Source organism: Myotis nattereri (genome assembly GCF_964212035.1).
Source record: "Myotis nattereri genome assembly, chromosome: 3".
NCBI classification, from domain to species: domain Eukaryota; kingdom Metazoa; phylum Chordata; class Mammalia; order Chiroptera; family Vespertilionidae; genus Myotis; species Myotis nattereri.
In genome coordinates, this window is record NC_138077.1 from 54,994,714 (window position 1) to 55,104,675 (window position 109,962).

At 42.2% G+C, this 109,962-nt stretch overlaps 1 protein-coding gene and 3 pseudogenes across 6 annotated transcripts; 2 read left to right on the forward strand and 2 right to left on the reverse strand.

Moving 5' to 3' along the window:
- The first annotated feature begins 1,187 nt into the window (after positions 1–1,187).
- Positions 1,188–87,666, forward strand: SNX4 (sorting nexin 4). 3 transcript variants are annotated; one of them, XM_081085389.1, is made up of 15 exons: positions 1,206–1,396; positions 7,803–7,924; positions 18,674–18,799; positions 21,584–21,719; positions 21,801–21,950; positions 22,758–22,805; positions 31,333–31,388; positions 42,153–42,225; positions 57,272–57,333; positions 58,653–58,718; positions 67,164–67,253; positions 69,122–69,221; positions 72,520–72,665; positions 75,779–75,893; positions 81,491–82,696. In XM_081085389.1, the coding sequence occupies exons 1-15, from the start codon at positions 1,253–1,255 to the stop codon at positions 81,536–81,538; spliced, it is 1,482 nt and encodes a 493-aa protein (XP_080941515.1). In that variant the 5' UTR covers positions 1,206–1,252; the 3' UTR covers positions 81,539–82,696. The 3 variants fall into 3 exon arrangements, 2 of the variants coding, with proteins under 2 accessions (XP_080941516.1, XP_080941515.1); XR_013995632.1 differs by lacking the exon at positions 18,674–18,799 and adding an exon at positions 87,504–87,666 and having other exon boundaries at positions 1,213–1,396; positions 81,491–81,590; XM_081085390.1 differs by lacking the exon at positions 18,674–18,799 and having other exon boundaries at positions 1,188–1,396.
- On the reverse strand, positions 38,799–39,227 carry LOC308515012 (dynactin subunit 6-like; annotated as a pseudogene). The gene has a single exon. The product of its transcript is annotated as a dynactin subunit 6-like (transcript).
- On the reverse strand, positions 53,079–57,048 carry LOC308516872 (anillin-like; annotated as a pseudogene). Its single transcript has 6 exons — positions 56,969–57,048; positions 55,619–56,235; positions 54,416–54,958; positions 54,047–54,193; positions 53,465–53,805; positions 53,079–53,239 (listed from the first exon to the last, which is right to left on the reverse strand). The product of its transcript is annotated as an anillin-like (transcript).
- On the forward strand, positions 86,457–87,578 carry LOC308515011 (serpin B6-like; annotated as a pseudogene). The gene has a single exon. The product of its transcript is annotated as a serpin B6-like (transcript).
- Positions 87,667–109,962: the final 22,296 nt, after the last annotated feature.

Genomic DNA, 109,962 nt, shown 5'->3' on the forward strand with positions numbered 1-109,962 from the left:
AAAACTAAGTATTTGGGCAGAAAGATCAGTTTCTGGTCAGATGACCCAGACTTTGCGTAGAAGGTACCTCCAGGTACCGAAGTCTGGTACACCCAGTGAGTGTTTTCCATCCGGTTACCATAGTGAATGATTGCCATGGAATCAGGTTTCAAAATTCAAGGAGGTGTTAGTAGAAAATTAGCAGAGATCTCCAGGGCTTCATGAAATACTTAAAGTAGAAGTCAAGCACTGCTTCAGCCAAGCACTTCGCTTCTCTCAAACACTTGGAAGTGCTATCTTTTGCTGACTCTGTTACTTAACCTTTTTTTTTTTTCTTTTAAATATATTTTATTATTTTATTGATTTTTTACAGAGAGGAAGGGAGAGAGATAGAGAGTTAGAAACATCGATGAGAGAGAATCATCGATCAGCTGCCCCCTGCACATCTCCTGCCGGGGATATGCCCGCAACCCAAGGTACGTGCCCTTGACCGGAATCGAACCCGGGACCCCTCAGTCCGCAGGCCGACGCTCTATCCACTGAGCCAAACCGGTTTCGGCACCTTTTTATTTTTTTAATGATTCTTTTTTTATATATATTTCTTTATTGATTTCAGAGAGGAAGGGAGGAGAGAGAGGTAGAAACATCAATGATGAGAGAATCATTGATCGGCTGCCTCCTGCATGCCCCCTAGTGGGGATCGAGCCTGCCACCTAGGTATGTGCCCTTGGCCATAATCGAACCTGGGACCCTTCAGTCCACAGGCTGACGCTCTATCCACTGAGCCAAGTCAGCTGGGGCGTTACTTAACCTTCTGAAAGTCAATAATTTATACCCCTCTGGTCTTTCCAGGGCAAAAAATGGAACCAATAATGCACGCAAGATAGAGGACAAGAGGGAGAATGTTAGAATATTAAGGGCTCCGATTTCTTGTGAGTTTTAAATTTTCTTTAGGTGATCACCAACCTGATTGGGTCCAATACCTACTCTGAACTTTCCTTTCCCCTTGCCTTTCTCGCTTTTTCTCCCTCCATCAGTTTTCCTGGCTTTCTGAGTCTCCTTCGGAAGCGGGCCTTTCCACAGCAGCTCCAGCCCCAATACCTGCGGGAAAGGCGAGCCCTTGGATCTCCGCCCCCGCAAGCAGGTCGGGGCGTGGCCTGGCTGCCCAGAGCTGAGGGGGCGGGACCGGGAGGCGTGGCCACGAGCGAGGGGCGGGGCGTGCCGGGCGCGGCGGCGCAGGCGCACAGTGGACCCGCCGCGCGAAGCTGCAGCCATGGAACAGGCGGCCCCGGCCCTGGAGCGGCTACTGCAGCCGGCGCCCCTCGAGCCTCTGGGCCACCCCGACGCTGGGCTGGAGGCGGCGGTGGGTGAGGAAGCGGAGGGGGTCCAGGACGAGGAGGGCCCCGGGGACCGCACGGTGAGAAGGGGCGGTGGAGGCTGCCCGGCCTGGGTCCGGGCCTAGCGGGCCGGGCGGGGCTCGGCTGGCGGGGGCGGGTAGATGGTGACCGGGAGACGCGCTGGAAAAGCTGGGCCACAGGTGCTGAGAGGGGAAGGCTCGGTGGAAAAAGGGGTCCTGGACAGGGGGAGCGCCAGGTGCTGCGGCGCCCCGGGAGGGCCGAGAGGGCGGCGGCGGGGGGAGCGCGGGTTGCTGTGGGTGCGGTCCGGCGGGCGTGGGGTCTGGCTCGGGACGGCCCGGCTGCAGCCAATGCGGCTTCCGGTGGTCCGGGAGCCCCGAGATTTGGGCCCGAGAGGACGCGAGGGTTCTGTCTGTCTGTCCGTCCGGCGAGGGCTGTGCGGGGGAGACGGCTTCACAGAGGCCGTGGCGGTGGGCAGCGGAGTTGGGGAAGGAAGGGAGTGGGGGCTCGAGGAGCCAGGCGGGGGAGGTAAGGCTGGTTGGCTGGTCGCCACGGCGAGGAAATTGAACACCGTGTTAAGAGTCAAGAAAAGGTACAAGTTAAAAAAAAAAAAAAGCGTTTTAAACGCATTCGGCAGTCCTTGCCTTCGTGGGTCAGGGCTGTGGTTCCCAGGGGAGACTTGTCATCGATGTCTCGGTCTGCTTGGTGGTTCACTATTTGCAACTGTTTCCGATCCAGAGGGTTTGCGCTCGGAAGGCGGGATAGGGAGGCCGGGTTAAAAAGACGTTTCGGAAGCCCTCCCCAGTGTGCCTATTGCTCATCCGTTTCGCTGCTTTTTTCTTTCTTTCTTTCTGGAACCTGGTGTTAGTGCTAATATGAAACTGCCTTATGGTGGATAAGGAAAAGTTAAAATTGTTTGCCGACTGTAACTGGAAAGGCTCCTAACTCTAAGTCTAGAGACCAGATAGCCAGGAACTGCAACACAGGAGTTGAAGGTTTTGCCTGCTTGGGGAAATGTCGAGGTTGATAGGGTCGTATGAAGACTTTTGGGGTGAATTTTAAGTTTTTCATTGAATTTTTTCCTAAATTCTAGAATTACTTGTGGAGAGGTCAGCATCTGAAACGTGATCGAGAAGCGTGTGCACTTCTGTGGTGCATAATTGGACTCTTAGATGGTTGCTTTTATTTTCTTTAATTTTTATTTATTGATTGAGTTTAGATAGGGAGGAAGAGAGAGAGATCGATTTGTCTCACTGATGTATTACTTATTTTAATTCTCACCTGAGGATATTTTTTCCATTGCTTTTCAGAAAGTGAAAGGGATGGAGGGGAGGGAAGAGGAGGAAGAGGAAGAGACAGCAAGAGAGAAACATTCATGTGAGAGAGATACATTGCCTGGTTGCCTTTGGCACACACCCCTGGGGGGGTGGGGGGAAGCAAACCTGCAACCCAGGTAAGTGCCCCTTTCCGGAATCGAACCAGAGACCTTTCAGTGTGAGGGCTAGTGCTCTAACCACTGGGAGATACTGGCCAGGGCAGTTCCACTATTTATGTCTTCATTGGTTGATTCTTACAGCCCTGCCCTGGACTGTAATCTTGGCATATGGGACACGATCTAACCAACTGAGCCACCCAGCCAGGGCTTGTGTCATTTGCTTTTTATGCAGCTATGTGACTTAGTTTTTCTGTTGTCTCTCTTAAAAAAAAAAAATTAAGGTGAGGTGTACAATTAATGCAGAGTAGGTTCCCACAAAATCATGATCAGTTCTTTGAAGCCTGTATGTTCTGGATTGTGTCCGCTTAAGGTAACTACCCTACAATCTCAGTTTAAGATATTTGAAAACCCAAAGATGCCATCATACAGTAGAGGTTGTAGTTATATTGTATTATCTGCCATTTAAGGAAAATGTAAATATGTATTCCAAGAGACCATCTGTAAGTGACCAAACTTAGAGGGTTTCCTAAAACAACTCCCCAATTTAGTAATTCATTTGGAGATACAAGCCATTTGGACAAATATTTCAGAAATACCAGGAGTTTAAACACACATATATTTGTATATACTTTATATACTGTTCCCTCCTCTCCCAGAACTACCCAAACCCTCCTTATAGGGACATATACTCCTTTTCCCTCTTTCTATCCCCTCTTTCACTCTAGTTCCTCCCCACTTGAGAAGTATTGCTATAGCTATTGGTACATTGCTACTGTTATTCATAGGAATGTGTTCTGGGCGGAAAGTGAAGTTAGCTTTGTTTGTGTGTGTATTCACGTAGGCTCCACTCTTTACTTACTTTTGAAGATTACCCTCAAAAGGCAGGTACAGATGAAGCAGAGGCTCGGAGATAGGTGATTTGGCCAAGGTCACTAGGTAGTCAGTCAGTGGCGTGGCTGGGACTTGAGACCAGGTCTGCCTGGCTTTGAAATTAGTTTGTCCATTAAGCCATGGAGCTTCATTAAATAAAAAAAAAGTTTAAAAGTTTTGTAAATTGCTCCAATACTATATTTCAGATTTTTTAGTTAGTTAAGATTAAGTTTAAATTTTAAAACAAAAAGAAATGTGTAAATGGTGTATTCATTGATCAAGCAGTTTTTTACCACATAAATATTTATGCAGAGAGTGTGCAGAGATGGCAAAAAGCTCACCTCATGAGCATTAATTTTAACTCTGCAGATTTGGGGCAGAGAGCAATTTGTGTGAGTTTCTCTGCACCTAGAGGTAGTGGAAACAAGCACTGCCTGAGACTCACAGGTTTCTTCTGGTTTTAAATATCACTAATCAAGATTCTAAATTCTGCTATAAGCTCATATTCTATAGTCTCTTGTTTTTCTTTCTGTAAGTCTGCAATCCTCTTGTTTTCCATTGTCTAATTAGAAGTCTCCTTTCTATTCCTTTTGTACTTTTTCCATGTAAGGAAGACCACATTCTTTTTTTAAGTATTGTCAGTTCTATTTAAAGTGATTTAGAAAATGGAAATATAAGAGAGGGATCCAATCTCCAAGAAAGTAGTAATTAGTCCTGGCAGAAGAGAGGAATAGCAAAGGAATGGAAGTAAGAATACTTCTTTTTTAGGCTGGAAGATTCCATTGAGTTGGTAGTAACAGTATTTGCCCAGAGGAGAGCCACTGCCTGAGTGATTTTTTTTTTTTTTAGGGAGAGCACTCTAGGCCAGGGAGTGCTGGTGGGGGCAAAGAGCGCTTGAGCAACTGGTACTTAAAAATTCCTATACACAATTAGCATCTTCACTGACCTGGCAGCAGAGAACTGAGTGGAGTAGGCCAGAACTGTAAGGTTTGAGGTTATTTGTGGGTGAGGGTAACATAAAAAAGGAAAGGAAAATGTATAGGCATAGTTACAGAGTTTATCAGTTTAGCAGCAAGTGTTGAAATCATACTCAAGAATGTTTTTCTCATTTTTCTACCTCAGCAGCGCTCAGCTATTTCTGAAGGCGACTCATAGTACAAAATACATTTTTACAACATAATCAGCATACACTTTCATACATAAGTATTGATTCGTGTGACTACTACTTAACTACTACTTCATGCTATGCCCTCTAATATTTTTATATATTTTTTTCATTAAAATAAATGTTTCATTTTGGTTAATCCTCACCTGAGGATATTTTTTCATTGATTTTTTAGAGAGTGGAAAGGAGGGGGAGAGCCAGAGAGAGAAACATCGATCTGAGAGAGAGACACATCGATCGATTGGTTGCCTCTCACATGGGCCCTGATCAGAACCAGGGTCAGGGCCAGGGCCAGAGCCAGAGCCAGAGCCAGAGCTGGGGATCAAGCCTGCAACCAAGATATGTGCCCTTGCCCTAACTGGTTTGGCTCAGTGGATAGAGTCCTGTGGACTGAAGGGTCCCAGGTTCGATTCCGGTCAAGGGCATATACCTTGGTTGTGGGCACATCCCCAGTAGGGGGTGTGCAGGAGGCAGCTGATTGATGTTTCTCTCTCATCGATGTTTCTAACTCTCTATTCCTCTCCCTTCCTCTCTGTAAAAAATCAATCAACTATATTTTTAAAAAAATATGTGCCCTTGACCAGGATCAAACCCAGGACCCTTCAACCCTTAAGCTGATGCTCTGTCCACTGAGCCAAACTGGCTAGGGCATTTAGGCAAATTTAAAGTTGACTAAGATAACTCCTGCTTTTGTAATTTTTAAATGAAATTGCCTGCTGAAAATCTTGCCTTTTGGCATATACAGTATATGGTATTTTATTTTTGAGAGAGATTTGAGTTTGATAAAATAAAAAATTAGATATCACTATTGAGGATCATTCATCTTTGTACAATGCATTTTTAGACTTTTTTCTTATGCATTTCTATATAGGTTTATTTTTGGTCACTTCTATGAAATGTCTACATTTTATTCTTTCTCCTATTATCTTTCTACTAGAGGCTTGGTGCACAAAATTCGTGCACTGGGGTGGGGGTGGGGGGTGGCGGGGGCTGTCCCTCAGCCTGGCTTGCACCCTCTTGCAGTCTGGGAGCCCTTGGGGGATGTCCGACTGATGGCTTAGGCCCGCTCCCTGTGGGGTGTGGGCCTAAGCTGGCCGTTGGATATCCTTAGTGCTGCCGCGGAGGCGGGAGAGGCTCCCACCACTGCCGCTGCACTTGCCAGCTATGAGCCCGTCTTCTGGCTGAGTTGTGCTCCCCCTGCGGGAGCGCACTAACCAGCAGGGGAGCAGCTCCTGCGTTGAGCATCTGTCCCCTAGTGGTCAGTGCATGTCATAGCAACTGGTTCTGCTGTTCGGTCATTTTGCATATTAGCCTTTTATTACATAGGATAGGATTATATGGGATGTTTTAATACTTAAATGTGTGATACTTGTTAAAATAGCTTCCGGAAAAATTTAATATGCTATAGTGTACGGGTAAAGATAGGCAGGCATATCATTTGCTTCTGTCATTAGTAAACCCGAAGTAACTTAAGAAATATAAGAAACTAGTTTGAAATATATACCAATAATGGGTTTTATGATAATATCCTATCTAATAATAGACAAACATGGTAATTGACTGTACCTTCGCTACTCCTCCCATGGGCTAATCAGCATGATATGCAAATTAACCGCCAACAGGATGGTGGCTAATTTGCATACTGCAGGCAGGGCGAGACAGCGCCATCCTGCCTGCCCTGCCACCATCTGGGCCTGCTCTCTGTGACCTGGGGTGGCGGGCGTCTGTGTGTGACCCGACCCAGGGCGGCTGGGCGGTGCAGCAGCGATCAGCTGGCCCGGCTGGCCGCCGTCCGGGCGTCCTGTGTGCGACCCGACCCAGGGCAGCTGGGCAGGGCAGCAGCGATCGGCCGGCCCGCCCGGGTGTCCCGTGTGCGACCCGCCCTGCCGTGTGCGCGACCCGGGGCGGCGCCCCAACCCCCGGATCGGCCCTGCCGTGTGCGTGACCGGGGAGGCGGGGCAGGCACCGAGGGATCGGGCCTGCCATCTTCCACCCGGGAGTGGGCCTAAGCCAGCAGGTGGTTATCTCCCGAGGGGTCCCGGACTGTGAGAGGGCACAAGTGGGGCTGAGGGACACCCCTCCCAACCCCCCTCCCCTACCAGTGCACAAATTTTTGTGCACCAGGCCTTTAGTTATATAATAAAGAGGTGATATGCAAGTTAACCCTCATGCCTTCACAAGATGGCTGCCTATGACCAGGCCGGCAGGGGGGGTTAGTGAGGGACGACCAAACGACTGAACAAGCAGGCTGCGTGGGGCCACCAGGCCAACGGGGGGGGTTAGTGAAGGATGACCAAACAACTAAATAAGCAGGCTGTGTGGGGCGACCAGGCTGGCAGGGAGGTTAGTAGGGACAACCAAACGACTGAACAAGCAGGCTGTGTGGGACGACCAGGCCAGCGGGGGGGTCGGGAGGGGCAACCAGGCCTGCAGGGGGGGCAGTTAGGAGTGACCAGGCCAGCAGGGAGGGTCAATTGGGGGCGACCAGGTCAGCAGGGGGGCAGTTGGGGGCGACCAGGCTGGCAGCGGGCACAGTAAGAGGTGACCAGGTCGGTGGGGGGGCAGTGAGGGGCGATCAGGTCAGCGGGGGGTGGGGCAGTTAGGTGCAACTAAGCTGGCAGAGGAGGGCAGTTAGGGGCGACCAGGCCTGCAGGGGGTGCAGTTAGGGGCGATCAGGCTGGCAAGGTGGGGGGGCAGTTAGGGGCAACCAGGCAGGCAGGCAGGTGAGTGATTAGGAGCCAGAGATCCAGGATTGTGAGAGGGATGTCCGACTGCCAGTTCAGGCCCAATCCCGGTGATCGGGCCTGAACTGGCAGTCGGACATCTCCCGAGGGGTCCCGGATTGGAGAGGGTGTAGGCTGGGCTGAGGGGACCCTGCACCCCATGCACAAATTTCATGCACTAGGTCTCTAGTAGCTATTATAATAGCTGGGTTTTTCTTCAATACCATCTTAAAAGTTTTTTTGTTGTTATTGTTCTTCCATTTGCTTTTGTCCAGATGACAGAAAATAATTTTTGGTTGAAGAAGATAGAAATTAGTGTTTCAGAAGCAGAAAAGCGAACTGGAAGAAATGCCATGAACATGCAAGAAACATATACTGCTTACCTCGTTGAAACAAGGTAGGTGATGAGAATTAGGCCTAGATTTAGATAGAAAGGCTTTGGTAGCTATTGACATAAATTCTGTTGTATAATAGAATTATTTACAGGTCATTGCCTTTTTAGGGATTGTTTTTGTGTACTTACTTTTTTAACAGGTAGACAGGTGTGTTCTTGCATTTTTTTAAATTTTTTTTTATTTATTTTATTGAATTTTACAGAGAGGAAGGGAGAGGAATAGAGAGTAAGAAACATCGATGAGAGAGAAACATCATCAATCAGCTGCCTCCTGCACACCTCCTATTGGGGATGTGCCCACAACCCAGGTACATGCCCTTGACTGGAATCAAACCTGGGACCTTTCAGTCTGCAGGGCGACGCTCCATCCACTGAGCCAAACCGGCCAGGGCGTGGTGACTATATTCTAATGTACTTGTTTTGGGGGAGCAGGAAGACTAGTGAAATACTTTTGATATCTGGAATATTATTTGACACATGATTTGATGGAGGTCTTGATAGAATCCCAGTGTAATTTTGGGAAAAGGTATCAGGTTCTCAGGGGCATTTTAAGTGGACATAGGTAAGTGGAGATGTTAACAAAGTCTAGGAAAGATAAAACAATCTAAGTCATTTTAGGAGAGTTGGGAGTTTCAGAGAAATTAACAGAAAAAACATTGAGATTGGAGCTTTAGACCTTGGGTAAAATGGAAAAGACAGAGTAAGTCATGGAGTAAGAAATCAAAACTCACCAGAAAAGTTCTTTTATTTATTTATTTATTTATTTTTAATATATTTTATTGATTTCTTACAGAGAGGAAGGGAGAGGGATAGAGAGTTAGAAACATCGATGAGAGAGAAACATCGATCAGCTGCCTCCTGCACACTCCCTACTGGGTATGTGCCTGCAACCAAGGTACATGGCCTTGATGGGAATCAAACCTGGGACCCTTGAGTCCACAGGCCGATGTTCTGTACATTGAGCCAAACCAGTTAGGGCAAGTTCTTTTATTTATATATTTATTTATTTATTTACCCGAGGATATTTTCCCATTGATTTTTAGAGAGAGTGGGAGAGTGGGAAAGACAGAGAGAAACATCAATGTAAGTGAAACACATCGATTGGTTGCCTTCTGCAGGCATTCTGACCAGGGCCCAGGCTGGAGAGGAGCCTGCAACTGAGGTACATGCCCTTGACTAGAATCGAACCCTGGACCCTTTGGTCCACAGGCCGAGGCTCTATCCACTGAGCCAAACAGGCTAGGGCAGGAAAGTTCTTTTATATCAGCGGTTCTCAGCCTGTGGGTCGCGACCCCTTTGGGGGGGTCAAACGACCCTTTCACAGGGGTTGCCTAAGACCATCAGAAAACACATATGTAATTACATATTGTTTTTGTGATTAATCACTATGCTTTAATTATGTTCAATTTGTGACAATGAAATTGGGGGTCACCACAATATGAGGAACTGTATTAAAGGGTCGCAGCATTAGGAAGGTTGAGAACCACTGTTTTATATCAGAAGGAAAAGTTAAAGGAATCAGATGGCTTCATCTAGAGAAGGGTAAGGGAAGACTCTATTTTGCCTATTTTAAACAGTTTATATAAAGACTATACTGAGTAGCCCAGCTGGTGTGGCTCAGTGGTTGAGTGTCAACCTATGAACCAGGAGGTCACAGCACATGCCTGGGTTATGGGTTCAATCCTCAATGGCGGATGTGCAGGAGGCAGCAGATCAATGATTCTCTCTCATCACTGATGTTTCTCTCTCTCTCTCCCTCTCCTTTCCTCTCTGAAATCAATAGAGATATACTTAAAAAAAAAAAAAAGACTATACTGACTAGTTCTTTTCTTTCTGCAGACAGCAGAAATATTTTCAATTAAAACAGATATGAGAGTCCTAACCAGTTTGGCTCAGTGGATAGAGTGTTGGTCCTCCGACTGAAAGGGGGTTGGATTCCGTCAAGGGCAGGTACCTCGGTTGCAGGCCCAATTCTTGGCCCTGGTCAGAGTGCATGGGAAAGGCAACCAACCCTTGTGTCTCTCTCACATTGATGTTTGTCTCTTCCCCGTCCTTCCACTCTCTCTAAAAATCAATGGAAAAATATCCTTGGGTGAGGATTAACACAACAAACAAATGAAAAAAAAGTTATTTAAAAAAACAAAATACCCCTTTAGAAGCAAAACAGATATGAGAGAACTTTTTGATAGCCAGTAAAAGAAAATGATAAAACTATCAGACCTAGTTGATAAAGACTTATAACCATGTTTTAATGTGAATACATTTTTAAGAATAAAGTTTTAAACTCCCCATTTTCTTATGCTTTACCAAAAGTCACAAAACTTAAGGCTGAACCCTATAACTTTTCAAGGCTTTCTCCACATCTGTGATTCAACTAAAATGAAATATACCAGTAAAGTCTTGGTAAAAGTTGTCTAATCAGCAGACAATTCTGAAAATCCTCTTTGTAAGTATAGTTTTTCCACTAAGACAAATAAAAACTAAAAAAGGAAAAAAGAATCTTCTAAAATTAAGAAAAATTTGTGTACAATAAGAATTTTAGGAAAAGAGAGAGGTAGGGTGGGTCTTTTAATAATTAGGTCATTTTGTAACATGTAAAACAGATTTTTAAGGTGATTTAAAAAAATAGTTAATTGATTTTTATAGAGAGAGGAAAGGAGAGAGAGAGAGAGAGAGAAGAGAGAGAGAGAGAGAGAGAGAGAGAGAGAGAGAGAGAGAGAGAAACACTGATGTCAAAGAAAGCATATGTTCAGCTGCCCCCTACCAGGGATTGAGCCAGCAACCTGGACATGTGCCCTGACCAGGAATCAAACCATCAACCTTTCGGGGCACGGGATGATGCCCAACCAACTAAGTAAAGCCGGTCACAGCACAGACATTTAAAAGTTATTTAAAACTAACAAACAAACCACATGGTCCCCCATGAGAGGGTCTCTGTGTTGTTTAGTTAAATTAACCACTTAAAAAAAACCATACTTTAGAAGTTAGTGTTAACTCTAGCTTTTTAGGTACATTTTAAAATTTAAAACTAAAAAGGACCTTTTTAGTAGGTGCCCATTTCTTTAACCAATCAAGCAATGAGGTTAGGTGTTTATTACTTTTGCTAGAGGACCAGTGCATGAAATTCTGCATGAGTAGGGTCCCTAGTGGCTGCCAGCTGCTGTCCTGGGCCTTCCTTTGTTCCGTGCTGCCCCCCGTGGTCAGCGCACGTCATAGCAAGTGATCGAACTCCCGGTCGGTCGAACTCCCAAGGGGACACTTTGCATATTAGGCATATATATATATAGACTAGAGGCCCGGTGCATGAAATTCGTGGGGTGGGGGTGGGGGGCGCAGGTCCCTCAGCCCAGATTGTGAGAGGGCATAGGCCAGACTGAGGACCCCACTGGTGCATGATCAGGGCTGGGGAGAGACACAGGAGGTTGGCCAGCAGGGGAGGTACTGCAGGAGGGCTCCAGGGTATGTCTGGTCTGTCTTGTTCAGTCCCCAGCAGCAAGCTAACTTACCGGTTAGAGTGCCTGTCCCCTGGTGGTCAGTGTACATCATAGCAACTGGTTGATTGTCTGCCCCCTCGTGGTCAGTGCATGTCATAGCGAGCAGTTGAGCGGCCTTAGCATATCATTAGCATATTATGCTTTGATTGGTTGAATGGATGACTGGATGACTGGACACTTAGCATATTAGGCTTTTATTATATAGGATAGATTGCTGGAAGACTTTAAAAAATTAACTTTTTTTATTGATTTCAGAGAGTGAGAGAGATGGAAACATCAATGATGAGAGAGAATCATGAATTGGCTGCTTCCTGCGTATCATCTACTGGGCATTGAGCCCACAACCTGGGCATGTGCCCTGACTGGGAATTGAACTGTGACCTCCTGGTTCATAGGTTGACACCAATCACTGAGCCACATCAGCTGGGTGTTGGAAGAGCGTCTTGATTTGAGTACACTGGCATAATTTATAGTTGTTTACTCTTGACTTTGAAATGAATAGTGTGTCATAATTTGAAACTGGAAGTGACCATACCGCCGTAGTATAGCTAGACACTGAATACATAGAGTAGGTCCTCGGGTTACATCAGAGATCCATTCCTATGGCACGACGTAATGTGATTTTCATCATAAGTTGGAACCCACCTACATAAGCACCTACGTCACTCACATGGAGCACATACACAGCAGTAATGAAGTGAAACAGTAAGAAAAATTTAAAAGAGAGATAACAATTCCTGACCTTTACTTGTGGTAAATAAATAATAAAAAACATAAAGCACATATGTACATACGTCAAAATGACTTAAAATGGGAGATGGCGACGTAACCATGAAATGACATATGTTGAGTCCAATGTAACCCAAGAACTGCCTGTATTGAAGAGTGGATAATCGTACTTGTGTGGTCCATAAAAGCAAAGGATTACAGTGACTTTCATGATTGTATTTCATTATAAATTTGATTTATTGATTGATTGATTGATTTGAGAGAGAGAGAGAAATCTGATTTGTTGTTCCCCTTTATACATGCATTGGTTGATTCTTGTATGTTCCCTGACTGGGGATCAAAACCACAACCTTGGCCTATGGGGATGACACTCTGACCAACTAAGCTACCTGATCAGGGCCTCATTGTAAATTTATTTTAAAACAGTGGTTCTCAAATAAAATACATAGGGATCAGTTGGAGAATTTGTTAAGCTGCAGGGTTATGGATGGGATCCAGAAATAAATTAATATATATATATATATATATATATATATATATATATATATATAATTTTTTTTTTTTTACCAGAGCTGCAAATGTTTGATTACCTTTTAAAGTACAAAGGCTTTAAATTTTAAGATAGTCAAATTTATGTCTTTTCTTTATGATTTATGTTTTTCCTATTTTAAGAAATTCTTGCTTATCCTTATATAGTTATCTACTTTGAGAATTGCTGTTTTGAATAGAATGTAATTACTGTACCTCTAAGGTTAACTTACCTTCAACCACAGAATCCTCAAATTTCTTAATTTAATCATTTGGGATTCTTTCCATAATTCAGTATTATGCAGATAGTCTTAAACAATATGAATATCATTAAGCCTTTTTATTAACAAAAAGTTGAACTTTTGTCATATGGCTTACCTATCAAGGCTCTTTGGATATAAATAGGAAGCCCATTTAAGAGTTGCCAATAAATTATACTTTAGTAGGCTAAGACTGAATAAGGTTAAAGTCACTGGTTTTTAATTTCTCCAGACATTTTGTGTTTTCTTGTTCTTGGAATATGAACCCTTTTAAATTAGATAAGAATATGCCTCTTTTAGAATAGGTAAGAATGCCTCTGTGGCTTGGAAGGCAATATGCTATTACTTAATTCTTCTGTAATTTGTAAAATGGGGTTAATGATGCTATCTGTTGCATGTAAAACCAATTATGTGCTATTAAATATTTGTTAAATGATTGGATAAATGGGGGTAGTTTTGTGATCCAATGAAAGTATTCTCTATGTTTTTAGTCAGTTTCCAATGACTAAACCCTGCCCTTTTAGAGTTAATTAAAAATATTTTTTTTGGATACATTCATGGTTTATTCAAAACCGTGAATTGATTTTTTAAAAGTGGCCATACTTATTTTTTTTAAATTTTGTTTTATTGCTTAAAATATTACAAAGAGTAGTGTATATGTCTCTTTTTTTTTTCTCCCTTGACCTTCCCCCGGCCTCCCCTACCCACCAGTGTCTTGTGTCCATTGGTTATGCTTATATGCATGCATACACGTCCTTCGGTTGATCTCTTACCCCCCACCCCCCAACCCTCCGGGCCTTCCTGCTGTAGTTTGAGAGTCTGTTCAATGCTGCTCTTCCTCTGTATCTGTTTGTGTTCATCAGTTTATAATGGCCTTTATTATCCATAAATGAGTAAGATCTTGTGGTATTTTTCTTTCATTGACTGGCTTATTTTACTTAGCATAATGCTCTCCAGTTCCATCCATGCTGTTGCAAATGATAAGAATTCCTTCTTTTTGCCGAACCAGTTTGGCTTAGTGGATGGAGCGTCGGCCTGGGGACTAAAGGGTCCCAGGTTTGATTCCGGTCAGGGGCATGTGCCTTGGTTGCGGGCATGTCCCCGGTGGGGGGCGTGCAGGAGGCAGCTGATCGATCTCTCTCATCGATGTTTCTAGCTCTCTATTCCTTTCGCTTCTTCTCTGTGAAAAATCAATAAAATATTAAAAAAAAAAAAAGAATTCCTTCTTTTTTACAGCAGCAAAGTATTCCATTGTGTAGATGTACCACAGTTTTCTAATCCATTCATCTGCTGATGGGCACTTAGGCTGTTTTCAAATCTTAGCTATGGTACATTGTGCTGCTGTGAACATAGGGATGCATATATCCTTTCTGATTGGTGTTTCTGTTTTCTTGGAATATATTCCTAGAAGTGGGATCACTGGGTCAAATGGGAGTTCCATTTTTAACTTTTTGAGGAAACTCCATACTGTCTTCCATAGTGGCTGCACCAGTCTGCATTCCCACCAGCAGTGCACGAGTGTTCCCTTCTCTCCGCATCCTCTGCAGCACTTGTCATTTGTTGATTTGTTGATGATAGCCAGTCTGACAGGTGTGAGATGGTACCTCATTGTTGTTTTGATTTGCATCTCTTGGATGATTAGTGACTTTGAGCATGATTTCATATGTCTCTTGGCTTTTTGAATGTCCTCTTTTGAAAAGTGTCTATTTAGGTCCTTTGCCCATTTTTTGATTGGATTGTTTATCTTCCTTTTGTTAAGTTGTATGAGTTCCCTATAAATGTTGGAGATTAAACCCTTATCGGTGATAACATTGGCAAATATGTTCTCCTATGCAGTGGGCTTTCTTGTTTTGTTGATGGTTTCTTTTGCTGTGCAGAAGCTTTTTATTTTAATGTAGTCCCATTTGTTTATTTTCACTTTAGTTTCCAATGCCCTAGGACAGTGGTTGGCAAACTCATTAATCAACAAAGCCAAATATCAACAGTACAACAATTGAAATTTCTTTTGAGAGCCAAATTTTTTAAACTTAAACTATATAGGTAGGTACATTGTTATTAACTTAATTAGGGTACTCCTAAGGCCTAGGAAGAGCCACACTCAAGGGGCCAAAGAGTCGCATTTGGCTTGGGAGCCGCAGTTTGCTGACCACAGCCCTAGGAGCTGTATTGGTGAAGAAATTGCTTCGGCATATGTCTGAGATTTTGTTGCTTTTGGATTCCTCTAGTATTTTTATGGTTTCCCGTCTTACATTTAAGTCCTTTATCCATTTTGAGTTTATTTTTGTGTATGGTGTAAGTTGGTGGTCTAGTTTCATTTTTTTGCACGTATCTGTCCAATTCTCCCAACACTGTTTATTGAAGATACTGTCTTGACTCCATTGTATGTTCTTGCCTCCTTTGTCAAATATTAATTGAGCATATTGGTTCGGGTTGATTTCTGGGTTGTCTATTCTATTCCATTGATCTATATGTCTGTTCTTGTTCCAGTACTAGGCAGTTTTGAGAACAGTGGCTTTGGAGTACAGCTTGATATCTGGTATTGAGATCCCACCTACTTTGTTCTTCTTTCTCAGGATTATTGCAGCTATTCGGGGTCTTTTTTTATTCCAGATGAATTTTTGGAGAGTTTGTTCTAGGTCTGTAAAATAACGCTGTTGGTATTTTGATGGGGAGTGCGTTGAATTTATAGATTGCTTTGGGTAGTATGGACATTTTAATGATGTTGATTCTACCAATTCATGAACATGGTATGTTCTTCCATCTGTTCATGTCTTCCTCTATCTCTTTTTTCAACGTCCTGTAGTTTTCTGAGTAGAGGTCTTTTACCTCTTTAGTTAAGTTTATTCCTAGGTATATTAATTTTTTTAAAAATTAAATCTTTATTGTTCAGATTATTACAGTTTTTTCTCTCCCCCCCCCCCCATAGCTCCCCTCCACCCGATTCCCACCCCAGCCTCTGCCTTTACCCCTCCCTCCTCCGTCCTCATCCATAGGTGTACGATTTTTGCCCAGTCTCTTCCCGCACCCCCCACACTCCTTTCCCCACCCCGAGAATACTCAGTCCACTCCCTTTCGATGCCCCTGATTCTATTATATTCACCAGTTTGTTCTGTTCATCAGATTATTTATTCACTTGATTTTTAGATTCACTTGTTGATAGATGTGTATTTGTTGTTCATAATTTGTATCTTTACCTTTTTCTTCCTCTTCCTCTTCTTAAGGGATACCTTTCAGCATTTCATATAATACTGGTTTGGTGGTGATGAACTCCTTTAGCTTTTTCTTATCTGTGAAGCTCTTTATCTGACCTTCAATTTTGAATGATAGCTTTGCTGGGTAAAATAATCTTGGTTATAGGTTCTTGCTATTCATCACTTTGAATATTTCTTGCCACTCCCTTCTGGCCTGCAAAGTTTCTGTTGAGAAATCAGCTGACAGTCGTATAGGTACTCTCTTGTAGGTAGCCGACTGCTTTCCTCTTGCTGTTTTTAAGATTCTCTCTTTGTCTTTTGCCCTTGGCCTTTTAGTTATGATGTGTCTTGGTGTGGTCCTCTTTGGATTCCTTTTGTTTGGGGTTCTCTGCGCTTCCTGGACTTGGAAGTCTATTTCTTTCACCAGGTAGGGGAAGTTTTCTGTCATTATTTCTTCAAATAGGTTTTCAATATCTTGCTCTCTCTCTTCTTCTGGCACGCCTATAATTCGGATGTTGGTACGTTTGAAGCTGTCCCAGAGGCTCCTTACACTATCTTCATTTTTTTGGATTCTTTTTTCTTTTTGTTTTTCCGGTTGGGTGTTTTTTGCTTCTTCGTATTTCAAGTCTTTGACTTGATTCTTGGGATCCTCTAGTCTGCTGTTGGGAGTCTGTATAATATTCTTTATTTCAGTCAGTGTATGCTTAATTTCTAGTTGGTCTTTTTTCATAACCTCGAGGGTCTCACTAGATTTCTTGAGGGTCTCACTAAGTTTATCGGCGGTTTCTAGAAAATTCTTGAAAAACCTTAAAAGTGTGGTTTTGAACTCTATATCCAGTAGTTTGCTTTCCTCCATTTCTGTCATTTGTCTCTGCATTTTTTGTGCTTCCCTGTGTTGATAGAGTGGCTTTGTGTGCTAGGTGTCCTAGAGGGCCCAGTGGCTCAGTCTCCCCAATTACCTGAGGTGGACACTCTTGGTGCACCCCTTTGTGGGCTTTGTGCACAGTCTTGTTGTAGTTAAGCCTTGATTGTTGTAGGTATCACTGGGAGGAATTGACCTCCAGGTCAATTGGCTGTGAGAATTAGCTGTGTCTGCAGTGGGAGAACTTATGTGCTGAAGACACCCTTCTGGGGCAAGACTTGCTTCAGTGGGGCTTTGGTGCTCACTGAGTCTGCCCCCTGAGTGTGTCCCTTATTGATCTGAGGAATTGTAATCTGGATGGTCCCACTCTGACCGCTGGGTACACTGGCTCTTGATTCTCTAGGGAGGTGCTAATTTAGCCTCTGCCTGAGGCTACCCAGCAGGAGCCCAGCTGTGAAGCAATGCAAGCTGCTGTGGGGCCTTGGGCTTTCTTTTGGAAGTTCTGGGTTTCTCTGACCCAGCTGCAGTTTGTTAGGTAATTTTCAGATTGCAAAGGGCCAGACCTTTCATATGCAAAAGCCTCTGTGCACAGCTTGGGTGGGTCGGGGTCTCTGGGGATCAACGGGGCTGAGCAAGCAGCTATGGCTGCTCCTCAGTCCTACCCTAAGAGGCCCCGCGTCTTAGTGTCCTGGTAATCGCTGCACGTACCTCTGAGAGAAAGCCGCCCTTGATTTCCGACCGATGCTAGACAGTCCAGTTTCTCCTGTATGAGTCTGGGTCCCCAGAGACTCGCCTGGAACTGGAGTTCAGAGCAGTCCGGAGCTTGAGACTCCCTCCCAATTGAAAAACACAAAGGCGTCCTCAGTTGCCAGCCCTTTCCACGTGCGCCACGTCTTCAGTTGCCAGCCCTTTTGGCGTGCGCCTCCGTACCTCTGCACATCTGCACCTCCTCTGAGTCTCAGTGTGCTTTTCTCTTTCCTTCTAAGTTGTAGAATTTCCACTCCGCCAGCCTTTCTGTGGTTCTGGATGATGTCCGTTTTGTCTTTTAGTTACCTTTTTTTTTTTTAAATTAAATCTTTATTGTTCAGATTATTACATTAGTTACTCTTTTTTCCCACCATAACTCCCCTCTACCCAGTTCCCACCCCACCCTCCGCCCTCACTCCCCACCCACTGTCCTCATCCATAGGTGCACGATTATTGTCCAATCTCTTCCCTCACCCCACACCTCTTCCCCTCCCCCCCAAGAATAGTCAGTCCATTCCCTTACTATGTCCCTGATTCTATTACAATCGCCAGTTCATACTGTTCATCAGATTATTTATTCCCTTGATTTTTAGATTCACTTGTTGATAGAAGTGTATTTGTTGTTCATAATTTGTATCTTTACCTTTTTCTTCTTCGTCCTCTTCTTAAAGGATACCTTTCAGCATTTCATATAATACTGGTTTGGTGGTGATGAACTCCTTTAGCTTTTTCTTATCTGTGAAGCTCTTTATCTGCCCTTCACTTCTGAATGATAGCTTTGCTGGATAAAGTAGTCTTGGTTGTAGGTTCTTGGTATTCATCACTTTGAATATTTCTTGCCACTCCCTTCTCGCCTGCAAAGTTTCTGTTGAGAAATCAGCGGACAGTCATATGGGTACTCCCTCGTAGGTAACTGACTTTCTTTCTCTTGTTGCTTTTAGGATTCTCTCTTTGTCTTTTGCTCTTGCCATTTTAATTATGATGTGTCTTGGTGTGGTCCTCTTTGGATTCCTTTTGTTTGGGGTTCTCTGCGCTTCCTGGACCTGGAAGTCTATTTCTTTCACCAGGTAGGGGAAGTTTTCTGTCATTATTTCTTCAAATAGGTTTTCAATATCTTGCTCTCTCTCATCTTCTGGCACGCCTATAATTCTGATGTTGGTAGGCTTGAAGCTGTCCCAGAGGCTCCTTACACTATCTTCGTATTTTCGGATTCTTTTTTCATTTTGCTTTTCTGGTTGGGTGGTTTTTGCTTCTTCGCATTTCAAATCTTTGCCTTGATTCTTGCGCTCCTCTAGTCTGCTGTTGGGAGTCTGTACAATATTCATTATTTCAGTCTGTGTATGCTTAATTTCTAGTTGGTTCTTTATCATAACATCGAGGGTCTCATTAGATTTCTTGTAGATCTCAATAACTTTATCGGCGGCTTCTTGACAGTTCTTGAGAGACCTTAAAAGTGTGATTCTGAACTCAATATCCTCCATTGACAGTTTTGTCCTGTTTCTTTGTCTCCGCATTTTTTATGCTTTCTTGGTGCACCCCCTAGTGGTCTTTGTGGGCAGTCTTGTTGTAGTTAAGCCTTGATTGTAGTTAATACTAGGGGGATTTGACCTCCAGGCCAACTGGCTGTGAGACTCAGCTGTGTCTGCAGTCTGCATTTTGAATTTCATAATTTGTTTCCTTTTTATTAATATGCAATGAATAAACTCAGTGGCAAATAATTTATGAATAATAAAAACATTAAACGTCTCTTAGGCTGAGCATGGACTAGTATATATACTGGTACTTTCTTAGGATTTTGCTGTATTCCAAGACTGATTTAGTTTCTGTACCTTTATGCCCTAATGTACAAATGCACATTGTGGTTTTATGCATGTTATTGTCATGCAAAATTATAAATTAGGAAGGTCCTGATAATGTATTTTTTTTGTTTGTTTTTTGTTAATCCTCACCCGAGGATTATTTTCCGTTGATTTTTTTTTTTGGTGGCTATTTGTTTATTTTTCCGTTTTTTCTTTATTGATTAAGATATTACATATGTGCCGGAACCGGTTTGGCTCAGTGGATAGAGCGTCGGCCTGCGGACTGAGAGGTCCCGGGTTCGATTCCGGTCAAGGGCATGTACCTGGGTTGCGGGCACATCCCCAGTAGGAGATGTGCAGGAGGCAGCTGATCGATGTTTCTCTCTCATCGATGTTTCTAACTCTCTATCTCTCTCCCTTCCTCTCTGTAAAAAATCAATAAAATATATTAAAAAAAAAAAGATTCTCTCTTAAAAAAAAAAAAAAGATATTACATATGTGTCCACGTATGTATCCTTATCCCCCCATATCCCCCCTACCCGACCCATTGATTTTTTTAGAGAGAGTGGAAGAGAGAGACACACAGAGAGAAACACTGATGTGTAGAGAGGGGGCTGGGGATCAAGCCTGCAACCTAGGTATGTGCCCTTGGCTGGAATTGAACCTGCGACCCTTCAGTCTGTGGGCCAACACTCTAACCACTGAGCAAACCCAGCTAGGGTCTGATAATGTTTGGAACACTGATACTTTCTAACAGTGATTATGCTAGCAGAAATTTTAAGTAGTCAAAATAATTTCAGCTATCTTTTATATGATTTTACCCTAACTTCCCCCGGCTATAAGTTGAGCATTTATATGGATTAAACCTGCTTTATCTGCAGCTGTTTATATTAAAGGTAGAACTATAGATGAATTTTTATATTCCTTTTCCCCCACCCTTTATTTATTTATTATTTTTAAAAAATATTTTTATTGATTTCAGAAGGAACGTAGAGGGGAAGAGAGATAAGAAACATCAATGATGAGAGAAAATCATTGATCGGCTGCCTCCTGCACTCCCCACATTAGGGATTGAGCCCATAACCCAGGCATGTGCCCTGACTAGGAATCAAATCGTGAAAGCCTGGTTCATAGGTCGATATTTAACCACTGAGCCACACCGGTTGGGTCCCACCCTTTTAGAGTTAATTAAAAATTTTTTGTTCGATACATCCAGTTTATTCATAACCATGAATTGATTTTTTAAAAATGGCCATGCTTGTTTTTATTTTGTTTTGTTACTCCTTATTGGAGGATATTTTCCCATTGATTTTTGGAGAGAGTGGAAGGGAGAGGGAGAGACAGAGAAAAACATCGATTTGAGAAAGACACATTGATTGGTTGCCTCCCACACAGGCCTGGACTAGGGCCAGGGATCGAACCTGCAACCGAGGTACATGTCCTTTACTGGAATCGAACTTGGGACCCTTCAGCCTGTGGGCTGATGCTCTAATCACTGAGCAACTGGCTAGGGCTAAATCTATATTTTTACAGTGTCTTAGTCTATGGCATGAATGTTGTTCTCTCTCATTGTGGCAGAAGAGCAGTTACACGTACTTTTATTTAATGAAACAACAGCTAAGCCAGATTTTGCTACATATATTGTAAAATCAGTTATACATTAACTGAATACTTTGAGGCTTTTAGAGTGTTCCTAATATGATTATTTCTCTTGAGTCCAATGGTTTTCTATAACAGAAAATATAACAGAAGGAAAGTGGTTAGGAGTGAAGGCTTTGGAAGCAGATGGATCTGAGTGCTGTACCCACAGATCGTTAAGATTGTATGAAGAGCATATACTGTGCGGCTGCTTCCTCATCTGTAAAATGGGGACAATAATTCTTGTTTCACAGGTTTGTTGTAAGGATTAAGTAAAATAATACATGAAAATTTATTTACTCAGTATCTGGTTCATAAGCATTCAGTAAATGGAGTTGTAAAATTTAAAGTATGTTGTATGCATGTATTTTTGTTTTTATAAAATAATAGCAGTCTTATTCTATTCCTTTTCAGGTCAGTTGAACATAATGATGGTCCAAGTGTCTTAACAGACTCACTATGGAGGCGGTATAGTGAATTTGAGTTGTTGAGAAACTACCTTTTAGTTTACTATCCACATATTGTTGTGCCACCTCTACCAGAAAAAAGGGTAAGAAGTGAAATGGCAGTACCGTTAAGAAGTATTTAGCATTGAGACTATTCTTCATGATTATTTTGTTTACCTACCTAGGCAGAATTTATTTGGCATAAACTCTCTGCTGACAACATGGACCCAGATTTTGTGGAAAGACGTCGAATTGGTTTAGAAAACTTCCTCTTGAGAGTTGCTTCACATCCCATCCTTTGTAGAGACAGAATCTTCTATTTGTTTTTAACACAGGTAATTTTCTTTTATTTAGTCTTTTTTAAAAAAATCATTTGGCTTGGCATTTTTAACTTTTAAATTGTGAATGCTTGTTCTTTTTTTTTTTAACTTAAAAAATTTTTTTAAATTACCATTGACATAAAGTATTATTGCTTTGAGGTGGACAACATAGTGATTAGGCATTTATATAACCCTGATAAGGCTATTGAAATGCTTATTCTTTTTTTAAAAAATTTATTGATTGATTTGAGAGAGAGAGTGAGAGTGGGGTGGGGGGAGGAAGAGGAGAAAGAGAGAAACATCGACCTATTGTTCCACCCATCTATGCACTCATTGATTGATTCTTATATGAGAATTGACTGGAAATCAAACCTGAAACCTTGGAGTATTGGGATGATGCTCTAACCAACTGAGCTACTCGGCCAGGGCAGAATGCTTATTCTTAAAGTTATTTTTGGAGCAGCTTTGTTGATCTGTATGCATTTTGTTTGTTTTGAATTTCAAAATCGTTGGTTACATTATTGGCTAGTATTTTTATACTGGAAGACACTAAAGACAGTGCTTTTTGGTATCATTTAATGATATCAGAGTTAATTAGTCTTTAATTTTTTGAAGCCCAGATTGTAAAATCTTGGGTTCATCTTTTGGTAATTTTTTTTGGAATCTGGATTGAATGTTTAATTTTGAAGTGAAAATAATTATTTTTTACCCTTTCCCCCATTTCCCCTTAAAGAACAACAGAACAATAGGTATTTTCTCTAATTTGAAATGTTCCTTATGTTTTATTTTGCAATGATTTCTAAAATTAACTTTAATTTTTAGGAAGGTAACTGGAAGGAGATTGTGAATGAAACTGGGTTTCAGCTGAAGGTAAGAATATTTGTATGAAATAATTTACTGTGTCCTTTAATGGTTGCCAGAACAATACCATGCACTTAGTGGGTACTTGATATTGAATGAGTGAGTGTTGGGAATAGGTCTTGCATCTGAAATCATTGGTAGGGTGTTCAAGGAAACATGTAATTTAATTTTGATTTGTGTCATTTTAGTTATTAGTGAGACTATAATGGCATATTTATGAATTCTATTAGGAAAAGAACATTTTGAAGCAGTAATTTAGGTACAAGTTGTAGATTTTCCATACAAGTATACTCATATTATACTTTGCATCTTTTTTCTTCCCTCTATCCTTACAACTGCCACTCGCAGTGATGCCCCCGGTAATTGCTCACTCTTTATCAGGTATGAACGATGTTTCTGAAGAATTAAACTTGGGTTTTCCGGTCATAGTAAAATAAAAGATGAGCCTTAGGAGCCTTCCTCCTAGGACATGGGTCAGGTGTTTTTTTGTTTTGCTTGTTTTAATCCTCACCTGAGGATATTTTTCTATTGACTTTTAGAGAGAGTGGAAGAGAGAGGGAAAGACAGAGAGAAACATTGGTGTGAGAAAAACACATCGATTAATTGCCTCCTGCATGTGCCCTGACCAGAGCCCAGGCTGGGGAGGAGCCTGCAACCAAGGTACAGGCCCTTGACTGGAATCAGAGGCCAGTTTTGGGTAGGCACAGGAGTCATTTTGAATTCGCATTTGTTAGCGAAATAAGCTTATTTAGTTTTTGTACAGCTTTTTAAATTTAGTCATTAGAATTAGTATTTGGGAGTGAAATTGTTATCTAAAAATTGAAGAGCATAGTGATGGTAAGATGTTCACCCTAACTCCACTATATTCTCTGTAATATAACAGTGGTTCTTGTAGGTTTTCAGGTCTTCATCTCTTGTGTTAATTAAATAGGTAAGTAGAAATATATATATAGCCCTAGTTGGTCTCAGTGAATAGAGTGTCAGCCTGGGGATTGAAGGTTTCCAGGTTTGATTCCAGTCAAAGGTGTGTGAGGGGCAACCAGTCAATGTGTCTCTCTCACATCAATGTTTCCCTCTCTCTGTCTCTCCCCCTCCCTTCCACTCTTGAAAAATCTATGGAAAAATATCCTCGGATGAGGTTTAACCAAAAAAAAACCCCCTAAAAAACCCAAAAATAAAAAAGAAAGAAAAATATATAAATTGTTATACTACATAAATTGATACATGATACAGATGATAATACATTAGCAAAAGTTTACTGGTCTAAATAACAAGAATAAAATGGCTTTGCAGTAATTATGAAAACACTCTCTAGAGCAGTGGTTCTCAACCTTCCTAATGCCCCGACCCTTTAATACAGTTCCTCGTGTTGTGGTGACCCCCAATTTCATTGTTACAAATTGAACATAATTAAAGCATAGTGATTAATTACAAAAACAATATGTAATTATATATGTGTTTTCCAATGGTCTTAGGCAACCCCTGTGAAAGGGTCGTTCGCCCCCCAAAGGGGTCGCGATCCACAGGTTCAGAACCTCTACTCTAGAGAAATATGTATTGGTGCATAGGTATTTGAAATTTAGCACACAAAAAACTAGAAGAGAAAATTATTTTCTGCACAGATAATATAAAGTAAATCTGCTTAATTCTGTTATAACTGATTCTAATTTATAAATATATATATTTTAAAAATACGTTTTTATTGATTTTAGAGAGAGAAGAAGAGAGGGATAGTTAGAAACATCAAAGAGAGAGAAACTGTGACCTCTTGATTTATGGTCAGTGCTTAACACTGAGTCACACCAGCCAGGCTAATTTAGAAATATTTCTGTTGGCAGATTATATGAAAAAAAATTAAAATTTTCTTGGCAATAATTTATTACTTTATGGTACTTAGGAAGAGTACTAGAATTTTAGTTTAGAAATGGTTGAAATAACTCTAACCTTTAATAAATTATGTAATTTTGATAGGATTTTCTGAAAATTACTCCAGGGTATGCTGGGAGCTAATAATAAGGAAAAGAGCAAACTAAAATATAATTGTTTTGGTGACATCTCTTGATATAATGAAAAATTTAACAATTTTTAGTCATTGATTTAGTTATTAGTTTAGTATCTAGTTATTACTTGTTTGTCCTTGAACCCAGTTCTGGCCATAGCTTTGGTAACCTTGATGAAACTCCTAAGTTTCTCCACCCATATAGACTACACCAGCCGTGGGCAAACTACGGCCCGCGGAGCCGAAAGACCGGAGGGTTCTCTTGCTCTCCCCTCCGCTCCTTCACCAGCAGCCGTGTTAACATGTATTAGTTCACACAAACACTCCATCCATGCTTTTGTTCCGGCCCTCCAGTCCAGTTTAAGAACCCATTGTGGCCCTCGAGTCAAAAAGTTTGCCCACCCCTGGACTACACTGTTTATAGGGTGCTGAGTCTTATGTGTAGGTGCTGTTTAAATGTCCAGATATATAGTATTTGCCTAGCCTTATGGTACAACCTTGGTTTTGCTTTTATAAAGTCTCTAAAAGGTAATAATATCTAATATACAATATTAATAATTTGAAAAGTCATACTTAATGAAATGGACGAGAAATAAAATGTATGGAGAGAATTTGGAAACCTGTATATCTTGCTGCATTCCTTATTTTGCTGTGTGCTATTTCTTGTTTTAAGTCCTTCCTTTCATTAAGGAAATGAGACCTTTTTAGTGTTTTGTGTGTGTGTGTGTGTGTGTGTGTGTGTGTTTTAGTGTCTTTAAAAAAATATATTTATTGATTTTAGAGAGGAAGGAAGAGGGAGAGAGAGAGATAGAAATGTCAATGATGAAAGAGAATCGTTTGTCGGCTGCCTCCTGCACGCTCCCCACTGGGGATCGAACCGTGCCCTCCTGGTTCATAAGTTGATGCTCAACCACTGACCCACATCAGTCAGGCAGTGAGATCTTTTTTTTTTTTTCTTCAATATTTTATTGATTTTTTTTTTTTTTACAGAGAGGAAGGGAGAGGGATAGTTAGAAACATTGATCAGCTGCCTCTTGCACACCCCCTACTGGGGATGTGCCTGCAACCAAGGTACATGCCCTTGACCGGAATTGAACCTGGGACCCCTGAGTCCGCAGGCTGACGCTCTATTCACTGAGCCAAACCGGTTAGGGCCAGTGAGATCTTTTTTAACCACGTTAAACACATATGTACTAAAACATATATATGTGATGTTGTCTACATATGTATAGTTAGTTACCTTTCACTTATCCCTCTGGATAAGTGTATTTGGCAGTTACAACTAACTTGATCATAGTTGAAAGCTGGGATTTAAGCAAAACTTAATTTGGAGATGTCATTCCAGCTAATTGAGCCACACCAACCAGGGCTATTCCCATTTTTCAGATGAGGAGTCCTAGAAAGGAACTTACCCATGGTCACATAGTTGTAAGTGATGGAGTCTGAATCCAAGTCTAGACCTAACTCAAAGCTCTTCTTAATTACCATTCCATATTACCTCTCTTCACTTATTTGCTATGTAATAAATGTATGTAAAGATGATTGGTAGAGGAAGTGTTGGAAACTGTTTTTCTTTTTTAATATATTTTATTGATTTTTTACAGAGAGGAAGGGAGAGAGACAGAGAGCCAGAAACATCGATGAGAGAGAAACACCGATCAACTGCCTCCTACACACCCCCCACTGGGGATGTGCCCGCAACCCAGGCACATGCCCCTGACCGGAATCGAACCCGGGACCCCTGAGTCTGCAGGCCGACGCTCTATCCACTGAGCCAAACCGGTTTTGGCTGGAAACTGTTTTTCAATGAAAATGAAATCATTCTGAATCAGACCACATATTTACATTTTTATAAGAATATTTGACCTTGGCTATTAAATTGTTATCCTGAAATTGAAATATCAGCTTACTTTTATTTTCTTTCTTTTTAGACATCTTTGATTTAATTTCTAGTTTGGGCCTCTAAGATTAATATTTTCTTAAATCTTTTTAGAGTAATTATTATACCCAGCAAGATAATTATAAAAATGTAGTTTCTTTTTATCTGTCCTCTATTTAATATAAACATGAAAAACAGACCTTTTTATTGCTGCTATGTATTGGTGTTCCTTCATTTTTTGAATAGTATTTATATAATACTCATTAATTGATTCAGTGAATTCAATTCAGTGTTTATCTCTAGAATAATGAACATAACAGTATAAACTAATTAGTCTAAAGTAATATCATTTTGCCCTGGCTGGTTTGGCTCAGTGAATAGAGCGTTGGCCTGCGGACTGGAGGGTCCTGGGTTTGATTTCAGTTAAGGGCACATGCCCGGGGTTGCGTGCTTGACCCCCAATGGGGGGTGTGCAAGAGGCAGCCATCAATGACTCACTCTCATCATCGATGTTTCTATCTCTCTTTCCCCTCTCCCTTCCTCTGTGAAATCAATAAAAATAAAAAAATATATCATTTTAATTCAGTTAACTCAGTAAGTTACTTATATGAAAGTGTCATTCATATGCCCAAACCTTAAATGAATTTAGGCTGACCCAGAAGAATCTGGAACACTGTCTGTTATTTGGAGCAGGGACTGCCAGATACAAGATCTGGGCTCTTAGGTGCTCTACTAATCTGTGTATTACACAGGAACTCTGAGAGAGTCAGTGTGGAGATTCTGAATGCTAGGTGCCCTGAGTGTCAGGTATCTAGTAGGTGCTGTTGATACAGTGGTGAAAGAGCTGGAAATAAGCTCCATGTTCTTATGGAGCATATATTTTAGTAGTTGGAGAATTTAAATAAGATACTTTAAAGTTGTTATAAATGATACAAATAAAATAATTTATCACTGAAAGAGTGTGACAGCAGAGATTTTTTTCCCCAGGGGTTATTTTGAGATAGGTGACAAAATGGGGATACTTTTGAGAGTAAAAGGGGGCACTATTAACAATTAGATTAGGACACAGGTATAAACCAGGACTGTCCTGTGCAAACTGGATCACATGGTTGAAGAAATAACATTTGAGCTGAGACCCAAATAATAAGAAATCTGCAGTGGAGTCACCTTGGGGGGCCAGTGTTAGAGAGATGCCAAGTTGGATAGTAGTTAAGTGGGCAAGGTTCGGGGGGAACATGAGAATCAGGAAATGAAATAAAGGAAAGACAAGGTCTAGGACAAGGAAAGTAAAGTATATTATAGGGATTGGAAAGGGAGGGGTGGTGAGCTGGTGGGTTTTAAAGGAGAACATGGAAAAGGTTGTAAGTTGGGGCTATAGAATAGTCACGAGTTGTTTTTTGTCATTCAGCCAATGCTTATTGCATGTTTGTGTTGTGCCAGGCATTGAAGGCATTGGGATATAGCAATGAACAAAAGAGAAAACAGGTTAAAGCAGTGGTTCTCAACCTTCCTAATGCCGCGACCCTTTAATACAGTTCCTCATGTTGTGGTGACCCCCAACCATAAAATTATTTTCATTGCTACTTCATAACTGTAATTTTGCTACTGTTATGAATCGTAATGTAAATATCTGATGTGCAGGATGTATTTTCATTGTTACAAATTGAACATAATTAAAGCATAGTGATTAATCACAAAAACAATATGTAATTATATATGTGTTTTCCAATGGTCTTAGGCGACCCCTGTGAAAGGGTCGTTTGACCTCCAAAGGGGTCTCGACCCACAGGTTGAGAACCGCTGGGTTAAAGTGTTGCCATGGCAGCTGTTATGCAACTCCAGGGGACACTGTTCACACTGTGCTTTAAAAAAAAAGGTCTTTCATTCTAGTGGATAGCTAAGAAACAAACAACTAAGATGAGTTCAGATAGTGGTGTGTTAAGGGAAATAAAATAGGGTGGTATGAAGCAATTATGTAAGGGCTTTAAAAATTTTTTTATTTTTCACCTTAATGTATTTTTTATTATATTTGACATACAATATTATATTAGTTTCAGGTATACAACACAGTGATTCAACATTTATATACCTTACAAAGTGATTACCACAGTAAGTCTAGTATCACTGTCAATTATTACAGTAGTATTACATAGTTATTACAGTATTATTCACTTTATTCCTATGTTGTATATTATGTCCCATGACTTATTTTATATTTGGAAGTTTGTAATTCTTTAAGGGCTTTTTTTCTGATAAGATGGATGGTATCTATCAGATTTGTTATAGTCCAGGTAGTTTGCATAGAGATCTAGCTTTGGGGAGAAATTTCTGGTTTGGTGACATTTAACAACAAAAAAATTCTATAATAATAAAAGCATAATATGCTAATTAGACTGGACGTCCTACTGGACAACCTTCCAGACAAAGCCGGGGTTGCGAGGGAAGCCTGGGTCCCAGGTGCCAGAGATAAGCCGGCAGCCGGGGGAATGAAGGCCTTCTCTTGCATGAATTTCGCGCATTGGGCCTCTAGTGTATATATGATATATTGATTTCAGAGAGGAAGGGAGGAGAGAGAGATGAAAGCATCGTTGTTGAGAGAATCATTGATTGTCTGCCTCCTGCATGCCCCTTACTGGGAATTGAGCCTTGACCTCCTGGTCCATCATTGAGCCAAACTGGCTAGGCTAGTTTAGTGACATTTTAGGCAACTTTTTTTTTTTAATCTTGTGAAATGATGAGCAGATTGAGCTGGATGTGACCTGACAGAGTTTGGTAAGCAAAGGTTAATAGGATGGTGATGGTTTACATTTGTTATGACTTCCAAATTGGTAAGTTGATGGTATTAAAAGTAAAAATTAAATTGGTAATATTAAGAAGTATGAGATTCAGGAAAAGGTACAAAGGTACAAATGAAAATTTTCTTCTTTACTGATGGCCTTTTATTTGTTTTGATCATCTTCATCTGAGGATAATTTCTCCATTGATTTTTTTAGAGAGTCAAAGGAAGGGGGATGGGGGAGGGGTGAGAGAGAGAGGGAGAGGGAGGGAAGGGGAGAGAGAGAGAGAAAGGAGAAATATTGATGTGACAGAGACACATTGACTGGTTGCCTCCTATGTGCTCCCAGACTAGGGCTGAGGATCGAACCCTCAATCCTTTTGTGTGCGGGCTCTAACCACCTAGAGTGCTGGCTAGGGCTTTACTGATGGTTTTATGTAATTTCATATTCATTAATAAAGTCACATTTGTATGTGACTATGATGTCATTAACACTTTGTTATTTAGTGATTTTAATTAGCTTAAAGAACACGAAAGAGTAACATATGCCTTAAATTAAAAGTGCTTTTATTTGTGAGGACTTTCACATTTGCTATTAGCTGGTATGTCCTAGAGATGTAAGAAAGATCAAGAATTGGTGAAATATTGATTTTAGAAATAAGAGAGTTCCCTGAAATCAGTGACAAATTGAGCTTCTTTAGATATTCTTGATAGCCTTTTGAATTTCTTTTGGTCTGAAGTTCTGGGAGGCTGAATAGCATATTTGTTACATTTAAAATTTTTTCTTAGCCATGTAATCTCGGGAGCCCTAGTATTTTTGTTTTCTTTGTTTGATTATTTTGGGAATATTTGTAATTATGGGTTGGAAGTTGGACTAATGTAAAATTTTTAAACTGATTAGGATTTTTTTTTTTAATATATTTTATTGATTTTTTACAGAGAGGAAGAGAAAGAGATAGAGAGTTAGAAACATCGATCAGCTGCCTCCTGCACATCCCCCACTGGGGAAGTGCTCACAACCCAGGTACATGCTCTTGACCGGAATCGAACCCGGGACCTTTCAGTCCGCAAGCCAATGCTCTATCCACTGAGCCAAACCGGTTTCGGCACTGATTAGGATTTTAAAACCCAAACCACATTATGAAATTGATTCCTGTTTGAGCTATGTTTTATTAGGCCCTATATTTTCTGTGCTTGGTCAGAAAAGGTATTTGGTGTTTTGTTTCTTAAAATGAGAATTTAGGATAGGATTTGGATATATTAAGTATAAATTGATACAATGAAATTATTACTTAATGTTGATTCCTCTGCTCCTCTTTTGAAAGCAATTATCTGGAAATAAGGAAAGTGTTGTCTTGTAACATTTTCTGCCAGCTCGTAATTTGATGTCATTTAGCTTGTTTCATTTTACTTAAGTACAGGCATTTCCAAATTTCTTTATTAACTAATGTATATTTGGTTTGGATTCCACCTGAGAACTACCCTAAGTAATGCACAGGCTTCAAAGCAGTCATTTTATTTAGTTTAAATAAACAGATTATTGTTTTTCTTGATTTGGAGAAAAGTCGACTACTTTTGTTATATGATCTATTCTGAGTTATAGTAATGCAGAGCTATATGACTGTTAGTGTGTTGGTGTTTACAGTTGTTTTACTTCGATGCCATCAAATGCCATGTATTCAGCTTAATTTACAGCATTATTTTTCTCCTGTTTTAAAAAATAACTGCTAAGGTTTTTTTTTTAGATATGTTGAATGTGTTTGACACATATGATATGAAGAAAACTATACTTAAGCATCTTAATTCTAAAGAGAAAATAAAAACTGTTTGGATTTATACCCTGAAATGTAATTATATTAAGTGAATAAATTATTTTTTCCAGGCAGACTCCAGGTTAAAAGCGCTTAATGCAACATTCAGAGTGAAAAACCCAGACAAGTAAGGTTTTGTTTTAATAACAGTTACAATGTTGTTTTGAATGGTGCCTATCAATCTATTTAATTTTTCATTTCTGAATGTATGCACTTCATTTACTAAATATTTTAAATAGTAATTCACATTTAGTGAAATCCTTTTACAGTCAAAAATTGATTTTAAAATTTGCTAACTTTATTGGGTTTAAGGTTGTAACTGTCTGAAGTTTTAGAAAATTAAACCACTGCTTTTTCCTAGAATAATTTTTTAAATGTTGTGGAAGTTACCAGAAAAATGAGAAAAACAATTTTAATTTCATGTAAAGTAGTTTTTCTTATACGACTTTGCTTGACAAATATGTACAAAGGTCAAGAGAAGAACATTATATATTACATGCATATTTTGAAAATAAACTTTCTACTTTGCATACCATGAAAATTTGATAGACAAATGCATACAAACATATAATGTCATAGAGATGTATTAGTTACTTGACTTCATTAATGTCAGTTTGGTGTTTGTGGGAGCATTTCTGTGTTGAAGGAAGCCAGTGTATAAGTTTGTTCTTTTTTTTTTTTTTTTTTTTTTTTTTTTTTTTTTTAAATATATTTTATTGATTTTTTACAGAGAGGAAGGGAGAGAGATAGAGAGTTAGAAACATCGATGAGAGAGAAACATCGATCAGCTGCCTCCTGCACATCTCCCACCAGGGATGTGCCCGCAACCAAGGTACATGCCCTTGACCGGAATCGAACCCGGGACCCTTCAGTCCGCAGGCCGATGCTCTATCCACTGAGCCAAACCGGTTTCGGCAAGTTTGTTCTTTTTAATCCTCACCCCAGGACATGCTTATTGATATTGAGGGGAAGCCTGTGAGGGAGAGAGAGAACATCAGTATGACAGAGAAACATCTATGGGTTGCCTTCTCTTACATGCCCAGACTAGGAATTGAACTTGCAACCTGGGTATGTACCCTGATAAGCAATCGAACCCAAAACTTTTCTGTGTACAGGATGCCGCTCTAACCAACTGAGCCACACCAGCCAGGGCTGAGCCAGTGTATTTAGAAATAACTTTTCTTAGGATAATACCTAGGTATTTCTTAAGATTTTGATTTTGCTCATTCTCTGAAGTTGGTGGATAAGTTAGGCTCTTCATTATATGGACTTTCACCTGGTATTTGGTTCAGCTGAATTTTTTATTTAAAGATTTGCTTATACAGATGAGGCTTTTCCATTTTTGGCAATTAAGATGATACGGTCTGTTGGAATTTCTCTAGTTAGGCTAAATTTAGCATTAATTTCTATATAATGTAAATATTTGTAGCAGACAAAGGCCAAGTTTGCATTGTTGGATAGCCTATTATGCCTGACTTTATAAACCATAATACATTAACATGATGCCTTTGGTTTTTAAGATAAATTTTGAATATAAAATATAAGTAAATATATATATTTTTATAAATAAATATTTTAAAGTTTTGTTAATTTGGAAATTGTGATGGTAACCATTGAGATGTTTTTTAAAATAAAAAAAATGTTTTTATTGATTTTTTTTTTTTTTTTTTTTTTTTAGAGAGAGAGAGGGAGTGAAGCATCGATTGGCTGCCTCCTGACTCCTGTCTCCGTACTGGGGATCAAACCCGCCACCCAGGCAACCTTTTGGTGTAAGGGTTGGCACCACCCAATAAGCCACATTGGCCAGGGCAAGGTGTTTGTTTTTGTTTGTTTTTAATCGACTTTATATCTTAGTTTTAGGTTCACAAAAAATTTGAGCAAAAATTACAGAGTTCCCACATACCCTCTGCCCCTACACATGAACACTATCCCTACATATGATATGGGTTTTGACACATGTAGGTACTATTATAGTATAATACAAAGTATTTTCACTGTCCTACAAGTCCTCTTTGCCCTGCCTGTTTATCCCTTCATCCCTACAGCACTGGCAGCCACTGAGCTTTTTACTGTCTCCATAGTTTTATGTTTTTCTAGAATGTCATAATATATGGTATGCAGCCTTTTGAGATTGACTTGTTTCACTTTGTAATGTGCATTTAAGGTTCCACCAAAGTTTTTTTAAGGGTTAAAAATGACATCCATGGTATATAAGAGATATTCTCTAGATTAAGAACTAAAATTATGTCACCCTCTAAAAAGAGCTTTGGAGCCCTAGCCTGTTTGGCTCAGTGGATAGAGTATTGGCCTACGGACTGAAGGGTCCTGAGTTCAATTCCGGTCAAGGGCATGTAATTTGGTTGCAGGCTCCTCCTCAGCCTGATCGATGTGTTTCTCTCACATCGATATTTCTCCCTGTCTTTCCCTCTCTTTTCCACTCTCCCTAATAGTCAATGGAAAAATATCCTCGGGTAAGGATTAAAAAAAAATAAAAAATAAAAAAATAAAAAGAGCTTTGGAAAAATTTATAAGCAAAATTTATGACAGTGATGGATGTACATTCACTAGAGGAGCATGTAGATAAGACTTTTTAAATTAATATTTTAATATTAACATTTTTTCAATTGAATGTTTTCCAACTTAATGAAAAAATATTTTGCAAATTGAATGTTTGCCTTCCCTTTTTGACCTCACTTGGGTTTTCTAGATTGCTAATTTTTGTTGTTACTCCTCTCCAAGGTTATTTTTTCCATTGATTTTTAGAGAGTGGGAGGGAGGGGGAAGAAGGGAGAGGGAGGAAGAGAAACATTGATGTGAGAGAGACACATCGATAGGTTGCCTCCCGCAACCTCCAACTGGGCTGGGGATCGAATCTTCAACCCAGGTGTGTGCCCTTGACTAGGAATTGAACCCATGACCTTTTGGTTTGGGGGCTGACACACTAACCACTCCAGCCAGGGCTAGATTGCTAATTTTTTTTTTTAATATATTTTATTGATTTTTTTACAGAGAGGAAGGGAGAGGGATAGCGAGTTAGAAACATCGATGAGAGAGAAACATCGATTCAGTTGCCTCTTGCACGCCCCCTACTGGGGATGTGCCCGCAACCCAGGTACATGCCCTTGACCGGAATCGAACCTGGGACCCTTGAGTCCGCAGGCCGACGCTCTATCCGCTGAGCCAAACCGGCTAGGGCAAGATTGCTAAATTTTATTTAATATCCATATTATATACAGTCGCATGCCACTTAACATTTTGGTTAACAACAGACTACATATATGATGGTGGTCCCATAAGAATATAATGGAGCTAAAAATTTCTGTTGCCTTGTGATGTAGCCATCTCAAATGTCATAAGAAAATGCATTACTTACCTGTATGTGGTGATTCTGGGGTAAACCAACTTACTGCGTTGTCCATTGTATAGAAGTACAATATAAGAAATGATGTACAGTACAAAATTCTTGATGATGATGAACAAATATGTTACTGGTTTATATATTTATATAGTATACTTATCATTTTTTTAGGGTGTGTTCTTTCTATGTTAAAACAGTTTGCTGTAAAACTGTCATGTTACACTGACAGCAGTCTAATACACCTTATGTTTATAACATCTTTTTTTAAATTTTTTATTAATTAAATCTTTATTGTTCAGATTATTACATTTGTTCCTCTTTTTTCCCCCCATAACTCCCCTCCACCCAGTTCCCACCCCACCCTCCTCCCTCACTCCCAATCCACTGTCCTCATCCATAGGTGCACGATTTTTGTCCAGTCTCTTCCCGCATCCCCCTCACCCCTTTCCCCCCCAAGAATAGCCAGTCCACTCCCTTTCTATGCCCCTGATTCTATTATATTCACCAGTTCATTCTGTTCATCAGATTATTCACTTGATTTTCAGATTCACTTGTTGATAGATGCATATTTGTTGTTCATAATTTGTATCTTTACCTTTTTCTTCTTCTTCCTCTTCTTAAAGGATACCTTTCAGCATTTCATATAATACTGGTTTGGTAGTGATGAACTCCTTTAGCTTTTCCTTATCTGAGAAGCTCTTTATCTGACCTTCAATTCTGAATGATAGCTTTGCTGGATAAAGTAATCTTGGTTGTAGGTTCTTGGCATTCATCACTTCGAATATTTCTTGCCACTCCCTTCTGGCCTGCAAAGTTTCTGTTGAGAAATCAGCTGACAGTCGTATGGGTACTCCCTTGTAGGAAACTGACTTTCTTTCTCTTGCTGCTTTTAAGATTCTCTCTTTGTCTTTTGCTCTTGGCATTTTAATTATGATGTGTCTTGGTGTGGTCCTCTTTGGATTCCTTTTGTTTGGGGTTCTCTGCGCTTCCTGGACTTGGAAGTCTATTTCTTTCACCAGGTAGGGAAAGTTTTCTGTCATTATTTATTCAAACAGGTTTTCAATATCTTGCTCTCTCTCTTCTTCTGGCACCCCTATAATTCTGATGTTGGTACGCTTGAAGCTGTCCCAGAGGCTCCTTACACTATCTTCGTATTTTCGGATTCTTTTTTCATTTTGCTTTTCCGGTTGGGTGTTTTTTGCTTCTTCGTATTTCAAATCGTTGACTTGATTCTTGGGATCCTCTAGTCTGCTGTTGGGAGTCTGCATAATATTCTTTATTTCAGTCAGTGTATGCTTAATTTCTAGTTGGTCCTTTATCACAACCTCGAGGGTCTCATTAGATTTCTTGTAGATCTCATTAAGTTTATCGGCAGTTTCTAGAAAGTTCTTGGAAAACCTTAAAAGTGTGGTTTTGAACTCTATATCCAGTAGTTTGCTTTCCTCCATTTTAGTCATATGTGTCCTTTTTCTTTGTTTCTGCATTTTTTATGCTTTCCTGTGTTGATAAAGTGGTTTTCTGTGCTGAGTGTCCTCTAGGGCCCAGTGGTTCAAGCCTCCCCAATTACCTGAGGAGGACACTCTTGGTGCACCCCTTTGTGGGCTTTGTGCACAGTCTTGTTGTAGTTAAGCCTTGATTGTTGTAGTTATCAATGGGAGGAATTAACCTCCAGGCCAATTGGCTGTGAGAATCAGCTGTGTCTGCCGTGGGAGAACTTCTGTGCTGGAGACACCCCTCTGGGTCAAGATTTGCTTCAATGGGGCTTTGGTGCTCACTGAGTCTGCCCCCTGAGTGTGTCCTTTATGGTTCCACGGAGCTGCAAACTGGATGGTCCCACTCTGACCTCTGGGTTTCCTGGCTCCTGGATCTCTAGGGAGGTGCTAATCTAGCCTTTGCCTGAGGCTATCCAGCAAAAGCCTCCCTGCAGGGCTTGGGCAGGCCAGATCCCACGGGATCAACAGGGCGGGGTTAGCAATTATGGCTGCTCTCAGTCCAGCCCTCAGAGGCTCTGCTTCTCAGTGTCCCGGTAATCGCTGCAAGCCCCTTGGAGAGAAAGTTGCCCTTGAGTTCTTACCGCTGCCAGACAGTCCCGCTTCTCCCATATGAGTCTGGGTCCCTAGAGACTCGCCCTGAACTGGAGCTCAGAGCCTGAGACTCCCTCCCGATTGAAAACGACAACCGCGCCCTCAGCCGCCAGCCTGCTCCGCATGCACCTCTGCACCTTACTGTTTTACTTCCGCACTGTGCCTCCTCTGAGTCTCGGTATGCTTTTCTCTTTCCTTCTAGTTGTAGAATTTCCACTCAGCCAGCCTTCCTGTGGTTCTGGATGATGTCCGTGTCATCTTTTAGTTGTATTTTTGAAGTGGTTGTTTGAGGCAGTAAACTCCAGAGTTTACCTATGCCGCCATCTTGGTTTCTCGAAAAATACAACATCTCTTGATTGCATCATTTTCTCTTGCGCTTGATTTAATCTCATATCATTTTGTACAGTCACATGCTGTACAGGCTTGTAGCTTAAGAGCAGTGTGTTATACTTGCGATGTACAACTGGAGTGCCACACATTTTTAAAACATGCACTACCTGACTATTTAGTCAGGGGCATGGACCTTTTTTCCCTTCGATTGTCAAATAAAAAAATGACAACAGCCAACACAACAATAACTATCAAGTGTGAATGAAAAAAAATTATACCTGTCTCTTTTTTTGTCAGATCGACAAAAATATATTTTTTGTTGTAACACAGAATTTTAGTAATTAGTTTATGTGTGCCATAAGTTGAAAAAGGTGGAAAATCTCTGGGCTATACCACTAAGATTTATGTAAATGCACTCTATGACGTTCACACAATGATAAAATTGCCTAACAAGAGATTTCTCAGAACATATTTCTGTTAAGTGGCACATGACTGTATAGAATTTTAAATGTGATCTGACGATAAACATAACCAAGGCAGTTTTTTACTTCTGAGTTCTTGTTAAAGTGTGTAATTAATGTGTAATTAGTAATAGAATTTGTTTGCCTTAAGTTCTAGATAAGAAAATTGTCTACATCAGTCATTATTATAACAAATTCTTAATATATAGAATATTTGTTCTATATATAGCTAGACCAATAGATTAATTATTTTTCATGCCATTACTAAAATAGTGTACATCACTAAAATACTTTTATTTTATCTTTTCTTAAAATCTAGAAAACCAGAAATATTATTTCAGAGGGATTATCAAAATGATACTTGGTTCATGCATATTTATCTTTCTTAAAACTAGACTGTTTAGAACAGTGAAGAGGAAGATCTTGGTTGGGTCTTCTACTTTTATGTGGCAATATTTGGACAATATTTAGTATGTAGACTGAGTGATTAGTAGGATGTGTGGGATGGAACATGGCAAGGAAAATACAGATAACACCCAGGTTTCCATCTTTAAAATGCTATGGAACATAGGAAGAGAGATTGGGGGGAGGGGGATAAGTTGAGCTTTGGATATGAGCAAGTACAAATGTCTGCTAGTCAGTTGGCTTTATAGATCTGGCATTTAGGGGAGAGAGAGTTGGGCTAGAGGTAGACATTTGGAATTCAGCAGCATGTGATCATAATTGTGAAGCTTTGTGAGTGATGAGTCCCGTAGAGTGTGTAGAATGACTGATTGATTGTAAGATGCCTGAGGATCTAGGACTGAACCCTAAAGAAGCCAACTCTTTTTTTTGAAAAGGCAAACACATTAGCTTTAATACAGCCAGTACATAATAGAAATTAAAAGAGTTATTTTTGGGAAAGCTAATGTAAATAAAAAAATTGACTAAAATATCCTCACAAAGTCCTGTCATCAACATTTTTTGTTTAGTATGTGGCAGAATATAAATACATAACAATATGTCTTTTCTTATTGCTGGTAGTCTTTTGTGTAACTCAAATTTGTAGCTAACATTTTATATAACAAAAGAAACAGATTTGTAAATTATCAGAAAAGAAACAGGGATATAGGAAAATAATACATTTTAATTAAATTATAGAGGACAGTTACAATGAAAATCCATCACTTTCCTTTCTAAGTTTGTTTTACAAAATAAAATCAACCTGTATTATGCTGTGACCTGCTAAGAGGGCATAAATACTGTGGCCCTTTCAAATGACAATGGGCAAAGACAAAATGTTATCTTGATGTCACAGCTTGTTCTTAGTTTTTAACTGGAGTTGAGCTTCCTTTCTAGTCTTCTTTAAGTGGTGATAGTTTGGCAAGATTTTCATCAGAAAACCCAGCTGTACTGTCTGGGGCTGCAGTTGCTCAGTCTGCACCCACGAAGGCAATCTACACCATAGATCACTGTATTCTCAGGGATGCCTTCAAATGTATTTAGGTTGCAACAAGCCCCAGTGATGTAACTACTTGTCAATATTATGCTTCTGCCTACGTATGCTTTTGATTCAATAACATTATTATCTCCCATTTTCATGGCTTGGGAATAACAGCCAACTTCAAACACGTTATTGGTGCCAGTGATCATAGGCTTCGGTTCCACATCTTCAGTGTCAGGGCTGATATTATCAGGGTGAGCATTTATGATCAGCGCCTGTTCTTCTATTAGGTTACCTTCACCAATCACTGTGGGTCTGGCCTCCGCAATGATTCGTGCTTTAGGGTGGATCACTGTCCTAGGTCCTGTAGTTACATTGCCCCTGATTTCACTTTCTATACACACAATTGCTCCAGGAGCAATCTTCACACATTGGCGATCAGAACAGGTTCCATCTCTGCAAAGCAGAAGCTACCTCTTTAAGGGCATTTTCCAAAGTGTAATCTGAGAATTCTGAATCCTGTGGGCAAGCTTTTATAAATTCAGGTTCCTGAATCCCCCATAACCTCTGTGTACAGTATGGTTATTTACAAGTCTCTCTTGCTCAGAGGCCCTCAATAGTGTTTTTTAGAAACACTTTAGGCATTCTTTGCAAACTAAAGTTGGAGTGTAAGAGATGGGTGAAGGAAGTGAGTACCCAAGGAGACTTTAGGAGTAACCAGAAAGTAAAAGGAAAATCATGAGGAGATGACACGGATGTCAAGGGAACAAGTTTTTGAGGAGGGTGAGGTCACCTGTTACATAGCTGGAAGGGTCAAGTAAGATGAGCACTAAAGTGTATCAGTGGATTTTAGTAACATGAAATAGTAGGTGACTTGCTCATAACCAAAGCTCAACGTGGGAGTTAGGGGCACCAATGTGGGAGTTAGGGGCTGAGCAGTGAACAGAAAGGGAAGAAGTAGTTATTGCTAGAAAAATAATGCCTTATAAAAATGTGGCTGTGAAAGGAGTGGGTATTGAGAAGGTGTTAACAGTTGAGAGTGTTATCAGGGGAGTGTGTGTGTGTGTGTGTGTGTGTGTGTGTGTGTGTGTATGCATGTATCTAGGAGAGACCATAAATTTATTGACATATTAATGAGAAGGAGCTTGTAGAGAGAGGAAGTTAGAAAACAGGAAAATGGAGTCTAGCTGGGATAGAATCTAAAGTATTGGATGGGAAGAAGGATCCTAGAGGGAAGGAAGAAATGATGTGATATTGGGATGTTTCTAAGTTTCCTAGTAGGAGGTGGAGGTGGAGGTGGAGGTGGAGATAGTTCCTATCTGATGGCTTCTGTTTAATCTGTGAAGCTTGACTAGAGAGTGACAGGTGGTGGTATCAGAAGTTTCAAGTATTGGAGAGTGGCAGTTATTAGATTAGGAAAACCGATTACTGAGCAGCATTACCTTGAGGTTAGAGACCATGAGTTTATTTCTATACCATATGATTTTTTTATTGCTTTTTAGAGAGAGAGAGAGAGATTTGATTTGTTGTTCATGCTCTCATTGGCTCATTCTCTTTTATTTTAACTTTTACTGATTTCAGAGAGGAAGGGAGAGGGAGAGGGAGATAGAAACATCAATGATGAGATAGAATCATTGGTTGGCTGCTTCCTGCATGGCCCCTACTGGGGATCAAGCTCGCAACCCAAGCATGTGCCCTTGACTGGAATTGAACCCTGGTCCTTCCAGTCCGCAGTCCAATGCTCTATCCACTGAGCCAAACCAGCTAGGGCATCATTGGCTGATTCTTGTATATACCCTGACCAGAGATCAAACCTGCAACCTTGGTGTATGGAGACAATGCTCTAACTCACTGAACTATTGGTTAGGGCCCATAAGGTATTTTTAACCCCTTAAATTTTTTCCTGTTTTTTGTTTTCAAGTAATTTTTTTGTAATATATTTTATTGATTTCTAACAGAGAGGAAGGGAGAGGGATAGAGAGTTAGAAACATCAATGAGAGAGAAAAATCGACCAGCCGCCTCCTGCACACCCCCTACTGGGGATGTGCCCGCAACCAAGGTACATGCCCTTGACCGGAATCGAACCTGGGACCTTTCAGTCCGCAGGCCAATGTTCTATCCACTGAGCCAAACCGGTTAGGGCGTTTTCAAGTAATTTTATCTCTGTCTCAGTTCCTATCACTTCTTCGCCTTTTGGCTAAGATCAAGTATAGTTAATCTATCTCAGTCCCCCACACAGTACAAATTATGAAATATGACATCTTTTCTTGGCTTTAAAAATATCAAAAGAAAGTATGGTGTTTATTTTAGAACTAGAGGCCCGGTGCACAAAAATTTGTGCACTCGGGAGGGTCCCTCAGCCCGCCCTGTGCCCTCTTGTAGTCTGGGACCCCTCGGGGAATGACCACCTGCTGGCTTAGGCCCGCTCCCCGGGGGGGATTGGGCCTAAGCTGGCAGTCAGACATCCCTCTGGCAACCCGGGAGCCCTCGGGGGATGTCCACTTGCCAGTGGGGAGCAGGCCTAGCTGCAGTCGAACATCCTTAGTGCTGCTGAGGAGGTGGGAGAGGCTCCCACCACCACCGCTGTACTGGCAGCCATCAGCCTGGCTTGTGGCTGAGCAGAGCTCCCCCTGTGGGAGCACACTGACCACCAGGGTGCAGCTCCTACATTGAGCGCCTGCCCCCTGGTGGTCAGTGTGTGTCATAGTGACCAGTGATTCCCAGTCGCTCTGCTGTTAGGGTCAATTTGCATAATACCCTTTCATTATATAGGATTTTTAAAAATTTGTATTGGTGTATAAATGTTCAAGACCTATAACATATGGTTAAATAGAATCAGTTTTATTATTCTCAAGAACTACAGTTGACCCTTCAACAATGTTGGAGTTAGTAGCGCCCACTGCTCCCCGCACAATCAGAAATCCACATGTAACTTTTGACTCCTCAAAAACTTAATTACTAATAGCCTACTATTGACCCGAAGCTTCACCAATAACATAAACAGTCATTTAACCCATATTTTGTATGTTATATGTAATACATACTTTATTCTTACAATAAAGTAAGCTAGATAGAAGAAAATACTAAGAAAATCATAAGGAAGAGAAAACACATTTATAGCATTAATTGGGAAAAAAAATTCATGTGTTGTTCAAGGGTCAGCTGTACTGGTTTGTCTTTCAATTTTTTATGTGTTTTCATGAGAAAAATTGTTTTATTCATTTCTTGCTTCAGGAGATTTACTGAACTGAAGCACTACAGTGATGAACTACAGTCAGTCATCTCACATCTTCTTCGAGTCAGAGCTGTAAGTAGTCCCCCAGAATTTTTTGGCACACTTCTGTAAGAAAGTGCTTCTCATGTAATCATTATGTTGTTAAGTAATGATAGTATTTATAATGAATAACTGATTTTTACATTCAAATTTGGTGTGCTTATCAAAAACTGCATTTTTAAGAAATGCAAAATGTTTTCTGGCATAAACAACTTGAAGAATTTTAGCCCATTTTCTCTGTATTTTGTATATGGTTGTTTTGACATCTTGTGAAAAAATGTGTTTCAGTGTTGGACACAAATAAGTGGGATTTTATGTCTACATATAATATCTGGTTTTTCAAGTTTTTTTTTTTTAAGGTTGTGAAATAGTTTATATATGTTAGGCCAGCGATTTTTAACCAGTGTTGTACAAAATTTTTTAAAAATATGTTTTATTGATTTTAGAGAGAAACATTAGTTGGCTGTCTCCTGCACATCCCCTATGGAGTCAGAGTCTGCAACCCGGGCATGCAACCCGATGGGGAATCAAACCAGCAGTCTTTTGGTGCATGGCATAACACTCAACCCACTGAGCCATACCAGCTGGGCCCCCATGAATTTTTAAAACATGCAATACCTGACTATTTAGTCAGGGACACTGACCTCTTTTCCTTTAGATTGTGAAATAAAACAATGACAACTGTTAACACAACAATAGCCATCTGGTGTGAATGAATCAAAATTATACCTATTTTTTTGTCAGATTGGCAAAACATACATTTTTGAGTGTGCTACAGAAATTTAGTAACTATCTTATGTGTGCCAGGAGATGAAAAAGGTTGAAAATTGGTCTGTTAGACCATCTAGTGACTGTGCTGTTAAATTCTGCTAAACAAACTTATTTGAGGTAATTGATGGTTTGCCATGACAAAGGTAACTAGAAATCAAGGAATAATCATTATATTTAGCTGTATAATTTGGCTTGTAACAGACATGGAGAAAAATACTTTTGGGTAAATTAACCCTTTGAGTGCCAACCAATATGCTAGGAACTATGCTAAAATTGCCAAGGCATTTTTACTGATTTTACAGCAGTTTAGGAAAAAAATTATGAATCGCAAGTAAATTAAGTTACATATTCAAAAACTTAAGGAAACCTTTACTACATTGACATATTTAGCAATATCATCATCACTAATAAAAGCAGACTTAGAACTGGACGCCATTTCGAAACTTTGGTAGAGCTCCTGGCACTTTTGGCAAAAGACAGGAGGAGCGCAGTCGCGCACCCCGGCACTCAAGGGGTTAATGTAGCTGGGAAATTATGTCATCCACTCTGTTCCTTTGGGCTAACCTAGAGGAAACTTAGAACTTGCCTTAATGGCTTTGGAAGATGCTAAGTTACCAGGTCTAGGATCACATCTGATACTGATTGGAATCTTCTTGAAATGTATTATCTAGGATTTGTTTTAATACAAGAGTCTACTGGTAAAGGATGGAGAGTAGGGGAAGTTTTGGTGAAACTAGATTGGCCATATAATTGTTGAAGGTGAGTGTTAGGAAATGAAAGAATATTCTATTCTCTATTTTTTGTATGTTTGAAGATTCTATAATAAATTTAATAAATAGTATACGGGGACAAATCCTTCTGAAGATTCTCATATTGGCCCAACCTTCTTTTTAACCATTCAGAGTACCTTTGGACTCCTTAAATAAATTGTAAGATACTTTTTAGGAAAAGAAATGGTACTTGTCCTGGCCGGTGTGCTCAATGGTTAGAGTGTCACCCAATGCATTGATTCCTAGTCAAGGGCACATACCTTGATTGCAGGTTCAATCCCTAGCCCCAGTTGGGGCATGTGTGGGAGGCAACCAATCAAGGAATCTCTCTCACATCAATGTTTCTCTCTTTATCTCTCTCTCTCTCTTCCCCCACCATTGCCTTCATCCCTCCTACTCTCTAAAACAATCAATAGAAAAAATATCCTTGGGTGAGAATTAACCTCCCTAAGAAGAGAAAAAAGAAATGGTGCCTGTGAGAATTATTAGGCTAGAGTCAAGAACTGGGTATTGGAAAGGACTCTGGATTAATGAGATTAAATTTCTAGTTCTTTAGTTGCTCTCAGATTACCCAAGCATATTAGGCAGAAGTTGTTATGGAAAGTACAAGTGGGGGACAGAGAAAATCCAGAAGAATGGAAGAACAGTTTATACTGCTTTGACTTTTGTGCCAGAAAACTTGGAGAATCTACTTAAATTAGAAGTCTGGCTGATTATAAAGGCCTTTAACTCAAGGGAAGGGGGACAATGTAGAGACCATCATTTAGCAGGAAGCTAAACAGTTCTGGGAGTCTCTGGTAGGCAGAGGTAGGTACACTATTAAGCAGGCACACGACTAACCCCAGGTATTGAAAGGTTCTTTCACACCCAGAAGAAACTAAGAGACAAAGCAGAAAAACCAGCCAGAATCAGATTTAGCAGAAATCTCAGAGAAGAGTGGTGAATTGAATAAATTGTAACAGTTAAACACTCAGAAAATTCATGAAGCACAGGGAATACATGTAAGTGAGATCTAAAGGAGGGAGAAATGATTGCCATTGTGAGTGTGCTGCAAATCATTTAGCCTAAAGGAAAGTATGGATGAATTATTTTATAAAACAAGTCAGAAAATTGTCACAAGGTAAGATGTGAGAGTAATTATATTTGGATTTCTGCTAATATTTTAAAATATATTTAAAAGTGTGATGAATATTTAATAACCTTTAAAGATTATAACAAAATTTAATTATGTTAAGAAAATTTTTAAGGGTTCCACGTAACTGTCCTTATATTCTTCTATATTCTTTCTATACTCCACTTTCATCCTCCAACTATTCTCAACCATCCCAAACTTTTTTCTGCCCTAGGAGTTGTATTTGTTCTTCCCGTGCCTGTACTATTATTCTAAAGATCCTCTCTCACCTGTGCTCTCTTGTCATTTATCCTTGTCTCAAATGCCTCCCCAGAGAAATCTTTCCTGGGTATATTATACAAAATAATTTTCTTTTTTTGTTGTTAATCCTCACCTGAGGATATTTTTCCATTGAATTTTAGAGAGAGTGCAAGAGAGGGGGAGAGACAGAGAAACACTGATTTGAGAGAGACACATTGTTTGGTTGCCTCCCACTTACGCCCTGACTGGGCTGGGGATTGAACCTGCAACCGAGGCACGTGCCCTTGACCGGAATTGATCCCGGGACCCTTCAGTTTGAGGACTGATGCTCTATCCACTGAGCCAAACCATCTAGGGCTTCTTTTTTTTTAATCCTCACTCGAGGATATTTTTTTCATTTATTTTTTTCTTCTTCATTTTTTAGAGAGAATGGAGGGGAAGAAGGAAGGGAGATGGGGGAGAGAGAAACATCAGTGTGAGACAAATTTGATTGGTTGCCTCCCGCAGGGTCCCCAGTGAGGATCGAGCCCACAACTGAGGTACATGTCCTTCACCAGGAATTGAACCTCTGACCCTTTAATCCGAGAGCCGATGCTCTAACTATTGAGAAACCGGTCAGAGCAAGATGCAATTGTCTATCATTTCCCTGTCATTTTCTGCCATCTCTGTTGTCTTTATAGTGACAGTATTTGACATTGCATTCTGTACCATTTGTTAATTATCTCCCCTACTAGTATATGTGAGCTCTACAAGAGCAGGCACTTAGTTCTCTTCCTGCTAATCCCCTAGAATAATGCCTGACTCATAGTAGGCACTCATTGCAAATTCACTGAATGGATGAATAAATTAATGTATATGCTGACAATTTTATGTTTAAAAAGATCTGGCCCGTCCAGTGTGGCCCAGTGGTTGAGCACCAACCTATGAACCAGGAGGTCACCGTTCAATTCCAGTCAAGGCACATGCCCAGGTTTTGGCTCCATCCTCAGTGGGGACATGTTAAGAGGCAGCCGATCAATGATTCTCATCATTCTATATCTCTCTCCCTCTCCTCTTCCTCTCTGAAATCAATAAAAACATATTTAAAAACAAACAAAAGATCTGAAAAAGCAGTAAGACAAATTGGTTTTTTAATTTAATTATAAACTAATAGAACTGGTAACTAATGTATCTATGACAAGAACCTTTAAAGAAAGTGACCTTGTCATCAAAGTGTTTGTAATATACAAATGAGGGGATTCTGGGTATAGATACTTATCCTTAATTTAATGAAAACAGGCTTCAGAAACTTTATTGACATGAAAGATAGCTTGAACTCTTCAGAGGAAAGGTGGCACTTGATTTGTGAGTCACATTGAAATTAGACTATAAATGAGAGCAATACCCATGAAAAATGCAGACTGCTTTCTGATTAGCTAAAATTCTGATTGTTTTTAAATTGGGAGAAATGCTATTTAGTCATGGACAGTAACAGAAAAGTAAAAATGGAAGGTTAAAATTGAACACCGACAGAGTCTGCAAAGCATGAAGAAAGCACCAGAGAGAGCCTTTTTGTAACATTCAGAGCATGAAGAGGAGATGATGAATTGTTAACACATGTGAAAATAGAATTATTGGGCTGTCTTTTCTGTCAAGGATAATTCTTTCAAAAGTAGAGAATGCAAAAAATAAATTACAGGTAGGTTAAAGTGTTAAATATTTAACCCTTTGCGGTCGTTTGTCTACTCTCAGCCACCAAAGCTTTTTTTACCGTTCCGGTCGTATGTCTGCTCTCAGCCACCACAGCAAGGAACCGTACGAATCTTAACTCTGTTCATTCATGTATCAGTTCATAATTTCTCTGAAAGCTCCTAAGTGTCTAAGCGACCTTGTCACGAACCAAAACGTTACCCCGACAAATCAGAGATATTGAAACTCAATATAAACAAACGTGGTCGTTCCACACTCGCCATGCAAAACACCATGGCGAGTCAGTCGCCTTTTGAGAGTGAAGAAATCGACAAGCTTTGGAGATACGTCGCAGAATTTCAAATAAAGCTTTACAAATTACGTTTAACTGTAATTAGGCATTCTCGCTTGTTAAGATATTTCAAAATAATACTCCAAAATGGCAAAAAGAAAGTTACCGAAAGAAGTGTACTGCGAATCTGAAAGTAACGATGAAGGGTTTTATTTTGGCACCTTGAATACTGACTCTGACGTAGAAAGTGATAACGTTTGTAGTGATTCTACTAGTAGTGACGTAGTTCCAAAAAAGAATTAATAAATCTTGTTTATTCTTCATAATCTTGCATGTTATGTATCACTGCTCTTTCAATGGAAATTAATTCCGACCAGTACGACACCCATGTCCAAATTTAATACGACCGCAAAGGGTTAAGACATCAGAACAACCAGAAAGGGAGCTGGCTTTGGGACTTGTCTCTGTCATTTACCAGGTCCTTCTGGCAAATCCAGTAACTTTTGAGAGTTTGGGGGTTTTTTTGCTAGAAATGTGAATATCTGCCTGGCACATAGTAAGTGCTAAATAAATATTTATTATATGAATGGGTGCCTTATTCATAAAGTTTATGAAACTCAAATGAGGTCATTTGCTTTGTAAACTAAAAGAAAAGGAAAATAATACTATTGATATCTAACATTTATTGACCACTGTATATTAGCCACGGTGTTCAAGCATATTATATTATTCTTACCTAATTCCCACAGCAGCCCTTTGAAGGTGGGTACTGTTATTGTCCCTATTTTATAGATTAGGAAACAGAGGCAAATTAAGTTAAGTAATTTGCCTAATATCACACTATAAATAGATATGTGGAGCCAGAATTTAAACCTTTGTCTGTCTGACTCCAGAACCCATGCTCTTGACCACCTACAAATGATATATTGACAAAGGACATGAATTCAAGTAGATTGTGGGAGAACTGATTTTTATTGAGCCACCTTGCTTATTGCCAGGAATTTTACAGATGCCGTCTTATTTAATCCTCACAAAGTCATATGATGAAGGTTGTTTCCATATTTCTAAGAGAAAGATATAATAGAAAGGCTTGGAGTGGCTTATTGTATTCTCCAAAGTCAAGCCCTAAAGTAAGATGGAGCTGGAATTTGAAGTCACATTTGTCTCCAAATCCTTTATTTCCTACTACCATGTATGCTGCCTCTCTGGGGGAAATCAAATTTAAAAGGGAGGAATGTTAACTTGCAAGTACTCTAAAAATATAAATTATAATTATTGAGATACTATTTAACATTTAATTTGTAGTCATTTATAATGCTGTAATATCCATTGTGAAATATTTAGTGACGATGGCAGTATAAAGTATTGTATACAGCTTCTTTGGGAACCATTTTGGTAGTAGCTATCAAGTTTTAAATCCTATAATCTTTGATTCCTTAGGAGTTAACTCAAAAGAAAAGAAAAACTATGTGTTTTCAGATTTTGAAAATAAGATCATCTAATAGAATGTCATAAAAGTTTGTCCTTTTTTAAAAAAATATATTTTATTGATTTTTTTACAGAGAGGAAGGGAGAGGGATAGAGAGTTAGAAACATCGATGAGAGAGAAACATCAATCAGCTGCCTCCTGCACACTCCCCACTGGGGACGTGCCTGCAACCAAGGTACATGCCCTTGACCGGAATCGAACCTGGGACCCTTGAGTCCGCAGGCCGACGCTCTATCCACTGAGCCAAACCGGCTAGGGCAAAGTTTGTCCTTTTTAATATCTAGTCACCTACTACTTCAGTGAGGTTAGAGAAGACATTCTTATCATAGATACAAATGATTCAGGGCTGGGGAAGATGTTAGGATGAGTTTGTCAGATTTCTTCTGTTGTCATAGAATAGTGATGGCGAACCTATGACACGCATGTCAGAGGTGACACGCGAACTCATTTTTTTGGTTGATTTTTCTTTGTTAAGTGGCATTTAAATATATAAAATAAATATCAAAAATATAAATCTTTGTTTTACTATGGTTGCAAATATAAAAAAATTTCTATATGTGACACGGCACCAGAGTTAAGTTAGGGTTTTTCAAAATGCTGAGATGCCGAGCTCAAAAGGTTTGCCATCGCTGTATAGAATCTGCTCCCTGTCAATTATCAGGTGATCAAGTTTCAAAAGAAAGACTTGGCAAAAATATGAAGTTGAAAAGTAGTCTAAACTAAATCATTGGGTAAACCCCCTTTTTTCTGACACCAATATTCTTTTTTCCTCTTCATTTTATTTTTTTATTTTTTACTTTATTTTGTTTTTTTTTTAACGTATTTTATTGATTTTTTACAGAGAGGAAGGGAGAGAAATAGAGAGTTAGAAACATCGATCAGCTGCCTCCTGCACACTTCCCACTGGGGATGTGCCCGCAACCGAGGTACATGCCCTTGACCGGAATCGAACCCGGTACCTTTCAGTCCGCAAGCCAACGCTCTGTCCACTGAGCCAAACCAGCCATGACCATTTTATTTTTTTTCATCACTACTTGGCACCAATATTCTTGATTACTGCCAACCATTGAATTAATCTAGTTTCAGGTTTTAATAATTTATGTTTTATTTCTCTGCCCATTTTTGTGATTCCTTTTCTTTAGAAATGGCAATTTTTGGTCTACACTTTATAGTTTTTCTTTGCTTCATCTTCGGTCTCACTGATGATCTAGATACAAATCACTCCGTGTTTTGGCTAGAACAATTTGTTTCCATGAATAGTTCATACCAGAAACATTGTTAGTCTAATAATAACTGCTGAGTGTTGATTTGTTGCCTAGTTCATGAGTGAAGTAGTTCCTCATAGGGTTGCTCACCTTTTTGGAGGATGAAATCAAGTATTTATTTAGGTAAGGGATCATAGGTACATTTTTATAATACACATAAGAAAAAAACATTTAAATGAATAAGAGATAAAATGACAGGAGGTGAGAGAATCTAGTATTTATAAATGAGATCATCAGTAATTTTAATAATCCGGAGAAGAAATTCAAACTGGACTTAAAAGTTTGAGATTATGTTCTATATTTTATAGCAAAAATAAAGTATTAGGTTTTTAAAGAAATATACTATTTAATAGTTTTTCCAAATGAATTCGTAACATTTCTAGACACTGTCATAGATGGACATGAAAAGTAAAAAAATCAAGAACTTTGGCAAGCAAAGTATTAGTCCACAGCAGCTTGTAAAGTTTACTTTTTTATATAAAGCTGCTTCAATTTACATTTGTTCTTGTTAAAGGGACAGAAAGAAACTAACATGCCAAATATATTTGAGGAGCTTGTGAGCTATACAGCAAAAATAATTACTTTAAAAGCCTATATTCTATGAAAATGTGCACCATCTATAGTAACTGAGCAAGTGTAAATCATGTGATTATTCAGTCTTCTAGATAAAACATTTAACCCCCAAATCTCACAGTGTATCTCCTAAGTCCTCATCTCCTCTTCAAAGCCTCAAGCTTTAAACTAATGCGCATTTGCTATTTGAAAAAGTCCTTATCTCCATTACTAAAAAATGTTTCTGTAAAGTCCCTTAGAAATTTTTTCAGTACCTTAGTAACAAGATATATCCAATAAAAGACCACAACCTAAGGAAAAAAGTACTGAGGCTAGAGAAAAGTACTGAGGCTAACCCCTGGAAGACCTCTCTACTTTGAAACCTGTAGCTCCAAGAAGACAACTTAAAATTTCTTACTTAAAAAACAACATTTTTATCATGAATAACAATAATTAGATTTCTAGGAAAATGAGACTTAAAAAATGTGTTTTTGTTGATTTTTAGAGAGAGGAAGGGAGAAGCAGAGAGAGTGAGAGACATTGATGTGAGAGAACCATCGATAGGCTGCCTTCCATCCAATTGGGGATCAAACCCGCAACCTATGGGACAATGCTCCAACTACCTAGCCACGCTGGCCAGGATGGAAAATGAGATTTTTAAATTAAGGTTTAGCAAAATAAACTATAATGAATTTTCTTCCAATCATTTATGAATGCCAGAAATCAATTGAAGTTTCACATACAAAAGACATAATTACTGCATAATATGTAGTAAATATTGGCACATATTCTTTCGTTTTTAAAGCATAAAATGTAATCAGCACGTCTGATGTTCTTAAGATACATTTATTTTTTATTTATTTTTATTTATTTTTTATATTTTATTGTTCTTTTACAGAGAGGATGGGAGAGATATAGAGAGTTAGAAACATCGATGAGAGAGAAACATTGATCAGCTGCCTCCTGCACACCCCCCACTGGGGATGTGCCCGCAACCAAGGTACATGCCCTTGACCGGAATCGAACCTGGGACCTTGCAGTCCGCAGGCCAACGCTCTATTCACTGAGCCAAACCGGTCAGGGCTTAAGATACATTTATGACATAACTCAAAGACACCTCTCAATGCCTGATAACTTTTCAGTGGCATGGAAACTGTCCCCAACTTAGGGCTTTCTAGTAGATTTGTAGCAAGCATCAGGTTGCCAGAGGAGAGTATAAAAAAGAACTTGTTTGAGTTTTTGCATCCAGAGATCCTGCTCTTCCTTAGTATCTGCAGACAACCAGTGCTTGGTGACACAGTATGTCCCTGCATTGGTTGATAAGAGTCTCTCCGTCATCTTCTCTTTCTGATCAGACAATAATTAATTCAAAAGTGTTAGGTCTTGCATAGAATTCTCTGTTGCTAGTTCTATTTCTGACAACTTGTATAATTGGCCAGATTTATCCTTCCTATGGGATCCTTTTGTTTCTCATCATCTGGATAAATTCAATCAGAGATACAGTTTCCAGAGAGAATACACCATCTTCAATTCCAGGCACCAAAACCATTAACGTATTCAAATATGGTTAGAAAACCTCTTTCTTCAACACTTAAATTCATTTGACATTTTATTTTTAAACTAGAGGCCCGGTGCACAAAAATTTGTGCACTCGCGGGGGGGTGGGGTGGGGAGTCCCTCAGCCCGGCCTGTGCCCTCTCGCAGTCTGGGACCCCTCAGGGGATGACCACGTGCTGGCTTAGGCCCGCTCCCTGGGGGATTGGGCCTAAGATGGCAATCAGACATCCCTCTCGCAGCCCGGCAGCCCTCGGAGGATGTCCACTTGCCAGCGGGGAGCAGGCCTAAACTGCAGTCGGACATCCTTAGCGCTACTGAGGAGGCAGGAGAGGCTCCCACCACCACCGCTGTACTGGCAGCCATCAGCCTGGCTTGTGGATGAGCAGAGCTCCCCGATGTGAGAGCGACCTGACCACCAGAGGGCAGCTCCTGCATTGAGCATCTGCCCCCTGGTGGTCAGTGTGTGTCATAGTGACCAGTCATTCCCAGTCGTTCTGCTGTTAGGGTCAGTTTGCATATTACCCTTTTATTATATAAGATAGAGGCCTGGTGCATGGGTGGGGACTGGCTGGTTTGCCCTGTAGGGTGTCCCGGATCAGGGTGGGGGTCCCGCTGGGGTGCCTGGCCAGCCTGGGTGAGGGGCTAATGGCTGTTTGCAGGCTGGTCACACCCCCTTCAGGGTGGGGGTCCCCACTGGGGTGCCTGGCCAGCCTGGGTGAGGGGCTGAGGGCCGTTTTCAGGCTGGCCAACCCCCTGGCGACAGAAGCTCCCAGCCTCTCCTTTTTATCTTTTTTATTCTGGGATTTATTTACCTTCTATAATTGAAACTTTGTAGCCTTGAGAGGAGCTCAGAGCCGGCCAGGGTGGGTGGGAGGGAAGCCTCTTGCTCGCTCTAGCTTTGTGGCCACGGCTGGCTGAAAGCAGGTATCTGGGGTTTATTTACCTTCTATAATTGAAACTTTGTTGCTTTGAGTGGATCTCAGTGCCGGACGCAGCAAGCGGGAAGCTTGGCTTCCTCCATCATTGGGGCAACCAAGCCTCCTGCTTGCTCCAGCTCCATGGCTGCCGGCTGCCATCTTGGTTGGGTTAATTTGCATATAGTCGCTCTGATGGGCTGGTGGGCGTGCCTTAAGGCATAGTGAAGGTATGGTCAATTTGCATGTTTGTCTTTTCTTAGTGTAGATAAGACCTTCCAAAGGAGATAAAAAGGGCACCTGTCCAGAGCAAGTTTAGTGTTTCCTACTGAAGATAATGACAGCGCGTAAGATCCCACAAGGATAAAGTTGCTGTTGCGCACAGCACTGAGACCGCCTGGACCAGCCGTGGGCAAACTACGGCCTGCGGGCCGGATCCGGCCCCTTTGAAATGAATAAAACTAAAAAAAAAAAAAAAGACCGTACTCTTTTATGTAATGATGTTTACTTTGAATTTGTATTAGTTCACACAAACACTCCATCCATGCTTTTGTTCCGGCCCTCTGGTTCAGTTTAAGAACCCATTGTGGCCCTCTAGTCAAAAAGTTTGCCCACCCCTGGCCTGGACTCACCATAACTGACGAATAAAGGGTGCTTTTTGTGGTTATGAATGTGAGAAGTCACTTTGGAGCAATAGCCTTGGATTTGTAGCCTTTTTCTCCTTATCAGGTATTGAGGGGTCTTTCTTTGGCACCACGCTATGAACTTCAATATTTATTTCAAAGGCATTGGGCATATCTTCCAGAGTATATGTAGTAGAGAATGTTAGAGATTGCCATTCAGAGAATTTGAAGTACTTGCTAATGGTATGGCTACCATATTTTCAGCTCCTGCTTTCGGTATAATTAGGATATAGTAATTTGCTATATCTGATTTCTGAACTGTGTTGCAGACAAAATTTGCTTTTATTTATTTATTATTTTTTAAAATACATTTTTATTGATTTTAGAGTGGAAGGGAGAGGGAGAGAGAGAAACATCAATGATGAGAGAATCATTGATGGCTGCCTCCTGCAAGTCTACACTGGGGATCGAGGCCCCCCACCCCCAGACATGTGCCTTGACTGGGAATCAAACCAGGACCTCTTGGTTCCCTAGGTTGATGTTCAACCACTGAGCAACACTGGCCAGGCAACAAAATCTACTTTTAGAGGCAAGTGGATTTCTGACAACAATTGGTCCTTTGGATGGGACTTGTTTATTTGGGATATGGGACCAGCCTTATTCTTCCTCTCAGGCCTTTCATTCTTCAGTTTATTCAGCTCATCAGTCAAAAGTGTTCGCTTCTCTCCCTGGCTGGGTGGCACAGTTGGTTGGAGTACTGTCCTGTACACTAAAAAGTTTTTGGTTTGATCCCCGGTCAGGGCACGTACAAGATAACTGATTGATGTTTCTCTCTCACATAGATGTCTCTTCCCCTCCCCCCACCCCCCTTTCGCTCTTTCTGGAATCAATAAACATATCTTCAGGTGAGCATTAAACAAAAATATATATATGTGTGTGTTCTCAGTTGCAATCAGAAGGCTTTCTGCTTCAGCTTCTTCTAGGGACCCCTTTCATGCTCCTCATACACACAGCAGGTCAGAGTCTGGCTGGCTTGATAGATCACTCTGCTGCAGATTGATTTCATTGTTGAGTTCCTGCATTTTCTCTTGGTTATTAACAATGAAAGCCATTCTTTTCTTCAGTATTCTTTCCCCTCTCCAATTCTGAAGTAACATCTTCCTTCCAAACAATTACCTGCTCTCTTGAATGCCAGTCTGTTTCTTTGAGATCCATATGCATCAATGCTGTAATATAAAGAAGATCATGATCTTTAGAACCAAGGCTGTCACCAAGGCTAAGCCTGGGAGACACGGGTTCTTTGTAATTTTCCTGATTTTGGACTTTTATCACAAATGCTACTATTTTCAATTCCAGTGTAGGTGGGGAAACTAAACTCTCTGGATTTACCACACTGTCTGTGCTAACAGAGCAAGCAAAGACTTTGAGGAGCTAGTTAGTGCATCTTCCCAGTCTTCGTTGCTCTCTGCTTCTGCTTGATCCATCTCTTGGCTCTTTGCCACATGTAGTTCACCTACCTCTAGGATACTGATGATGCCATTAATTGCTTTTTTTTTTTTTATGCCTGTGCTTTTATCTATATATATATAAAAGGCTAAGTGACCAGCCCACTGGCCAGTAACTATGATGCACACTGACCACGAGGGGGCAGACGCTAAACACAGGAGCTGCCAAGCAACAGCAACTTTGCAGAGTGCCCTCTTGCACTCCGGGATCCCTTGGGGGATGTTGGACTGCTGCTTTCGGCCCGATCCTCACAGGCCAGGCCGAGGGACCCCACCTGTCAGAAGGACCCCACTCACTGCGCAGATGCCCTTTGAGCCCTGGAACTGCCCCAGGTGTGGCCAGCTGGGGAGTGACTGTGGGAGGTTGGCTTCAAAGTGTGTCCGGCCATCTTGCTCAGTCCTGCCCTGCCTGCCACCTTCTAATTAATTACCTTCCAATGTGCATCGGGCTTCTGATATGTATATAATTGATTTCAGAGAGGAAGGGAGAGGGAGAGATAGATAGAAACGTCACTGATGAGAGAGAATCATTGATTGGCTGCCTCCTGCACGCCCCCTATTGGGGATCGAGTCCTCAACTCAGGTATGTGCCCTGACCGGGAATTGAACCGTGACTTCTTGGTTCATAGGTTGATGCTCAACCATCACCATCGTGGCTGGGCTATCATTAATTACTATTGAACTATGGATATTATCTTCGTTATCCATGCTTATCTCAATTTCATCTGCCACTTCTGTCTGCTGCTAAACCTTTGGGTCTGATGTTACTTTTAAGGACTTTTCCTCTTCTGAAAACAATGTTATTTTCAAAGGGCTAGAGTCATAATTTCACATTCAGTGAAATCTATAGGTTCTGTACTGGGAGGTTTTGCTGGTATCTTATTTTTTGTGACCTTTTCCTTTTCTGTTACTGGAAGTGATGGAGTATTTGAAACAATTTGATATTTTTTATACGTTTTGATATTTCAAAACATTCCTGTTTGGCTTCTAGTTGTTTGCTTCTTGAGTTTTTGCCTTTTTCTGCAATCCATAAATTGCCCTTGTCAAATTGGCCACAAAGCCATGCTAGTTCTTTTTCACATTCCTGCTTGAGCCGTTGTGCTTCATGGGTAGTAGATGAAGATGTGTTTTGCTTTAATATATCATGGATGATCTTTGTATTTGGAGTTGGGGTTCTGTGGGGTATGCTATGGGCTGGACTTTCTTTGCTGTGTTCTTGATGCTGCTCTCCAGGGCGTTCTAAGCAAGCAGGGCTTCTGTGCCTCCTAGGGTTGTAGTGTTTAGATTAAGACTTCAGACACGTTTCTCTGTTTAATTTGTCTTGTCTAGTGGGTTCCTTCAGAGCAGGCCAAGGCAAGATGAAAAACATTTTATGATCCTCTTAGGCCCGCTCCCAGTATTTACCATGGTGGTTTGTTCACTTTAAGCTGAAGTATTGAAAAGGTTCAGATTTGTTATATGGTTAATGCCTAATTTCTCAAATTACTCCTGTTTGAGTAAGGAATTGGGGATGTAATTTATCCTTAGGGTTTATATTTAGAAACTGCATATTAGGAATTTTTTAGGGTTTTATGTGGGATTAACCTTTGGTCTTACATTTCTTACCCATAACATTGGGGAAAAGTAAAGCAAATTACCACACATAATGTTTTGTTTTGTCTTGTGTGAAATATGTGTGAATGGCTAGGTAGTACATATTTCAACCCTGTGATGTTAGTTATAATTATGTTATTAAAAATCTAATGTTTTGTTGTTTAAAAGGAGTTATCTTGACAGAGTAGCATAAAAGTGTGTTGTATGCGTTGAGCATTTATGTATAAAACTATCAATAGAATTGAAAGTGTCTGTATTCTTTCCCCTATATACCACTTGGGGACTTTATCATAAGGAAACAATCTGAAATTTAGAAAAAGCCTTAACTCTCAGATGCTTATTACAAAATTATTTATAATATTGAAAAAATTAAGGATAACTAAATACCCAACAAGGAATGCTTACACAGCCTGTACACGAGGTGGAATTTTATGCAACAGTTTAAAGAGGTGTCTGTTAACCTGCTGGATAAAAAATATTATCATGGGGAAAAATAGTATGGTCATTATACTTATGTAATCATTTTCATACTTCTTTCTGTATATGTTTTAATTATTGTCTATACGTTTCTTATATCAAGAGTGATAAGACTTGGGGATGTTTAAGTTTTCTTTTCCATATTTTCCACGATTATTATACTAAGCATGGTTTATTGTTGTATATATCTTTGGTCATATAATAGCAGTTTCTTTTACATATTTATTCCAGAGAGTAGCAGATCGACTCTATGGTGTATATAAAGTACATGGGAATTACGGGCGAGTTTTTAGGTAAGCATTACATAAACTCTTAAAATAAATAACAATTAACTCTAATTAGGTTTTTGCCTGAAAACTATGATTTTGGGGAAAAATTTTTTTTTAATGTATCTTCATTGATTTCAGAGGGGAAGAAAGAGGGAGAGAGATAGAAACATCAATGATGAGAGAGAACCATCGATCAGCTGCCTCCTGCATGCCCCCTCACTGGGGATCGAGCCAGCAACCCGGGTATGTTCCCTTGACTGGAATCAAACCTGGGACCCTTCAGTCCGCAGTCTGACGCTCTATCCACTGAGCCAAATCGGGTAGGACTAATTTTTGAAAATTGATGAGTCTGGAAAGTAGAAGATTATTTTTTTTAAATGTTGTCCTGTTTTAAATAAAAATAGTGAAGAAGTCTTATATAATGAGCAGAGTAGTGAAACTGCTCTGAAGCAGTGAGTGTTACCTTTTACTTTCTCAGCAGAAGGTCCAAGAAGATTTTATTGGAAATCACTATTTTATAGATTTAGTGATTTTCTCTTTCGTCTCAGACACTTTACAATTTTAAAGACTTTTGCAAGCTATCTTTTTAAAATATTTACTTGCATATTTTGGTTATTTGGTGTAAATTACATTGGCAAAAAACAGGTTAACAGGAGAAAAAAACATTTAATTTCGTGTTTAATGGAAGCCCCAAAGATATGAGACTCAAGGCAAGTTGGGCATTTGAGGCTAATATGCCATCCTAAGCTAAGGAATGGGATTAGGGGTCTGGGAGATTTAAAAGGGTGGATAGTAGTAATGTAATTGGTATAATTCCTTTCAAGGGATTCCAGGAAAATATACAAGCAAATTTCTTCGAGACAGTCCTGTGCACATTTTTAGGTATACACAAAACTCATGTGCCCCACAGCTTAAAAACACCGGATATATTTTGTTTAATTATTCTATGCTTTATTTTTTTTATTCATTGGTCATATGCATGGTGAGTGGAGGTAAAGAGCTCTTTTGAATAAGAAAACCAAAAAAAATAAGTTGCTGGGGTTAGCAGATAGAACACTATTTGGTAGTTGATTCTAATCTCACCTTTGTCTCTGATCAGCTGCTCTACTTTCAGTAAACTAGGTTTACAAACAGCTTGAGTTTAAGTATCTGTTGTTAAACAAAACCTTCACTTGCATTTAGTTGTAAACTTAAGGTGAAAGCAGCATATTTGAGTCACAGAAAATAAATCCAAATACAGATATACTTTTAAAAGCTATCAGAAAAAACCTTGTAAAAAATTCCATTTAATAGTATTCCATATCTAATACACAGTGGTGTTGGTTTTATCTTTTTCTTCCCAGTGAATGGAGTGCCATAGAAAAAGAAATGGGTGATGGACTGCAGAGTGCTGGTCATCATATGGATGTGTAAGTACCTGGATAATATGAGGTAAAACCTAAGGTGAAGTGTTAGTGATTCTTCTGTTTATCAGTTTTGCTGGCATTTACGTTATGCTTTGTTTATACAGATCTGTCTTAAAAGAAGTTTATCTTAGGAGTGCAAGTTTAACTTAACATTGAAAAACCAATCAGTCTAATTCATATATTAGCAGAATAAAAAAGAAAGTCTGTATGTTCATTTCAATACATGTAGGAAAAGCATTTCAACATTCATTCACAGTAAAAATTATACTCAAGCTAGGAATAAAAGGTACTACCTCAGGTCTAAAACCTATAGTTAATATTGTACTTAATAGTGAAATATTGATACTTTCTCCTCAAAGAGAAACAAGGCGAGGTTGTTTGCTGTTGTATTAGAGGTCCTAGCGGTGCCATGAGGCAAGAAAATCAAACTTATACAGTAATAAGTATTAGAAAGGAAGAAGTAAAACCATTTTTATTTGAGTTAACAGGATCTTGGATCTTTTACATAAAAAAAAAGAATTATAAAGAATCAACCAAAAACATTATAAAACTAACAACTGAATTTAACAAGAATGCAAGAGCCCTACCCAGTTTGGCACAATGGATAGAGCGTCGGCCTAGAGACCAAAGGGTCCCAGGTTCGATTCTGGTCAAGGGCATGTACCTTGGTTGCAGGCTCGTCCCTGGCCCAGGCCCTGGTTGGGGGCTTGTGCAGGAAGCAACTAATTGATGTTTCTCTCACATCGATGTTTCCCTCTGTCTTTCCCTGTCTCTTATACTCTTCCTAAAAATCAATGGAAAGCCCTGACTGGTTTGGCTCAGTGGATAGAGCGTCGGCCTGCGGACTGAAGGGTCCCAGGTTCGGTTCTGGGCAGGGGCATGTACCTTGGTTGCGGGCACATCCCCAGTGGGAGGTGTGCAGAAGGCAGCTGATCGATGTTTCTCTCCCATCGAAGTTTCTAACTCTCTATCCCTCTCCCTTCCTCTCTGTAAAAAATCAGTGGAAAAATATCTGCGGGTGAGGATTAACAAAAGACAAAAACAAAAAGAATGCAGGATATATGATCAATATATTAAAAAGTATTGTTTTTATATACTAGCAGCAATTAGAAAACAAAAATATTAAAACAGTGCTTTTTATAATAGCATCAAACCAGAATACTTTAAAAAAAATTTAATGATTTTTTTAGAGAGAGACATTGATTTGTTGTTCCACTTATTTATCCATTTATTGCATACCAGAATACTTAGAGATTAATTTAATGAAAGATATGAAAGACCTCTGCACTGAATACTTTATATATAAACATTGCTGAGAGACATTGAAGAAGACCTAAATAAATAGATAACTCATGTTTATGGATTGGAGAACTCAGTAGTGTTAATATGACCATTCTTTCTGGATTGTAGCCATAATCAAAATTCCAGTGACTTTTTTATAGAAATTGGTAAGCTGATTCTAAGATGTATATGGAAATTCAGGGGATCTAGAGTAGCCAGGATAATCTTGAAAAAACCCCACAAAACCTGGAATATATTACCTGATTTCAAGACTTACTATATAAAGATAGTGAGGTATGGAGATAAACAGATCAATGGAACACAATAGAATTCAGAAATAGACCTATAGTTATATAGTCCTTTTCAAGAAATGATTCTGTGCCGGAAGCCGGTCCAACCTTGCTGCTTGACACAGTCGCTGCAGGAAAGAAACATCTGCACAGCATATGTTTCAAGGAACCTGGCGTATATAGCATACTGTTCTTAATATGTTTGCTCCGCTTAGCGCTGTGTGTTTTAACCAAGGTCACCTCTCCGAGAAAGGTTGTTTCCCCAGGTAGGGATTTTTCCCTGAAGTTAGGGAGGGGATGAAACTCCTTAACTAAGTGCCAGGTGGGTAGTTAATCACTTTAACTACAAACAATCATGCTTAAGCTACATAATCTTTACTCCCTGGAATGGAGATAAGAAACGCCCTAACCTTTGGAATAGAGATTGATAGGATTGGAATCAACTGGTATAAATACAGATGTAACAACACAGAACTTAGAAGACAGAACCTACACACAGAACTTAGAAGACAGAACCTACACAGAACCTACAGATAGAAGAACTTCGCTGGAGAGAACATGGCAAAAGATCCTGGACTGAACCTGACTACAGAAATTGGCAAGAGAACCTGACTAGAACCTGGTGACTGAACTTGGCTGGAGAACCTGGACAGAACCTGGCTGGAGAACCTGGAGAACCTAGCAAGAGAACATGGACACAGAACTTGGCTGGAGATCCAAAGCAGAACCTCTCTGGAGATCCAGACCAGAACTTGGCTGGAGATCCTGGCTAGGCTGCTGATCAACTGAACACTGTCTCCATGTCCTTCCTTCTTCGCCGACTCCGTCTACGCCTTTGGGAACCCCTGGACCTGCTGGGGTTGGACCCCGGCAATTCTGGAAATTTATTGCATATCTACATGAGGGGAAAAAATGAACCTTGAGGCATATCTCATACCTTATATAAAAACTAATTCAGTTTGGGCTATATACATAAGGTAAAAGATAAAATTACGTATTTTAATAGAGAACAGGAAAATATTGTAACCTGTGAGTAAGCAAAGATTTCTTAAAGAGGACATGAAAAGAAAAACATGTTAATGGTAAATTGTTCTTCATCCAAATTAAAAATTTTGCCTATCAAAAGATCCTATGGGGGAGAAGAATGTGGGAGTTACAGTTCAGTGGGTACCATTTTAGTGGGGAAGATGGATGGTGGTGATGGTTGCAACAATGTGAATGTACTTAATGCCATTATACTGTACACTTAAAAATTATTAAAAAGGTAAATTTTTATGTTACATATATTTTATCACATACACAAACAGAAAAGACACCATTAAGATAATGAAGAGGCAAGTCATAGACTTGGAGTAAATATTTCTAACTATGAGTTACAACTCAATAATAAAAATTAAGAGGAGAAAAACTCAATAATAAAAATTAAGAGGAGAAAACAAGATGGCGGCATAGGTAAACACCAGAGATTGCTGTTTAGCACAGCCACTTCAAGAATACAACTAAAAGATGGAACACACATCATCCAGAACCACAGGAAGGCTGGCTGAGTGGAAATTCTACAACTAGAAGGAAAGAGAAAAGCACACTGAGACTCAGAGGAGGTGTGGTGCAGAAGTAAAATACAAAGGTGCAGAGGTGCATGTGGAGAGGGCTGGCGGCTGAGGACACGGTTGTCTTTTTCAATCGGGAGGGAGTCTCAATCTCTGAGCTCCAGGTCCGGGCGAGTCTCTGAGGACCCAGACTCATACGGGGAGAAACTGGACTGTCTGGCATCGGTTGGAACTCGAGGGCAGCTTTCTCTCGGAGGTGCTCGCAGCGATTGTGATTGCCGGGAGCGGGGCCTCTGAGGGCAGGACTGAGAGCAGCCATAACTGCTTGCTCCGCCTGCCCTGTTGATCCCCTGGGACCCCACCCCGCCCAAGCCGTGCACAGAGGCTTTTGCATATGAAAGGCCCGGCCCTTTGCAATCGGAACATTACTTAACAAACTGCAGCTGGCCCAAGGCCCCTAGGCAACTTGCATTGCTTCTCAGCTGACTTCTGCTGGGTAGCCTCAGGCAGAGGCTAGATTAGCACCTCCTTAGAGATCCAGGAGCCAATGTTCCCGGTGGTCAGAGTGGGACCATCCAGATTACAACTCCTCAGATCCATAAGGGACACTCAGGGGGCAGACTCAGTGAGCACCAAAGCCCTGCTGAAGCAAGTCTTTTCCCGGAGGGGTGTCTCTAGCACAGAAATTCTCCGACTGCAGAAACAGCTGATTCTCACAGCCAAATGGCCTGGAGGTCAATCCCTCCCAGTGTTACCTACAACAATCAAGGCTTAACTACAACAAAACTATGCACAAAGCCCACAAGGAGTGCATCAAAAGTGTCTACCTCAGGTAATTGGGGAGGCTGAGCCATTGGGCCCTATAGGACACTTAGCACAGAAAGCCACTCTATCGACACAGGGAAGCAGTCAAAATGCGGAGACAAAGAAACGGGACACAAATGACAGAAATAGAGGAAAGCAAACTACTGGATATAGAGTTCAAAACCACACTTTTAAAGTTTTTCAAGAATTTTTTAGAAACCGCCGACAAATTTAGTGAGACCCTCAAAAAGACGGGTGAGACCGCCGATAAATGTAGTAAGATCCTCAAGAAATCTAGTGAGACCATCGAGGGTATGAAAAAGGACCAACTAGAAATTAAGCATATACTGACTGAAATAAAGGATATTATGCAGAGTTCCAACAGCAGACTAGAGGAGCGCAAGAATCAAATCAAAGATTTGAAATACAAAGAAGCAAAAAACACCCAACTGGAAAAGCAAAATGAAAAAAGAATCCGAAAATACGAAGATAGTGTAAGGAGCCTCTTGGACAGCTTCAAGCCAGAAGAAGAGAGAGAGCAAGATATTGAAAACCTATTTGAATAAATAATGACAGAAAACTTCCCCTACCTGGTCAAAGAAATAGACTTCCAAGTCCAGGAAGCGCAGAGAACCCCAAACAAAAGGAATCCAAAGAGGACCACACCAAGACACATCATAATTAAAATGCCAAGAGCAAAAGACAGAGAGATTCTTAAAAGCAGCAAGAGAAAGACAGTCAATTACCTATAAGGGAGTACCCATACGACTGTCCGCTGATTTCTCAACAGAAACTATGCAGGCCAGAGGGAGTGGCAAGAAATATTCAAAGTGATGAATACCAAGAACCTACAACCAAGATTACTTTATCCAGCAAAGCTATCATTCAGAATTGTAGGTCAGATAAAGAGCTTCACAGATAAGAAAAAGCTAAAGGAGTTCATCACCACCAAACCAGGATTATATGAAATGCTGAAAGGTATCCTTTAAGAAGAGGACGAAGAAGAAAAAGGTAAAGATACAAATTATGAACAACAAATACACATCTATCAACAAGTGAATCTAAAAATCAAGTGAATAAATAATCTGATGAACAGAATAAACTGGTTATTATAATAGAACTAGAGGCCCGGTGCACAAAAATTTGTGCACTCGGGGAGGAGGGGAGGGACCTCAGCCCGGCCTGTGCCCTCTCGCAGTCTGGGACCCCTCGGGATATAACGATCTGCTGGCTTAGGCCTGCTCCTGGGTGGCAGAGGGCAGGCCCAATCTCTAGGTGCAGCCCCTGGTCGGGCTCAGAGCAGGATTGATTGGGGAGTTGGGGCGCCGCCCCGTCATGCACAGAGCAGGGCGGATCGGGAGGTTGTGATACCACCCTCAGTCACACTCAGGGTAGGGCCGATTGGGGGGTTGGGGCACTGCCCCCTGTCACACTCAAGGCAGGGTCAATGGGGAGGTTGCGGCGCTACCCCCTGTCACACACAGAGCAGGGCCGATCAGGGGGTTGGGGAGCCACCCCCTGTCATGCACAGAGCAGTGTCAATCAGGGGGTTGGGGAGCTCCCCCCTGTCACGCACAGAGCAGGGCCCATCGGGGGTTGAGGAGCTCCCCCCTGTCACTCACAGAGTAGGGCCGATAGGGGAGTTGGCGCACCGTCCCCTGTCACACACACAGCAGGGCGGATCAGGGGTTGGGGTGTCGCCCTCTATCACCCACAGAGCAGGGCCGATCAGGGGGTTGGGGCGCCGCCACTCTTACACTCAGGGCAGGGCCGATAAGGAGGTTATGGCTCTACCCCGTCACACAGAGCAGGGCCCGTGGGGTCGTGGGGTTGGGGCTCCGCACCCTGTCACACACAGAGCTGCAGGGTGATCGGGGTTGGGGAGCTCCCCCCTATCAGGCACAGAGCAGGGCCAATCAGGGGGTTGGGGCGCCTTCCCCTGTCACGAACAGAGCAGGGCCGATAGGGAGGTTGTGGCCCCGCCCCCTGTCACACAGAGCCACAGGGCAATCAGGGGTTTTGGGCGCTGCCCCCTGTCACACTGATCCCGGTGCCGGGAGGCCTCTCAGCTCTGCTGATCCTGGTGCTGGGAGGCATATTACCCTTTTATTATATAGAATAGAGGCCTGGTTCATGGGTGGGGGCTAGCTGGTTTGCCCTGAAGGGTGTCCTGAATCAGGGTGGGGGTCCCCACTGGGGTGCCTGGCCAGTCTGGGTGAGGGGCTGAGGGCTGTTTTCAGGCTGGGACTGAAGCTCCCAACTGCTCCTTTTTTTCTTTTCTTTTTTTTATTCTGGGCCAGCTTTACCTCTGAGGCTTGGCTCCAGCTCTGAGGCCTCAGCTCCTGAAAGCAGGTATCTGGTTTGTTTAGGTTCTATAATCGAAACTCTGTATCAACTCCAGCTCTGAGATCCCAGCCGGCTGAAAGTTGGTTTCTGGAGTTTTGTTTAGCTTCTATATTTGTTACAATGTTTCTTAAACTGCAAGCTCAGAGGCCGGCAAGGCAGGTGGGGAACGTTGCAGTCCTCCGTCACTGAAGCAAGCAAGCCTCATGTTCAGTTTAAGCTGCCTGGCTGCCGGCCGCCATCTTGGCTGGCAGTTAATTCGCATATTGCCCTGATTAGCCAATGGGAAGGGTAGCAGTCATATGCCAGTTACCATATTTCTCTTTTATTAGATAGGATCAGGGGCATAGAAAGGGAGTGGACTAACTATTCTTGCGGGGGAAAGGAGTCATGGGGATGCGGAAAGAGACTGGACAAAAATCGTGCACCTATGGATAAGGACAGTGGGGGGGGGGGTGAGGGCAGAGGGTGGGGTGGGAACCGGGTGGAGGGGAGCTATGGGGGGAAAAAGAGAAACAACTGTAATAATCTGAACAGTAAAGATTTAATTATTAAAAAAAAATAAAATAAGCATATGAAAAAATAATAAAAATTAAAACATTAATTTTATCTAAGTATTATTTTTCTTTGGGCTGTATTTATGTTAACTGGCTACTTTTCAACTAGGTTATTAAGAAGTCTTCCTACATTGTTTTGACTTAAAATTTCAGTGTTTGCAGGAATTTAGTTTTTCTTCAATTGATTGTAAAATATAAAATAAAACTGTTAGTACTGATAGCTAAAATCTTTTACCACTTATACTTTTTTACCCAAGAATATGCGTTTATCCCTACACTGTTTCCTATTTTCAAGCCACTAGCCCTGCAGTTCTTTTTTTTTTTTTTTAATATATTTTATTGATTTTTTACAGAGAGGAAGGGAGAGGGATAGAGAGTTAGAAACATTGATGAGAGAGAAACATCAATCAGCTGCCTCCTGCACACCTCCCACTGGGGATGTGCCCGCAACCAAGGTACATGCCCTTGACCAGAATCGAACCTGGGACCTTTCAGTCCACAGGCCGACGCTCTATCCACTGAGCCAAACCGGTTAGGGCCCCTGCAGTTCTTTTTTGTTGTTGTTTGTTTAACATTAACTTTCCAGAATCATAGGTTTATGAACTAAATGTATTTTTTCTTACTCAAAGCAATGATTCTTAGAATATGTTCCACACTGTACAAATGTAAATTTGTAATTATAGAAGTTGTAATTTGCCTACTTTTATAAATCCTATAAATACCTTACTTTTCAGTGAACCTTAGGTTTACAGTGAACTTTGCTTGCTTGCCTATATGAAGCAGGCTTGGAAACATAAAGTATATTTTTCTTTTATTCTGATGCTAGGGAATTGGAATTAATTTGAAAAAAGCATGACTGTTAGACTATATTAAAGTAGTACATGACATGGCCCGTGTGCTTAAAGAATTTATAATGTGATCAGAGAAATAAAACCAATACTTGAAACTACTTACGTCCGAAATTGTTGATAAAGATACTAAGTAGAGTGATGAATTAGGACTAAAGTAGTCTGGGAAGATTTCCTAGAGGGGTTCCGATATGTGCTTGTAGGATTTGGAGAAGCACTGTGGAGAGCCATCACATTTCTGTACAGGAAAGACTCATGTCCAGGACCAAGAATGGCCTAACAATGAGGGGCTTGTTCAAATCAAAACAGAGATTTATTAAGAATTCTAATAAAATAAGGCTCCTAAAGTTTTCTGTAATCTTTATTTGCTTAACTTTTTCTTTGATAGTTTTTGGCATTACTGTATGTAGTTGCTACCAAGAACACTTGTGCATCAATTATACTAATAATTATTCTTTCTACAGATTTTGTAGCTTTTATATTATTTTTGAACAAAATATATTCTAGTCTTATAGTGCTTCTTAAGCTACCTGTAAGAAGGGCCATTTTTTTGTTTGTTTTATTTTTTATTTCCAAGCTGATTGAAACATAGTAAAATGTAATAACATTGTCATGGTAATTAGAAATTGCTATAAATGTTTCTAAATGCTTATTCTCACTTTCTGTACTTATCTTTGTCACTGATGGGTAGCAAATGGTCTGTGGATTATACTTTGAATAGCACTTTCTTAGAATGTCCTGGTAAAAGTTGCTTCTATAATATTTTTTTAAATAGGTATGCATCTTCTATTGATGATATTTTGGAAGATGAAGAGCATTATGCAGATCAGTTAAAGGAGTATCTTTTTTATGCAGAAGCCCTACGGTAAGTATAATAAGGGTTAGAGATGCAGCTGGTCACCACTCTATATACATGGTGCTCCAACATAGAAATAGTAAGGTTTTTTAATGAATAGTAAGATTTTTAAATGAATTCCTCCAGATATTGAATGAGGTCTCTTTGTTGTCCTCTGTGTTGCACAGTGCTAGATATAGAAATTTAAGATAATCCCTGTCCTTGAAACATCCTATATAATAAAGAGCTAATGTGCTAATTAGACCGAACAGCCAAACAGCCTTCCGGACACCCTTCTGGACGACCTTCTGGATGAAGCCGAGGCTGCAAGAGCTGAGCCCCTTCCACAAATTTCGTGCAATAGGCCTCTAGTTATACTGATAAAACCTGTCAGTCTTAGGCATCAGGTGTCTGTGTGTTGTTCTTTGTACTTTTTTCAATTTGAAGATTGGAAGCAAATTACAGATAGAGTATGTATGTAACACTATCTTTTACTAGGTTGTATATTTTTTAAATCCTCACTTGAGGATATGTTTGTTGATTTGAGAAAGAGAGAGAGAGAAACATCAATGTGATAGAAACATGGATCAGTTGCCTCCTGTATATGCCCCAACTGGGGATCAAACCAGCAACCTAGGTATGTGCTCTGACCAGGAATCAAACCCACAATCTTTTTGGTGTATGAGATGATGTTCCAACCAACTGAGCCACTCAGCCAGGGCTATCTATTCTTATTCTGCCATTTTTATTCTGTAATTTTTTTCACACCTGCATATCTTATCTCCTTAGTAAGGGCTATAAAACTTCTTAATATCAGGACTTTCTCTGATAGGTGGTCATAGTAATTAAGTTACTATATTTTTTTCTGTTAATTTTAGAAAAATTAATATTTTCCTATAATAGATGGCTTTTGTTATAACCACTTTTGGTAATTTTTTGTCACTTTTAAAAGTAGTTTAAAAATTCTGTTAGAAAAAAGAGTTTTTGTTAGTAAAACAGTGGAGCAATATTTCTTTACCTGTTCAGTAACTGGTATGAAAACATAACATTGTTAGTCTTTTCCTTCTGGAGCTTTGAGTGGTATAGTTTCACCAAGGTATTTCCACATTACCAGGGAATAGAAAGTTGCTGAATACAGTGGAATTTTCTTAAAAATTATAGAAAAGATTAACATGTATTAATATGGAAATACGTTCATGGTATATAGTTAAGTAAGAAAAGATGTGGAATCACTTGGGGTTTGTAGATATATACATTTGTAAATGCCTAGCTAAAGTCTGAAAGGATATACACCATCTGTTAACATGGATTGTGTCTGGATAGTGGGTAAAAAATACTCAGTTGCTATGTGAGATTATAGCATTAGTTTCTATGTTATATAAAATATTTTATGATGTGATAATTTTGGATGTTTATTTAAAAAATTTTTTTTATTGATTTCAGAGAAGAAGGGAGAGAGAGAGAGATAGAGAAACATTAATAATGAGAGAATCATTGATTGGCTGCCTGCTGCATACCACACACGGGATTGAGCCCACAACCCAGGCATATGCCCTTGACCAGAATCGAACCCAGGATGCTTCAGTCTGCAGGCTGATGCTCTATCCACTGATCAAAACGGGCAAGGGCAATTTTAGGTGTTTATTGAAAAAAATTACAAGTATCTAGAAAACAACCTTTTGTTTTAAGGCATATAAAGTTTTTATGCTTGGGTTTTGCTAGATTTAATTTTTAATTTTGGGCAACTATATTTAAACTTGAAAATTCTGGGTACACAATTTCTGACCCTGCTAAGACATTGTGATGCTTCCCCTTTACCCCTGAAAAAAATTTTTAACATGCTAAAAGAAAAGCCATAAAAATTAAATGGTAGTGGTAGTGTTCTTTTTTATCCCTAGGGCTGTGTGCAGGAAACATGAACTTATGCAGTATGACTTGGAGATGGCTGCTCAGGACTTAGCATCTAAGAAGCAGCAATGTGAGGAATTGTCAACTGGGGTGAGTGAGTTTCCATTTAGGACTCTGGTATTAGTGTAGCAAGCCTTATGTGGCATGAGCTGTCGTTGTACTAAGGATTCCTGTAGCTTTTACAGGGGAATAATTTGTGGGCAACTTTACAATTCTTTGGGTTGTGATCTTTTTTTTTTTTTTTTTTAATATATTTTATTGATATTTTACAGGGAGGAAGGGAGGGGGATAGAGAGTCAGAAACATCAATGAGAGAGAAACATCCATCAGCTGCCTCCTGTACACTCCCCACTGGGGATGTGCCCGCAACCAAGGCACATGCATGCCCTTGACCGGAATCAAACCTGGGACCCTTGAGTCCATAGGCCGACACTCCATCCACTGAGCCAAACTGGCTAGGGCTGGGTTGTGATCTTGATATAAAAAGATAAGCTATAGTATTATAAGATATTTTGTCAACATTTTGCTCTGTGTAATAAGTGTCATTTCATTTCTACCTAAGTCCAAGTGAAAAAACATTATTCTTTGGGATTGAAATAATGACCTTTGTCAGGTTTAATTTTATAAGATATATTATAGACATTTTAGTTTACTTTTAAAAGCCATACCCAGTCAGAATCAGTATATCTCTCTTTACAAGGAGCTTTTTGTGTATTTGATTCTTGAATGCTTACAGTGAGCACTTGTGAAGAAAATTCCATATCTTATTGTATTAGACTTAGGTCATTTCTATAATCAGCTTTCTACTCCACTATTATCTTATTGGCATAAATTGGCTGTCATAGTGAGCGCACACAATCTATAAGTAATGAAGTAGTGACAATGTTACCATTTATAAGTCACTTTATACTAACAAGTACTTTAGGTTCAAAGGTACTTATAGGTACCCACTTGCTATGTGTATGAAAAGCCAAAAATCTATATGGTGAAAGACCTTTGACTGTCAAACAGTAATATAGTAGGCTTAATGTATTTTTAAAACCCAAGGGAAATTCCCAGTCCTTTTACAGGGAGCTTGGTTCTTTACTCCTACATGTGAAGAGAAAAACGTTTCCTTGTGTAAACTCCAGAGATTGAGGAAATGTTAAAGCAGTAAAGCTTAATGCTTGGATTTAGGCATCCTGTTTTATTAAAGACTAGAGGCCCGGTGCACGAATTCATGCAAGGGTGGGGTCCCTCCCAGCTGATCAGGGCTGTCTTGCCCAGTCCCAATTGGAGATGATCAGGGCTGGCCAGGGGAGGGACTGTGGACAGTTGGCCAGCCAGGGGGAGGGATCACGGAAGGTTGGCCGGCAGGAGAGGTTGGCTGCACACTGACCACCTGGCTGGCTGGGGGGAGGGGCCGTAGGAGGTTGTCTGTGGGAGCGCACTGATCACCAGGGGGCAGCTCCTGCGTTGAGTGTCTGCCCCCTGGTGGTCAATGTGCGTCATAGTTACCGTCCAGTCGTAGCAGTTGCTTAGGCTTTTATATATATAGACTAGAGGCCCAGTGCGCGAAATTTGTGCACTGGTGGGGGGGGGGTTCCCCTCAGCCCAGCCTGCACCTTCTTGCAATCCAGGACCCCTCAGGGGATGTCCGACTGCCACTTTAGGCCTGATCCTGTAAACTGGCAGTCAGACATCCCTCTTGCAATCCAGGACTGTTGGCTCCTAACCATTCTGCCTGCCTGCCTGCCTCATCGCCCCTAACCACTCACCTGTCTGCCTACCTTATCGCCCCTAACTGCTCGCCTGCCTGCCTGATTGCCCCTAACCGCCTCTGCCTCAGCCCCTGCTTTGGCGGCTTCATCTGGAAGGACATCCGTAATGACGTCCGGAAGGGCATTTGGCTGTCCGGTCTAATTAGGATATTATGCTTTTATTATTATAGATACCCAAATTTCACTGTGAGTTATGCAGATTTTAAATGTTTCTTTAGTTTGGTTTATTTTCATTTTTGGTTTCAAAAATATGACCACTAATATAAAGAAGTGACTTGCCTAATAAATACTTTAGCTAGAAATTTTCCATTTCATTAAGAAGTTCAGTTATTTTACTCTTTTTGTCTTTTCCTTATTATTCCAGTATTAGTAATCATATTAGGAGCCCCTTGTTTTGTAGGCTTACGGTGCTTCTCTCTGATCTAGGGGGAAAATGACAAAAGTTTCCTTTTTAAAAAGTTTTTACTTGTAGTAAAATATATATAACATAAAATTTATCATCTTAACACATTGTATGCGGGAAACGTATTTATACATTTTACTTATACGTTTTACGTTGACTGGTAGTAGAGCGCGGGACACGTATTAATACATTTTTTATAGACTAGCGGTAGAATGCGGGTAACGTATAAATACGTAAACTAAAGTTATCGTAATTTTACTGAACATTGCCATTTGTGCAAAAAATTAGCAAAAATGGCCCGCGCCACCTGTTAGCGCGCGATAAAAACTACCCGCAGGCAATGTGTTAACCATTTTTAAGTGTACAATTCAGTAGTATAGTAGTAAAAACATGTTGCCAACCTCTAGAACACTTTTCATCTCGCGAAATTGAAACTATATCCATTAAACATCAACCGTCAATTTCCCTCTTCCCCCAACCCCTGGCAACCACCATTCTACATTCTTTTTTAATTTTTAAAATTTATTGATTCCGAGAGAGAGAGCAACATTAATTTGTTGTTCCACTTATTTATGTATTCATTGGTTGATTCTTGTGTGTGCCCTGACTGGGGATCGAACCCACAACTCTGGCATATCAGGATGACACTCTAACCCAGCAATTCTCAACCTGTGGGTCGCGACCCCTTTGGGGGTCAAACGACCCTTTCACAGGGTCGCCTGAGACCATTAGAAAACACATATATAATTACATATTGTTTTTGTGATTAATCACTATGCTTTAATTATATTCAATTTGTAACAATGAAAATACATCCTGCATATCAGATATTTACATTACGATTCATAACAGTAGCAAAATTACAGTTATGAAGTAGCAATGAAAATAATTTTATGGTTGCGGGTCACCACAACATGAGGAACTGTATTAAAGGGTCGTGGCATTAGGAAGGTTAAGAACCACTGCTCTAATCGATCAAGCTATGGAGCCAAGGCTCATCATTCTACTTTCTGTCTGTGAATCTGACTATTCTAGATACCTCCTATAAGTAGAATTATACAGTATTTGTTTTTGTGACTGCTTATTTTCTCTTAGCATAATGTCCTCAAGGTTCATCCGTGTTATAGCATGTATCAGAATTTCCTTTCTTTTTATGACTGAATATTTCATTGTATGGATACAGCACATTTTGTTTATTCATTCATTTGTTTCTAAATCCTTTTAGACTGTGAGAACATTTTCTTTGAAGGGAATGACTACCAAGCTCTTCGGTCAAGAAACTCCAGAGCAGAGAGAAGCCAGAATAAAGGTGCTTGAAGAACAAATAAGTGAAGGGGAACAGCAGCTAAAGTCTAAAAATCTGGAAGGCAGGTAAAAATGCTGAGGTGTTTAACAAAGCCAGTTATGTAGATTATATGGTGGATTGTTGCTTTATAACAATTCCCAGCTTCATTAGCATCCCTGGATGTGACTATTCTTCTAAAATGTAGTTACTGAATTACTAAGAAAGTTGAGTTATCAAAAATATGTTATAGAAACATTTGTTTTAATGTGGGGGGAAGGAAGAAGAAAGTTTCAGCTTCATAATATTTTCCTGCACTTTTTATGATTCTATCCTTTGCACATTCTCTCTGCCCTTCCTTTTCTGTCATCTAACAAATGCCTGATCAGCCCTCAGTGCCCAGCTCTTCTGTTCCTTTGTGAAGCCTTCCCCTATCCACACAGGCTATGTGGCACTTGGTTCCTGCCACTGCAATGTGGTGGTTTTGTACTGGATGGTTAGTTGCTCTGAGTGAGTGTCCCTGGCTAAATTACGAGCCCTTCAGAGCCAGTGATCATGTCTTTTTTCTCTTTATATTTCAACATCCTGCATAGGGCTTGCCATGTAATTACTCCATAAATATTTCTAGAAATTTAGTTTTCAAAGACCTGCCATCACTGTTTGGCTCACTTTCCTTATTGTTTTCATCTGTTAGTCAGTGAGTAGACCACAGCAGACAAAGAGTATATCATTGGTTTGGAGGTTTTTAAAGTAATTTTTAGAACCTCTGGCACCAAATAAGTCAAAGTAATCTTTCGTGAATAGAGTTAGATAAACAAAAACTTGTAAGAATTTTTTGCAACTGTAGTTGTCATTTAAAGCAGTACATGATAAATGTGATATATACTCCATCCTGGCAAAAAGAGTATATATTTTCCAGTGACCCAGGCAGGCAACTTCAATTGGCATCTATATCTGTTTTATAGGAAACTAGAGGCCCAGTGCACAAATTCATGCATGGGTGGGGTCTCTTGGCCTGGCCAGCAATCTAGGCTATAAGGGGGGCTGGCCCAGGGGAGGGGCTGCAGGAGATTGGCTGGCTGGCCCCCTAGATCGGGGGCCATCGGGGGGCTGGCCAGCTGGGGGGAGGGGCCTCTGGAGGTTGGCCATGGGAATGTACTGACCACCAGGGGCAACTCTTGCATTGAGCGTCTGCCCCCTGGTGGTCAGTGCGTGTATAGAGACTCCACTGGTTCTTCGATTGTAACGGTCACTTAGGCTTTTATATATATACACTAGTAGCCCGATGTACGATATTCGTGCAGAAGGGGGGTCCCTCATCCCGGCCTGCAATGATGCTAGCATCCCTCGCCACGGACTCCGGCCCGAGGCCCCTGGCCTCCTCTCCCTCCGTGCATCTGGGGCGCAGACTCTGGCCCGAGGCCCCTCCCCTTCAGCGTGGACTCCAGCCCAAGGCTCCTCCCCTCCTCTCCCTCTGCCCACCCAGGGTGCGGATTCCGGCTGAGGCCCTTGCCCTCCCCTCTCTTCACCCAGCCAAGCACACATGTTCAGCTTTAGAAGTTATTTACTTACTGATGGTTAGTAAATAACTTCTAAAGCTGAATGCTTCGCAGTGAGCCCAGCATCCTCGCCAGGGACTCCGGCCCAAGGCCCCAGCCCTCCCCTCCCTCCGCGCATTCGGGGCGCAGACTCTGGCCCGAGGCCCCTCTCTTTCCCTCCTTCAGTGTGGACTGCAGCCCGAGGCCCCTACCCTCCCCCCTCCCCCCCCGCACATATGGGGAGCGGACGCTGGGCATCCCTGGAGGCAGACTCCATGAGCCCAGTGTTCCTCGCCACGGACTCTGGCCTGAGGCCCCTCTCCTCCCCTCCTTCGGCTTGGACTCCAGCCCAAGACCCCTGCCCTCCCCTCCCTCTGCCCGGCGCGCAGACCCTGGGCATTCCTTGAAGCGGACTCTGGCCGGAGGTCCCAACCCTCCCCTCCCTCCACACAGCTGGTCCAGATGCTGGGCTCGCGTTGCCTGGGCAGCGCCGCCAGTGTCCCATCCCGGCCACTATGGGCGCTGCCATCTTTGTCACGGGGTGACGGTTAACGAAAGTCCCTGGAGCCTGAGGGCATGGCTAGGCATGGGTGGCTGCACCTCCCCGACCAGCGAAAGTCCCGGGAGCCCACGGGTGTGGCTACAGCCTTGTCTCCCTAGGCCGGTGAAAGCCCTGGGAGCCTGTGGTCACGGCCGCCATCGCCTCCCGGGGCGCTTGACACCTGTGTATGCAAATTAACTGCCATCTTTGTTGGATAATTTGCATAGTCACTTGGATTGGCTGGTGGGCGTGGCTTTAGCATAGGAGAGGGATGGCTAATTTGCATGTTTGTCTATTATTATATAGCACTAGTGTCCCGGTGCACAGACTTCGTGCACTCGGGCTGGGGTGGTGTCCCTCAGCCTGGCCTGTGCCCTGTCACAGTGTGGGAGCCCTGCAGTCCATCGCCCCAAAGAGGTAGGCCCCACCCACCCATCTGGCGCTCCTTGATAGATTGCCCCAAAGAGGTAGGCCGGAGCCGGGGGAGGCCTGTGGACCTCCACGCGCCTGTGGACCCCCGGCCGGGCCAGGCCTACGGCGGAGGGCCCTCTGTGCGTGCCTTTGGATCCCTGACCCTGCAAGTCTCTGCCCACTCGCGCCTTCTGTGCACGCAGTCTGCTGATCGGTCGTTACTGTGATGGCATCCTGACCAATTTGCATATTACCCTATTATTAGTATAGTATAGATTTGAAGCTGAAATTCTTGTGGCAAAAATAGATTATTAAAATGTAGACGAACATTTGCTTTTTCTCCCACTGTAATTTTTAGGGAGAGAAAAATAGATCTGCCTGGCTGGGCATGGCTTAGTAGTTGAGCGTCGACCTATGAGCCAGAAGGTCACAGTTCATTCTTAGTTAGGCTCGATCCCCAGTGGGGGGTGTGCTCCAGGAGGCAGCCAATCAATGATTCCCTCTCATCATTGATGTTTCTCTCCCTCTCTCCTCCTCCTCCCTTCCTCTCTGAAATCAATAAAAATATATTTAAAAAAATAGATCTCACACAGGGAAAAGCTTTTTCCTTTATATAGACAAAAACCAACTCAAATGAGAACTGTTTATTTGAATTTATAGATAGTTCACTTAATTTAAATAATAATAACAACAACTATGCCTTTTATTTCAGAGAATTTGTGAAAAATGCTTGGGCCGATATTGAACGCTTCAAGGAGCAAAAGAACCGTGATTTAAAGGAGGCTCTCATAAGCTATGCAGTTATGCAGATTAGTATGTGCAAAAAGGTGGGTTTTGGTTTCAGTAAAGATAAAGTGCATGCAGAAGTGCTTACAAATTTTTATAAAACTGGCCCTGGCTGGGTTGCTTACTTGGTTAGAGCGTCATCCCAATATGCCAAGGTTGCAGGTTCGATCCTCGGTTAGGGCACATAACAAATCACCCAATGAATGTATAAATAAATGGGACAACAAATTGATGTCTCTCTCTCTCTCTCTCTCTCTCTCTCTCTCTCAAATCAATAAACAAAAAAGAAAAAAAACCAAAATTTAAACAAACTAATCTTGTTTGAATCAAAGTGTCATTTTCATTTTTTTTTTAATATATTTTATTGAGTTTTTACAGAGAGGAAGGGAGAGGGATAGAAAGTTAGAAACATCGATGAGAGAGAAACATCAACCGGCTGCCTTCTGCACACTCCCCACTGGAGATGTGCCCGCAACCAAGGTACACGCCCTTGACCGGAATCGAACCTGGGACCCTTCAGTCCGCAGGCCGACGCTCTATCCACTGAGCCAAACCGGTTAGGGCTCATTTTCATTTTTAAAGTCTATTCTTCTTCCCTTCCAGAATATTTCCCAATTTATCAACTTAATTTTATTTTTTCCTTTTATTATTTTTTTGTTAATCCTCAGCTGAGGATATTTTTCTGTTGATTTTTACAGAGAGTGGCGGAAGGGAGAGGGAGAGATAGAAATATTGATATGAGACACATCCATTGGTTGCCTCCTCTACACACCCAGACTAGGGCTGGGGAACCTGCAACTGAGATACGCACCCTTGACTGGAATCGAACCCGGGACCCTTCAGTCCTGGAGCCACCCTGCAGGAGCTACAGAGCAATTTGCAGATGGCCGCTATTTATGTTGGGCTTGGAAGTGCCCAGGAAAGGCCAAGCTGTGAAGCAAGGCAGGCTGGTGCTAATACCAGGTCTTGGCCTCTTGTTGATAGGTATGGGGCATGCTGATCCCAGCTGCTGCTTGTTTGAGAGAGTTTAGAAAAGTCTGAAGTCTGAGCCAGGACAGGACATTCATATCTGCAGACAGCTTGGGTAGAGATGCAAATTGGGTGGAGTCTCAGGGAATCACCAGGGTAGATCAAACAGTGTGGACCACATTGATGGAAATTCAGATACAGCTGCTGGTTAGCTCTGTGACAGAGGAGGTCTTGGCATAGAAACAGTGAACCCTGTGAGCATCCCTGTGTGGGAGAAAGCCACCCCCAAGTTCTTGCTCTGATGCCAGACAATCCAGTTACTCCCCATATGTCCTTGGATACCCCCAAACCACTGCCCCAGCACTGGAGCTCAGAGGGAGCAAGTCCCAGTAAGTCTGGGTACGGCCCTTTAAGAGGAACTGCTGGGGCTCCAGCAGCCTCCGTTTCAACTCAGCCACAATCCCCACTGGTTTTTACTGCCTGAAGTTATGGGGACTTCTCATTTCAGCACTGGAACCCTGGGCTGAGAGGTTTGTTATGGAGCTCTTGTTCCTCATGGGAGGCCTCTGCAGCTGAGATATCACTCCCGATTAAAAAAATGCCACATATGGGTGTCAGACCAGCCCGTTCCCCACCTCCACCCCTCCTAGTAGTCTCAATGTGCTTTCTTTTTAATTCTCTAATTGTAGGACTTCTATGCAGCTGATTCTGAGTGATGGTTGTTCTGCTGTATTTTAGTTGTAATTTTTATGTGGTTGTGGGAAGTGGCGAGTACATGCATTTACCTACACTGCCTTGTTGGTTCTCGCCATGTTGGTTCTCTCCATGTTGGTCAGCCTTTTTGATAGTGAATTTTCTAGTTTGTTGAATCAAGGGGGCTGAGGCTTTTTAAAGAAATACTTGATTGATTTTCAAGTTTATTTTTAAAATTTTGAAAATTGCCATAAAATCAAAATGTTCATCGAAAAATTTCAAATAATCCAGAAGCATCTTTGCCTCCTGCCCCAAATTCCTGTTAGAAAACTTACCAGTGTTATACCTCACGTGTATCCTTTCAGATGTTTTCGTGTATATACAGTCATTTAGAAAATATACATTTTCCTCTTCCCTAACAAAAACGAGATTGCATTATATGAGCTAGTGTGCAGTGTGCAGTGTTTCCAATTGATGTCTCATGGATATCTTATTTTGATAGTGCATAAGCTCTATCTTATCCTTTCTAACAAGAAGTACTCTGTTTTAGATACTACTTTATCCAGCTAATCTGAGCATTTTAAAGGGTTTTTGTGTGTTTTTAAAATTTTTATTTGCTTTTTGTATCCCATCAAGGAAGAAAAAACTAAAAAGATTCTTGTTTTTTTCCTATTATTTGAAACTTTGATAAATATAGACACATTTTAACATTTAAATATTAAAATACTAGAGGCCTGGTGCATGGATTCTTGCACCAGTGGGGTCCCTCGGCCTGGCCTGCACCCTCTCGCAATATGGGGCCCTTCAGGGGATGTTGGACTGCCGGTTTCGGCTGGATCCTTGCAGGCCAGGCTGAGGGACCCCACTGGTGAAAGAATCTGTGCACCGGGCAGGTTTGAGCCGTGGGACCCCACCAGTGCATGATCGGGACTGGGGAGGGACTGCGGGAGGGCTCCAGGGCGTGTCCAACCCATCTTGCCCAGTCCCGATTGGCTGGACCCCAGCAGCAAGCTAACCTACGGTTGGAGTGTCTGCCCGCTGGTGGTCAGTGCATGTCATAATGACTGGTTGAATGGTCAAACCGTCAGACACTTAGCATATTAGGCTTTTTTATTATATAGGATTTCTTTTTCATAATTTAGTAGTTTATTAGAGACGATGTATCTTGTTTAAAAAATACTTTTGTTTCTACCACTTCTTTAGATTTTACTGTTACATGTCTACAAACATGCCTTTTTATGTAAGCATGTTAGGTATATTATATCTTACTAGAGGCCTGATGCATGGATTCATGCACTAGTGGGGTCCCTCGGCCTGGCCTGCGGGGATCAGTGAACCTCTGAGCCCCTGCAGCCTGGCCTTACCCGCCAGCTTATTGGGCTCCAGCCTACTGTCTGCTTTGATCCCACACAGCACGGAGTAGTGTGTGAAGTGGCAGGCGGCTGGGGACAAGCCCGAGCCTGGGCTGGTCGCCGTGCTGCTTCTGCTCATCCCGGTCCCCCTGTGCCTGCCACCGCCACTGCTTGGGCATGAAGGGGGAGTGTCTGCGGGAGAGGCTTGCACTGTTGCAGCTGCGCTCGCCAGCCATGAGCCTGGCGTCTGGCATTCATCTGTTAGCTGAGCGGCGCTCCCACTGTGGGAGTACACTGACCACCAGGGGGCAGCTCTTGTGTTGAGCATCTATCCCCTGGTGGTCAGTGTGCGTCATAGCTACTGTCTGGTCGTCTGGTCACTTAGGCTTTTATATATATACTAGAGGCCCGGTGCACAAAAATTTGTGCACTCGGGTGGGAGGGTCCCTCATCCCGGCCTGTGCCCTCCTGCAGTCTGGGACCCCTCGGGAGATAACGACCTGCTGGCTTAGGCCTGCTCCCGGGTGGCAGAGGGCAGGCCTAATCCCTAGGTGCAGTCCCTGGTCAGGCTCAGAGCAGGGCTGATAGGGGAGTTGTGGCCCCGCCCCCTGTCACACACAGAGCTGCAGGGCGATCGGGGGTTTGGGCACTTCCCCGTCATGCTGGTCCCGGTGCCGGGAGGCCTCGCGGCTCTGCTGATCCCGGTGCTGGGAGGCATATTACCCTTTTACTATATAGGATAGAGGCCTGGTGCACGTGTGGGGGCCGGCTGGTTTGCCCTGAAGGTTATCCTGGATCAGGGTGGGGGTCCCCACTGGGGTGCCTGGCCAGTCTGGGTGAGGGGCTGAGGGCTGTTTTCAGGCTGGGACTGTAGCTCCCAACTGCTCCTTTTTTTCTTTTTTTCTTTTTTTTTTTTAATTCTGGGCCAGCTTTAGCTCTGAGGCTCCAGCTCTTAGGCATCCGCTGCTGAAAGCAGGTATCTGGTTTGTTTCGGTTCTATAATCGAAACTCTGTATCAATTCCAGCTCTGAGATCCCGGGCTCGCTGAAAGCAGGTTTCTGGGGTTTTGTTTAGCTTCTATATTTGTTACAATGTTTTTTAAACTGCAGGCTCAGAGGCTGGCAAGGCAGGCGGGGAACGTTGGTTTCCTCCGTCACTGAAGCAAACAAGCCTCATGTTAGTTTCAAGCTGCCTGGCTGTCGGCCGCCATCTTGGCTGGCAGTTAATTTGCATATCTCGCTGATTAGCCAATGGGAAGGGTAGCGGTCGTACGCCAATTACCATCTTTCTCTTTTATTAGATAGGATATAGACGAGAGGCCCAGTACATGAAAATTCATGCACTGGGGGGGTCCCTCAGCCCAGTCTGCCCCCTCTCACAGTCTGAGAGTCCTCGGGGGATGTCCTACTCACAGCTTCGGTCTGCTCCCTGGGGGGAGCGGGCCTAAGCTGCAGTCTGGCCTCCCTCTGCGGGAGGCCACCAGGCTGATCAGGGGAAGGTGCTGCCCCCATCACCCTGCTGCTGCTGCCACTGCCACTGCTGGCCACCGCAGCTGCTGGCCCTCGGCCCTCGCATCACCAAGGTGTTTTCATCAACATGGATTCCAGTCCCTTCACCACAAAAAATGACAACTTTCTTTAGGCATTTTCAAAATGTCTTTCATAGGATATGACATTTCTTTCTTTTTTATCCTCTCTGAGAATATTTTCCCATTGATTTTTAGGGAGCATGGAAGAGAGAGGGAAAGACAAAGAGAAACATCAATGTGAGAGGGACACATCGATTGGTTGCCTCCTGCATGAGCCCTGACTTGGGCCTGCAGTGCAGCAGCTGCAGGGTCTGCTGATCAGGCTCTGCCTCTCTCTCCGGGCCTTGCTGCAGTGGCGGCTGCTGATCAGGCCCTGCCTCTCTCTCTGGCCCTTTTAGCAGCCATGGGGGCTGTTGATCAGGCCCTGCCTCTCCCTCTCTGGGTCTCGCAGCAGCCGCTGTGGCTGCTGATCAGGTCCTGTCCCTGATGCTGCAAGTCCCCGCCCACCTACACCGCTGTGCATGCAGCCTGCTGATTGGTCGTTATTGTGACGGCGTCCTGGACAATTTGCACATTCCTCTATTATTAGTACAGATTAGCTTTGTACTTAGTAGCTTGCCAGAACCATTGAGAGAGATTCAGTAATTTAGTACATAATTGGTTTCTATCAAAACATCAGTTAATAGAGTAATAATTTAATAATTCATTAATTTATATTTAATTGTTAGACTAATAAGATGTTAGTCTTTTTTTCAAATATATAGAAAAACTGAATGAAAACGTGTTTGGTTTATAAATAGAAATGATAAGGATATGTAATATGAGTAAATGAGTTTATGTTTTGAACCTTAAAAACTCAGTTTTGAAAAAGAAGTTGTAGGAGTTCTTTCTGCATTTTGAAGAGAGGCTCATAGAAATGATTTTCCTACTTTTTTAGACATTCACTTATATTAGCTATTACCAGAAAGTGTCATATTTGCTGGACTTGTTAATTATTCCAAAAAGCAAAACATAGCATACCAGGAAGCCACATACGTGGGCTTTCAGGATCCTTTCAAATTCACAGTTTAAAGTTCTTTTTGTGTTTGCTTCTAAGGGAATTCAAGTTTGGACCAATGCTAAGGAATGCTTTAGCAAGATGTAATCCTGTGAAATGAATTTCTCTTCAATCAAAGTGCCCCAAAACAGAAGCACAAGTAAATAAATAATAATTTAAGTTGCTACCCAGTCTACACAAAAATATATAAGTTGACTAAATTCAGCTGTCTTTAATTTGATTGTAGTTGTATTTATATAGCACAAAAGGATGTATTTTAATGAAGATTAAATATTATAATTTGAGGTTTTGGGGACTGGTGCTGATTCCAAAAAGTTAATTTGATAAAATATACCAACAGATTGTCAGGCTTCTGAACCAGTGACTGAGTGTCACGATGTTGGGTAATTTCTAGATGTTCATTTTAATTCCAGCTATTTTAGATCTGTTTATGTAGAGAGTTTTTCCCTAAGATTGAATTCCTATCTTTACTTGGTAAGACTCACTGATCTGTTGTAGGGGGTTATTTTTTCTTGCCTTATAGTTGAGCTGTTTGGTTTGACAAAGCTCAGCAGAAACTTAGTGTGCAATCTAAGATTTTCTCTCACATTCATTGATGCCCCCTATAACATTTGCATACACTAGAAAATGCCTTTAATTTGTGTTTTACCAGAATTTTGATACTGGTCAGAAATTTTATACTGCCAACAAAGAAGACTGAACTTCTCAGATATATAACAGAATACGTTGTTATGATCTAGGAACTGCTATAATAGAATTGTGTATGTTACATAAAAGCATTAAATTCTTCTCAAATAATTCCTAACCTCAGTGATGAGCCTAAATTTACTCTGCTTGGCTCTCTACACATGGCATTTCAGGGTACAAGATGTATGTAGCATTTCAGTGTATGAGATATATGTAGTGCGCATATGTGTTTGTATCTTCATTATTAGCATCCTTCTTTCCTATTGCTTGGCTGTAATTTTTGTAAAGGTAAATTATATTGTTTTTTGATGTGTTTTTGTGGTATATGTTCAGAAGCCAAGCACCCTCAGTTTGCTAGCTTTGCAGAATCTTCGATGTCTCATTAGTAATTATGTAAAAAAAAAAAAAATTCCCCAGTACTGTTCAACATTTGACTTTTTTATGTGTTCAAAATGTTGCTGGATTTTTGTGCTGTTTGCCAAACTTATACAATAAATAAATGAAGTATTGTGCTGATTTTCATACAATTTCTATTGTTTTAATAAAGTGATCTATATATATTAGTAGCTGATGCCCTGTGAAAAAATAATACATGCCATATTATGTTTTGAAGTGTTTAATTATATAAATTTGTCTTATGGCAAAATGTTGGGTTTTAAAAAATATATATTGAGATGATTTTTTAAATTTTACTTATTTTTTAAAGAGAAAATTGTTAGAAGCAAAAGTTATCTTTCATTCCATTGAATTATATCATCTCTTGACTCATGAACTTAAGTAGCTTTCCATTTGGCATTTAAAAATCAAAAGCCTCCCCACTCCCCACAACCCCCTCCCCCGCCCCCCAACTAACCTGGTGCTAATGTAAAATGTATTCAGTTGTTTCCTACTAGTTGACTTAATTTGTTTCTTTTTGGTGTTGTTGTTAATCTTCATTCAAAGATTTTTTTTTTTCAAAGATATTTTTTTTCCATTGATTTTTTTTTTAAAGAGAAAGGAGAGAGGGAGGGAGAGGGGAGAGGGGAGAGGGGAGAGGGGAGAGGGGAGAGGGGAGAGGGGAGAGGGGAGAGGGGAGAGGGGAGAGGGGAGAGGGGAGAGGGGAGAGGGGAGAGGGGAGAGGGGAGAGGGGAGAGGGGAGAGGGGAGAGGGGAGAGGGGAGAGGGGAGAGGGGAGAGGGGAGAGGGGAGAGGGGAGAGGGGAGAGGGGAGAGGGGAGAGGGGAGAGGGGAGAGGGGAGAGGGGAGAGGGGAGAGGGGAGAGGGGAGAGGGGAGAGGGGAGAGGGGAACATTTATGTGGGAGACACATTGATTGGTTGCCTCTGGAATGTGCCCAGACACAGCCAGCTGGGATCAACCTGCAACCCAGGTACCAGGTATGTGCCCTTCACCAGGAATTGAGGCCCTTTGGTGCATGGGCTGATGCTCCAACCACAGAGCCACACCTGCCAGGGCTAGCTGACTTAATTTGATAATGCCATTGTTACTTATGATTTCAAAGATGAATTAGGAAAAATATTTTATTATGTTCTCTAAAATATACAGACATTCATTTGGTTGTATTATATTTAACTAGGTATATCTTGACTTGGATTGATTTTGAAAAATTCATATCACAATCATTCCTTTTTAAAAAAACTCTCTTAAAGGAGTTTTATGATGGATATGATTTTTGGTACTATTCACAATAAGGATAAAGAAAATAAAATACATATGCAGTAACTTTTGGTATTTAAAAATTAAGACTCAAAATGAGTTATGCAAAGGGGGGGCGGGTGTTGGATTTCCAAAGGTAAATATAAAAAGATAGTGTAAGCAGTAACTAAAGAAAAATTATTCATTACATTAATTGAAATACTTAATAACAAGAAGATTCCATCTTGACAGTGTATGCAGTCAAAGCATTAAAATTAACTGAAGTCATACTTTCATTTGCATCCAGAAACTTGAGTATGGATGAATGAGTCACTTGTAATTATAACATAGTATCCAAAACAGGAACTGAGGATTTTTAAAATCCAAGCAACCTTAGAATAAACACACACCCAGCTTGGGGTGGAATGAAAAATCCAAGAGTTATGTAACAGCAATGTTAGACTTTCAACATCCTTATCATCACTCTCTAGATTTATATGCATACTTTCCTTCTGGGTAAACTTTACTGATTCTCCTAAAAAATGTTCACTGAAAAAGATTTAGGAATTTCTTTAAAGATTGAATCACCATAGAAATTCTATAAAATAAAAGCTTAATATGCCACTTGATCAAACTGTCGCTATGACATGCACTGATCACCAGGGGCCAGACACTCAATGCAGGAGCTGCCCCCAGCCTGTAGGCCAGCCAAGGTGGGTGCCAGCTGGGGCCCCCCAATATATTTATGTATTTGAAAGGAAAAGGAAGCAAGGGAAATATAAACAAATTAAACCCAAAGTAAGTAGAAGAAAGGAAATATTAAAAGAGCAAAAATCAGGGTTAACACATTGCGGATGGATCCCGAGAATTTTTGCTTCATATTACACAGTGTTTTACAAAGTATACTTTAAAAAGATATTAGCTTGGGACGAAGGTCGTCGCGGGGCTGGTGAAAAAAAATAAAAATAAAAATAAATAAATAAATAAATAAATAAAAAGATATTAGCTTGTAAGAACATGTAATAAATAACTTCAAAATGCAATGGGTATTTAATTTTAAAGGGTGCCTTTAACATTTATGTAAAACTAGAGGTCCGGTGCACAAAAATTTGTGCACTTGGGGGAGTCCCTCAGCCCAACCTATGCCCTCTTGCAGTGTGGGACCTCTCGGAGGATGTCCACCTTCTTGCTTAGGCCCGCTCCGTGGGGGATTGGGCTCAAGCTGGCAGTCAGACATCCCTATGGCAGCCCGGCAGCCCTCGGGGGATGTCCACTTACCAGCAAGGAGCAGACCTAAGCTGCAGTTGGACATCCTTAGTGCTGCTGAGGAGGCGGGAGAGGCTCCCGCCACCACTGCTGTGCTGGCAGCCGTCAGCCTGGTTTGTGGCTGAGCAGAGCTCCCCCTGTGGGAGTGTACTGACCACAAGAGGGCAGCTCCTGCATTGAGCATCTGCCCCCTGGTGGTCAGTGTGTGTTATAGTGACCAGTCATTCCCAGTCATTCTGCTGTTAGGGTCAATTTGCATATTGCCCTTTTATTATATAGGACAGCCGTGGGCAAACTACGGCCCGCAGGCCGGATCCGGCCCGTTTGAAATGAATAAAACTAAAAAAAAAAAAAGACCGTACCCTTTTATGTAATGATGTTTACTTTGAATTTATATTAGTTCACACAAACACTCCATCCATGCTTTTGTTCTGGCCCTCCAGTCTAGTTTAAGAACCCATTGTGGCCCTCGAGTCAAAAAGTTTGCCCACCCCTGATATAGGATGTTTTTTTTTGTACTCATTCAATAGAAACTTATCTGGCCAGTAGGTAAAGCTAGCAATAAAACTACTGGTCCATCATGTGTTAACAAAGCCAAAAGTTGGTTCTTTGAGAAGATTAAGTTAAACTTCTAGCAAAACTGGATGAAAAGAGAAAACACAAATTATCCTTATCAGAAATGAAATGGGGAATGTTGTTACAGATCTTACAGACATTAAAAGGATAATACGGAATATTATGGACAACTTTAAACCAATAAATTACATGAAGTCAATGAATTCCTTGAAAAATATAGCCTACTAAAACTGATATAGATGAAATAGAAAATCTGAATAGCTTTATATCAAAGAAATGTATTATCAAAAGTCTTTCTACAAAAGAAAACTCTAAGGTTCAGATGGCTTCATTGGTGAGTTCTAACATACATTTAAGGAAGAAAAAGCTTTAATTCTACACAGACTTTTAGAAAACGGAAAAGGGAATACTTCTCAATCTTTTTTTACAATTGAGGTAACATTGGTTTATAACATTGGTTTATAACATATAAGTTTCAAGTGTACAATATTGTACTCGATATCTATACTATAGCATGCTCACCATCAAAAGTATCATGTCGCCCTAACCGGTTTGGCTCGGTGGATAGAGCGTCGGCCTGTGGACTGCAGGGTGCCAGGTTTGATTCCGGTCAAGGGCATGTACCTTAGTTGCAGGCACATTCCCAGTGGGGGGTGTACGGGAGGCAGCTGATCAATGTTTCTAACTCTCCATTCCTCTCTTCCTCTCTGTAAAAAATCAATAAAATAAGTTAAAAAAAAAAAAGTATCATGTCGGCTGCCGCTATTTGAGGCCCAGCGGCTGCTCCGCTTCCTGCTGCTGCCGACACTCCGGCCGGAGAAACCCCGGGAGGCCGACTCACCATCATGGATACTCTGTCCGAAGCAAATGACACTTTTGCCATAAATCTTTTGAAAAAGCTGGGTGAAGACAAATCAAAAAACATTTTTCTCGCCATTCAGCATCTCCTCTGCCCTGGCCATGGGGGCAGGTGGAGACACTGCGGCCCAGATAGTCCAGGCACTTTATTTCAGTAAAAGTGGTGGCAGAAGTGATGTCCACCAGGGCTTCTAGACGCTCCTCGCTGAGGTTAACAGGGCTGGCACGCAGTACTTGCTTAGAACTGCCAACAGGCTCTTCGGAGAAAAGTCCTTTGATTTCAACTTATCTTTCAAAGATTCCTGCCTCAAATTCTACCAAGCAGAGATGGAAGAGCTTGACTTCTTCAAAGCTGCAGAGGAGGCTAGAAAACATATCAACACCTGGGTAGCTAACAAGACAGAAGGTAAAATTACAGAGTTGCTGCCTCCAAATTCAGCTAATCAAAGTACTCCTCTGGTTCTTGTGAATGCCATCTACTTCAAAGGAAACTGGGACAGCCAGTTTAGCAAGCACCAAACCCAGGAGAGACCATTTAAAGTTAGCAAGAATGAGCAGAAACCTGTGCAAATGATGTTTAAAAAATCTACCTTTAATATGACCTATGTCGGAGAAATATTCACCAAAATTCTGGTGCTGCCGTACGTCGGCAAAGAGCTAAACATGATCATCATGCTTCCTGATGAATATGTCGACCTGGAAACGGTGGGAAAGCAGCTCACCTATGAGAAATTCATAGAATGGATCAGGCCAGATGTGATGAAGAAGAGGCGGAAGTGTGCCTCCCTAGATTTCAGACTGGATGAGAATTACGACATGAAGGATGTCCTTTACTCTATGGGCATGACCTATGCCTTTGAGCAGGACAAGGCTTCTCTGGAATGTCGTCAGGGAGAGACCTGTGTCTGTCCTTTGTGGAGGTCAACGGGGAAGGCACAGAGGCTGCGGCCGCCACCGCCGGCATCATGCTCCTTCTGTGTGCAAGAGTCACGCCCAGGTTCTGTGCTGACCACCCCTTTCTTTTCTTTCTGCAGCACAGCACAACCAACGGTACTCTGTTCTGTGGCCGATTCTCCTCCCCTTGGGAAAATGGTCGACGCTGCCTGTAGCCCTTCTCCTGTCTCCTGCTGACCCACTTTCCTCTGGCACTTCACAGTGTGCCTGAACCCAACAATAAAGGGCCTAGTTTTGAAGTTCAAAAAAGAAAATAAGGATCATGTCCATCCGTTACCATACAGTTGGCTCCCTTTACCCATTTCCTCTTCTCTGGTAACCACCAATCAGTTATCCATATCTATGAGGGTTTTTTTGGTTTTTGTTTATTTTTTTAATAGTCCACATATGATTTTTGTCCTTTTTTTTCTTTTTTTTAAAATATTTTTATTAATTTCAGAGAGGAAGGAAGAGGGAGAGATAGAAACATCAGTGATGAGAGAGAATCATTGATTGGCTGCCTCCTGCACGCCCCCCCACTGGGGATCGAGCCCACAACCCGGGCATGTGCCCTTGACCAGAATCGAACCTGGGACTCTTCAGTCCGCAGGCCGACGCTCTATCCACTGAGCCAAACCGGCTAGGGCCTTTTTTTTCTCTTTTAAATATGAAACACTTCACGAATTCGCATGTCATCCTTGCACAGGGCCATGCCAATCTCTGTATTGTTCCAGTTTTAGTGTATGTGCTGCCAAAGCGAGTGCTAATTTTTGTCCTTTTCCATCTAACTTATTTCACTTAGCATAACACCTGTTGCAAATGGCAGTGTTTCATCTTTTTAAAAAAATTATTTTTTAATCTTTATTGTTGAGAGTATTATAGATGTCCCTATTCTTTTCCCCCTCCACCTGGCTCCCACCCTGCCCCAGGCCTTCACCACCATTTTATCTGTGTCCATAGGTAATGCATACATACATATAAGATCTTTGGTTAATCTCTTCCTGACCCCTTCCTGCCCCCCTTCCCTCTGAGATTCGTCAGTCTATTCCATGTTTCCATGCCTCTAATTCTAATTTATTCAGTTTATTTTGTTCATTAGATTTCTTCATTTATTTTGATTTTTAGATTCAATTGTTGATAGGATATGTGTTGCCATTTTATTGTTCATATTTTTTATCCTACTCCTCTTTCTCCTCCTCGCTGCCCTCCTCCTCCTCCTTTTCCTATTCCTTTTACTCCTCCTCTCCCTTCTCTTCTTCCTCCTCCTTCTTTTCCTTCCTCTCCCTCCTCCTCTTCCCTGTCGTCATCCTCCTCCTCCTCCTTTTCCTTCTTCTTTCTTCCTCTTTTTAAAGAATACCCTTAAACATTTCATGTAATACTGGTTTTGTGGTGATGAACTCATTTAGCTTTTTCTTGTCTGTGTAGCTCTTTATCTGACTTTCAATTCTAAAAGATAGCTTTGCTAAGTAGACTAGTCTTGGTTTTATAGGTCCTTGCTATTCATCACTTTGAATATTTCTTGCCACTTCCTTCTGGCCTACGAAGTTTCTGTTGAGAAGTCAGCTGACAGTCAGATGGGCGCACCCTTGTAGGTAGCTAACTGCTTTTCTCTTGCTGCTTTTAACACATTGTATGCGGGAAACGTATTTATACGTTTTACGTATTTATACGCTCTACCAGTGTAGTAGAGCGCGGGACACGTATTATTACGTTTTTTATAGACTAGCGGTAGAATGCGGGTAACGTATAAATATGTAAACTAAAGTTATCGTAATTTTACTGAACATTGCCATTTGCGCAAAAAATTAGCAAAAATGGCCCACGCCACCTGTTAGCGCGCGATAAAAACTACCCGCAAACAATGTGTTAAGATTCTCTCTTTATCTTTAACCTTTGGCATTTTCATTATGATGTGTCTTGCTTGGTGTGGGCCTCTTTGGGTTCCTCTTGTTTGGGTCTCTCTGGGCTTCCTGGACTTATAAGTGTATTTCTTTCACCAGGTAGGGGAAGTTTTCTGCATTATTTCTCAAATAGGTTTTTAATATCTTGCTCTCTCTCTTCTTCTGGCACCCCCATAGTGAGAATGTTGGTACGCTTGAAGTTGTCTCAGAGCTCCTTACACTATCTTCAGATTTTTGGATTCCATTTTCTTTTTGCTCTTCTAATTGGGTGTTTTTTTGCTTTCTTATATTCCAAATTGCTGATTTCATTCTCAGCATCCTCTACTCTACAAAAGAATCCCTGTAAACTATTCTTTATTTCAGTTAGTGTATGCTTAATTTCTGACTGTTCCTTTTTCATGCCTTTGACATTCTCATTAAGATCCTTGAAATTTTCATGAAGATCCTTGAGTACCCTGATAACCATGGTTTTGAACTCTGTAATCCAGTAGTTTGCTTGCTTCCATTTCTTTCATTTGTGACATGCCTCTTTGTCTCTGCATTTTGGCTGCTTCCCTGTGTTTGTTTCTATATATTAGGTAGAGAGGCTGTGTCTCCTGGAATTGATGGAGATACCTTGTGTAGTAGGTATCTTGTTGGGCCCAGTGGCCGAGCCTCTCCAGTCACCTGAACTGCGCACTCTAGGTGCACCCCTGTGTGGGCTCTGTGCACAGTCCTGTATTTGAGCCCTGATTGTTATTGGCATCACTGGGAGGACTCAGCCTTTTAGCCAACTGGCTGTGAGAACCAGCTGAGACTACAGTAGAAGAACTGCTGTGCAGGAGACACCACTATGGAGCAGGACTTGCTTTGTTGCTCACTGAGTCTGAGTCTGCCCCTTGAGATGTGTAGAGTTGTAATCTGGTGTGGTCTGAAGCTATCCCCTGGGTGCACTGGCTCTGGGGCCTCCTGGGAGGTGCAAACTCAGCCACTGCCTGGAACCACCCGGCAGGAGCTACAGAGTGATCTGAAGATGGCTGTTACTTATGTTGGGTGTGGAAGTGCCCAGGAGAGGCCAAGCTGTGAAGCAAGGCAGGCTGGTGCTACTGCCAGTCTTGGGCTTCTTATTGATAGGTATGGCGTATGCTGATGCCAGCTGATGCTTGTTTGAGAGATTTTAGAAAAATCTGAAGCCTGAGCTAGGACAGGCCATTCATATCTGCAAACAGCTTGGATAGAGCTGCAAATTGGGTGGGCTGGGGTCTCAGGGAATCACTAGGGTGGAGGAACAGTGTGGGCCACACTGATGGAAACTCAGATATGGCTGCCGGTCAGCTCTGCAACAGTGGAGGCCCCAGCACAGGAACAATGACCCATGTGAACACTTCCATCTGGGAGAAAGCTGCCCCTGAGTTCCTGCCCTGATGCCAGACAATCCAGTTCCTCCCTGTATGTCCCTGGATCCCCCAAAGTTGCCACCCAGCGCTGGAGCTCAGAGGAAGGGGAACCATGTAAGAACTGCCTAGACTCCAGCTACCTCCATGTCACTCAGCCATAATCCCTGCTGAATTTTACAGCCTGAAGTTACAGGGACTTCTCTTCCCAGCTCTGGAACCCTGAGCTGGGGGTCTGGTGTAATCCTGGGACCCCTTGCTTCTCACAGGAGGCCTCTGTAGCCGAGATATCCCTTGGATTGAAAAAAATAAACACCACATGTGGATGTTGGACCATCCCATTCTATGCCTCCACCCCGCCTACCAGTCTCGATGTACTTTCTTTACTTCTCTAGTTGTAGGACTTCCATTCAGCCAGATTTCAGGCAGTTCTAAATGATGGTTGTTCTGTATTTTAGTTGTAATTTTGGTGTGGTTGTGGAAGGTGGTCAGCATGTGCCCTGATGGGGAATCAAACCAGCAACCTCTTGGTGCATGGGACGACGCTCAACCAATGATGCCACACTAGCTAGGGCTCATCTTTTTTTTTGGGGGGGGGGGGATACTTCCCCGGGAAGCCAGGTGACGCCAGGCGCCTGAACACGGGCTGTGGCCACTGTGTGCCCCCGGGGGTGGCTGCCGACCCCCGAGCAGGCCCAGGAGGATCAGCAGCCTTTGATCTGTTTGTCCAACAGCCGGCCCTGCCCTCAGTGTCCTGCCCCTGGAATTCTGGGAATCGACCCGGTGACTCCTGCCGGCCCAGATCGTGAGGCAGGGAGGACAGGACAGTCCAGGAGCCAGGGCTGACCTGGTGGGACACCAGCACTGGGGACAGATCCTGCTCTGCCCCTCGCCCTCCACCTCCATGTTTCCTCCCCAGGGTGTGAGTGTGGTTGCCCAGGTCTCCATGACACCACAGGAATGGAGGAACGCACCCACCCCCTGTTTCTCTCCGCCCCGCAGGGCTCATCTTTTTATTTAACTTACTTTTTTTATAACAAAGTATAGTACCATTTTTATTTTTATTTTTTATGAGAACAGTGTTACTAAAATACCAAAATGGGCCAAAGACATTCTAAGAAAAGAAAGTAAGATATCAATATACATTATGAACATAGATGCAAAAATTATTAACCTATTAGCTAATTGAATCCAGCATATATAAAGAGCGTAAAAATAATATGACCATGTAGAGTTTATCTCAGAATGCAGGTGGGTTTAACATTAAAAGTTAATTACTACAGTCCACCATATTAACATAATAAAGGAAGTATGGGAGCATAGATACAAAATTAGGAAGTCATGGGATACAGAAAATAGATCCAACATAGGAGAGAGATGAAAGGTATGCCCAAGATAAGGAGAGGAGTCCCAGGAAGACTCTTTCCAGAGTAGAGCCACAGATGGAGGGCTCCAGGAGCAAGATTCCGTGGGGAAAAGTTAGAATTGTGGGCTTATGTATAAGTTTGTCAAATGTGGAATGATATATTTGGAGGCCATTGGAGTGGGTTGTTTAGCCGATGATAGAAAGAAAACTATCATCACACTATCATAAGCAATAAAAACTCAAGATTATTATAATATTCAGGAGAAAAGGAAATGCTTTTCAAGAAGAGAATCATAATCAGAGCATAAAACATGGCTTTGCAGTTAAAAATGTTTACAGAATTGCCTTGACCAGGTAGCTGAGTTGGTTAGAGCATCATCCTGATACACCAAGGTTCTGGGTTTGATCCCCAGTCAGGGCACATACAAAAATCGATCAATGAATGCATAAATAAGTGAACAAATCTCTCTCTCTCTCTCTCTCTCTCTCTCTCTCTCTCTCTCTAAATTTTAAAGAATATTTACATAATTATAATAATGGAAACATGACAATCATGGTGCTTATCCAAACATGGTGCTAACAACTCTAGTGGTTGGTTGGTTTGGGAGGGAGGTTAAGAGAGCCAAATACTCATCTTGTATGTCTTGATAAATCAAGACAACGTACTAGAAACATTGCTTAGAAAGGTAAATGTCAAAAGAAACAGCAAAAAGGACAAAGGGACTGAAGAATGTGGAATAGGTAGAAGTGGAGCAAGAGCTGCTATTTATATTAAATCTTTAAGTACTATTTAATTTTAAATTATAGACAATTGATAAAAAGTAAAAAATAATTTAAAAGTAATTTTAAAGTTTTAGTAGCTGATTTTATGTTTTGTTTTTAATATGTTTTTATTGATTTTAGAGAGAGAGGAAGGGAGAGATAGAAACATCGAGAGAGAGAGACATGGATTGGCTGCCTCCTGCACGCCCCTGACTGTGGATCAAGCCAGCAACCCGGGCATGGGCCCTGGCCAGGAATGGAACTGGTGACCTCTTGGTTCCTGGGTTGATGCTCAACCACTGAGCACCACTGGACGGGCTAAAAGTAATCGACTTTAAAACATGTCCCCTGTAGAGAAAGCAAATAATACAAATAGAACAGTATGTATATCATAAGCCAGTTTCATTTTTTATATAAAGAGGATTTATGTTTTCATATGTCTGTGTGTCTATGCTTGGGAAATGATTAAGGTATAGATAGGCAGTTGGTTGGAATAGCAGCCTCTTTTTTTTTAATTAATTAAATCTTTATTGTTCAGATTATTACCTTTGTTCCTCTTTTTTCCCCCCATAACTTCCCTCCAACCAGTTCCCACCCCACCCTCCTCCCTCACTCCCCATCCACTGTCCTCATCCATAGGTGCACGATTTTTGTCCAGTCTCTTCCCCCATCCCCCCATCCCCCATCCCTTTCCCCCCGCAAGAATAGCCAGTCCATTCCCTTTCTGTGCCCCTGATTCTATTATATTCACCAGTTCATTCTGTTCATCAGATTATTCACTTGATTTTCAGATTCACTTGTTGATAGATGTGTATTTGTTGTTCATAATTTGTATCTTTACCTTTTTCTTCTTCTTCCTCTTCTTAAAGGATACCTTTCAGCATTTCATATAATACTGGTTTGGTAGTGATGAACTTCTTTAGCTTTTCCTTATCTGAGAAGCTCTTTATCTGACCTTCAATTCTGAATGATAGCTTTGCTGGATAAAGTAATCTTGGTTGTAGGTTCTTGGCATTCATCACTTTGAATATTTCTTGCCACTCCCTTCTGGCGTGCAAAGTTTCTGTTGAGAAATCAGCTGACAGTCGTATGGGTACTCCCTTGTAGGTAACTGAGTTTCTTTTCTCTTGCTGCTTTTAAGATTCTCTCTTTGTCTTTTGCTCTTGGCATTTTAATTATGATGTGTCTTGGTGTGGTCCTCTTTGGATTCCTATTTGTTTGGGGTTCTCTGTGCTTCCTGGCCTTGTAAGTCTATTTCTTTCACCAGGTGGGGGAAGTTTTCTGTCATTATTTCTTCAAATAGATTTTCAATATCTTGTTCTCTCTCTTCTTCTGGTACCCCTATAATTCTGATGTTGGTACGCTTGAAGCTGTCCCAGAGGGTCCTTACACTATCTTCGTATTTTTGGATTCTTTTTTCATTTTGCTTTTCCGGTTGGGTGTTTTTTGCTTCTTCGTATTTCAAATCGTTGACTTGATTCTTGGGATCCTCTAGTCTGCTGTTGGGAGTCTGTATAATATTCTTTATTTCAGTCAGTGTATGCTTAATTCCTAGTTGGTCCTTTATCACAACCTCGAGGGTCTCATTAGATTTCTTGTAGATCTCATTAAGTTTATTGGCGGTTTCTAGAAAATTCTTGAAAAACCTTAAAAGTGTGATTTTGAACTCTATATCCAGTGGTTTGCTTTCCTCCATTTCTATCATTTGTGTCCTTTTTCTTTGTCTCCACATTTTTTATGCTTCCTTGTGTTGATAAAGTGGTTTTCTGTGCTGAGTGTCCACTAGGGCCCAGTGGTTCAGCCTCCCCAATTACCTGAGGAGGACACCCTTGGTGCACCCCCTTGTGGGCTTTGTGCCCAGTCTTGTTGTAGTTAAGCCTTGATTGTTGTAGTTATCAATGAGAGGAATTGACCTCCAGGCCAATTGGCTGTGAGAATCAGCTGTGTCTGCAGTGGGAGAACTTCTGTGCTGGAGACACCCCTCCGGGGAAAGACTTGCTTCAGTGGGGCTTTGGTGCTCACTGAGTCTGCCCCCTGAGTGTGTCCTTTATGTTTCCGCGGAGCTGCAAACTGGATGGTCCCACTCTGACCTCTGGGTTTCCTGGCTCCTGGATCTCTAGGGAGGTGCTAATCTAGCCTCTGCCTTAGGCTATCCAGCAAAAGTCTCTCTGCAGGGCTTGGGCGGGGCGGGTCCCCCTGGGATCAACAGGGCAAGGCTAGCAGTTATTGCTGCTCTCAGTCCTGCCCTAAGAGGCTCTGCTTCTCAGTGTCCCGGTAATTGCTCAAGCCCCTCGGAGAGAGAGCTCCCTCAAGTTCCGACTGATGCCAGACAGTCCCGCTTCTCCCGTATGAGTCTGGGTCCCTAGAAACTCGCCTGGAACTGGAGCTCAGAGCCTGAGACTCCCTCCCGATTGAAAACGACAACCACGCCCTCAGCTGCCAGCCCGCTCCGCATGCACCTCCACACCTTAGTATTTTACTTCCGCACCTCTCCTCCTCTGAGTCTCAGTATGCTTTTCTCTTTCCTTCTAGTTGTATAATTTCCACTCAGCCAGCCTTCCTGTGGTTCTGGATGATGTCTGTTTCATCTTTTAGTTGTATTTTTGAAGTGGTTGTTCGAGGCAGCAAACTCCGGTGTTTACCTATGCCGCCATCTTGGTTTCTAGCAGCCTCCTTTTACTTTATTTCAGTACTGTTGAAATTTTGTACCATTATATATTAGTCATGTAATAAAAGTCTAATTTTTTGAAGTATAGCTAAGAACCCAGCCTGAGTAGCTTAGTTAGTTGAGTGTCGTCCTGTGTACCAAAAGGTTGCTGGTTCAATTCCTCATCAGGGTACATACCTGGGTTGCGGGTTCAGTCCTCAGGGCACATACAGCAGGCAGCTGATCAATGTTTCCTTCTCTCTCTCTCTCTCTCTCTCTCTCTCTCTCTCTCTCCTTGGTGAAGGATTAAAAAAAATAGATAAGAAATAATTACCCAAGGAAAAGAACATAATCTATCAAGAGAACACCCCCATACTTGAGGTGGCAAGAATATTTGTAAAAAGATATCACTATAACCAAACTGCTTTGCAACCAAAAAAAAAAAGTACAGAAGTTGCTACCTCAGACAATATGACCCAATAGGAACTTTGTCAAAGTTGGCCCGTGTCCTGGACAGTGCAATGAACACACTGGAAATGATGTGGATGCGGGTAATAAAAGTGACAAAAGCACACCTCTCTGAAAAAGTGCACCCAAGGGAATTAAAGTAAGAAGATTAAAACAAATATCAGGAATTAGCAAGATGTGACTGCAGCCTACTGGAATGAAGGACAGTGTCCACCTCTGTCCCTTCTACTTATTAGCCGATACTTTCATAAAATTTTGTGTCTACTAACCACAGTGAAGTTCACTGTCCGCGTGTTAGAAGTGCTGCTTGGTAAGCATGTGGTGCACCTTATATGACAGGATGGAGAAAGGACAGATAATGCGAGGCAACAATGAGTTCAAAATGTGTGCAATAAAAAGGAAAAAATGACTTCTTTCTCCTAATCCTATATAATAAAAGGCTATTATGCAAATTGTCCCCTGGACTAGGAGTTTGACCAGGGGGTGGGGCCGGCCAGACAACTGCCCTCGGCCCCTCCCCCTGGCTGGCTCCACCCCATCAGCCAATCGGGGTGGGGCCAGTGGGACCCCACCTGTGCACGAATTTGTGCACCAGGCCTCTAGTATTACAATATGAGGAGAAAAAGGCAGAGAACAGTGTTAAACAATAAGCACATAAAGGCAAAGGGAAGTCAGATTCCATTTCCTCATCCTCCGTAGCGAAGTAAAAGAGGTCAAATCAAAGACCCATAATAGTGTAAGCATAAGTGATTAAGGACATACTCAAGTCTCTTATAGATTGTGAAATTCATATTTGACATTTCAATCGAACATTAAAAAATGTTAAAGTTAATATATGAAGATGATAAAAAATTCAAATGGTGCTAGAAGCCTGTACATGGAAACATGTGTTCTTCCTCTTTCTCAATCCCTCAGTCTCCCTGTTCTCTACAGAGGTAACCACTTTGTCAGTTCCCTGTGTATCCCTCCAGAAATAGTCTATCACAGTGGTTGGCAAACTCATTAGTCAACAGAGCCAAATATCAACAGTAGAACGATTGAAATTTCTTTTGAGAGCCAAATTTTTTAAACTTAAACTATATAGGTAGGTACATTGTTATTAACTTAATTAGGGTACTCCTAAGGCTTAGGAAGAGCCACACTCAAGTGGCCAAAGAGCCGCATGTAGCTCGTGAACCGCAGTTTGCCGACCACGGGTCTATCATGTCCACGCGTGTACACCCTCCACACACATGAATGGGAACAGACAGTGCATAATCAACATATCTTGAAGATTGCTCCAGCCAATGCATATTCCTTTTTGATCGTGTGCTATTTTTTATAGGCCATAATTTATTAAACTAGCCTCATATTGATGAGAATGAGAGTGGTTTCTGGTTTAGGGTTATTATAATGATGCAATGACTATCCTTGTCTTTATGCTCATAGGAGATTAAGATACATTTGGTGGGACTTTTTAAAAATAAAGTTTTATACCCTACATAGTATATTTCCAATAATGGTGAGTGAACTTCATGTTCTCCTAGTTGTAGTCTGAGTATGTGGTTCATAAGAAAAGGTCTATCAGAGGTTGCCCTGTGAGGATTGCCCCCTGTCTTGGCACTGGTCAAGGTAACCAAGGGAAGGGGTGGTGTATTCTAGCGCATGCATGTCTAATTAATTCCCATGCTGGTTTTAAAGTAATTTGGCAATGACCTAGCATTTATACTTGCCTACATTTTACTCCCCAACCCCCAATGAAGTGAGCATAACTTTATTTTGTTTGTTCAAAGGGAAAAGCTATCAAAAGCACAGCAAGGTGACCAGCAATGTGTTGAGGCTCCAACAGGACAGATCCTTAGGCAGGAAACTCAGGGCCTTCCCCAGGCTGAGGGGCAGGGTTGGAGCGCACGGAAAGCTGGTGTGGGCCAACCTGGACATTAGCACTTTTCAGTCCCTGCCCTGCTGCCTTGCCCTTTCTATCCTGCTCCTGTGCCTCCAATTTTGGAGGAGAGAGAGAGAGGGGAACGTGAGAGTTTCTCCAAAAGGACAGAAGTGTTGTGAGAGCACATTGATGCTGTGTAGTCAGCACCTGATGCCCAGACCGGCAGAATGAAGGGAGATTCCATCTGGAGGCATCAAGCAGATAATGCTTCCAGGAGTTGCTACCTTGTGAGAGAATGGTGGAGAGGACTGAGCCAGTAGGTGTGTTTTCTGGTTAAGGGTGATAATAAGGCCCAAGGCATTCGTTTCCACAAACTCAATCCTGATCTTTCCTACTGAGTACAGTAAGTGTGAGAATGAGTTTCCAGTGGTGAAATTTATGATATGTTAATGAGCATAATTTATTGTCATTGATATTAAGAGGATTCCAAATTTGAAAAAAAAAAATGTGGGATTCTGATTCATGGAGTTCTGGGCGAGGCCTGGAAGTCTGCATTTCCCAAAAATGTTCCAGGTGATTCCAATGAGCAACCAAGTTGAAGCACCTCATTCTAAGGACAGAGGCATTGTCCACTTTGGAGTATTTATGACACATCCCATAGCTTCCTTGCCTTCCAGACATGGTCGGAACAAATGGAGCGCATAAAAGTCAAGCCCTTCCAATATGGTCCTAGGTCATGGATGCGATGAGTTCACCGTAGGACATGTTGAGCTTGTGTGCATGAGAGCATCCAGGCCAAGGTGGCCAGGAGGGAGTTGGATGTACAGGTCTGAGCCCTGGAGGAGTGTTGCTGAAGATGGGTCTCAGAGACAGTAGCAGACAGATGCAAAGTGAGCCCTGGGAATGAACACAGTCATGGAGGGGAGAAGGCCGAGTGAAAGACCCAAGGATGAAGCTGTATATGAGGGTCTGAGAATTAGCCATTGTAACCAATCTTTCTTCTATTTTGGTAAAAAATCAACTCCATTTTCATCGTAATCTACACATCCCTTGGCTTTTTGTTGCCATGACTACATTCCTCTCCTGTCTGCTCTTGTCCAGGCCCTGAGTGCCTAACTCTTTCAACCATTTCTCACATGCTTTCCAGACCCTACCCCACCTGAGCTGATATTACCTGGAAGCCTCTGGTTCGAAGGATCCTTCTCAAAACTTAACACCCAGACTAAGTAAGACCCTCCCTCCAGAGGCCAGTCTATGTAAGCAGGGTGCAGGAGGACTGCTCATTGCTGGTGCTGAGGCACCACTCAGCTCCCATCAGCAAGCTGCAGACCACCCCTGTGTGAACCAGGGTGTCTTCCCTGTTTCCCCTAGGAATGCTCAAGAACCAAAGCTACATTCTATCACGTAATTTTCTTTTCTTGATTACATATGTTTATAAATAAATGTATTTATTTATATTTGAAGAAGGATCACAATTTTCTCTATAGATCTATAGATAGAGATACATAGAGGATTGGCTTCTCAGTTGGACTAAGTGTATCAAAGACGTTGGTCAAACCTGAGAGAAACACCAGTGTTACCCTGGTGTTGCGGTGTCCCTTAGGTGGGGATGACAGGAGCGCTGGCCTTGTTGTCTAAGTCCTGGTGGCAGCCCCTTGGGAGGCCTAATTGCTGGTCCACGAATCAGCAAAGGCTCCGGGATTCCCACCTCTGCTTCCTTCCACCTCCCAGCAGCTCTGGAAAGTCAATGGAAGGGACTATGCTCTCTGATTAAGAACTTGTTCATTTAGCCCTTGAAATACACCTGGTTCTTTCAGTGATAGGATCCCAGAGTCTTCAGCTGGAAATGAACTTAGAGGTGATTTCCCCTCGTTTTAAGAATGAGGAAGCAGGACCAGAGAGGGGAAGTGACTTGCTCACAGTCACACAGTGAGTGAGTGCAGAGTCCTGACTTTTGGACAAGGTTCCTTCCTTTATGTATTCTCTTTCCATGCTTGTCTCCTGAGCTAATGGGCCTGTGTGGCTTCCCAAGCCTCTCTAGCTATCACATGTCATCTGCTCAGTAGCCAGGAAAGAAGGGGGGGATAAAACAAGTCCCCATATCAGGTCAGAGGGTACGTTGAAAGTGGTTTTAGGGGAGGACACAGGAAAGCGATTGGCTGAAATGAAGGTTGGGGACAAACGCTGCATTTCAGCCATGCATGCAGGGACTGTACTGCTGCAAACACTCTAGAGTTCACTCCTAAACATGAGCCTGTGTATGTGACACCTTGGCGCGGTGAGCAGGAAGCCAGTGATACCTGGGTTTTAACAGGTGGCCTGAGCCCCACGCATAAGCTGGGTCACACAGCATGGGCTGGACCAGGCCTGGGAGACCGGGATCCAACTTTGCTTGGCCCGGCCGGCAGGGAGGCCCCCAAAGGCTCTTTAGGGGCATGGGTAGAGGGTTTCTTTAGTTGTTGGCGGAGCCTCGGGAGTCCTGTCACCTTCCCACGTGAGCTCAGCAAGCCTTCATGACATCTGAGCTCCAGTCGGCTCCTTTTCGGGCCCAGCTCATGTTCCTCTCTGGGGGACATGCCCCGGCCTGGAGGTAACTGAAGACCCCTGTCCCCCAGTAGAGATGGAAACTGACCCATAGCTTTTGGTGGAGGCCCTGGATAGTCATGACAGGGCCACTGCTGGGAAGCACTAAGAACTCAGAACTGTGGAGAGCAAGGGGTGCAAAATGTGGGGCATTCTTTGCAGTTCCCTGAACTCAGTTGCATTTATTGGTCTCAGGGCCTTTGGACCTGCTGCTTCTGCCTGAGGGGGGCTCAGCCCTCAGCCCCATCTCCTTTATCTGGAGAACTATGCTCACAAACTCATCTCAGCCATACCTCATCTCAGCAATCTCTGAGCTCTAAGTCAATGGGCCCCTGGCTCCCCAAACTCCCTGTTCCTACCCTGTCTTAGAATTAGGACCAGGTACTGAAATTGCTGGTTTCTGTGTGCAGGGGGCTAAGTTTTATAAATATCCCCTGTGTGTTTGAAAGAATGTGTCTTCTTCAGCTATAGGTTGCAGTGTACCACACAGGCCATTATATTAAGCTGCTAAGGCAGTGGTTCTCCACCTTCCTAATGCCGTGACCCTTTAATACAGTTCCGCATGTTGTGGTGACCCCCAACCATAAAATTATTTTCATTGCTATGTCATAACTGTAATTTTGCTACTGTTATGAATCATAATGTAAATACCTGATATGCAGGATGTATTTTCATTGTTACAAATTGAACATAATTAAAGCATAGTGATTAATCACAAAAACAATATGTAATTATATATGTGTTTTCTGATGGTCTTAGGCGACCCCTGTGAAAGGGTCATTTGACCCTCAAATGGGTCACGACTCATAGGTTGAGAACCGCTGTGCTAAGGGGTTAAAATCTTTTTCCTTACTTTGTGTGTGTGTGTGTGTGTGTGTGTGTGTGTGTGTGTGTGCCTGATCTATCAATTACTGAGAAAGATGCATGAAAATCTACTTCAGTGTTGGATTTGCCAGTTTCTCCTTAAAACTTAGTCAATTTATGCATTGCACAATTTGATGCAATCTTATTAGATGAATTCAGGCTTTTAGTTTTCATGTTTTTATTGAAACTTTTATCAATATATTATTATGATCCTCTATTTATAATTATACCCTGATTATCACACCCCCAACTTATATATGAGCATTTTGAAATTATATGTAATGAGTAAGCTGAAAAATTTTAAGGATTGCATATGGATAAGCTATAATTTAATTAATGTGTCCTCTATTCTTGGACATTTACTGTTTCTAGTTATTCACTTTTATAAATCACACTATAATGAGCATCTTTGTAGACGATTATTTCTGATTATTTTCTCTGGGTGGAGTCCTAGGAGTGGAATTATAAGATCAGGGTAGATGAACATTTTAACAATTGGTCATAATAGCGCCTTCATGGCTATTGATTACATTAGAATTTTCAGTGTGAAGTCAACCAACTGACCCTTGTCGAGCTATCTGTTCCTAAAATTCTTTACGTTTTTGAGCTGGCCTTTTTCTGTCAACAGGCATCACCATGTTTGTGCACCTGGTGGACAATCTGTGTAACTTAGAATTTACATTCTCCCTGTTAAATTTCACATCTGGCCCATCCCTCCCAACCTGTCCAAATCTCTCAGCCTCTGATTGAGCAGGGGCAGCCACCGCTATGGGGGCACAGCTTCCCTGGAGTCAGGATGGAAATGATGAGAACAGAACCCCACAGGGATACACCCCATGGAGTTATCATGTTCTTTTCCAATAAGACTAATAGTTACAGTTTATTAAACATTTACTATGCTCCAGGCGCTACGCGTACTGGTAGGTAACTCATTGGATCACAACCCCCCAAAGTAGGTGTGATGGTCTCCATTTAACATGTGGGAATTGGAATTCTGAGAGAACTCCGTCTAACTGTTCACCCTGCACCGAGTGAGCAGAGCCAAGATTCCAAACTTGGACTTGGGTTCTGGCCAGCAACCCAAACGGCCAGGTCTGCTCGAGAGGAACCTACCACCAGGTGGCAGTAGAGCCAACGGGTCCAGGAAGAACCCCTTGATTGAGATCTGAAATTAGTGGCAAAACTCAAAACTGCATTCCCCCGCCCCCTCATATAAGTAACACTGACTCTTACTGACATGCCTAAAACGAGATTTTTCAATAAAATACACATTAACCCAACAAGCACATACCTTGGGGCAAAAACATAATAAAGTAAACACACCTTTGAACTTGGACCTTTGTAGCCTAGATTTCATCAATGTAATTTTTCAAGGGAAAATCTCTGTTTCTAACTCACCCTCTCTTGAATGATTCTCCCATATTTTCCGCCCGCCTGGCTGCCTCTGCCCACCACACTCGTACAACCCGAGCAGGAGTCAAAGCTGTAGGGCAATCCTCAACAGGGAGACCCTACCAGAATCTGGGGCAAGGGATTGACATGGCTGGTCCATGAAAGCCCTCCCGCTACCCACCCTTCCATCTGTCCAGCTTGTGAGAAAGGATGTGCCTCTTTCTTTCTAAGAGTCACCAACCCCTTTCGTTTCTTCAGTCTCCCAGTCACATTTGAGACTATTCTGCTTCTTATTAAAAAAAAAAAAAAAAAAGATTTTATCCTTTCTTTATAGAGTTCCTGAACAAGCACAGACTTCTGCTTGCTGGTTTTCCCTCTTGGTTGGCATCATTTTTTTCCCCAAGTCATTTGAACAAACACAAGTTTGTATTGTCTAACTGTATTACATTTCAACAGAAATAGAACATAAGGATTTTTTATGAACATTCCTCCACACATCAGTTCTGCCTGATGGTCCAGCATTGAACTCCAAGCCACTCCCAGCAGTGTCCCTGGCTGCCAGCTGACCACCTCCCAGTCCCCAGTCCCCAGTCCTCGGCTCTGCGTCTCTGTGCGCTGCAGGCGGGGTGAGTTCCTGACCAGCGTTAAGGGGGCTGGACCTGGAGAAGCAGCCAGGAGTGGAGTTGGAGGCTGCAGATTTGGGGTTTTGAAGTTGAGTTTCAGGCCTGGTTTGACTCCTGGCTCCACCTTTTATAAGTTCTGTGATTTGGGGTGAGCTACTTAAAGTCTCCTCAGCGCAAAGGGGGATAAGGATAGCACCTGCTGAGCAGAGATGTTGAATTAGATACAATAATGCGTGTCTAGTGCTTAGCGGAGTGACCAGCTCACTGGCCTAAGTGCTCAGTCACGTTGGCTGCTGTTCAATGAAGGACGGGGTCAGGGGCAGCTCACGGAATCCTGCCCATGACTGTTGACGAGCCCATAGAGGTCATCCTGGTCTATGTTATGGTCTGAATGGTTGTGACCCCAGAACTCATAGGTTGAAATCCTAATGCTATGAGATAATATGAGGAGGTGGGTCTTTGGTACTGAGGGTGGAGCCCTCATACATGGAATTAGGGGTCTTATGAAAGAGACCCCTCACCTGTTCCACCATGTGAGGACACAGGAAGTTGGCTGTATGCAACCTGGAAGAGGGCCCTCACCAGACCCAGCCACGCTGGCACCCTGACCTTGGGCTCTCAGCCTCCAGAACGATGAGAAATAAATCGCTGTTCTTTATAAACCACTCAGTCTGTAGTATTTTCTTACAGCAGTATTTTGTAAGATGGTCTAGTTCTCTCAAATAACTGGATGTCTTGCTTTATCAGCTTGAATGAAAATAAGGACCTATTTCTTAAGGTCCAAATAAGTGATTCCAAACTCCTAACATGGAGTAACATACTTACTAAGAATGTCCTCCCATTTTTTGTCAAGTATACCTCAATAAAGCTTAAAAAAGAATACATTTTTAAAAATTAAAGAACAAGTGTCCTCCCAGTAGTGAATCTAGAGACCCTGTGTGCTCCCCGTCATGGTCACTACTCCTCTGAGAATTTACAAATAGGCCCAGGGGGCCGTTCTTCATGCTCCTGAGAGAGGAGGTGGCCTGCAGGCAAGGCCATGGCCACTCCGGAAGCTCCTGGGCGCGGCCTCGGCCACAGGTATTCTTGGGCCTCAGGACTGTCATGAAGGCGCCTCCCTCTGCAGGGCTGTGGGCAGCCTGGGGCCAGGCTGGGCTCCCTGGGGACGGTGTTTTAGAGACGGAGCTCTGGGAACTTGCCTACACACAGGCTCTGGTCTGGAGGAGGATCTCTAAGGGCTCTGGGCAGCACCTCGACGCTGGAGGCTGTTTCTCACTGTAGCTGCTGGAAAAAATAAAATGGCAGGCCCGACAGTGTGGCTCAGTGGTTGAGCATTGACCTGTGAACCACGAGGTCACAGTTTGATTCCCGGTCAGGGCACATACCCAGGTTGTGGGCTTCATCCCCAGTGGGGGGTGTGCAGGAAGCAGCCAACGAATGATTCTCTCTCATCATTGATGTTTCTATCTCTCTCCCCCTCTCCCTTCCTCTCTGAAATCAATAAAATATATATTTTAAAAAATAAAATAAAATGGCAGCCCTGAGACATGGTGAACCCCCCGCCACCCAGCCAGGATCACCTCACCGCCCTCCCCAAACCTCCGAGTCCAGTCTCCCAAACCCCAGAGGCCGTTCCTCCTCTTCTGGTCCCAAGGGCCGCGGTCATTCCTGCCCTAGTGTCCTCTCCCCGGCAGGGCCTCCCCTTTCCTTCTGGGGAAACCACCGGCCTGTTGCCAAGTATTTAGATGAGAAACCGAAGCCTGGGAGAGGACAGGTGACCGCCCAGTACTCACAGCTGGTCAGTGGCTCAGTCCTGACACCAACTTAGCTTTCCCCCCAAACCATACTCGGCCCAGGTTGGAGCAGTGACATTGGGAGGAGGAGACAGAGCTCAGGGTTCAGGAGCAGGTCAGTGAAGCCAGAGCACCTGGGAGAGCCAAGCGGCAGCTGAGTGTGCAACTGGCGGGGGCGGCAGTGATGCGGGCCCACTGGATGCTGGTTTTCATTTTTAGTAGGAACTTCCCTCAAGAGCTGTGCAATTAGGGGCTTAATGAGTCAGAAACACTTTTTTGAGGACGGGAAGGAAATACCCAGGGCTGGTTTATGGGTCTGTAGGGCCGTTTGAAACCAACACCAAAACCGTGCAGTCTGGGGACTGTGAATTCCAACCCTTTGCCTGCGCGCTGCCCATTAACTTGTAGATTGAATTTGGAGTCCTAACAAGGCGCACATAACATTAAGTGAGCTAATTAGAGCAAATGCCTGCAACTGTTCTCAGGACAATTACTCAACGAGGCAGCGGCGGGGACCGAGGAACTTCAAAACCAGCTTCTCCTCCTCCTGGCCAGCTGCACACACGCGCAGAGGCGAAAGCTCAGAGCAACTCGCAACGCGGTCCCAGAGCCCGCGGGCCATGGCTGGGTCCAAAAAGAGTGGTCGGAACCACGGACCCATCCGCCCTGACCCGGTAAGGCTGGAACGCTCCGGGCTGGAAACGCCTAGACCAGTGGTTCTCAACCTTCCTAAGGCCGCGATCCTTTAATACAGTTCCTCATGTTGTGGTGACCCCCAGCCATACAATTATTTTCGTTGCTACTTCATAACTGTAATTTGGCTACTGTTATGAATCGTCATGTAAATATCTGATATGCAGGATGTATTTTCATTGTTACAAATTGAACATAATTAAAGCATAGTGATTAATCACAAAAACAATATGTAATTATGTGTGTGTTTTCCGATGGTCTTAGGCGACCCCTGTGAAAGGGTCATTCGACCCCCAGAGGGGTCGCGACCCACAGGTTGAGAACCGCTGCCCTAGACCCTCTCCCGGGGCAGCGAAGCACCGGACAGGACAGTAAGGTGCTTGGGTGCTGGTGGGCGGTGGGGGTGGGTCCACTTTGGAGCACCCTGAGGTTACGTGTGAGGCATCCAGCTGCTGGGGACCTTAGAGAAGAAACCCAGAGAAGGAAGGTGGTGTGGGCGTGGGTCTCAGTGTGAAGCCCGCACCGTGGGAAGCTCCTTCCAGGTGCTTCTGGTTCAGGCTTGAGAAGCTCCACCCTAAGGCGCCCTCGGACGGCCGTGGCCTCACGGCTGAGCGTGCGGGCTTTGCAGTGGGTGCGACAAGGTGAGGCCAGAGGCCCCTCAGGCGTAGATGGCAAGAGGGCTCTGGGCTCCTGGGCTCGAAAGCAGACGGGCACCTGGGAGTGCGGTGCAGCCTGGCTCTGGCCGCCTCGATCCCTCGCCCTCGAACCAGCCTCGTCTTCCCACGGGGTGGGTATGCGACCTGGCTTTTGACCCTAAAGCACCGAGTTCTGGTTCTGTTGCTCAGAGGCGGGCCGGGGAGTGTGCATTTTCTGAGTTCCCCAGTTATCCCGACAGCCCAACCTCGGGGTTAGTGGCTTACCCACGCGGAGCTGCCGTTTTCTAACCTGTAACCCAGGGTAACAGTGTCTGGCCCAGGGAGCTGTTGTGGGGATTAAACCAGATAACGCCTGCAGAGCGCGTGGCATCCACCTGGCACGGAGTGAGCACCAGCGATGGTTGTGAGGGGCGTGCCCTGGGTGCCATGTGGAAAGGCCTCCCTTCATCCCCACCATCTTGCGGTCAGCCTTTCTCTTGACTGAATTGCATCCTGTTGGGGAGGGGCAGCTGTGCGAGCCCCGCCCGTACCTGGCCGCTGGTTCTGCCCATGGGACTTGGGTGTATGGACGCCCTCGCCCTCTGAAGAGGAGCTTCGGGCTGCCCCACACGGTGACCTTCGGCGGAGGCCTGGGCGGCAGCAGCAGGCAGTGTCCCCTGAGCCCAGGAGGAGAGTCCGTGTTGCCGCTGACACGGAACATGCATCAGAATGAAGGAAAGGGAGCCGGCGTCTGTGGATACCAACCCAGCGCAGATGCGCATAGGCCAGGGGTGGGCAACCTTTTTGTGAGTGCGTGCCAAAACTAGCAAAATCTGACTCAAAATTCTTCTGCGTGCCAACCGTAATTTTTTGAGAACATGTTACGCCTACTTGATATCTCTTAAGGTGTACGTATGTGAAGAACCTTGAAGAAATAATAAAATTCATTTGAGCGACAAAAACACAGTACATGGTGATGAAAAATACATTTATTTTTTAATGTATACATGTACACTGATAGTCCGACAGAAAACTATGACTCCGTTTGATATTATCAGTGGGACTTTTGCTGCTGCATCACTGATGACAGAGATTTTACATCAGGTTTATATTTCGTGACCTTCAGAGATATGCACGAGCTACTACTTTCATCCGTCAGGCTACTCCTATTATGAGACTTAACAAAATTCATCACTGAGAACAAAGATTCACAAGCGTATGTGGATGAAACCAAAACACTGGTCGGATCTAGGAAGGCAGGGAGAGAGTTAAGGCAGAGGCATTGAAATTGCTCTTCCCCTCTCTCGTCAATCCGTGTCTGTGGTCTTTAAGATAACTTGTTATGTAAAATTATTTATTTATCTAAGATGCACCCACATTGAATTTATCTGAAAAATAAAAAAGTCGATATTAAGAAACAAATTGTAAATGAAAGAGTATGAGAGGGTTTCACGTGCCAGCAAAAGTTACTGGCGTGCCATGTTTGGCACGCGTGCCAGGGGTTGCCCACCCCTGGCATAGGCCCTTGGTCTCATTGAATTCTCCTGACAGACAGCCTGTGAGGTGGGTGTTACCATCTTCCAAGTCCCACAGGTGGAGAAACTGAGATGCAGACGTTCACCTGCCCCAAAGCCCACTCATTGCCTCACACAGTGGTGTCCATTGTGTGCTCAGAGGATGTCCCTGTGGGGGGCAAGGAGGGTCCCCTGGTTCAGCTGGGACCTCCCACTCCCTCCTCAACTATAGCAGAGACTTTAACGGGTTTGGGCCTTCAAATAAGATTCTGCCAGGATTTTCTGGTTCAAAATATTTCTGAAAAGAATCATGGCTCTGCACCACCCATCTTCGGAAGACTCTGGTGTCCGTGTATGCCCCAGCCAGTCTTGGACTCAGTGCCACGGGATCTCAAGGCCAGGTTTTTGGCCTCACCTTCCCCTGAGGAATGAATGTGAAAGGTGTGAGATAGCTAGGTGAGTGCGTACCTACATCTTGCATCTTGAACTTACAAAGGAAATTTTAACAACTGGTTGCACATCCGGACTCCTCAGGCAGATCAGGGCTGTCTGTATGAAAATGGTTAGAGTGGGGGGAGAAGGTGATTTTCGAAGAGATTTCCCTGGAGACACCTGCTGCCGGGCTGAATCCCCCCTCCTACCCCCGCAGGAAAGAACAGGGCGCCATCTACTTCACCTCAACCCGAGTGGGAAAGGCTTCCGTGGGGCTACTGGGAGAGGCTACCAAACCTGCTTCAAACATGAGTGCCTTCCAACAACAATAATCATTAATTTGTTCGCAGTTTTACAATTTGGGCCAGGCTCAGACAGGACAGTTTGTCTCTGCTCCACACGGTTTCAGTTCCAAAATGATTTGCTCATCTGGCTGCAAGTTGATGCTGGCTGGTAGCTGGGAAGTCAGCTGGGATCGTTGGCCGAGGGACATGGTTCTTTCTACGTGGCCGCCTGGGCTTCCTCACAGCATGGAGCAGGTGCCAACAGGGAGGGAGGGGAAGCTGCCATTCCTCTTAGAGGACAGGCTCAGGACGGGCCCAGGATCCCTGCCACCACATGCTATTGGCTCAGCAGTCACAGGCTAGCTCACCGTGGTCCCCTGGACCAGGGGAACCCAAGGGCAGGACAATTAGGCTCGTGGGAAGAAGTGGGCTCCTCACTCCTGCCTGTCTAGGGCCTCATTTTTATTTATTTATTTATTTTTAATATATTTTATTGATTCTTTACAGAGAGGAAGGGAGAGGGATAGTTAGAAACATCGATGAGAGAGAAACACCGATCAGCTGCCTCCTGCACACTCCCTACTGGGGATGTGCCCATAACCAAGGTACATGTCCTTGACCGGAATCAAACCTGGGATCCTAGAGTCCGCAGACCGATGCTCTATCCACTGAGCCAAACCAGTTAGGGCCTAGGGCAGTGATGGTGAACCTTTTGAGCTCGGCGTGTCAGCATTTTGAAAAACCCTAACTTAACTCTGGTGCCGTGTCACATATAGAAATTTTTTGATATTTGCAACCATAGTACAACAAAGACTTATATGTTTGATATTTATTTTATATATTTAAATGCCATTTAACAAAGAAAAATCAACCAAAAAAATGAGTTCGCGTGTCACCTCTGACACGTGTGTCATAGGTTCGCCATCACTGGCCTAGGGCCTCATTTAATCATTCATTTTCTTAAATAAGGAACCTCTTTTCCCAGAGGGGATTCGCCCTGGGAATCATTTATTATTTCAAGGAAATCGGATGTTGGGATGCCCCTCCCCACCCTCCAAGGAATTTCTGGATCAGGTTCAGATTATATTTCAACACCATAACCCCGAGATGCATATAACAAAGACTCATAAATCAAACACAACAGTAAAGCTTGGATTCAGATTTTATTTAACTGTTAAGGGGCCAATAAAGTCTCTTAGGATTCTCCCACTCCTTAGTACTACTCACCAAATGTTTGCACTTCATGTCCCAGCCACACTGTACACTTTGAAGTTTGGCTTAGGGTGGTGCTTTTAAAATATTCAGGTCTGCTTTGATGCTCCTCCCTTCAGGAGGTGGAGCTTAGGTGTGCCCGCATGCATGGGCT

Bases quoted from the DNA above. Each gene is read 5' to 3' on its own strand.
- SNX4 (XM_081085389.1), top strand. From the start codon at position 1,253: ATGGAACAGGCGGCCCCGGCCCTGGAGCGGCTACTGCAGCCGGCGCCC. The intron at 18,800-21,583 runs GTAGGGGAAGTT...ATTCCTTTTCAG, and splicing joins AAGTCTATTTCTTTCACCAG to GTCAGTTGAACATAATGATG. The intron at 57,334-58,652 runs GTAAGCATTACA...TTTTCTTCCCAG, and splicing joins AATTACGGGCGAGTTTTTAG to TGAATGGAGTGCCATAGAAA.